At 44.7% G+C, this 141,369-nt stretch overlaps 7 protein-coding genes and 3 long non-coding RNA genes across 16 annotated transcripts in view; 4 read left to right on the forward strand and 6 right to left on the reverse strand.

Moving 5' to 3' along the window:
- The window catches only part of znf710a (zinc finger protein 710a), a 6,439-nt gene extending 1,911 nt beyond the window's left edge, over positions 1–4,528 (reverse strand). The window contains exons 1-4 of one of the 2 annotated variants that reach the window (XM_057051953.1): positions 4,388–4,528; positions 1,045–2,535; positions 313–504; positions 58–232 (exon numbers count right to left, since the gene is read on the reverse strand). In XM_057051953.1, the coding sequence (XP_056907933.1) occupies positions 58–232; positions 313–504; positions 1,045–2,535; positions 4,388–4,432 (1,903 nt within the window). In that variant the 5' untranslated portion in view covers positions 4,433–4,528. Of the gene's footprint in view, positions 1–57; positions 233–312; positions 505–1,044; positions 2,536–4,311 lie in introns of both variants that reach the window. The other variant, XM_057051954.1, reaches the window with a different exon arrangement.
- A 13,774-nt stretch (positions 4,529–18,302) lies between these two features.
- On the forward strand, positions 18,303–57,097 carry sema4ba (sema domain, immunoglobulin domain (Ig), transmembrane domain (TM) and short cytoplasmic domain, (semaphorin) 4Ba). Of its 3 annotated transcripts, none has more exons than XM_057053166.1 (15): positions 18,303–18,561; positions 41,815–42,174; positions 47,859–48,019; positions 48,172–48,234; positions 48,823–48,921; positions 49,341–49,452; positions 49,644–49,760; positions 49,844–50,001; positions 51,570–51,751; positions 51,901–52,051; positions 52,323–52,533; positions 52,625–52,740; positions 53,141–53,298; positions 53,806–53,894; positions 54,037–57,097. In XM_057053166.1, the coding sequence occupies exons 2-15, from the start codon at positions 42,057–42,059 to the stop codon at positions 54,801–54,803; spliced, it is 2,502 nt and encodes an 833-aa protein (XP_056909146.1). In that variant the 5' UTR covers positions 18,303–18,561; positions 41,815–42,056; the 3' UTR covers positions 54,804–57,097. The 3 variants fall into 3 exon arrangements, with proteins under 3 accessions (XP_056909146.1, XP_056909144.1, XP_056909143.1); XM_057053164.1 differs by lacking the exon at positions 18,303–18,561 and adding an exon at positions 25,234–25,408; XM_057053163.1 differs by lacking the exon at positions 18,303–18,561 and adding an exon at positions 29,556–29,713.
- Positions 57,098–57,408: 311 nt separating this feature from the next.
- On the forward strand, positions 57,409–71,784 carry zgc:162879 (ras and EF-hand domain-containing protein). 3 transcript variants are annotated; one of them, XM_057053168.1, is made up of 18 exons: positions 57,412–57,868; positions 58,812–58,964; positions 60,810–60,900; positions 61,188–61,283; positions 62,263–62,340; positions 62,410–62,525; positions 62,598–62,666; positions 62,790–62,862; positions 62,937–63,007; positions 63,083–63,272; positions 63,348–63,449; positions 63,641–63,785; positions 63,861–63,942; positions 64,009–64,123; positions 64,202–64,315; positions 64,393–64,469; positions 70,593–70,645; positions 71,565–71,784. In XM_057053168.1, exons 1-18 carry the CDS (start codon positions 57,552–57,554, stop codon positions 71,639–71,641), a joined length of 2,019 nt encoding a protein of 672 aa, XP_056909148.1. In that variant the 5' UTR covers positions 57,412–57,551; the 3' UTR covers positions 71,642–71,784. The 3 variants fall into 3 exon arrangements, with proteins under 3 accessions (XP_056909147.1, XP_056909148.1, XP_056909149.1); XM_057053167.1 differs by having other exon boundaries at positions 57,409–57,868; positions 70,593–71,731; XM_057053169.1 differs by lacking the exons at positions 70,593–70,645; positions 71,565–71,784 and adding an exon at positions 64,550–64,894 and having other exon boundaries at positions 57,429–57,868.
- LOC130536909 (uncharacterized) lies at positions 57,862–61,214 on the reverse strand. The gene is made up of 3 exons (XR_008953500.1): positions 60,249–61,214; positions 59,075–59,115; positions 57,862–58,991 (listed from the first exon to the last, which is right to left on the reverse strand). It is a non-coding gene; the product is annotated as an uncharacterized LOC130536909 (long non-coding RNA).
- Positions 64,893–82,867, reverse strand: fkbp16 (FKBP prolyl isomerase 16). Of its 2 annotated transcripts, none has more exons than XM_057053173.1 (8): positions 82,075–82,867; positions 81,759–81,928; positions 80,724–80,812; positions 67,607–67,824; positions 66,663–66,847; positions 66,491–66,568; positions 65,318–65,401; positions 64,893–65,203 (listed from the first exon to the last, which is right to left on the reverse strand). In XM_057053173.1, the coding sequence occupies exons 1-8, from the start codon at positions 82,496–82,498 to the stop codon at positions 65,117–65,119; spliced, it is 1,335 nt and encodes a 444-aa protein (XP_056909153.1). In that variant the 5' UTR covers positions 82,499–82,867; the 3' UTR covers positions 64,893–65,116. The 2 variants fall into 2 exon arrangements, with proteins under 2 accessions (XP_056909153.1, XP_056909152.1); XM_057053172.1 differs by having other exon boundaries at positions 65,264–65,401; positions 82,075–82,858.
- Positions 82,868–84,304: 1,437 nt separating this feature from the next.
- On the forward strand, positions 84,305–106,118 carry LOC130536906 (RNA polymerase II elongation factor ELL). Its single transcript, XM_057053171.1, has 12 exons — positions 84,305–84,531; positions 86,735–86,782; positions 96,726–96,853; positions 97,176–97,330; positions 99,099–99,340; positions 99,849–99,973; positions 101,090–101,204; positions 101,627–102,077; positions 102,469–102,532; positions 102,926–103,097; positions 103,198–103,242; positions 103,655–106,118. Exons 1-12 carry the CDS (start codon positions 84,394–84,396, stop codon positions 103,766–103,768), a joined length of 1,797 nt encoding a protein of 598 aa, XP_056909151.1. The 5' UTR covers positions 84,305–84,393; the 3' UTR covers positions 103,769–106,118.
- Positions 86,789–91,268, forward strand: LOC130536910 (uncharacterized). The gene is made up of 2 exons (XR_008953501.1): positions 86,789–90,846; positions 90,963–91,268. It is a non-coding gene; the product is annotated as an uncharacterized LOC130536910 (long non-coding RNA).
- A 147-nt stretch (positions 106,119–106,265) lies between the features above and the next one.
- pex11a (peroxisomal biogenesis factor 11 alpha) lies at positions 106,266–109,054 on the reverse strand. Its single transcript, XM_057053174.1, has 3 exons — positions 108,755–109,054; positions 108,559–108,674; positions 106,266–107,403 (listed from the first exon to the last, which is right to left on the reverse strand). Exons 1-3 carry the CDS (start codon positions 108,808–108,810, stop codon positions 106,835–106,837), a joined length of 741 nt encoding a protein of 246 aa, XP_056909154.1. The 5' UTR covers positions 108,811–109,054; the 3' UTR covers positions 106,266–106,834.
- Positions 109,055–118,047: 8,993 nt separating this feature from the next.
- On the reverse strand, positions 118,048–119,658 carry LOC130536514 (uncharacterized). Its single transcript, XR_008953368.1, has 2 exons — positions 119,452–119,658; positions 118,048–118,440 (listed from the first exon to the last, which is right to left on the reverse strand). It is a non-coding gene; the product is annotated as an uncharacterized LOC130536514 (long non-coding RNA).
- A 3,267-nt stretch (positions 119,659–122,925) lies between these two features.
- gnrhr4 (gonadotropin releasing hormone receptor 4) lies at positions 122,926–132,678 on the reverse strand. The gene is made up of 5 exons (XM_057052758.1): positions 132,512–132,678; positions 132,111–132,292; positions 131,230–131,820; positions 124,244–124,448; positions 122,926–124,174 (listed from the first exon to the last, which is right to left on the reverse strand). The coding sequence occupies exons 3-5, from the start codon at positions 131,743–131,745 to the stop codon at positions 123,723–123,725; spliced, it is 1,173 nt and encodes a 390-aa protein (XP_056908738.1). The 5' UTR covers positions 131,746–131,820; positions 132,111–132,292; positions 132,512–132,678; the 3' UTR covers positions 122,926–123,722.
- Positions 132,679–141,369: the final 8,691 nt, after the last annotated feature.

Genomic DNA, 141,369 nt, shown 5'->3' on the forward strand with positions numbered 1-141,369 from the left:
CCGCCCCTCCGGAACATATGCAACCCGTAATGAAGAGCAACTGCTGGGGATATCCACCTGGTCCGTCCACTGAAGTGTCCATAATGCCGTGCTTGACCTTCATGTGTCGGCTGAGGTTTCCCTTCAGGTTGAACTTGCTGGTGCAGTAAGGGCACTTGAACGGCTTGCTGCCGGCGTGGAGGTGCATGTGTCCGAGGAGGTTGTACATTCTGTTGAAGGACTTGCCGCACACCTAGAGAGACAAAGTCGGGACGTCAGCGCCTGCGCGGGGTTGACCGGTCCTCCTCTCGACCAGTCCTCCTCTCGACTCACCTTGCATTTGAAAGGCTTGACCGGCAGGTGCACGATCATGTGCGTTTTCAGGGTCTGCTTCTGGACGAAGGTCTTGAAGCAGACGTGGCACTGGAAGGGCCTCACGCTGGCGTGGATCAGCATGTGCCTCTTCAGGTTGGCGGAGAGGGTGAACTCCCTGGAGCAGACGTCGCATTTGAATTCTTTCATACCCTAATGGGGGGGAACAGAGCAAGTCTTTTAATTAAATTGGCTAAAAAGATGTTTACCAGAAAATAAATAATGAGTCATGGAAGACAGACAAAGCTGCTTCTGGAAGATGAACACGGCATCGCCGTCCCAAGTGTTGAAAGACAGTGGAAAAACACGTAACATGTGGACCGGATACACCCCCCCCCCCCTTTGTTTTAACACTTATCAATATTTAATATTTAGTGGACACTAACAGAGCTGTTATAGATTGAAAAAGACTTCATATAAGGGAAAAAACGGACTGGGTCACAACCCTTTGTACTCGGAAAAAGACACACACACTGCAGGGATTAATGGGTGGGGTCGAGCCACACACGTGAAAAACTGGGCCTTTGATGTCTATATTTACAGAGCAACTGGTTTTAGAGAAAAGACTGCGTTTCAAGTGTGCGATACACTTTTTCTACGAAGGTTCTCCTGACTGAATGAGGCTTCCTCGCTTAAGGCTCCTGCTGTGTGTTTTGCTTAGAACACACACGCTTGACGGCGCTTCACCGGTACCTTGTGAGTTAGAGCGTGTTGCCTGAGGTGATGGATCTGGACAAACTCCATGCCGCACTCGGGACAAACGTAGGGTCGCACGTTCTGGTGCTTCATCAGGTGGTTCTGCAGCTGGCTGCGGTAGGCGAAGGACTTGTGGCACTCGGTGCACTGGTAGGTTGTCGGGCCCTGGTGGCTGCTCAGGTGACGCTTCAGGTGAGTGTAGGTCGGGAACTCCAGGCCGCACTGGGTGCACACGTGGCACTGGCCGTTCTCGTGCTTGTTCTCGTGGGTCCTCAGCTCGCTCGGGTAGGCGAAGCCGCGGCCGCAGAAGCGGCAGCTGTAGGGCTTGACGTCCGAGTGCTGCAGCATGTGCCTCTTCAGGTGGCTGGTCTGCGTGAAGGCCTTCTCACAAACGGTGCACTTGTGAGGTCTGGTCCCTTGGTGTGTGAGCAGGTGCGTCTGGAGGTGACTCGGCTGCTTGAAGAGTTTCCCGCAGTGTAGGCATTCGTGGGGTTTGATTCCGTTGTGACCCAGGATGTGAGTGACCAGGTTATATTTGGAGGTGTAGGACTTCTCGCACATGCGGCACTTCCACCGCTTCAGACCCTCTCCCACATCCACGCAGTAAGACTCGTCGATCTGGACGTTTATGTCCAGGCGGTCGATCTGCATCCGCCTGGCAAGACCCTCTGGGTCCGACCAGAGCATGGCCTGGTTGTTGTCCTCATACTCTGCTTGCAGTGGCACGTCAGCAGATTCATACGCCACCTCGTTGGACTCATAATAGCGGTTCTCCAGAGGACTGCTGTTTGCTCCAGTGGTCTTGAGGTTTAGCGCCTGCTCCTCCTCTTCCTCTACTACTAAATCTTCGTCTTTCTTATCTCTGGCTCTAGCGGTATCTTCTTCTCGGTCCTGTTCCGGCTGTCCATCTGTCTGTCGCCTTGGCGTATCTCTCGCAGACGAGGGACAGCTTCTGCAGGCCTGTTCTTTTTTCAGAGGGCCATCGCGGAGGACGGGATCTTCTGGCTTGCCGGGACTGTGCCTGTTGTCCGCGTGCGCGCAGGGTGGAGGGGTAGGAGAGTCAAGCTGTTCACCTTTAACCCGAGGCTGTGGGCTGGATTCCTTGCGCGGGTGACCTTCTAAGTCTTCGTCGCTCCTGGGCCTTTTTGTCCTTCCTCTCGGCCCGGGCCGTCTCCTTTCACTGCACTGGGGCTGGGGGTCTGGGTCGCCCGCTGGCTTTGCCAGGTAGTCCCCATTTGCCCCTATGAGCTGATCGGCATATTCATACTCCATTGCCTCATTCGGTGGAGGAGGACACTCCCGCGGCTCCCCTGTGTAGAAGCCATTAGGAGCAATAGTGGCCCCAAAAATTTCATTTTGGGAGATGAGGCCAAGAACCGCTGCCTGGGCGAGTGACAGCACCACCACAGGTTCAGTCTGAGTCCCTACGTCCACGTGGCCCTCAGTCATCTTGGGGTAGGTCCGCACCAGTTGACTACTCTCTGCCTCCTGCAGACGATACAACACACACAGCACGTTAGAGGAAAGCACCAGTGGGAACGAAGCATGTTATTCCGGGAATCTCTTCCATTGTGAAGAGACGTTGTCTCTTGTAAACCTCATGGTCGTCTCATGGTGTTAATAACCCACTCTGACGACAGCTTTGTCATAACAGTGAAATTATTTTTATGATGTCCAACATGTCCAAGCCTTAAAGAATCCAACCCTCCTGAAAAGGAACCCGAGAAGATGTGCCTACAGTCTGACTACACCTCCTCTGCCATGACTCTACAGGAGCGTTGGATTGAAGAGACAGATCTGTTTTAGTGTCCCGCTTCCTTCCTTTAGAGATTTTTACAATAATAAAGACCCCAACAAGGGATGCAGGTCCAGTCAGGAAACTGACTTCCGAAGACTGTCCTCAGTACTTCCCGTGTTGGCCCAGGATGGCCTGGCCGACTCAAGTCAGCCCGTCATCATGAAGCTGTTGGGCCCATTCATAAGGAGAGTGGTCTTGTGGGTCACCATAAGCAAATTGATAACCCACATCCCATTACGTCCTACATTCCCAACACGATGATAATATGCTGCCGTGTGCTGTCAGAACATTCTCTGTGATGTTGGGACAGATATGCTGAAACGATCATGTGTTTGGGCTGATGTTTACCTGGACGCATGACAATGGACATGCAAATGTTTTCCAAGTGTGTGTGTGTGTGTGTGTGTGTGTGTTTAAAATACGAAGAACAAAAAAAATGACACTTTTTTTGCTCGCCTTCACTCAGTGCCAGTTACCCCAGCAAAGGCTGCTTCCTTCCTTGACACAAGACTGAGGGGAAAATAAGAGCAGAGCAAGAAAAGGTAGAAAAGAAAAGACACTCACTAAAGGTGTGTGGGTGTGTGTGTGTGTGTGTGTTGGTAGAGGGGAGTAGACCTGGATGCCCTGATAACCACGTCATTTATAATTACTGCTTTTAAAGTAGTCAGACAGAGACAGACTGTGTGTTTGTGAGAAAGAAAAGAAAATGAGACTCTGTGTGTGTGTGTGTGTGTGCGTGCGTGTGTGTGCGTGAGTGTGAATGAGAGGAAGGGAGGTATAGAGAGAAGGAGAAAGAGCTGTGGGTGGGGGAGGAGTAGAGGGAGGGAGACAGACAGAAATGAGATGGAGGGGCTGAAAGATAAAGAAAGAGGGGAGGAGAGGAAGGGGAGGGAAGGGGAATGAGAGATTGAGTGAGCATGTGAGAGGAGGGAAGAGAGAAAAGGAAAAACAGAGGGAGGGGATGTGGGGGAGCTGGAGAGACAGAAAGACAGTGAGTGAGTGAGTGAGTGAGTGAGTGAGTGAGTGAGTGAGTGAGTGAGTGAGTGAGTGAGTGAGTGAGTGAAAGAAAGAAGGGAGTGAGGCAGAGTCTCAGGGAGAAGCGAAAGCACAGCAAAATGAAAGGCTGACAAAATGAAAGAGGAAAAGACAAATGAGAAGGAGGAGGAGGTGGGGGGGGGGGGGGGGGGGGGGGGGGGGGGAGGGCTGTAATTGCCCAAGTCTCTACTTTCACATTTAAAGTTGCGTCTGTTAGACACCTAAAGACAAACAGCCAGAGCAGTGTGCAGAAAACATGCAGCACACTCAGCAACACAACTCTCTGTTTCAGAGGGATGGTCCCGCTGCAGCCATCACATGCATGTACGTTAAAAAGTAGCTCACACACGCGCGCGCGCGCGCGCACACACACACACACGTCCCCGCAGGAGTGTAACTATCTCCCTAACAACCTGCAGGAGTAACCCCACCTCGCTCTCGCGCACACATGCGAACGCATCCGCAGTAGCAACACGTCCTCCTGCACGTCGGGGGTTCCGAACTCACCACATTGTTCCTGGAGTGATGTTTGAGGTGTGTCAGAGATCTCATCCTTCAGGAGAAATGAGTAGAGTAAAAAAATTCGACCTCCTATTTATATCTGTGGGAGAGTGGGGCGGTCCCACGGCTCATCCTCCTCCTACTGTTGCTGTTATCAGAACTGACTGTGCCTGCCCACCCCTCCCCTCCCCTCCCCTCCCCACCGCGCGCGCGCACACACGTACACACGCGCGCGCCCGTGCGCACACACAGCATCACCCCATTTTCTTTCTCTTCCTCCCACCCTCTCCCTCTCATCTCACTTCTCTTTCTCTCTTCTTTTTTTCTTTTCCTCTCTCTCACACACACACATGCACATATCTTATCTTTCTCACTACATACAATTCAGCCTGACCTCTCTCACACACACATGCACACACACCCGTGCACACTCCAGCTCGTCTTGATCACAATTTACAGTATACTTTGCATTTCCTTTTTATGAGCACGCAGTCAGATGCAAACGGCATAAAATCAGTAGTTTCCCTCAGCGCGCCAGACAGGTATATATGGAAATCTACGCTAGTACAAACCTGTTCATATATATATATATGTATATATTCAGCTGCGCATAGAGGCATGTTCCCACTTTGACAACACGCACAAACAGCGTATGGTTGGAGGTGCGTCCGGCAGTGGCACAACAGTCTGTGATGTCTGGGAAAAGGGCTAAAATTGTAACTTTCCACATCTAGTTTGCTGCTATTATGCCAAAGATTCAAAGTAATTAAGTGCTGAGACAGTCTGAAGTGTACTGTCTGAGAAATTCAGAGGGAAAAAATGAGTGACAAAGAAAAGAGGCAGAAAGAAAGGAGAGAAAGGCGGTTAGGAGAGAAGGAAGGAGGGAGGGAGGGAGACAGAATAAGGAAGAAAGAAGCATGGGGGGTGAAACTGAGTGGAGGAGGGTGTGTGTGGGGGGGGGTGAGAGACAGAAAGAAAAAGGGAAAGAGGAAAGAGAGTTGGGTGGGGGAGGGAAGAAGAGAATGCTGCAAAAAGGAGGAAGAAGGAAAGTGTGTGTGTGGGGGGGTGAGGCATAAGAAAGGATGTTGCAAAAGAGACAGAAAGAATAAAAGAGAGAAAAGAAAGAGGCAGGGTGAAGCGGTGGGGAGGGGGTGGGGATGAGAAGAGTGATAGAGGGAGGTTTGAAAGAAAAGGCAGTGAAAGAAGAGTGAATGTGCATGTGTGTTTGGGGGGGGTGGAGGAAAGAAAAGAGGGGAGGAGGGAAAAAAGGGGGGATGGTGGAGTCTGAAAATAAAAAGAAGAGTCCATCAGCAAGAGAAAGGGGAGAAAGAGGGAGAGACGCAGAATGAAGGAGAAGAGGTGGTGGAGGAGGGAGGTGGTGGTGGTGGTGGTGTGTGTGTGTGTGGGGGGGGGGTGAGAGCAGAGAGAACGGAGAGAGGAAAGGAGATAGAGAGAGACAGCGAGAGTGAAGAAAAGGGAAAAACAGCAAAGGAAGACATTAACTATTGAACTTCCAGATTTCTTGAGAAACAGTGCGGCAGAGTACCTGGGCGCAGGTCGTGCCGAGGAGACGCCACTGAGCATGAGCCCGATAATTAGACCGCCGCTCTGTCATATCAGAGCTCACCTCACTTTTGAACTGGGAGAGGAGGAGGTGGGGGGGTGGGTGTGTGTGTTGGGGGGGCAGAAATCAAATTAAAAACACTGTAAGGAGTGTGTGCATAGGTGCAGGCAAGGGCGGTAAACAGCGAGTGGACACATGCCAGTTGTGACTGGGGGGGGGGGGGGGGGGGCTGAAGAGCGTGCATAAACATTTCCTACTAAATAACAGGAAAGGGCAAACCTTGAAAACCTTGATCAATCATCAGCGGCTGGGAGTGCTGTGAGAATGAGAAGGAAAGATAGAGAGAAAGGGGAGGGGGGGAGATAGGGAATGAGAGTGAGAGCGAGGGGGGGAGCGAGGGAGGGAGGGAGGGGGGCAGAGAAAGAGAAAGAGATTGAGTGAGGGTGTGAGTGAGGGGGAGAGATAGCAGGAAGTCGAGGGAGAGAATGGGAGAGAAAATAGAAGGAGAGCGAGGGAAGAAACAAAGAGATAAGAGGCTGAAAGACAAAGAAACCACATGGAAGAAACAACAAGGGACGCGTACATAAAACAACACAGAACTAGCCTATGGGGAAAACCGAAAAGACACAGACAACAAAAGTTTGGGGAAGAAACACACTGGCTCCTTTCCAGGCCCGAATCTTCATAAGAGCAAGGAGAAAAGGGAAAAGCCTTCCCGCTCGGTCATTTACGCTGAGCTCCTCGTGTGCGAGGAGAAGAGCCAACAGAGGGAAACGGCTACGGCGGCTAATCAGCGTAGCATTTCATTCACTTCCCAGATTATGCAGGTTCTCATATGACGCCGTCGTCCCGCTCGCCCTCATCTGGGAGTTCAGATGAGTGTTTGCGTGTGTGATGGCACACACACACACACACACACACACATTGGCAGCGGTGACATCACACTTCTGACTCGGTTGTCTGCTTGGAGCACGTGGGGCCAAACATTTAGAGCGGAGTCACATCGTCCCCGCGATCCGGGTCAACGTGGTAACTTTACTTTCAGTGAGGGAGGGAGGTGTGGTGGGACGGGGCTGATAGAGATGTCAGCTGTCTGTTTCAGCCCCCGAGACGAGCCCAGCCAGCCGTTAAAAAAAAGAAAAAGCATGAGGATTCATTGGTAAATGTATCCGATTTATCCGCGTTTGGGTTTCTGCTGTACATTAGCAGTAACTCGGGCCCTTTGGATACGGGGCATGTCCCACTCACCCTCCCGTAGGTCCTTGGAAGAGCTGCGAGGTCCTCACAGACATGCAAAGATCTTGTCATGTGAAACACAGAGGTGCAAAATAAGGGGGGGTAGTTTGCCCTTCGCTCTGAACTTTGAGTCTTTGGACCGACGTCCCAGCCAGGCCCGCGTCCGAGCCCACACACCTTCTGTTATTTTCCAGAGCTGGCTCAGTCTCACCTCTGCACAGTGTGTTGGTCTAAAGCACGACTGGCTGCTGTGATTAAGCATTCACGAAATTAAAAAAAAGGGGGGAAAAAGTGGGGGAAATGGAAAAGAAAAAGGCACAGCAGGATTTTTCATAAGAGACAATCAAACAGCTTGAATCTGAGCCGTGCAGATGGAATATAACCTAGCTACCACACCCTGGTTGCATGCCTCCAGCTTCTCCCATTAAGGTCAGTGGGAACAGACTGGACGCAGACGGGGGGGGGACAAAATACAAATGCACAAAATAAGATGAGCAAGTTTTTTAACGGGCATCAGGCAAGGTGGCGAAGCCTCAAGTCTGATTTTTAAAAAAAAAATCCATCTACAGTTTTTAGCCGATGCTGTCGGCATTTGCTCGCCGTTGCTGTTATATATATTTCAACAAATCGAGGTTTGAATTCGCTCAACCAATCATTCTCATGCAAGCCGCAAGACAGCATGCAGAGATCGCCAAACCCCAATAAAAGATTACGCTTCGCTTTTGTAGGGGGGGGGGGGTACTAAATGGAAAGACAGAATATTAGCAATGAAATAGCTCTGCTTGGAGACAACATTGGAGAAAGGAGTGTGGGGAGCCTGAAAAAAAAAACAGAACTGAATATAAAGGAGAAAAGACAGAGTTGAGGGAGGAGAGGAGAAGAGCATTCAGCAAGGAGGATATAAAAGGAACAGAGAGGGGGGCGAGCAAGTGAGACAGAGAGCTATGGAAGGAAAGAGAGGAGGAGAGAGAGCATATAAGAGCGAGGAAAAGAGGGGGGCATGGGAGAGCAAGAGAGAGGAGGAGAGAGAGATCAAGAGAAAGAGGAGAGGGGGAGGGAGGGAGGGAGGGGTAGCGAGTGAGAGAAACAGAGACAGAGGACGAAAGAGAAAGACAGAGAGGAGAGGAAAAACAGAGAGGGGGAAGGGAGAAAGAGAGATAGCCACAGGAGACTCAAAAACCACAGTATAAAACACCCTGTGTCTGTCTGTAACTCTATAGATATACAAACACCGGGCGTAATATATGGACGCCTTGCATTTATTCAAGTCTAGTCAACAGTGCGGGTTCCAACGTGCACCTCAAGTTCATTCAGCAAGTCAGCAAACACAATGTGGGACTGCGCCGAACTCATATCTCCTCATCAGGAATGCAGCTTTTTTCTCATTGCAGTAAGGTGGGAGAGGTACTTTATCCTATTTTAGTCACTCTGAGGTCTCTCCCTCCTTATGTGATTCATGGAAAAGTGTTCTTATGGAAAATAAATAAATAAATAAATAAATAAAAATAATAAAAACCCGCCTCGCAGTCTGCGGCGAGCTCTTGGCGTAAAGGACAGATGTGTCTGAGGAGAGGAGGCGTCGTGATGGAGCGAGTGTCCTACATAGTGAAATGGCCCCAGTTTTCACTCAAGGTGAGGCCCACAATGAACCGCAGAAGCCTATTAACACTAGAGGTCTCTGGAGTGCCCCTGCGCCGGTCGGCGGCGACCACGGCGACACGGGCTGCAGCGGACGCCGTCCCTCTATGGCCGCCGCCGCCGCCGCCGCTTTGTATTAGCCCTCCGCCTCCTGGTAAGAATTTTCAGTCGGAATTACTTTTCTTTCGGCCAAGTTTCATTCTTTTAAATCAAACCCTTTGTCTATTTCTTCTTTTGTACCTTCCTGCTGTTTCCATGGTTACCTCTCTCTCTGCTCTGTACACTATCTATCTCTTCCTCCGTTTCCCTCTCTGTCTCTCTCACTCTGTTCTTATCTTTCTCATTTTGCTTTCATCTCTGCCTCCCTTCCTCCTGCTTTATCCCACACCCTCCTCACTCCAGCTTTTATCTCTCTTCACTTTCATCTGTCTTTCACCTTTCTCTCCCCTTCAAGCCTGCCATTCCATCATGCTGCTTTTTTCCCGTTCTTACTTATAGTGAGAAAGTTTTATCGGTCTCCCTGTCAATTCTGCATTTTTAATCATTTCCAATTTATCCAGCCTGCTCTCAATGCCATTGAGTCTCGCCTTAAATTGAGTGTGTGCGTGTGTGTGTGTGTGCGTGTCTGTGTGTGTGTGGAAGAGAAGCATAGGTGCAGGAGCCTCTTTTTTTTACCAGCATAAAGAAAGAAGGATGATTTCTGTCATGATATCGGGAGATTAACCGGCTGCTGTGGTTTTGTCTTCCAGGAGTGCAGTAATGGATCCCCCCTCCCTGCCCCACACTTTATTTTCCCTTTTTCAAAGCGGACGGCTACTTCATGTCTGCAATTTTGCCAACTGTCGCCCGCGTTTTGATTATTTCTTATTCACTTGTTGTCTGCTCTTATCCGAGCGGGGGCCCCTCTGAGGCGGCAGCGGCTGGAGAGCCCGGCTCCTCGGCGTGGGGCTGCCTCCTGTAAGGTAGCCTGTCATCCCTCTGCAGTGATGAAGATGTCCTCGGGAGGCACAAATGCCTCCCTCTACGCACCTCTCCTGGGAGATAATCACGTTCGCGCGCAGCGGCGGTTGGTTTAACAAACCACAACATCTCCCGTCGCCACATGACGCCCGCGTCCTCAACCAACACAGCTCGGCCGCTGGCGTGAGCCTCCGGGGGCGACCGCCGCGTCTGCCCGGCCTTAAACCCGTCCGGCAGGGTCGTCATCGTGCTGGTGCACATGGGAGGGAGGCTGCGTCTTCAAGTCGCTGACAAACTCGTTCCAGGAGACACTGCATGTGGTGTGGGAGGAAGTTTTGTTCTACGGCGCCGACTGAAACTAACCTCCCTCCCCTCTCCCTTCCCCTTAAAGTACCACAACTATTCAGGAAAGAGAATAAAGAAAACCTGAATAGAGGAAGAGGGAAAAAAAATGTGGTCCCTAGGCGAGGAAGAAAAGAAAAACAATGAAAGAAAACAGAATGAAAAGCAGCCACGGGGAAAAAAAAAGGGAGCGAAAGAGAAGGACGGAGAGATAGGGGAGGGGAGAAGATGCAAAAGGGGCATAAAGCAGAGGGAGAGAGGGAGAAAAATAATGAAAGCTCTGAAAGACAGGAGCGTTTCAGCCCAAATATATTCCAAGAAAATGAGGGGAGCAACATCGTGCTAAGGAAAAGGGTTGTTTGGAAGCCAGAATGGGTTTGAAAATGTCATAATTACAGGAGAGACTGTGCACGCACTAAGAAGCCATCTTAGCCAAACAGTCACGCTGAACTAGGCTGCAGCAATATCTGCAATGGTAATCTGGAGCGGGAGTTTAGATCCGACCATCACGACAGTTCGCGTTAGAGGACTGAAGGATGTGACCTCACAGCCCTTGTGGTAGCCGGAACATCGTTACTGTCATTAAGGCGGACGCAGGGGCGCAGGCGCGGCGCGTGCTGCTGATGGATAACCAGTCAGAATCGTTTCATATTGCTGCAGCGCCACGGTGCTACGCAGCACATTCGAGACCGATGGGGTCGAAATGATGGAGTCGAATCGATCGCCGGGCAGATTTATTCATTTCCCTGATGCGATGTGATGTGATGCAGCAGGAAAAGTTTTGCGGCGGGCAGATTTGGGCCTCCAGGAGGTTAACTGTGCGTCCACCGGCTCCAGTGATATCAAGAATCTGATACCAGCTATCAGCCCAAGCATCTGTAATTGAAAACGCTGACCTTCCAGCTCTACTCAGGCAAAGAGGCGCCAATAATAAAAACAATAATGGCCAATATGAGAGCGCGCACAATGAGTGGCTGCAAATCACCGCTAGAGTAGTCAGAGGACGGGAGTTTAACTGTCTGCGTAATTCTTGTGTGGTGTCCACCTGAATCCTCCTCACATCGGTTTCTAAATGGATTTCACCATGTTTATCGCACCACATCCAGCCTGGCATCCGAAAACAAAAGGAAAGTTCAAGTATTTAATGTCTTACATCCTGTGCGTGATCCTCGTCTAATCCCAGGGCGCCCCTGTCTTTTACCTACCCAGGGTTCGTCTCTTTGTCTTCCCCTTCGTTTTGTTTGGCAAAGCTCCAATATGAGAATTAGTGTCTGCTGTAGCTGTTGTGATGTTCAGACAGAACTGAGTCCTTACATTTACACTCCATACATTTAGACTCTAGAGTCCATACATTTAGACTCTAGAGTCCAGGCATTTAGACTCTAGAGTCCAGGCATTTAGACTCTAGAGTCCATACGTTTAGACTCCAGAGTCCAGGCATTTAGACACTAGAGTCCATACATTTAGACTCTAGAGTCCAGGCATTTAGACACTAGAGTCCATACATTTAGACTCTAGAGTCCAGGCATTTAGACACTAGAGTCCATACATTTAGACTCTAGAGTCCATACATTTAGACTCTAGAGTCCAGGCATTTAGTATTTAGCATCCATCCATCCATCCATCCATCCTCCATCCATCCATCCATCCATCCATCCATCCATCCATCCATCCATCCACCCATCCATCATCCATCCATCCACCCACCCACCCATCATCCATCCATCCATCCATCCATCCTCTGTGGGGTCACCCAGGAACCACTGAGCATTGATCATCTAATCCTGCCACTTTTGACATAAAGGTCAAACCCGTGAAAGCAGGTTTCCTCTGAACAAGCTGGCTGGGTGACATTTTGGATATTTTGTGATATATTGTTGACGCACGATCTAGTTTTGGAAGTTTTAATTTTGTCCCCGAAACCTCCGAAAAAGGAACTCACGCTGGGCGAAACAGGAACCAGAAAAGGGAACGTTTTGGGCTTCGCATTCTGTGTCATTCGAAGTAGATGATGGGACATAAACAGGCAGAGATGTTGCAGGACTCAGAAAATGATCAGGTCATTAAGAGGTAATTGGGACAAAATTACAACCCGCCCCCTCGAATCTTCTGCAGCTAACGCCCATATAGACAGAACCTGGAGTTTGCTCACCATCCTACAGCAAACACACAAAGAAACGGAGGCTGAGCACCTACAATCCCAACAATTCTTCCTCACAACTCTGCAGACACCCTGAGCTGGTCAGTGTCCCTGAGAACGGCTGAGCTCGTGCTCAGCAGGGTGCCGTTACCTCCTTCAGGTTTAGCCCATTATCAGGTGTGTAGTGCTACTGTGCTGTATACAGCTAATACCATAATGGGACTATACCGTACTAACTTTTCACTTCATTAGCTTTTAAAACAGCCAAGGAAGTCTCCAGCCTCACAGAACGACCTCCCATCTGTCCCCAGATGTTTCCATTCTCAAACTTTTCAGTCCAAACTTGCAAAAGAATTCTCTAGCTTCCTCTGGAGCACCAGAAATTTGAGCCAAACTTTTTGGCTCGGGATCTGTGAGCCGCATCCCCGAGGCCTGGAAACCGTCTTTGATGAGCCCCCAAGAGTTCACGACCAGCCGAGGATGTGGCGCTACGACTTATTTCCTCTTCCCATTCAAGCGTTGGAAATAACGCCGTATATGTGTACAGGAAGTGATCGGAGGGTGGTTCAGCGAGGTTCCATTAGGTTCCCAAACAGAACCCCCTCTCGATCCACTGCACTCTCTGTGGGGTTCTCTCCAGGAGCAGAGGGCAAATAAATGAAACTTCAAATATATTTCTATTGCTGTATCATATTTTCATGTGATGACGTCCTGTGATACATAATGAAGAGATAACGCACAGAGACAGGAGGCTAAACGAGGGGGCTCTCTATTATTTGTGCGAATAATAGAGAAATTGCTCTCAAATACAGGAAGAGCTGTTTTGGGGACGGCGCCCGCTTCCTGGCACAGGGTGGAATTCCACTGCAACTATCTTGTTCACGTTTCCTCTCCGGTTTCTGCATGTGTCCTCTCCCTACTGAACAGAGAGAACCGAGGACACGCCCTCTGGAAAGCCCTTCACTTTAAAGCCAAAGTGAGCGTGAAGGATTTCTGGTGTTTATTCTATGAAAGTGGTTGTTTTTTTTTAAAGAATGACCTGTCCCAGGTCAGGGATCGTGCACCCTGAGCTGAAACTTGCTTTCAGATTCTAGTGCAGAGTTATTAAATTACAAAGGACTTAATTGCGTACGCAGCATCGTTGCATGTATGGCTTATTTTATGGGATTTGTAATTGAGTTCTATTCCTTGGTCTTTTTAAAAACGTATTCATCATGTTCGGATGATTTTCAGTCTTTATTAAATTGTTATTGAAAATGCACTGAGCTAATCCAAGGTCGTCCGTCCTCACCTCTGATACTGCAGGAATGAATTCGCTTGATTAAATAAGACTTTTTATTTGAATTCACTGTAAAATGACACATTATGGTTTCAGAGAAAGTTTGTTTGCGGTCGATTCAGATATGCCTGTAAAAATCAATTTAAGGCTTGATGACGCTGACGTGGGCTGTTTTAATAAGCAATGAGGAAAGAAACTGTAGGTCTGGAGCCTGGCTGAAGGAGGTTTCTGCCAAAGCTCCACTGGATGGTGAGGACCTCAATACGTGAGGTTTGTCTGCCAGTAAAAAGACACAACATGGAGGTGACGTGATAAGATGTTGTTATTTTAATAGTCAAATTTTCTGTTGTATTTTATGCTCTCTCTCCCTCCTTCTCTCTCTCTCTCACATTCACTCTTACATTGTGAGGTCTTCATTCTGACCTTCCATCATTTTCCATTTAATTGTAAAACTTGAAACAGTTGTTTTGATAAAGGGTTGAAGTTGTTTTTTTCCCAATAAAAAGATTTATTGCTAATGATGGCAGAAATAAAACCCTGGTTCAAAGCCATGCTGTTATAAAGGGTGAGTCTAAATATAGCGGGGCCATTCTTTCTCATATACAGGGAGCCAGAAGAAATGTACAGACGTGTATTCAGAAATAAATCCCCTAAATGTGTTTGAAAAATTAACCAGAAGTAACGTTACATGTGGACTTTTTTGTTCTTTGAAGACAATAATATTTAAAAGCAAAGTGTCAAAGACAAAGTTTGATGTACAACTTGTGATAGGATGACATTTCTCTGCTCTGATATTGTCACACGTGGTGGGTGTTCTTATTCCCTGGAGTAAATTATCATTGAAGGAAGGTGCGAGTTTACTTCTTTGAAGGAGCGCAGACATTTCCTCAAGATAAAATATCAAGCTCTTAATATGAGCACGAGTTGCCTGGATCTGAAACAATACTGAGGAAGAAAATCTAAAAGTAATTAGGCTAAGTGCTATAAATAGTGTTTCTTTTAAATTTATATGGAGACAAGCAAATATATCAATTTAATGTATATACGATGGAAAATCGGGGCTCTTTCAACTTTTGAAAGATTCTTTTAACCGCGTTCAGTTATAAATACATAAATGTTTGCATATTTCTATGTTCCTTTCTTGAAAGGTAAATTCATAAATAAAAGGGGTACCCTTCAGCCATGCCTGCCGATTGCTGAAGTAAATAAATAATAATAATAATAATAATAAAGCCAGGCTTTATCAATGAGCTGCGCAATTCCATCCCGACCAGTAGATGGCGCCGTATTTCAAGGAACCACTGTTTATTCCGCCTCACATTTGGCAGCATAATAATGTGATCAAATTAATTTCAGACCTGAATAAAACATAAAATAACAAAACAAAAACAAAGCATTAGAACATATCTAGTAATCAAAGTTAGCTTATGATGGCGTTTGTGGTTAATCCTAATTAATTTCATTTCGTTTTCACAGCTTTGCTCGATTGAAGTGCACATTTGCGATTGTAGATTATAGAGAACCATTGGTCTCATAATTCGGGGGGGCATTTTGCGTTTAATCCAACATCTGAAAGTATCATTTTTTACTATTCAATTCAAATGTAAAAACTGAAAGGCTGTTTTCCCCACACGGAAGGCTTTTTCCTTATCTCCCTTGTTACCTTGAACCCTTTTGTGTCACGTGTGTCGCTCTTCTATTGGTGTTTTATTAGGAACTCATACATAAGCTTTTATATCGGAACAGTTACTGTTCTCCAGGACTGCTGTAAGGCTGTTGTCTTGGCCTGCCTAACATGGCTGGAGCACTTTGTCATGTTTTTATTTGACAGGCGTGTGTTCAGGATGCCACTACGGGAACCCGATCCGTCATCTCCAGCCATAATTCACTGCAGTCCTTGAGGGGCGGGTGCAATCAACCTGTGCACAGTAGAAAATAAGAGTTGCAACAGAGAGCCCAATATTCTCTCATTGTTCCAGCTCTATCTCTGATAAATCTGTCTACAGCTGCTGGTTTTACTCTGTAAATACCTTGAAAGTCACTCTGTGGAGATGATGGGATTTGATTATAATCTCCCCTAGTTTGGCCGATTCTACATAGTGTAGCACAATTCTCAGCCTTGACACAGCATTTTATCCTGAAATTAAGGGTGAAGAATTACGCTTTATTTACAAATCCAGAGAGCTGCAGATAACCTCTGCAAGCCTTTTATGCGCAGTGGTGTTAAGGAAGGCTTTGCTGGACATGAGAGACGCCACGGAAACTGACAGGAAACAGACGAGGCTGCATATTTGTGACATCTCAGCTGGTCTGGCTGCTCTCAAGATGCTCCTCTGCATGATACTGTTGCGTTAACCTTGGGAGAAATGCGCAGAGCGTGAGAAGAGAGCAAACGCTGCACTGCTGCTGGAAGGGAGGAAATTACAACTCTAAGGCTGACTTTACTCTTCGGACCGCTGGTGCTCACAAGCGTCTGGAGATCACGTTGCTCTGCATGATGTCATTGTGCTCGGCGCTCCGCTGCAGGTGCAGACTTGTCCTACTTGTGACTTTGTTGTTGATTTGGTCTTTTTTATTCTTGGGTAAAGCTTATGCAGTATTTATGATGAGAACTGACTTTCTCCTGCACTCACAAGTGTGGCCGACAAAACTGACCCGCAGTTTTTTCACCAGAAACGGAACTATTTCAGTCAGTTGTGTTCATGGAAAGTCGGTGGAACTTTTTATGATCTTTTAAACAATAAATAAAAATAAACCTGACGCCCAAGTTCTTCCCACAATGTCCCATCAGTCGAGCACTCGTGTCTTAAATGTGAGAAGTGTGGCTAAGAGTATGTACAGTATGACTCTATACCATGAAAAACATACATTTTGGCCTCAAATCTGAGACTATAGCTAATTTGTGCCATTTATTTTAACTTCATGGTTGCTGTTGGTTTACTGTTGTGGTTGTGATGACCACAGTTAATGGATATAAGGAGTAAAGGCAGTGCAGGAATCCTATTAGACTTCTTCCAGACTTGCTGTCTTTAGAAGTCAAGATTAGATTTGTCTAATTTAGCTTTTCTTGGCATTTGAATGTGACTTTTAAATTCTGCCTTTAAACAAGGGACTGGATTTGATCACTTCAGGCTTTGACTTGATTTCTGTGGGGACAAGCCAAGTAACAGACACAGAGCTGTTGTTTCCATGCTCTGGATTTAATCTAGCACCTGTTTGCTATGCAAAGCCTCAAGAAGAGCTCTTTGATATGGTGTGTGTGTCCCTGTGTGTGTGTGTGTGTGTGTGTGAGAGAGAGATAGCGAGAGAGAGACAAAGAGGGAGATGTGCTATCATTTACACACGTTCCCTAATCAGTTCCCCAAAGGTAGCCACAAGTATTTATACTGGCTAAATCCTGCTTTTATTTAAGTTCATGGATGTTTTAAAATATTTTCAGACTTCCGCAGAGTTTAAATCAATAGATTGTCTAAAATAACTGCACCAGTTCCTTGTGAAATCTTCAGATGGCTTCAAACGGTTGTTGTCATTTTTGTGTTGATCAGCTGTTAAAACAAAGTGCCCTGATTTTATCATTTTCAGATGCTAAAATTGTTTTGTATAATACAAATAATCAGGCATTCAAGCTCTCATTGTGGCACACCCTCATTTTCATATAGAACCGTTGATAAATATGGACGAAAACGGCGAGAAATCCTTTAGATTTAAGAGAATATCGTCTGAGACATAGATAATATGTAACATTTATAGACCAGGGTCATTTATTGCTATAAAATTCACATCCAATCACAGCATCGGGTAAAATCTGCTAATTAGACAGAACCTGTGAGTAGAATTTTGACTGTGTTTACAGCAGAATGCCTTTTGGAGCTATGAAACCTGCAGTTACTCATCGAGCGTATACTTTTGCCTGTTCAGGTCAGCGTACTGTGGTATTATCCAGCGTGTCCTGTGGCATTAAGGATGCTAACCAGCACCCTGAGGGCATCGGACACATGATTCAAGGTCTTTACCCTCAAACTTAGACATCTAATTGACTCTTCACGTCTCACCGTGTTGGAGATCTGATGAAACAAAGTGGTTTCGTTTGATCTAAAGAGATCCCTGGTCGGTGACGTGAGCTTATCACCGCTCAAGAATCTCCCCGTGTCTTATAGCCCTCTTCTGATGCATGTAGGAGATCCTCGCTGAAGTCTACCAGCAGCCCTCCTGAGGCGGGCGACATTCAATCGCCCTGTGTGTCATGTTGTGCTGCAGGTCTCCGCTTTGATGACATATTCAGTTACGGCAGAAGGGATCGTTTTCAGCTCTTGTCACATGTGGGTCCTTTGTAAAGCCTCTTTTATCTCAGAGTAGTAGCTCGCTGCTTTTCATCCACAGAGGAGGAGCATAGATGTGGGCATATGTCTTGTTTAAAATCAGTAACATATAGAGTTAAAGGTTGGGGGGTGGGGGGCTAAAACTCCTCTATCACTTTGTTGTACTTAGATGTCTGAGAGCTCTCTTTGCTGATGATTCAGTTATGAAAATACCTTTTGTCAACTGTTTGGGTTCCATGAAGTTCCAGACACTTCTACTCTTCAGGAGCCATTAGCCCATTTGGAGCTTCGGTCACCTGGTTGTTGCTTGCTCCGCCCCTCATTATGCGGGTCGTTGGAACTTGGCACATTAGGGTTCGTTAGTGGCCACCTGTGAATGGCCTCTTCTCTTCCTGGGGATGTTTTTCAAGAGTGTATTGTAAACAGGTGCGAGGTGACGTCTCAGACCCCCACCTCTGTTTAATGACGGTCTTTCCAGTTTGACATGGATGGCTTCTTTCACTCCTCTCTCGAACCCCAAGCTGAGTTTCAACGACCTGCATAATGAGAGTGGAGCAGTAAAGGTCTCCGGAACTCCCCAACAGTCAGCTAGAACCGATGAAGATACTTGGATGAGAGGTGAAACGTCTTCTTGGAACCCAAACAGTCCAGAGACGGTGAACAGACCATAAACCAGGCTGCTGCAGAGGGCTTCTCAACTGGGTAAGAGGTTGCTTTTTCTCCTGACACACACCACTGTGACCATTGTTGGCAGCTGACCGTATGGACTCAACACGTGTGCATTCATTTCTATTCTAATTGCTGCGTTTATGAGCCGACGATCCGCGTCTGGCTCCCAAATGTGGCCACTTCAGTTCATGCACAAACAGACAAACACCACTAAAAAAAAAAAGTCTAGAGTATCTTTAACTGTTTCTAGCTACAACACTGAGACACATGTTAAAGTCCAAAGGGCGGCAGATCATTTATGTTAATTATAGCATATCGAGATCATGTGACTGTCTGGAACTCATAAGCACAGACTCCAGATTCCAGCAGCTAAAGCCTGATATTAAACACACAGATGACCCGATTGTGTCCGGTAGCTTCCTCAGCTTCTTGTACTGATGGAGACAACAACGGCTCGATGGCGCCGCACTCCGCAGGAGAGGAAAGGAGTCAGTTTGGGAATCCAGTTAGATCTGTTGAGTATGAAGTCAGCCATCGCTCCATAAAGCTCCAGCCCATGTTTCGCCCAGAACATCGCCACCATGTTGTAGCTGTGCTGCAGCTGCTCTATCTGGCAGCCGGTGGCTAATCTAAAATAAAAGCAGGCAGCCCCCTGCTATGCCCCGCAGAATAGTGCATGAATAAACTCTCCTTTTGCTGGTCGATGTGTTCAGATGAGTGCAGTCAGATTTGCTCAAATATACAAACAAAACAACCTTTTTTTTCATTCCTGTGGAAGCAACAGAGAAACCACCAGTCAAGAATCATGGAAAAATCCTAAAATAAACATATTGTGACCAAGTCAACAAAAACCTGGGTGATAATGTTCTTTTTTAACCTTAGAGCCATAGTTTAACTCTTTGTTTAGTGTCACACACACATGAATGCGTAACATTTGTGTGGCATGAATTGCATTTAACCTCATCTTCAGTAATTGACTCAAACGACCTAAAACCCGTCGTTGGTGCCAGTAAATAGTCTTATTCTAGGACACGTCTCAGCTCCATAGTACAGGACAGTACTGTACTTTTCTAGTACACACTGCAACAGAGCTGCAGAAAGCATCACGTAACTCAAGGGTGGCTCAAGGATGACCTTTCAGTGCTCACTTCTGTAAAATAGATGCACTTACTCCCAAAAAAGTGTTACAAATGGGATCATTCAAAGTACAGGGACAGGTCACGCAGAGGCCACGCAGTCTTGAAGGCAGGCAGATGGCTAAAATCACCCTGTAATCCCATATTTTTCTTTTTTTTTTAAACCACGCACAGGTACTATTGAATCCACTTTCAAGTGAACCAGTCCTCTCCTTTGTAAATGGAATGTGTGATGTGTGTATCCACTACTAGAGCAACCTGTGGTCAAAAGCACAAACAGAAAAATCACAGAAGTTTAGATCATTTCCAAAACAATGAAGTAGGGGGAAAAGTTTTTAAGCCATTTATTTAAGCGTTTTACTGGACGTCCCAATTGTCTTCTGTGGCTTTTATGTGTTGTTATTCGTCCCTCTGGTGTCACCTCCAGAGGTCTTTGCTGTTGTCGCCGGCGATGCCTGAGAGTGTTGAAATTTGTCGCACATGTTCGGGCCCATCAGCATGCACACTTCCTCTGATCTGCTCTGTTTCTGGGCTGAGCTAAGTTTAGAGGCCCCGCAGAGAGGAGTGACCTGCGAGGATTTTTGGGCGAGGCACAGAAGCGGAGGCCTGATCTGCTGCTGCATCAGTGGCATTATTTTGTTTTATCACCCTTGTTTCGACTTTACGCTCTGAAAATGAAACGTTATAGCCATTTTCTGCAGGTGGATTGGAAATGAATGGGCTTTTGGGAGGGCGTGTTGATCTGCAAAGAGCAGCTATTTCCATTCCCGCACTTCTGGTCATATGAGAATACTTTAAATTAGCCACACTGAATAATCTGAGTTATTTGACATAATTCACACAAAATACAAATTAACCTTGAAAGTTTTACCTTTGTCCATTATTAATTAATAATCTCGGGGGTATTGCTAGTGAGTTCCTTTGCTACATAACTGAGATCCATTGTGTTTCGGAGTGATTGTTTATGGTTTTATCCGTTAGTCTTGTAGATTTGTGAGGCTAAAGTCCCTGGATAGTCAACAACCTTGGAACCAAATTTTAATTATTACCTTTGTCCTCCTGCGGTTGACCTGGTTAATAGTTACCGGCTGGGGAAGTGTGGGTGAACTTATCAGGTATCATAGGAATCACTCAACCTATTGGAACACAGTTTAGTCTCTATTGTGCAAACACAAATGAAGCAACACCAAATTCATTTCAAGTCGAGAGGGCTTTAATTGTGAATTATTGACCCGACAGCAATGACGAATGTTAGCAAAGTTAATAATTTCTCCTTTTTCCCCTCCAGCACTTCCTACCTGAGCTACCTAACGGGGCAGACGTATGTTCTCGCCCGGCTCAACGTTATCAACACTAAATAAATAATGAAATGGCTCATGCTAGGTCCATGAGGAAGCTGGAGCTCTCTAATTCTCATCAAAACCTCCTACTCTCTTTATTATAGCGGACTGTAAATGTTCGCCTCAGTCCATTTTATTATCGTCGGCTTATTTATATCTAGGCCAGATAGTTACTGACAGAGGCAGCATGTTTAAACATAAAATGGAAAATATACTGGTGCACAAACGTTTTCCTGTACCCTCTTGTATAACCTGGTTCAAAATGTCCGCTCTAAACTGTTCTAGCTGTTCATTTTCCTCTTATGCATCAACCAAGAAGCACAGCTACGCCTTTGCTGAGTTCAACAGCAGACGGGAGGACGTAAACAGAACCATCTACTCAGGTGTTCATCACACATGTGCCACCCCTCATATCCAGCTTCAAATTAAGATGTTTTTTTTTTTTATTGGAATGACACTCTGTTATTAGTGCAGCTTGAAAAAAAGAAAAGCAGGTTTCTGCATATTTAGGGTTGACTGTGTTCCTGACTTACCTGCCATTTAGGTGCAGGCCTCAAATTATGATTGCTCACTGCAGACAAAGACTAAAAAGCAGAATAATACGCAGCTTGTGGAGAAGGCACCACTGGCAATTGCAGGTTGGTTTGGGTGCTCGGCGACCACTTTAATCCTCCGGAATACCGAGCCTAACTTCGCAACGGGCACATTCCCCTCAGAGAAAATTAAATAAGGCAAATATATGCACCTAGTTCTGAAAGACGAGGGTGTGAGGACCTGTTTGATGTGGCCTCTCACACCTCGCTAAAGGGTAGCGAGTTTCTTTCTTTTATACTAACAATGGTTGTTTTTTTTTGTCTTGTTCCTGTTTTGCCAGCTCAGTGTGTTGAACTGCAAAGTGTTTCTGGGGGGGGTGAGAGTGGGATGTGAATGGTGAGGTGAATATAATCACTGCGTTGCCAGGGTAACGTCGAACTCGATACTGCAGTACCAAAACTTGCTAACCGGTTTGACAGTTCTGTAACAAAAGAGCCCAGGTTGTTTCCCTAAATGTTGTTATTTCTAATCATTCGTCCTGGTGTAAGTTGACGGGCGAAGTGCTAAACCTGTTAAACCAAAAAAAAGGAAACCATATTAGGAAATGGAGCAGCGGTGACATCCATGATTAAGTCCAGGTCTTTGGATAAGAGGAAGAAAAAAAAAAAAAGATGTTTATAGATTGATTTCTTTAGCCCGCCATGTTTAAACACGCGGTCAGATGCCAAAGTGGTATAATGGAATTTTATGATTTTGCCCCATTCATCATAACCGCTGTAGCCCGGTCCTCTGAGGCCCCCGGAGCAGGGCGGGGCTCCGCTATCGCTCAGCTTTATGGCCTGTGTGCCGGGGATTAGGATCACCATTTCAAAACAGAGCAGCGCTTTCATCCGTATCCTGATGGAAGCATCTAGACCGTTGGAATGGTTAGTATTCTTTGACAGTGACCAAAGACGAATTTGTCCAACCTGAAGCCGACAGACGGGGTCGATGATTCAGGCTACTGGAAAAAGCCCTTTTTGAGTATAAATATTTAAACTGTCTGCTAATGGTCAGCGCTCCGTTTACGACTTTCTTTGAGAAAAGACAGACATTTGTCACCAAAACACACACGTACATTACAGTAGCTGCAGGACGGATAAAAAACTGACAGAGACTAGAAGCTGAGGGATCTATATGATCTATATGGGAGCATCAGTCAAAACTTGCCTTTCCCCCCTCTGTGATCCCGACAATTGAATTATCCAGATTGCTTTTTGTTAGAATTCATCCGCTCCAGTGTTTACGCGACGGCCTTTTTTTGTCGTCCTGAAGAGCTCGGCGCCGCCGTCTCATCTTTCACCGCCGCCGTTCTGTCGACAACAGTGGCGGAGCGGCTTGTTGGCAAAGAGGCTTTTCGTTTGGACAGCAGAGTGATGGCCTGTGTGCAGCGGCCCTCGCTGGCTCCCCGAGCCGCTCGTCCCCTGCGGTCAGGAGGGGTTCGGCCAATTTGCGATAGCAAAGGTCAGGCCCATCTGGGGCGCCGTTTACGTTCGGGGGGGTACCCTTCTTCCCAGAGGCTCCTCTGCTCAATACGTTCCCAAACACTGGGAATCACAGCCTTCTTCCCACTTCTATCTGCGTTCCAGCCAACCGGCAACACGGCGAGGAATGCGCCCTCCATTTGAAACCGAGGGAGACGGACAAAGGAGCAGTTGGATTGATTTTTCTGCCGGCGCTGTCGCACTTATTAACGTCTCCGCTGCGCATACAGTGCCTCTTTACGTGTCTGTTTTCCCTTTGGGGTGGGACGTGACTGAGACGGCGGTGTCGCGGTGAAGGTCAGATTTGCAAGTTGTAAGGTTAGGGCTGCATTTTCTGGTAAATAATTACAACGCGTTGACGCTTATCCAAGCTTTTCTTACAAAATAGGCAATTTTAAACCCACAGATATGAGGTTTATTTTTGTTTTTGAAGATTTCTTCTGTGCCTGGAGCTGGACATACATACATTGTAGTCACAGATGGCAGATATGACTTGAATGAGGCCGTTATCAAGCTTTAGCATTATCACACTGAACATGAGGCCATAAAGTAACGGCTACTTTGTGCTTTAAGACTGCCGTCCTGTAACCTCGTCCTGAACCCATCAGGTTATATAATAAAGATTGAGTAATGAACAATATGGATGAATCATTGTTTTAAATTCCTTATTTTAAAGCTTTCAACATAATCAAAAGAAGTATAAAGTATACAGCATAATATGGAGCATATTCTCATTAGCAACGAGCTAATCACAGGAAAGGGGGCAAATTCCAGAAGGAAACGCTTCTCCAATATTTCTAATGAAAAATTATGGTTAATTAAACTATTGCAACCTGTGTCTTTATTACACATGAAGGTTTCTCCTTAGCTGGTCACCTGGTCTGAAGTTAAGAGTCCTGATACACACCAGCTTTACAGATTCTCTGCACCAAACCAGAGTCATTACTGTCTAGTTGTTGCCAACATCTACAAATACAGTAGCTGCAACCGTTTGGTCATAAATCCCTCTTTGCCAGTGATAGCAGGTATATGATGAACTAATCCACAACGGCAAACTGAAGAAAGAATATAGAGAAAATAGGGTTTCTGGGTCACTGATATTTGATCAGGTGTTAAATAATCTGGTTTCATTGAGTCGATTGGTGCTAAAGGTGCCAGAAAATGATAGCGTTATCAAAGAATGTGGGTAAAACAAAAAGATGTTTGCAAGAAATGTAGATTTAAGAACAATAATGTCTTGAATCTCTAAAAGCAGAGTGGGAAAGTCCAAAGCAGATGGGATCTGCTGAGCAACTAGTAGAACCTGACAGAGAAGCATCGTCATCGTCTGCAGATTTGAACTTGTTTAGCCTGGCGTTAGCGTTGTGTTTCTTTTCAACAGCATTTTCGTACTTCAGAGTGTGTATTTGTATCTTTTTTTTGTGACCCTCTGGTGCTGAGCTTTGTTGTCCGTGATGGTGGTCTGTGGCGCGCCGTAGCGTAGGTGGAGAACAAGCTGACCAGTGGAAAAAGCCGCTCATTACATCTGCCTCCCCACGCTGAGACGCCGCCCCCCAGATGTGTCCAGAGCATCAGCAGATTCCCGCAGAGGTATTTCACAAATCTGTTGCGACAGCACAGTTTATGCAGAGCCCAGATGTGAAGCCCAAATGATCGTACCTGCTGGTACCAGCTGCCCGCGGAAATCCAGGATGACCTTTTTTAGAGGTTGAATATTAGCATGCTTTTTGAGCACTGCGAAGGAGTCACGGGTCACGCAATTGAATTACCGCACTGAATACACATTAGGTAGGCTCCCGTGATCAAGGCGCGGACGCACAGTCCTTCACCCCAAGGGGATTAGGTAGAATACGTCATTTCAGATGCATTCTGACTACAGATCAGAGCGATGGCTCCCGATTAAAAGCAGCTGATCTAATTATTTCATTTTCTGGCTGCAACCGTCGAGGCTTATTACACGGTCCCTGCATCATAAATATTATATTTAGACTTGAGACAGAGTGACAGACAGAGCGCTGCTACAAGGAGCACCTCCCTTCCTCCGTCCACCCTCCCACCCACCCTCCCACAGAGGCAGCCTATGATGTAATGTTTCTGCTGCTGGTAGAGCAACCCCCCTCTTCTCTCTCTCTCTTTTTTTTCACTTCCAATATTCCATCCCCTCCCCTCTCTGCCGTGCTGCTCTCGCTAGTGGTGATAGTGGTGGATGCATGTGTGCGGTGCCGGTTCAGCTGCATCTCCTGGCATCTCTCGGGAACCCTGCAGAGCATCCTTTTTCCTCTGTCACCACTCGATCAAGAGCCGCTCCTACGGAGGACCGCAAGACCCTGTCCTCCGCTGATTGAAGGTAACTCTTCTGGCTCATGATTTTAAAAAAGGAAGAAAGAAAGAATGTGTACAGTAAAGGAGCAAAAATGAGTAGAGGTAGAGTAAAGTCTGATGGACAGAATGGGTTTGCTGTTTCGCTGTTGGCTGAGCTGGTCCGAGCGCTTGAGGCTTACAGTCGCCACACTGCTGGATGCTACAGTAATTGCTCCCCCAGTGTGTGTGTGCATGTTGTATGGTATGGTGTTGGTTTCCATGGTAAAGCTGAGACTTGTCCCTGCGCCGGTTCAGAGGTAATTCAGCATGTGCAGGGGGAAAGCTACAATTAACCTCTGGTGAGGAGTGATCCCCCCCCCCTCCTGTGTGCAGGCTCTGTCAGAAACCCCATGATGGTCATTTGTATTCCACCTTCTTGATTCTTTTTGATTGATTTTTTTTTTTTTTGCTATGCAACAGATAATTATTTGTCACACTTCCACGGAACACGTGCGTCACTCTGATGAGTCTGAAATAGGCTGGGTGTAACAGCGAGGGTCCGGGTGACTGATGCGGTGGGCGTTATCTGCATGCAGATTTCCCACTCCAGAAATTTACAACGCGTTTAGTTGCTCAGCCAATCACTTTTTTTCCCCCCATCAACATCTTTGGACCTGCTGCGTACTTCTGGTTCGGGGTTCTATCTGCGGAAGGTGATATTCAGGAGTTCACCTGGACTCTAAATCAGATGCTGACTTAATATTTTATGTCTCGTCTGCCCCACATGTGGAAGGTTCATAACTAATTCATCCTCGGGGTTTTCCCTGTTTGAATCATCACTAATTTTCCGTCTACTATGGATTTACCCCCGTTGAATTTAAGTTAGCCCCCGTGCTTGATGAATAAGCGCATCAACACAGCCCTTTGGGATCAGGGATGTATTGTGAATTCAATGAAGAGAAAGTGTAATGCTCTCAGGGTCATTCACTGATATCCCCACGGGAAACTGGTCATGTTTGCTGGGAAGTAATTGGTCTTTGAGACGACGCAAACACACAACATATTCTCATTGGGGCCATTATTTTTTGTCATTGACCCAGCATGTGTGGATTTAATGGAGAGAAAATATGTCATTATCACAGTTTACTCTTATAGATTCCTAGAAATGTTCACTAAGGACACACTAATGGTGTTTGATTGCTAGTTAATAGTAACAGATGATCATTTTATTGAGCTCCCCTTTCAAACGATGTTACATTTGGATGAACCTGTTAATATTTTCTGGTTTCTTTTTGAGTCAAGGTGACAACAGAAAAAAGCACAAGCTATTATATATCCCTGCGCCTTTTAAGAAGGTCAAGGCGGTATATTTTAAAACTTTAATCATTCGCGATTAAGTTGCTGATTGAGTTGTTTTGGCTTGAGAAAATGATTCTGCTTCTTGGCATTAATACATTAAAGGAATCCATTGGTCCATTGGTGAATTGAACATAAACTGGGAAAAAAACCAACAGTTTTCTGGGTTTTTTTTATTACCCGTTTATAAAACATCCATTATTTTATGACATTTGTGCCCTGCGAGATATAAATTTCATGATTATATTCCCTGTGCTCAGCTTCAGGAGGAGGACACAGTTATTAGTGTGTGGACGCCCGGATATATGAGGGGAAATGGGGGATCTGAGGCAGAGAAGAAAAGGACTTTAAGCTGCTACCGACATGAAGGGCCACCTGAGGAGCAACCGAGCTGTTCCCCTTCAAACTGGTCTTGTTGCTTTGGAGTTGCGCCAGTGGCTCCTGTTTGACAAATTGCTAATCCAAAAATTGATCTGGCCGCCAGCGCTGGCAAAAACATACTTTTCTGTCCGAAGCTTGGGGGAGGAATTAGAAAAACAGAGGCATTTTCCACAGAAACGGCTTAAACTGGGCGTGATGCGAGTCAAATTCCCAGTAGGATGATGCAGTGGGCATGTGATGGGTGATGCTGGGAAGTCTCGCAGCAGTTTCAGACCGGTGAGTAACAGATAAGATGGTGACATAGAGAAAATAAGCGTGTAGGCAAGAGTCTAATGACAGGATCAGAGGTGAGTCACGGACATGGCTGGAAACACACACGTGGTCACGATTCACTACAGTAGACACACACACACACACACAATCTAAAGGAGTCATTCACGCCCTGACACCTCTGCAAGTGCTTTCACAGTCGTATACCTTTGTTTAAAACATGAAAAGTTGAAAGTGCTCCATTAGAAAAGTCAAAGTCACAAAAGAAATCAGTTTTTATTATTGAACGTCATCTATCCGAGAGAGTATTTAATACACATTTGGCCTGTGGGGGTGCAGCTTGGCTCTGTTCCACCCACCAGTAGTTTTTACGAAAACCTCGCGTGCACAGAAATAACAAACACGGCAGGCGTACAGTAGTTGGATGCGTAAGGTTGGAATTTGAAGGACACGAGAAAGAGGATGTTAAAGCACGGAATACAAATCGGCTGCAAAGTGAGAAAAAAGGCGCTAAACATTTTAATTAAATGCTATTAAATGTATCACTATGGATATTGTGTGGTTCTGATCAGCAGTCTAAACAGGTTGATTTGGGTTTATGAATGCTAATTAAGCCGGAACCTCAAAGCCGTCAAGGTCAACCATTCAAACCGTGTTTACAATAGAGAAACAAGGACATGTGAGGACACATTGATCCCATGTCTGAACATTTTAGGTGTAGAACTTAAGCTTTAAAAGCTGGAAACATACAATCCCCAATCAGTTGTTTCCTACATAAATTAACAAACTTGGTGGGGGCAAAAAAAAAAATCACACATTTGAAAAACTAACAGGATATTGACGATTTAGAAGATATGTAAACAACACATAGCTGTAAATGGAACCAAAAATAGGTGTCAGAGACGGTATAAGTGAGAAAAATCAGTAATTGAGTAACAAAGCTGGGTTTCCACGACGATATTTTTCATCAACATATATGAGCATTTTCATCGTAACTGTTGTTTCTAATTGCAAAACCAGAAAAAGTGACTTTAAGATGGTTACACCAGTCGTAGTGCGACTGTGTGTAGAGATCTGCTGGAATGGTCCTCCAAACACTATGGATTCTTTACATAGGTTTGTCTGCCCAGCGCTGGCAGGTGGTCCAGCTCAGGAAGGGGGGGGCGGGTGTCATCAGTGAGGACCCGTGAGTATCCCAGTGGTATGTCTTAGGTAGCTGAGGAATCTGGCCTTGACCACTAACACAGAGCTGACGTTCAGGATCCCAGCACCTCCAGCTCACAAGTCTCCCCTCTTAGCGGTGGCCTGAAGAGCATAATTAGCATCTGCTAACCCCCATTTCAACACTTCATTCCATTTAACCCGGAAATATCCTGGGAAAATACACGACGTCATATTGTAGCGCTTCACCTTTCTCATGAAGAACCGTCGGTTGGTGGGACTTGAGTCTGAAAGACAATATTTAGAGTTTTGATCTTGCAGTCCTGCTTGGAAATGGTTAAATCCCCATTTCACAGTGCTAATCAGATTGTTGCCAGTGATTGTGGGCAGTATATTGGTCCCACCCCCACAAAGCGGCTTAAAAGGCAACATCACAGATTTGAACAATTCCACTTGAAAAATAGTAACACTTGTTTCTGCTGTGGAAATAAAGTGCTGACATTTTTCTGCCATGATGCAGTCAGATCAAGGGAACGCTGGCATTATTGACCTGGCGTTTTGGGATTTGAACAGTGTTACGATAATGTTTTATAGTGTTTCTTATGTTGCACGCAGCCAAGGAAGAAGTGCTTCTGGTGAAAAGTACGTGCAGTTCTTTGGCTCTGAAATAGTCCCTGCGATTGAAGTCTCTGAAGGCTCCGTCGAAGCCTAGATGTTAACATTTCTGAATTGCGTGGAACTTTCCATTAGTTCTGTGGATAAAGTCGTGTAATGAAAGACATGTGGAGGTTTAATCTTTATTGCTTCAAGCTTTCTTCACTAGCTTTCTGGCTGCACTGCTACATTAAAAAAAAAAAAGCTTCACTCCTTCAAAAGAATTTAGTAGTACTTAAAGACATTTGGTTTTTTTGGTTTTTTTTTGGGTTTTTTTACATCAAATTCGTCACGATATCCCTTCACGTCCCTCCTCCCTGCTCCTTAAGCCCCCCCTCCCTGTGACGGTGCATGTAGGGAGGAGCTGCAGAGGGTTGAGTGTCTGCAGTCTGTAGTAAGACACAGCGAGGGAGACTGTGGAGCTGTCATGTCCTGGAGCTACTGAACTCTTTATGTGTATTTTCTTTTGGTGTTTTGTGGAGGAATCCGGTTTTTGGTCTCTGAAAAGGAACATTTGTGGACCTGGAGTGTAAGCAACACTGTTCTGGATACTTCCCACGCCTTCTTTAGCTTTTTGCTGCTGTGGCTTCATGAATTATTGAAGTGGTCATGTTGCAGTTCTTGTTACCTGTTGAAGCCGTGAGCAGGCGTTCTGCCATTTTGCTGTGAAAGGAACTTTTCAGCTGGTTGGTTTCTTTCCTGATGGGGATATGTAGGTGTGAGCAGATGTGCGACCGCCCCGTACCTGCAACGGTCGGTCTTTATCGCAGTGTGATAGCAGCCCAGGAGGAGTCATTAGAGGACCCAGTTTAAGGACAGCTTGTGTTTATATTTGCAAGGGCTGTGGACGTGTAGGAGCTACCCTTTTATTAGAATTTGGGGAGAACGCTCCACCTGGACTCCTCCACTGGTGTGTGATGGTGTTGGTGAATGTGCCAGGCAGTGCACACACATCAGCTCCCAGCCTGGAACTTTGGTTGAACCCAGAGGAGAGTGGAAAAGCTAATGGCCAAGAGCGAGGACATGAAAGTCCTAATTGTCCCGTGGCTGGTGTAGCCGAGAGGCTGCACAGTCAAACTGTTAAGAGGATTTGTGTTGCGACCCTGGTCAGGGAGGTCCTCGCTGAGATGTTGGCAGCTGTATGACGGAAACATCAGGTGCTGCTGGGAGATATTCAAATCTCTCTTTATTACAGCTGCCGTGAGGGTGGTCACCAGATTAAGGGTGTCGAGGTCAAAAACGACCTTAATTGCCCAAAGTTTCGGAAGAGATCAACCACATTTGGATTTTTTAAAGCTCCAGGTTTGACTGTATGGACTTTGACTGTAAGAAAAGTCAAGCCAAGCAGCAGCAGTTCATTATTTACTCAGTTTACATTTACATCACACTTTTGACCTGTGTATTATACTTTTTATATTCTGTAATATGTGGCTTAAAAGCATCCATTTAGCTATATTTTAAGTGTGATAAAGGGACATTGATACACTTGGTGTTGTACAATAATGCTAATTTTTGGAACATTTGATAGTAATTTTAAATTTTTACTATATAGAGCAGACACAATGTTTAACGTAACGATGATACGGACCATGTCTTGCTCACAGAGGTTGACTAAAGGGAAGTTATTTGCGGCAGCCTATTTTTCTGTGGTGCGTGTATGGAGATTCTTCTGTCTGCTGCAGAAGAAAAGCTTATGCATGCTGACCTCGGCCCGCTGTTTTCTTTTGATTTGATCCACAATGAAAACAGCTGGCTCTTGCATTCTGGATACTGACGGCCTTGACAATGAACTGTCTGTATGACGCTGTCAGAAAAGCTTTGGCTCACTGATAAACCACTCTGGGTCGAATATTATTACCCCAGAAGCAAACCTGTCCACAAAAACGCTGTTCATGACATAATGAGGATCTCCTGTGATGACGTGTGTTCTGGATTTTAATGGGTTAAAGTTTCAATCTGTCCGTAGAAAGTGTTTTGTCCTTATGGGAAAATAATATCAGCGAGGAACCTGTTGCACACGGACAAATCTGTTCACTTCAGTAGAGGAGAAAGGAAATCAAAAGTGATAAGTTGAAGCCAAAATAAAGCTAACAGAATCTCACTGTTTTATCACAGCCTAATCCTCTGTGCTGGGCCCATATGCACATGTTTCCGTTTTGTCAGCAGATCCCAAGGGCATATTCCCAGCATTAGGCTGCTCTGATCCATCTCCTTCATCTGTTTGTATAGCACTGTTGCCCTTGTGTGTGTGTGTGTGTGTGTGTGTGTGTGTGTGTGTGTGTGTGTGTGTGTGTCTGCATGCTACGCAGTCAGAATCCACATTTCCCTAGAAAGTGAAGACATTTTCACTCTTCCTGACAACTTCAAAGGGTTGTTTGAGGGTTAAAACTTGCCGTTAAGGTTGCTGAATAATTGGGTTCAGGTTAAGAGGCTGGGAGATGCACGGTGTGACTGTTGGGTCGGGCGTGTGTCTGCTGGATGACACCTTTCAGTTTATTTGGAGTATTAATAGAACATATTTAAACAAAGTGTGAATTGCTGGTGGATTGCAGTTTACATGTGCTATTGTTAGTATTCTTATTGCTTTTTTTTCTTTCCTAAAGACAAAATGTTGCTTATTTGTTGCGAGAATGAGAATTATTTTTTACTGAAGGAGAACAACCCTCTCCGTTGTCACCATTAGAACTTTATGATGCAGTAAAAGATTGATAGAAGAGGGATTTTAATTGGTTCTTTTTAGGTGATTTATATTTCAGGGTTTTGCTGTTGGTGCGCAACGTTAAATCAAAGATGTTTTCCAGAGTCAATCGTGTTGTGGCGACTAGGTTGGGCAACTAAAGAGTTAATAGCTGAGGCAGAGGAGGGCTGGACACTGGAGTGGCCAGCCACTTGTAACCTAAAGGTTAAATACGGGTCTTCAGGGAGTCCTATTACTGTGTACTCACTGATGGGAACTCTGCAAGCATGCATTCTGGGAGCACAGCGGGCTTCTCTGTGTAATCCCAGTCCAGGACGGTGCCACAATGTGGGAAACGACGACGTGGAGCGAGGCCAAATCACCACGTCTGCACCGGTGTGACACGTACAGTTGCTTCTCTGATTTACCCGCACAAACCATCGTGTTGATCACATGTGTTCTCTGTTGTGCACCTTTTTGTTTTGACTGTACACAACGCACATAAACCTGCACTGTAATGAAACGGCTTTGGGAACACGCAATATGATTTTTCCCAGCTAGCAAAATGTGTAAATAGCATGATTGTCCAGACGGAGTGTGTTTCCACTTCCCAGTCGACTATTTTGAACCACCAAATGTGCACATCTACAATCTTGTCCTGTGCATGTGGCGTTTATAGGTTTACGCTCAGGTTCCTCCTGCGTGATATAGTGGGCCTTCTTAATGAAATCAACCTTGAGCCGAGCCTGGTTTAGCGGCCTGCCCCTCCCCCACTGCTGGGATTTCATATTTCTGGGCGATTTGGGTTGTGCCCTATACTCTGCTAATGGTGCTAATAAGCCTCTCAGGCATCCCTGTTTAATGTCTAATTACCTCACTGAAAACAGGATGAGCTTTATTTTGATATCGGTACGTGAGAGATCTTTATTTATATGACGGAAGCAGGGAGGTGTCCGTGTGAGCTGCACATTTAGTCCTTGCAGTCTCCCATGCAGTTGTCCTCCCGTCATCAGCACAAGTTGTGCTTTTATTTTTGTTTAATGGCCTGAGGAATGTAAAGCAGCTTGCTCTGCTCTGTTTTCTCCTTACTGTGCTTCTGTGTTGATGTAACCCAGCGTAGGAATGTTATACATCATCAACTCAAGGTGATCCCCCCCCCCCAGATCAGACTTTTATGGAAATACAGTGTAATTGGAGTTATCAAAATATTTCTTATTCCTGTAAGATTTTAAAAAAACTCATCAGTTTCTGTATATCTTTATGATAGTATATTTTTTTCTGGGGCTATTTACATTCCTACCATTTCAGCCTTGGCAGCCCAGAGACTTGCCTATGGAAAATATGTTGTTTTCTCCTGAAACGTCTTGTGAAAGATGGATTTTTGACATGGAGCAATATGCTGATTCTCTCCCTGCTTTATACATTAGGCTCAAGATGGAAATATAGATAGAGGAACTTGGTTAAATGGAACAGTCATAGGACACGCACCACCTAAAAGCTTCCTGTGGCAGGACAGAGTGTTAGACAGGCCCAGCAGAGCGGCCAGCAGGGCAGATGTTTTAAGTGAGAGGCAGAGTAGATAGCACCATCTGAATTATTCATCAGCCTGGACTGAAGATGTGATATATTAAGACACAGCACACAAACCACCTTAAGGCCTCTTTCAGCAAGTTTTGAGCAGCACGAGTGGCTGCGGGGCTGTGATCCCCCTGCATCTCCTCCTTCTTTCTGGAACTTATCCACCTCCATGTGGGCACTTGAGGAGACGGGGACTAGTGAGGCCTCCAGACATCTGGAGGGGATGAAGCTGTTCGGAATGCAGGTGCAGTCAGAAGTTCAAAGGAAACCAACACCGTTGATGTTGCTGGACTCTCCTCCAACAGGACCTGGGCCGTGGTCAACGGGTCACCCTGGTTTGGGTAACAAAGGGGTGATGCTTTATTCCCCCAGCAACTTTAAATATATATTTCCTGTTATTATATTTGCAGGACAGTTTTAAACCCGTAACATCGTGATGGGTTTGAGATTCTTCTCTATCTTGTTGATTTTATGGGCCTCCCTTGACCTCCCTAGGTTGCGAAAGTAGGCGAAGACGTTCGAGAACCTGACCCGCATGCTGGCGTCGTGGCAGGGAGGCTCAGCTTTCAACCTGACAGATCACTTCACCTCAATCTCTCCGTGACATCAGCGCCACGCCAGCGTGAATCCAGTCGTGGGGCCGTGCACTTTGATTGCATGTCAGGTCTGCACTTTGGCTTTGAGAAATCTGTTGATTAGTGGCCTCAGTTGTTATATTCAGCCCTTTGACTCAAATAACTTATATTTACCGTCCCATTAACAGATCGTATATGGCTTTATACCCGCAACCTTGTGCACTGAAGTCTGTCATCTGATAGTCTGCTAATCCCCTTATTATGCTTGTCTGGTTAAATAGTCACAGTCAGTCAACCATTAAATCATATAGCTTATAGGGATCAATGTGGGCCCCACAATTTTTCATCCTGCCAGGCTGTCTACAGTGGAATTGAAAGGGGAAAATAGGGTGGGCACATCACAAAAATGTGAAGTATAAATTCAATTGGATCTGTAGTGAGCTGTCCCACCCTGACAAATTTGCCTCTGAGTGACTGCATTAGCTGGGGCAATAGGGCCGATGCTCTTGAGTGACGAGAGTTCCTCTCCCTCGTATGGTTTACCAAACACACCCCCCTCAAAGGTCAGCTCTCGTCGTCTAGGTGGCTGGGCGTCAATGATTGGAATTTACCCTAAATATCGAGGCGTTAAAGGGGCCAGTTGATTGCTTAGATGACTGGGATACCAAGACCTAAATGACTTCTTGACTTGGAAGGAGGAATGTGCATCTCCCTAATGACCTTTGAGATGTCAGGTCACCCCACATGGGGGGGGGCAGTTGCCCAGACTCACACTCTCAATAATGGGAAACTCCCCCACCATGATGTTTAAAAAATGTTTTTATTAAAATATCATCTCCTTGTTGCCCGGTTCTGACAGGTGGTTGAAGTTAAACTTGTGCTGTAGGAACTGATTTGGCATAAGAAAGTATGTTTGCGTCCGTTTGATCAACGCGCGCCGTCATGGATTCACGCAGCAAACTTTAATTTTCAGTAAATGCGTTAAAAGATACAAGAGATTCTGCTGTTGTATAATGCTTGTGTTTATTTACCACTGCTTTTTTCTCTGGTTCATGTCCACAGTTTGTGCACCCAGTTCATCCCATCGTCCTAATAATGATCATAGGCTTAAATGAATGCTTGGTTAATTCTGCAGCGACTCATTTCCGACGTCTCGACTCGAAATTTACGTCCCGGAGAAGTGACGTGATGCTGAAACTAGGTCAGCAACCAGTTGAGGGCTCTCAGAACATTTGAATGGTATTTAAGATGTGTTGGTTCTTCCTCTTTGACGCGCATGTGGAAAAACGGAACCTTTTTTTCTGAGCCTTTTCTCTTTTTCCTGAAACTTTTATTGGGTCTGCATGACGGATGTCTGCAGTCGCCTACAGTTTGAACTTCTAAGCTGCTGGAATGCATGTAGCTTCTTGCTGTGCACATCAAGAGCGTCCAGCCATGCCACCTTGTTTGCAGCCCTTCACGGATAATCAATCTAGACGGGGGGGAAATAGTTCTGTTCCTTATCGGACAGAACATTTAGGAAAAATATTTACATTAGTTCCCATCTTTAAAAATCAACTTAAATTTTTTTTTCATCCTTTATAAAACAATTGCTGCTGAATTTGTTGCTGTTACTGACATGGTCAGCACATATTTCCAAACTGTTAATTAATACTCACAGTAGAATGACGCAGATTATGTGTAGAATATAGTGAGTAATATAGTTATTGTAAAGACACAATTCATTAATGAACATTAAAAGGACATCGTTTAATGGAGACATTTCTGTCTTTTATTTTGATGCACAACGTCGTATATTAGATATAAGATGCAGATTCTAATCATCAAATTATAAATATAGGTTTAAGCACACACCAAAGAGATTGTTTTATTTTATTTTTATAACAGATGGTTTTAACATTGATAAAAAAATGATTGGAAATTGTGATTAAGATACGTAGAAATGTGATCTTTGTGCAGACACTTCATAGAAATACCGCTGGGATGTGGAGTATCTTTTTCCTTGGACTGGTATTGCATTACTCAGTACAGGAACACAAAGAGATGCAGCAGATACGTTTGGGGAGTGGAGCAAGAAAATTAGCTTGCTAACAATCATAGGTCACTATATTGCACTTTTTTTTGGGGGGGGGGGGGGGGGATTGGCTGAGATTTCTATCTGCAGCTGTGGTTGATCGGCAATCAGCACAATTCCACACTTCATCCAGCTCATTTTTGTCAGTGTTTTGATTGAGAGTCTCCTCGCGGTGGAAAATTACATACCGAGGATGTTCGCTGACGATCACATAGAACCAGTCTGCAGAGGTCACGGAGGAGGTTTTGGGATGTAATCTGCATAAATATTGTGAAATATGCGTAAACGCACATTCTTCAGCTCTAAAGGTTCTCTAGGCACATAAATTTAGACGTTTCCCTGTCTCAAATGGCGTCTGAGCTCATTTTTCCCTTTAGAAATTCATAATATCTGCATATATTAATATGCACTTTTAGGTGAGAATTTCAGTATTTCGCTTTACATCATGGCTCTGATTAAATAATTAAGCGAAATCATTTAACGAGCCGTTGTTGGTTCTAATTGCAGTTTCAGTTGGTTGTAACACAGAGTATTCAGGTGTTTATTACATTAACAGGAAAAGCAGGTCAGCAGGTTGAGGAGGACAGACTGCTGTCTGGAAGTGGAGCAGCTCACACAAAAACTAAACTATGCAGTAGAAAAAACACTTGAATTCCTTTTTTCGCTACTTTATATTTTACATCATTTTGCCAAGTGTTCCTAGGGAAAGTAAAAGGAATCTGAATCCTGTTTTTTTTCCCCATATCTGGAATATTGTGGAATATTTGGACTAAAAGGGCTCAAAGCCAGACTGAGTAAGTAACACACACGGTAGTGAGCAGTAGCTCTTCTGGAGTGAGATTCCACACACAGGTGATTTTTTTTACTGGCATTTTCTCCTGGAAATGCATTTAAATCCGACAACAGATGGAAAGAAATGTTTAATATAAAGTCCAGGAAGGAAGGCGTTCTTGGTTTCTGTCTGTGGCAGAGTTTCTGCTGTTCTTTTTTCAGTAACTTTGGCGTCCTCCTACTTTACGTTTCATCAGCAGGCCGCCTCTACCGGCTCCACATCTGTTATGGAAATTTGGGCAGAGGGAAATGGAATGAAATGGAAGACGAGCTCAAATATTTTCACTTTTGAAACTGGGTTGATTTGGCCATTTGTTATACTTTCAGAGACAGAGCTGTTGAAATATGCCCATCCACTTTTATGGCCATACATTACTGTAATTTATCACCACATTTTTAGCATCGGACAGGGATGTTTGAAGCAGTCGGAGCTTGTGATAAAATTCTAAACCTCTGACCATGTGTCACAAACCCCAGAGGAAATGTAGGCTTGATGAATTTAACTCCACTGAACTTTAAGTTCAAGATGTCCCCTATCTCCCTACAATAGTTTAATAAGATTTTAATTAGGCAATTAAAAGTCTTTGGAATAGCATATGGTCATAATTACTCCTGTATGGTTCACTCAAGGATGAATGAGCCTTTAATTGCTGTTAGTCGGATCTGGGAATTGGCCTTAAAATGGATCAGACAGAGAAAAGAAGACATTTCTTCAACTTTAACTATCATGTTGCCAGAAATATAGATTCCGAATGTCTTGAACGCTTTGGATCACCCGGTTCTACGTTCAGTTCTTACTGCTTTAATTCTGTACATCCTCTGAAGTTTTCACTGACAACAGGAGATTTTTTTTTTTTTTTTAAATTTCACCCAAACACATTAATTGTTGAAAAGGCTTATATCAAAGAATAAAAACCTAGGAATAAAAATGACAGTGCTGTAAGGTTGTGGGATGATTTCAGCATTGTTTTAACAGTTATAGGCTGTTTCACTCGTTCCCTACTCACTACATGGGGGACATGGATTGAGTGAACTACGTAGCGCACCCAATCCAAAGTTAGCTTTCAGACACTGCGGCGCACGTAAAATGACGTAATGTTGTCGCATAATAATAACGAACCGGTTGCCGGGAAAAGTGGCCAGGTCCATTTAATAATTTTAACGCATCTGAAACATACCCAAACACATTCAGCGGTGTTTCTTTGAAAATGCAATATTTTACCCTATTATTATCTTTATATAATAATAATAGATTAAAATACTAAATATAAATAATAAAGGCAAAAACATATTTAAAATGGAGGCAGCAATGTTCCGCTAAAGTGAAAGAATTTTACGCTCTAGTAAGATATGTGAAACAAATAGCATATAATAATAACATAATAATACATACATTTGTACGTCATCTCTCCTCGTTTACCCGCCATTGACAGATCATCACGCGATACCGTAAAGGCTGATGGGATATATTACCGAGTTCGGGGGCATCGGTTGTATGCTACTTTTCGCAGTGCATTGTGGGATACATTGAGTGCACTACATAGGGTCCAGCCATGCTCACTAAGAATTCGGACACTATTTCAAAATGGCGTCCACACTATTGAGGGCACTATGTAGGGTATAGGGGGTGGTTTCGGACACAGCCGTAGTGTTTTTGATGAAGCCCGCCCTTTTCTTTAAATGGTAACTCATTTATATTTGTAGCGGCACCATTTTCCAGAACCCTCCTACACAGTGAAGGCGGCTGATGGATAAAAGTCAAAGCAATCAGGGGAAATTGAATTCCACAACATCTGCCTGACTGTGATGGCTCCTGCCGCCAGTGTGACCCGATTCCTGCACTCTCTCAGGGACTTGGTAGCGTCTGAATCATCGACTGCTCGCGACATATTCCACAAGTCAGCAGGACGAGGTCCTCCACATCTCACATCTGCTCCTTCGCACGTTAAAACGGGGGGGGCGCGCAGGGTGAAGGCCAGATCTGGACTTGTGTGATCCACTTTATCTGGGGATTGGGACGTAGAGCGGATACTTTATGTGCCCGTGACTTCCTAAGATGACAGAGAAGCCAGGAGGTCTTATTTTCCAGTCGGTACTGTTCCAGTTGTCAAGCTCTTTCTGGACTCAGCAGAGCCATGACCCCTTATATTCAACTCAGATGGCAAATGCTAATAGTGGTGCCACCTGTTTCAGAGATGTATGCAGTACTGCTATTTATAATACAAGCAGTGCTATTATTGGATGTCTCAGTGAAATGGTGGTCGTTTTACTGCCCTTCAGGAGCTTAAATACTGGACACGACTGGTCATGTGTGTCGGGAATTTTGTTCTGTGGTTAATATAAATCTCATTTTCACTTTTTTAATGCCATAAGCTTTGTTATAGATGAGAGCTACATGCCCAAAGTTATAGCCCCAGAAAGTGGCTCAACCCTTGGGTTGATTGTTGCTGTTGTTACCTGCAGGTTCACAGGATATTGTCACATTCGGTCCAATTGCACATATGAGCGAATCAGTTTGTTTTGTGCTTTAACAAGCCCACATTTAACCCAGCACCTCATTGCTTTATCATATCCTCTCCATTTCAGTGTTGATTATTGTCACACAATGATAAAATAATAACTGTCTCTGCTGTTATCACCTATCTAAGAATGATGGCACTTGAGAAAATACCAATCTGCTATTACTTTGTGCCGCCCAGAGGCCCGAGATACACACTTTATTATTATTAACGTATCACACCCGTTTACCATATGGGCTGCCTCGGCATTGATTCTAATAAAGTGAAATTGAACATCAATCAACGCTAACGCAGTCCTCTGAACACACCCTCCTGCGAAAACAATTGATTTCATGAATGCGTTTCTTTGTTGTTTATGATTTAAAATCCAAGTAAATGTTCACTCTGCCTGAAATAATGAATCACTTCATGTGGGTTTTAGAATCTTTGGTGAAGTTACAAAGCGTTCGCTTCTATCGGACTGATAAATCAGCTGAGATGCTGGAGGGGCTATAGCGAGAGATTTAAGGGCAGATCATACAGAGAGCTGGAGAGGGTGTCATCCCATAGCCAAAGCACACTATCACGTCTGTTAGGGAGTGAAAGGGATGATTCATTTTATGCATCATGCAGGAGAGAGTGCTGAAGTGCAGAGCTGCATATAGATTTGTGCGCTGTCAGAGGGGCCCTTGTTCTCTCTCTCCCCCCGTGTGTGTGTGTGTGTGTGTGTGTGTTGGGTTCAGGTTGCTGCATGACTTTTGCCTTTTTTTCTCCCTGTCAAATACCAGTAATTAATGTCAGCTTGACGGCATTTCAGTCGAGTGGCGTCTCACTTTGAGTTGAAAGAGGCTAATGATGCTCACCTTATGCTACGTGTTGCATTCTCCTCCAATCACATAGGTGGCCGACGGGGGCCATTTTCAAAAAGAAAATTAAGTAAATCAGACAAAAGCACAAATCAGAAAGTGCCAAAGCTTCTGCTTCATGATGGCGAGGTCACACATCACTAATTTCAGACGTTTATTTACAGTTTATCATCGAAAAACTATTAATTCTACTCAATTTGATTTGTCTTTCTGCTAACTGCCTGATTTTGTGTGATTTTTTTTTTTTTCTTTTTTAAATGGAATTAAAAAGAGCATAAGGTTTAATTCACCTTCAGAGCAAATTAAAATGACTAATTTTCTTGCCATCAAACAAATCTATTGCTTTTTGCTTTAATTAGGGGCCTCCCTGCTCTTCTGGAAGCCATGATTGTTGTTTGTCTTTGCAATTGTGAGACTAATTGACTGAGAGGGAAGACAGAAACCATGTTTTCCTCACCACCTTTTGTTTTTGACGGCCATACCTCACAAGAAACTGAACCGGCTCCTCCTGGTTGTATTTAATGAGGAGCTCCCTGCTGTAACTGTAATGGAGAGGTTGCCATTCCAACAAACTGACTGTAATGAATTTCTCCCTTTGCCTCGCTATGCTAAAGTTAATTAGCGCCATCCTACTGTTGTCGCAGTTGTTCCTCTGACTTTGCCGTCGTGCCTTTTCTTAAACTGTTAAAGGTGTTAATGACAAAAAGTCTTCATTGCATTAAAAGTTATTTAAACTAGGTCAACTGTAACATTACATTAGAATATCCTTAAGATAAAGTTCAAGATAAAGCTGGTTGTAATCCCCGTCAAAATGAGCTGCGTTATATTGGTTTATTGTCTGTAACAAAGTTTTTTTGCTGTGTTGTGTTTGTGTGGAAGGCGAGCCTTTTAGGTGTAGACGTGGTGGTGTTATTGTCTCGGTGGTTGTTTCTGAGTAACTGAAACTATGATCTTAACCTGACCTGGGTATTGTGCTGAAACATCCTGAGGCTAATCTCATTCATAGTCTCATCATTTCAGTGATATCAGTTGCTCTTTTCTCTGAATGGGAACTGAAAGTGAAACCATTAGAATGAAAAGCTGCATTCAGGGGTAATGAGGCCAATGACAGCCTCGTGGACTTTGATTTGGTTTCCGGACTCTTTTGAAAGAGGCAAGAGTAGGACGCGCTAACCTGTAAATGATGCATGCTACTATGAAGCATTAGAGGAACGTGCCCCATGGAAGGAGCCACAGCTGTGGGGCACAGATGGAGTCATGCTCAGGAAATAACGAGCACTTCTGTGCTTTATTTCAGCTTGTTTTTAAAACCGCAACGACAATCTCAAGTTTGGGTGTTAAGAGATTATTTCACCAACAGCACCTCCCGAATAATGAATCCACGTTTGACGTGTTTGCTTAAGAAAATTCGATTTGCGATTCATTTTCCGTCCGTCGGTTATCCAGCGTCTCCAATTATCCCTCAAAATCAATGAAGAAGCCCTCAAGCCTGCCTGTAAAAATCCCTCCTAATGTTGCTTTCTCCTCACAGAGCTGAGAGGCAGCGGTCTGTGCGCATGGAGGCCGACCAGCAGAGGCTCCCTGTCCTGTTGTGAGGTCACAGCTCCTCGTTCCAAGCCAGCATCATCTCCAACAGGCCCAGAGGAGTGCCCGGACCCCACAACTGTGCAGTTCCCACACCCTGGAGCTGCAGAGGGAGAGCGAGACAATATAAAGAGAGCTTAATAGGAGACTCCATGTATTCTGCAACAGTCTGAACAGTCCTGCAGAGGAATGTGGACGATGAACATGGCCGTGCTGCACCTTCCAGTCTACACCGTCCTCCTTGTCGGTTACGTTCAGGCTGGTGTCGCAGACGGCGATGTCACCCCCCGTCTGACCTTCTCCTACAGTAAGTGCTGATTAACTCCTGGCTAATATAATCGCTGTTCAAAAGCTGTCGAGAAATACAAAGGAAGGGTGAACGGTTCCTTTTGGCTGCAGGTAGGAAACATAAGCGTCGCAGCGGGTGAAAAGAGCCAGCAGCTGCTTTCTGTTGAGTTTGTTTAATGTTTATTCGTGTTAAACCATAAAAATATGAGCCCTCCTGCATCCTGCCTTCCTGAACAATTCTACATTTCCCAGTGGAAATGCGTCCTTTAAAGAGCTGAAGCGATGTGGATCGGTGAAGGGGTTTATTTATCTTTGCTACAGTGATTTTTCAATCAACGGAATTCGGGAATACTTATGAAACGGGATATTGCTGAGGTCACTGAGGCCACACTGATATAGTTTATAGAGTCGTTACTACTACCTACTACTGCTCATTTGGATTTGAGCATATTTCATCGCAAAAATCAGTAAAAAAGTGTTTTTCCGTCGCAGAGTTCCTGTAGAAACGCCCGTGGCCTGCTGGGATTTGCTCATTTATATGTAATTATTTAAGTCAGCGTACTTGAGATGACTCTTTGGATTTGATTATGTCTTGATATGTCAATGAAACATTCAAAATGAGGCTTATGGGCTATGAATGAAGCATTGATAGAAGGATTTTGTTGATAAATCTTCCAGTAATCTATTATAGACACGGGTAGAGTTTCCAGTACCGGACTCATTTCGTGTCAGGCAAGCTTTCAAATAGGTCACGCATGCTGCCTGTCTGAGCCTGCAGCCTCCCTCACGTAGGATCTCTATACCAACAAATAATCTCTCTTTCCTGCCAGCCCCGACAAAGCCCACAGCTCGGCCCCGTGGAGCGTTTCACAACAAGACGCATCATCAATCATTCACTGAAAAGATGCATCACATTCACACTTGATCCTGTTTTGATGGAAAGATTTGCTTTTAGGGCGTGCGTTCGCTGGTAAACCGCCACTATAAAGCATCCAAAATCCACGGGTCACAGGAGCTACGCTAATCTGAATGTGTGTTCAGGAAAGCCACAGTAAATTACCGTCCATGCTGCTGTGGAGCTGGATGGACTGATCAGTCTTTGACCTTCTCTAGAAGGATCAGGGAGGAATTTCTGCAGCTTTATGGGGAGGGATGATGTATTTATTTATTTATCTTAAAACCGCCGTCTCCCCACAACATGCCCTTTGAGCCCTACAACTGTAATTAGTTTTTAATAGTGTTCTAATAGTCTCAAAGAGAACACATCGAACAGTTGAAGCTGCTAATAGAATCCCTATTGCCGAGGTAATCGTGCTTCTACTGCCACGATGCTCTCCAGCCTGCCACAGAAGGCCTTTGTCACATCGTGTTTAAGGTATCGGAGCAGAACGCAGAGCTTTGGGCCTCGGGGACCTGAACTCTCTCCAGCAGCAGCTGCCTGTTCTGGTCATGGTTCCTGCCCTCCTCCGTCTTATCTGCAGTAGATGCCATTTAGCCTGACAGTTAACATTCTTTAACCCTGGAAGTGCGAGCTTGCTCTAAGTGCTCGGCTGCTCTTCATCCAGCAACGTATCCGGCTCCCCTGCCTTTTCTTGTCCTCCCTGTCCCCTGGTCCCCGCCTCTGCCTTAATAAAGAGTCATCTGCCTTGAATAATGAATGGGGATTTGTATGTGTTATGGTGTGAACGCTTGTCTGGTTCTCATTACGCGCCTATCAAGGAGCCTCATCAGTCCAGGCAGTGGACTCTGCATCTGTTTCCTCTCTGCTTTTGTTCCAGCCTTTAATATAAACCGTCCTCAACGTCCCGCGCTTGCAGCAGTATCTAAAAGCACGCCTAGCAACCCCTCAGCTCTTTGTTAAACATCATGTCATCAGAATGGCCGTGGTTTCGTTTTGGCAATGAGCACGAGGACGCACCGGGACCGAAGCCTTTTCAATTATTTAAAAGCTGCCATGTCGGTACAAGACGATTTAACCACTTTTTAGAAATTCTGAATGACAGCAATGTCAAGTGAGATAACCAGTACCAAGCTGCTATCATGTTGCTAAGGAGAAGTTCTCAAGGGCGTGAATGTCTTAATACATCCACTAGTTAATATCTTTGGCATTACACAGATGGGAAATTTATAGTAATTCTTCTCAGGATTATACTCTGGTCACCTGAGGTGTAACCTGGTGGTGCATCTGTCTGGGTCACCATATAGTATTAAGTTAAACACCCATCAAGAAATAGTGTTGCTAAAAGTTGTTGCTTTTATGACACTTGTATCTTCTCGTTAATGCTCAAATTGCGTAATACATGATGACAGGTCATCTCACGGGGAGCAGATACAGACTCCATCACCACCCGGTGAAGTGTGTGTGGACAGCCTTGAATGTAAATACACAACGTAGAGGCAGGCTGGCCAGCTGGAGCGGTGCCAGGACCCTATGTGGAGCTCCTGATGTTCTAGACCTGTAGTGAGGAGCGGGTCATGGTGTGTTCCTGATGAATTAGCAGCCGGTTTACATTGCTGCGGTTAGCCTGGGGTCAACCTTTGTTGGCTCCCGGACCCAAACATTTCCCACTCCTTCCCCTCCATATGAGATTTAAATGAATCTGTTATCATGCAGCTGTCATTACCTTTCAGTTATTGGAGAAGTCTAAACCATCGCTCCTTTATATAACTTGTAATTAGCTGTTTTTTTAATATCTAATTGACAACACACAGACTATAAGTTACACATCAGTGTTCTTATTAATGTCAATCTGGAGTTTGTTGTTCTTTTATCTCTACACAAAAGTAAAAGGCTTCAGTGTCTCTTGCTGTCTGCAGCCTCCTTTGAAAACCAACTGTACCCAACTAATTACAGTTAAAAAAAAAAGCCCAGCTCCATTTCCAACCCTTCATTAGTAGCATGTAACTTTGTGTGCATCGCTTTAACAGCCAATTATGTTGAATAGATACTTTTAGCGGGGAAAACGTTGCACCGTATTTAAAAAAGAAAAAAGGTGATTGAAGATGAGTAGAGCTAAGGTGAATGCAGATGGTACCATGCTGCGGAAAAGAGCATTAAAGTAAAATCACAGGCTTTGCGTCATTTTGAAACAGTCATTTTGAATTAGGTAAAGTGCCCAGATGATGCTAATCCCATGCAAATAAGGCTTTAGTTTCACTCCACCAAAGTTGCCCCGGCTCATCTCCCCACTTTTGTCTCAATAGTCAGTTTACCCTATTTCCAGCCGTTTCCAGCCTCTCTGCCACCAATCTGAGGATCAGATGGTGCTTCGCAGACATTATCCTGCTAACAAGATGCAGCCCCACAAGTTAGCAAATATAAAGAGCAGCTTTTCTAATGAATCTCCTGGTGAATTGACCCTCTTAGCGTGTTGTCCCTAGTGCATTCCAGATGCTTCAGTCTTCTGCTATCTGCTCTTCCTCACTATCACCACGTTAGCAGTAGCTCCTTGCTGGAAACATGAACACCATTTTTAGGATCCTTGTGTAATGAAGGGGCAGCCTCTGGGATAACAATGCACGTCTTTTAATGGTGAACCATTATGCTACCTGTAGCTGTTCCATCCATCCAGGGTCATTTATAGGTGAACAAGTCATAATGAGAAGTGGACTTATATATTATCATGACTTTTTTTGTTTGATTTTTCATTATTATTTAGAAATAAACAGGGATCTGATTGTTTTTTTTGTAAATTGCCAGTTTATTGATTGCAGCAGGTTTTTTTTAGTTCATTGCGCCAAAAAAAGTACTAATGCTCAAATGATTCCCCCCCCTCATCGTCTGATCTCCTGAACATACAGCTGTTAAATGCTGATAAAGGCTGCTCTCTCATTAGGAGGGGCACTGATTGAATCAGCCTGTTATAGTTGCCCTACAAAGGAAGGCAGTTAGATCTTTGTCACCAAAGGACAAATGGCTGCACTGTTTCCCTCTAGAGAGGATGTTCCACACTTTTAATTATCCTTCTACTCTTTTTGGACCCAGACCCACCAGGAAATCATCTGGAAATAAAGGACTCCTTTCAGCCCAGCATAATTAATTTCCCTCCTTAAAAAGATTAGCAAACCAGTCTAGGCGTGCCATTTCAACCCATTTAGCAGTGTCGCGTGTAGAAATGACTTTTAATTACATAATAATGTCAATGAGTTGCTTACAGCTGCCAGAGTTTGAGCCGTGAAGTTCACAGGTCGTGCACGTCAATATAATGTCTAACCGCTTCCCTTTACGACGCACAAGAGGTGTTAGTTTATACTGAGGTCATATGAAGGATGGCCATAAATTTCCATCAGAATAATTAGCAGGAAGTAAACCTGAATTTCTGGCACCTTCTGCAGCAGAAACAACCTTCTATTCCACTCTGATTCTAAATATTTTCTTTTATCTGGCCAAGGGAGCTCAGGTTGAACCTATTAACCCATAAGGACTCTCCCTAAACTTACATAAGCTTATGACAACTCATGGAAACCAGAAATGAACTCTATAATTTAACATTCAACTGTCTGATACAAGTTCCAACACATCAGGAAGATGTCATTTTCTGTCGAATATTTGGGAAAATGTCTTCTAATCGACCCCGCATAGATGTTATTTTGCTTCAGGTGTTGCACTTGTTATGCAAATGCTGTTAAATTTATCCAAATGTCAACAGGGAGCGAAAAAAATTGCCAAACTGTGGCAGCACACATCAGCACTTCATTTATCCTGTAATGACAGTGAAAAAGGAAAGAGCGGGCCCAAAGGGTCCATGTACGGGTTGTGAAGCCGAGCCTCTCGTGGTTTTACAGACAGATTTAACTACAATATGGCTCCCCGTTGCTGCGGTGACGAGCTGCTATTAACATGTTGTTTTCCCGGGGGAGAGGAAGCGCTGCAGTCCTCCTGTACCTCCCTGCTGATGTGAGGTTATGCTAGGTCACACATTTATATGGGATACATAGCTCACACTGTGCTTTTTATCCATCCACTTTAATAACACCTGAACCGGTCCACCAGATTTACAGGGCAGGAAGTAGCCTGACCACCAACATCTATAAGCTCTATCCTGTACATCTGCCAGGAAAGTGAAGACACACACTTTCAATCCGCTAAATAGAAAGAAGAGGTTAAGAAAACCACTTATTGGACGGAGGATTTCCTGCAAAGCTGCTGGGCCTTGGTGACATATGCACTCCACTGAGACCCATTCTGTCGGGCCATAAACAGCAGAGATGACAGCGATTAAATTAGATCTTAACTTCAGTGCGTTCTTGGCCTTTTATGGTTCATTAGTTGGACCGATTCCTCGTTTGGTCGTTGCCATACTGAAGGATGTTGTGTTACTTTCCCTCCTCATCTGACACGTTCAGCGTTGAGCTTCTGTATCGGAGCATCGGCCACATTAAGATTTCACTGGCTCGCCGCTTCTGTTTATTCTGGCATGCAGTTAAGGCAAACGTTCCAGCTGGGCCGACACTGAAAACCTCCAGGCTGCTGCATAACGCAGATACACACGGGCATTTAAAGCAGTGATTAAAGTAGTTGATGATTTAACCCCGCGCTTCACGCTCGGGAGGCGTTAATGTGGCGGTTCACTGGTGGAACACTATGGTATATCCTGCTTCATCTCTATCTCACATGCAGTTTCTTACAGCAGGAGGGGAAAAAACTTCTTTTTATTATTATTAAATGGAACATAATTCACTGCTTTTGCTTGTTTTCTGCAGATGCAAAGGAGAGAACGGCCAAGAGGTTTTCAGCCAGTGGGGTGGTCAACTTTACCACCCTCCACCTCAGTAATGAAGACAAGACGCTGTACGTCGGCGCCCGGGAGATTCTGTTTGCTCTCAACCTCACTGATATCAGCGAAGTCACGCTTCACAGAAACGTAGGAGCCAAGCATCTATAGGAATCTGCCTGCCGTGCTAATTAGATCCCAGATGTGGAATGCCGAATAATGTGGTTGAAAATATAATGTGAGATTCACTCAAACGGCGCAGCAGGATGAGTCTTACATACTGCTTACTCTTACTGTTGCAGTTCACATGGGAAACTCCAGACAGGAAGAGGGAAGAGTGCAGTTTCAAAGGCAAAGACCTGCAGGCAAGCGAGCCGCCGATGTAAAAGCTCAAGAAGCCAAACTCAGATGTAGCTAAAATCTTTCCAGGCACTCTGGATGCAGACTGAGGAAAAGCTCGGAAATTTCTTGTCACGCTGCAACTTTCCATTTTAACAATGTCTCTTTCCTATTAAGTGCAGTTTCCCCTCCATTAAACCCTTTTGTAAACTTACCCTATAGCTACTTTTTATATAAACACACGCGCACACACACACACACAACCTTTGATTTTTTTACTTATTTGCTGAGGGGAAACACCGATGAATCAGTGTTGGTTTTTAAATACTATTTCCCCTGTAAATAATTTACAGTTTGATCAAATCATTACCCTGAAGTACAAATGAAGTGTTCAAGAATTATGTTTTGAAATAAATATATAGGTCTACACCCAGCGGTTTTAGCTAACACTTAGCCACGCCTGTTTTCAATTAGGTGAATGTATTCAGCTTCTCCTACAATTACATCATAAAGATTTATTAGATTATATTAATAAAGTTTACAATAACTCTCTAACTGCATCTAAATTTTAGTATAAATGTCAGTACTAAACTGAAGTCCTCTTTTTATTACAGAAGGATTGCTTCAACTATATAAAGATATTCCTACGTGTGAACAGCACTCATCTGTATGTATGTGGAACATACGCCTTCAGCCCCACTTGTGCTTATATAGTAAGTGTTGTTACTGAAAAGCATTTGTTGGACTGTCTGATTACCTCGATGGAGGAATTTATAGGTACCACCACTTTTATTAGATTTTGAAAGGGCATTAAAAAACCTGAGGCATGCTACTTCCTGCCTCTTGGCCTCACTTAGCAGTCTGTCTCCAGGCTACAGACACTATGCTATATGTGCTTTATTTTATTATCCATCCCACCAAAGGAAAATGGATGAAAATATATAATACAGGTAATCGGATTATGAAAGAATCGAGCCATTTCTTTTCGACAAATCCTTCCAAACCTCTTAAACCGATCCATAACACGCAAACCCGACCAGTGTCTCAGATGTAAACACCAAATAAGGGCTGAGCGTAGGTCAACACTGTTTCTTCTCTAAGCAGATGTATATTTGATGTGTGTGTCCCTCAGAAAACTGACAACTTCTCCCTCGTCAAGAGCGACAGCGGCGAGGTGGTGACGGAAGACGGACGCAGCCGCTGCCCCTTTAACCCAGAATACAAGTCCACCGCCATTATTGCTGGTAGGCCTCAGGATGACCATCAGCTGTAGGTTAGGGCCGGGCCGTGCGTCATAAATGTGCCAGTCATTAAACCGACGAGTGGAGACTGGCAATGACGGGAAGAGAAATTGCAACATCACGTCTGAATGTCATTAGATGACGCAACAGCCCGGTCGCTGGTGTTTACTCTGCTCGTCATCGTTGTGTTGCAGATGGGGAGCTGTATGCCGGTACAGTCAGTAATTTCCAGGGAAATGAGCCCATTATTTACAAGAGTCTCAGCCAGGGAACTTCTCTGAAGACGGAGAACTCGCTCAACTGGCTTCAAGGTACAAGACAAGCAACAGTTTACTCTGTATCATAAAAGCTCTGTGCTGGGCGCGTGAACAAGCCTCTTCTTCTTCTTCTTCAGACCCAGCCTTTGTGGGCTCTGCCTACATACAAGAGAGCCTGCCCAAGGGCAACGAGGTGGGAGACGACGATAAGATTTACTTCTTCTTCAGTGAAGTGGGGAAGGAGTTTGATTTCTTCGACAACACCCTGGTGTCGCGCATAGCTCGCGTGTGTAAGGTGAGCGGCGCTTTAAGGCAGTTGGTCCAGCAGAAGGGACTTTTCTCTGCTCACGCCCTCCACGTCACTGCAGCCAGCAGGCCGTTTTCGACCCGCGCATGTTTACGTCCGCTCCAGAAATAAAGCTGTGTTCCTCCAGTGAGCAGAGCGGCCCCTCTCTCTCAGCAGTGACGCAGGTTCTCAGAAAAACATTCCCCTCGCGTGTTCCCCAGTGTTTGATACTTTTTCTCCAGATCCTCTCCTCCCCTCGATTGCTTATCGTGTTTCTCCAAATATTTGTGTTCACACAGAACTCAGCAGCCGGCCCGGGAATTGCTTCGGATTAGAACGAGATCCGTGCACAGAAACGGAGTATCACCTGCCGCAATCTTGAATCCCGGGGTTGTTTTTTAAAGTAAAAGTTGGGATTACGCGGCATCTGTCCATTTGTTTAAAAGTTCTCCAAACAGCGTAACTACGGCAACTCAGTCTCAGCTCGCAGCAAGAGCAACCTTTGTCAAGGTCCAAGTACAAAGAAATTTGAGAATCAGACTAAATTTACTAGTTCTGATCGGTACAATATGGCTTTTGAAGTGTTTCCATTATTTACACAAACACTATTTGTCATCCATGTGAATATTTTGTAGGCTTAAAAGTAAAGACTCCATTCTGAGGAGATGTAAATTCCTTGAAAAGATTCTGTTATTTAACCATTCCACCCGTATGCTGTTGACTCAGGTGTACCGTGTTCGGATGTGAATGCATTAACCAGAATGATAAAGAGCGGTTTGCTGAAAACAGGCAAAAACGCGAGCGTGCTCTCATTTGCGGGGATGCTCAGTTTTCAAGAGGGAAGCCATTAATGGCTGCATGTTCATGTTCTTTTCATTTTTATTTATTTTTTTAACAGCCCTTTGAACAAGGAATGCTTTTACAGAGGCTTAATGAACAGGATGCATTTGGTTTATGCATTATTCAGAAGTCAGTTTAAGCACAGTGCGGCATTAAATTATAGAACTGGGCCCAGGCAGCAGGAGGAGACTTTCTGTACTGTACAGTGTGTTCGTCATTAACCGGCCGCGTTGCTTCCATAAGTAGTGTGGTTGCTGTAAAAGCTCCGTGTTTGTCACATGTCATTCCCCCTCCCACACAACACTGCAGATTAATGAGCTATTTAAAAGGAGTCTGTTATTCATGCCAATAGTTTATAGTATATTTTGTCCTGTACTCTTTATACTTAGACAAAACAGTTTGTTCTAAATGTTATTTTCTTTTTTCTTCTTTATTCCGAGAGAGTTGGTTTTATTACTGCCAACAAGTGACTGAAAGATGGTGCTGTACTGGGCTGTAGATCATCTTTTTGGCCTATAAAATACTGTTAGTCATGCTGAGATTTGATGTAGTTGTAGAACTTCTTATCGTGCACAGGTCGCATGTTGATCTGATTCATTAGTGTTGGATCACCTTCAACAACACAAGAGCCCTAATAATGAGCTTTATAAGACATAAAACCAGACATTTTCATCCGCTCATGTCCATGCGCCCCCTACTGGTCATCATATAAACTGGCGTATGTTTTTTTTTTGCAGGGTGACCTGGGGGGTGAGCGAGTCCTGCAGAAGAAATGGACGACCTTCTTGAAGGCTCAGCTCCTGTGCTCCCTGCCTGATGATGGCTTCCCCTTCAACATCATCCAAGACATGTTTGTGCTGACCCCCAGTCCTGAAGACTGGAAGAACACAGTGTTTTATGGAGTCTTTACATCTCAATGGTGATAATCTGAATTCATTTGACTACAAATTATTTTATTTTTTTGGTATGATCCTTTTGGTGTGATCCTATAACACCTTGAAGTTGTACATATTTTGTCGTATAGTTTATCATATCAGTAGATGAACCAGATCACCGTTTCTGTCAAAGGTACAAAGGTGCATCTGGAAGCTCTGCAGTGTGCTCCTTCACTATGGACCAGGTGGTAGAGGCATTTAATGGCCGATACCGAGAAGTCAACCGAGAGACTCAGCAGTGGTACACGTATAACCACCCAGTGCCAGAGCCCCGGCCTGGAATGGTGAGTACCTGCCCGCTGCCCCCTGCTGGGGAAAAAACTGACTGTTTCCTCAGTAACAAGTCAGCTGCACAGCCTCGACTGATATTTGCATCTATATTACAACACGCCCCATCCCTCATGCTTAAAATGATTTTCATTCATTTACTCTCAGTCTCATTTTCATTATCTGGTCATCTTGTCACGGCAGAATCAGCAAAAAGTTAATAAATCACTGTCACGCTGCACTGGATTTATCGATATGTGTCGGTGATTAAAATGTTTACCTCCCCAGTGTATCACGAACGAAGCCAGGAAGCAAGATATACCCTCCTCGCTCCGCATGCCTGACAAGGTGCTGAATTTCGTCAAAGACCACTTCCTGATGGACAGCGTCATCCGCAGCTCGCCCCTCCTGCTGAAGCGAAACGCTCACTACACGCAGATTGCCGTCCATCGAGTCCAGACAGGAAGTAAGGTGTATCATGTGCTCTTCGTCGGCACAGGTGAACCCCTCGATCCCCATAATCACGCACAACCAAATACTCTGATGAAGCGTCTGTCAGTAACAATCGGTGTCATCTCATTTGAAACTAGATGACGGGAGACTTCACAAGGCCATTAATATCAACGGGAAGATGCACATCATAGAAGAGATGGTGCTCTTCCGGAACTCCCAACCAGTGCTAAACATTGAGCTCGATACTGAAAAGGTACATAAAAGTTCCACCTTAAGAAGAAAAATAACGAGCCGGCTTGCTTAACCGAGCTTATGAAGCGAGTTAATAACCAGTTCTGTAAACCCATTAATCAGCTTCATGGAGGACTCCATGAGCCATGAAGAGTCACTTCATGTTCAATAAGCTAATTACATACAACCGTCTCTGAGGGGATCTACAAACAGCTGGGATTCAAACTGCCAGTGTGATTCATCATGAATTCTTGCTCAAAAACTCTAATCTATCTGATTATAATATTAATATGATTTCTTTTTAGATTGTGTATGAACAGGAAAGTAGCAGTTTTACTATGTGGTAACTAAAATCTCAACCTGGCACTGAAAAAATTGAAAACTCATTGACTTAAATCTTATTTGTTGTCTCTCTTTTACAGGGTCGGCTTTATATTTCCTCTTTCTCTGAACTGGTGGAGGTCCCAATAGCTAACTGCACCAATTACCAGAGCTGTGGGGAGTGTGTCCTCTCCAGGGATCCTTACTGTGCCTGGGATGGAAGTCAGTGTGTGGATATCCGACAGACTCCACCAAACAAGTACGCATCTGGGCAGCAGTCCACACGTAGTGTTAATGAGTGCATTATCTCAAATATTAATACCGGTAATTCACCAATTACTATGACGAGCACTCCCTTTTCTACTGCATTGCATTCCACTGCTTTAAAACCGTCGTTAGTGATTTGGTTTTCACATTCCATCCAACAATCTAGCAGATAAATATACGCTTTGGATGCTGCTACTTTTGTCTAATGTGTTATTTCTCCTGTTGAGCAGTGGGCACCCTGCAGTTTAGTCTCCCACATATGTGTGTGTCTGAATCGCTTAAGTGATAAAAATTTACCAGAAATGTGCCGCATAAATACAGTTATTACGCAGATAGGTCTGACACTTAAATTTGTATAAGTGAAAGCCATTATTGCAAATGTTATCTTCAGGATTATGTCTTGTCTTGAACTGTTGTTTGAGATATGAGGTCGTTGAATTTGACCTATTGTCAAATACATTCTACCGATTGGACCCGAATAACAATATCGGCATTTCAGGGCCTGGCAGCAGAGTATAGTTGAAGCGGACACGGCCACTATTTGTAACAAAGTGCTAAACCCACGCTTTGCAAAATCCCCATCTATACGTAAGTGAACTTCTTCGAGCTCTTTGAGACTTACCAACCTTTTTATATTGTTTATTTTGCAGATTTCTGCACAATAAAGCAGTTTTATCCATAAAAGACGCTTATTTCGACCAATATGTGACTTGAGCTGTCTCTTCTGCAGGGACGTCAGCGTGCCAGCCAATCACCATCCCAGCCAACACGTTCAGAGTACTGCCTTGTAAGCTGCGCTCTAATTTGGCTGTAAGGAAGTGGGAATTCAGGAAAACTCCCGGTCACTTCCATTACCCCAGCCCAGAGGGGGGTCTCGTGGTGGTAGGTCAAGCTGACAGGCAGGAGAACTATGAGTGTTGGTCTGTGGAGGAAGGCTTCAGACAGCTGCTTGCAAACTACTGCGTGAGAGGCGAAGCCAGACAGGAGAGCACGACCTTCACAGGCCGTTCACACATACCCCCGATTTCCCAGGAGGAGTTTATCATTCTGCCGGGAGAAGCCCGCTCACCGCATATGAACACCAAGACCTACTGGAACGAGTTGTTAGTCGTGTGTGCCCTCCTGGCCTTCTCCCTTGTGGTCTTCTCCCTGTTTGTGGTGTACAGGAACCGCAGCCACATGAAGTCGATGCTCAAAGAGGGAGAGTGCCCCGCCATCCAGCAGAAAAAGCCCAGAACTGTGGGGAAGCCGGTGGAGAACTTGCCACTAAATGGCAACGCGGTGACTGCCTCGGTGTCAGATCACAAGGGCTACCAGGCCCTCAATGACAACTACATCTGTAGCACTCCGCCGTGCTCATCGCCCGACAACAGCAAGAGCTTTTCAGAGTCAGAGAAGAGGCCTCTGAACCTGAAGGAGAGCCACGTGGAGATTTCTCCCACGTGCCCACGGCCACGAGTCAGACTGGGCTCCATGATTAAAGACTCCATAGTGTGAGATCTCTTCGTGCTGAGGGATGGAGGAGAGCGTGCACGTGTTGAAACAAAACTCAATAAGCTGAAAAGCAAAATGGACATCAAACTCTTTGTGGAGAGACAGTTCGTGACACACATTTTGCACTTTGTCGTTTACTTTCCAGTTCTTTCGCACATGCTTGGTCCTCCTGCTTTTTAAATCATGACCCCCCCACCCCCCCAAAAAGAAATGTATTCAAGTGCATTCAAAGCACAGTGAAGAGGTTCTGGGTTGCCTTCAGACTTTGTTTTCACGTACGCCTCACGGGAACGTAACCAGCAGAGAGGCGGTGTCAACTGTGATTCATCGCTTCCGTTTCACCATGTCCGTCCATGTAAAATATACAAGCAATTCTTAAAAATGCAAAGTGCTGCTCCACATACTCTCACCAATGGCTGACATGACGTTGAAATATTCTCTCTGTATTTTGGTTCAGAGCCCTCCAGTCACCGAGGTATGCATCACACACACAAAACAGTCACACCAGAATATAGACTAATAATCCAGTGGTATTTATAGATAGTCGGGGTGCACTCACAGTAATACACTCATTGCGTAGACCTAAACACACAGCAACGGAGAAAGGATTCATTGGCTCGACACATCCGAGAACCTTGTGCCAACTCGAGCTCTACACACCAAAAAAACACGTAACCATAAATCAAGATGTGTCGTGGTACTCATGAAGCATTTGTATTATTACTCTAGACAAATATTCCTCTGAGGAAGCCTGACGGGATCTTCTGTCACCAAATGTGATAAAGGGAAAGACATCATTCCAGGTATTTTCATGCTGTAGGCAGTCTATGCAAAGCAAATAATGTGAAGTGGGGAAAACACCGTGAAACCCTCACCTCCAGACTAAGTAAGCACAATAGAGTCGGCGCTGTTAATTACTTTAGGATCTGTGGCACTGCTAACGCGCACCCTCGCACACTTCTCACTCGCGTCACATTAAGTATGCAAGAGATTTTAGCCATTTGGGTGTCAGTGAAAGAATGTTTCTTTTAAAGAGAGACATTCGTTGCTGTTCTTGAACAAATATCTATCATCACTCTGAGGGGAAGCAGTATTAAATCTATATTATCTACTCCTGTTCATTGGATTTAAATAACACACATCTGTACAGCCTCAACTGTAATAATGTTTATAAGTGACAGGTAATGAGTGGAAGATAGTTGCTTCAATGTTTTAACCACCTGTTTAGTCGAACAATAACCAAGTGATCCAGCACATCTGTGTAACGTGAATGCATCTTTTTCTGTCACAGGCGGTCAATTTAAGTCTTGCTGAAGTGTCGTCAGGAAAAGCGAAAAATTGAAACTTCACAAACGTGCAGAAGGGCATACTACTTTACTCAGACTGCGTCGGATTTTGCACAAAAAGTCAAAAGGCCTTAGCTTAATGCAGGTAATTTTGGATCTGTTAACAAATCTGCCTTGCGGGGAAATAGATGATGCCTTCTAAAACTAAAAAAATCAAGAGAGTGCCTCTGGGGATAATGAACTAAGCAGGTAGTTGTGCTGTGAGTTTAAACGTGTTGGTGTGATGGTACTGGCCACGCTCGGACACAAGAGTCATCAAATACTTGTAATTTAAACTTGTTAAAAGTGTACAGGTTTTTTTTTTTAATTTAATGTTTGTTGATTCAACCTCAGTCAGGGACTTAATTATATTAAAAATGTAGCACATAAATAACCACTGGCTGAAATAAATATTGGTGTAGAGATACACTTTAGTATTATGTTGATATTCTTGTAAATGGCACTGCAAAATGTGTGACTGCTCATCCAGAACCGACCATGCAGGACAAAAGATTCACGCTTTGACTGTTATTAAAAGTGGCAGCTTTTTGTGGAGTGGCTGTCATTACAATTATATTAAACCCATTAACTGCAGAACACCTTCTGTATAAAATAATTAAATCAAACATGTGCAGATACTGAACATGCGTTTATCTTAAATCAAATAACTACTAACGCCACAGTGAAAGTCTGGTCCAATGCTCTCAATAAGCCACTGTATTCTGGCCTTCTGGTTGTGGTAGTTCAGGCTCTTGTCGATATGTATTGAACATAAATAAAGTTTTAAAAAAAATGTTTCTATGTAAAATTGTTTTGTAAATTCAGCTGCCAATGTAAAAGAAATATATTGTGGATTGTATTTTTTTGTATCATACATCACTACTGTTCGGTTTATTGTTTTTGTTTTGTATTGTATATAAAAAGCACTTTATTTTAATGTTTTCCAATAAAGCTCAAATTGATACTTTTTCATTTGAATGGATCAAATATGAAGGTTTAATGACGTTGTTCTGAACCACCAGAGTATCTGAGCTTAGTATTAAAATAATAGCTCACTTTTAGCCGTAGGACCAATAACAGTTATAGGGTGGAGACAGAAACAGCTCGACCGAGAGGAAACTCTGATAAAACTTTGACCACACGCCTTAAAGACAAACACAAACGCGCTCTGGCGTGTGTTTATTCAAATTACAGCTCCGTCGGTCGCACCAATGACCGTGAAATGATCACAAACTCCCGCAGCAGCCGGAGCTGACGGACCGGCACCGGAAGTGCTAATTTGGGCCCTAAATTCATCTGACCCCGCCCACAATGAGACCCAGACCAATGAGCGTCTCTGTAGCGCCTCGCGGACACCTGTGGTCGGACCCGGAGCGGGATTCATGGGGCCCGGGTTTAATGTAACATCCTGCGTGGTTCCGATGCGATGGACGGAACCGGACCCGATCTCCGGACGCTGTTTTCCGCCTGCGACGTGAACAAGTCCGGCAGGATCGAGTACGAGGATTTCACGGCGGTGTGCCGCGAGCTCAGCGTCCCCGACGCTCACGTCAGAAGTTTGTTCGACAAGTTCGACGCGGGTGATGACGGATACATCGACTACGGCAACTTCTCCTCCAGGTTTCAGGAGGTGTCGGAGACTCTGGACCTGGCGTCTCTCGGCACCGGGTCGTTCCAGAACCAGAGCTATCCGTGGGACGTGTTGGTGGATGGGAGAGGGATGGAGGCTCTTGTCTCTGAAAGGTGCGCACCCCAAATTCTGATTACCCACTAGGTTGAATGACGTCACGGCTGGCGGTAACCAAGTACATTTACTCACCTACTTGTAAGCTTAACTTTAGTACTTATATTTCCAGTTATACGAACCTCATTGGAAGCATAAATCTATCTAAATTCATAAATAATAAATCCAGGAAGACACTGCCAGCTATTTGTGGTTTTGTCTTTAACGCATTTTAAATGATGCATTTTTGGATGTGTAGGTGATATTGCACTGACGATAACGTTTTTTACACATTTTACCAGTGCAATAATTATGTTCCCCACCTCAGTTATTTTCGATACTGATTTTATTTATTTAGCTAGAGCAGAAAATGAAATCGGTTTCATGTTAAGCTGCTGATCATTTCTCACTAAAAAGCTTTACATTCATTGGGATGCAGGGATTGTTTGCTGTTTAATATTGTCACCTAATCCTCTTAGTACATTTGCTCATGTTAAGTATGCTAAATAGTTCATTCACTTCAGCTGAGTTGAGTAACTTTTTAAAAAAAAATATTTAGTAGCGATCATAGTCATATCTCTCAATTATTCTTCAGCACTGGTACGGTTTTAGAGGTTATATTCTCAAAGAATATGTCTGCCCTCAATTAAGTTCCATAGCTTATGCAAATTTAGTTGAAAGCAGCGTACAGCAGAAAGAAATAGGACGTGTTCCTTTGTTTTTATAAATCACTGACCTGATTAAAAAGGTTTCAGCTTTACATCCAATACCAACCGTGAACATGCAGGAGAAAAGGAAACCGCCGGAATTCCCCGTTCAGTTGAGGGAGATGAGTCAGACGAGTTATAGGTTAAGTTTGACGATAGTTATGTAAAGTTTGTTTGATACTGGTGGAGTCGGACATCGGTAAGTCAACACACTCCTGTTTTCCTCTGGTGATCACTATTTGTTTTCTGAAACCAGCCTGAGGGAGCAGCTGGCGGATCTGCACCAGGCCATCCGCTCATCTGCAGACGAGACTCTGCTGCAGCAGTACGAGGAGATCATCCAGTCCCTGCTCGCTCACATCCAGGACAACAGGCTCCAGTGCCAGCAGCTGGAAACCAGTTTAAAGCGGTACATGCGTGTCCGGGTTTGAGCGTTCTAAAACAAGATGAAATCATTTCACTGAAATCCGCAGCCCATTATTTAGTCCAAACACTGTTTATCTCCTCTGAATCACAGACCTGATGGTGCACAGCATCAAGAAAGTCTGGGTCCTTCAGACCTTGATGAGTAAATGTAACAGCATAGATTTTATTTTTATAATCTAGGATTCATCTTGACGGTCTCGGTGGTCTGTTAGCACACATATTTTCCTTATTTTATCATAGAGCGAGTCTAAAAGTAGGCAACGTCACCTTTCAAAACATTAAATGTACTGACATTTTTTTCATAAAATACACAAAAAATCCACTAAAGCACAGATTGTACATTTTCCATGTACAAGATTGTACATTTTTCATGTACAATGTATATAAATGTTTTTCAAGAAAATACAAAATAAATGTAAAAAAGTACAGAGATATTGTACATTCTCCAGAAAATGCACAAAACAGTTCACAAAGTACAAATATGTACATTTTCCAGAAGTTTTACTAATATTTTTCCAGAAGATATGCAAAAACTATATAAAAAAAAAATACAGACATATTGTACTTTTCCAGAAAACTCACAAAAAAATCATAAAACTGCAGGCAGATTGCACATCAATCCAGAATATGTACAGATTTTTCCCCTAGACAATACAGGAAAAAAAATCAGAAAAGTACTGTCCATTTTTGTCCATTTTCCAGAAAATGTGTGTGTGTGTGGGGGGGGGGGGGGATCTGTTCATAATCTTTGTGGACAGAATTTCTGCAGTTATGCAGGCGGTGTACTGGACCATCATGGTGAAGAGAGAACTTAGGCGCAAGGTGAAGCTCTCCATTTACAGGTTAATCTATGCTCCAGCTCTCACCCATGGTCATGAACTTTAGGTAATGGCAGAAAGGACAAGAGAGTGGATACAAGTGGCTGAAATGAGTTTCCTTAGCAGGGGAGCTGGGTGCTTCCTTAGAGATGGGGTGAGAAGCTCAGACCCTCGGGAAGAGCTTGGAGCAGGCTGTTCCTTCCTGTCGGGAGGAGTCAGCTGAGGTGGCTCGGTCAGCGGTTTTGGATGCCTCCATAGGGAGATGTTCCAGGCATGTCCCACCGGGAAGAGGCCCCGAGGCTGATCCAACACAGGCTTCCAAAAAAATATAGACATATTGTACATTTTCTAGAAAATGCACACAAATCAAAAAAAGAATATGTATGAAAAATCCAGGAAAGTACTGTCACAATGTTTCTTCTTCATGCTCTAAATGTGAAGCGTCTCACCTGATAACCTGTTCAAATCAGACACGACAGACCTGCAGTTGGTGTCTTGCACTTGATGAACCTGTTACTCCCTGGCTCAAGTGTTAAATTTTGGTTAGACTAATGAGAAGAAGCTGAACGTAATCGCATTCTGTGCTTCAGTAACTCCAGAGAATGAGAAAATTCCTCCTACACGGAAGCAGGAAGAAGCTGTAGTTTAAGGGGGGGAATCTAAATTTGCTGCTCTGCTTTCTTTGTTGAATCTTTCCTGGATATCCTTGAGCTTTTTAAACGTTCCCGGCATCCTTGTAAATAAAAAAAACCTTATTAAAACAACTGAAAGAGCCATTTTGGAAAGGTCACTGGCAGAGATTGTTGCAGTCTGTTTTTAGACGCTTGCCCCTCCCTCACCTGTGGTTGGTCCTGACAGGTCTGACGAGAGCTGTCAGACCTGCAGCGCCGCTGAGCCTGCTGTCTAAAAGTGGACACGTGGAGAGGAAGCGAATGGATCACAGTCTCGGTCCTGCTGGACGACCCTTCCTGTCTCGTCAGAGGAGAGGTTTGATTTTTCTGTCCACGCAGATCCGAGGAAATGAACAACAGTCAGCTGTCGGAGCTGGAGGACGACATCCAGCAGCAGCTCGCCGCCACAGAGCAGAGGGTCAGAGATGAGGCAAGTATGGAGAAAGGCAAACTTCTGGATGCATTCACTGACGACACATAGCCACCCTTTAACCTAAAATGCCACATTTCAACTCTATCCCTAAATAATTGACTTGTGTATGTATTTTATTTTGTAAAAAGAAGTCAATAAGTTTCTGTTCTTCATGTCAGCAGTATATATATTAGCTCTTCAGGTTACATTCTCCTCACAAAGAGCCTCTGTAAAGTCCAGTGAAAGCCCCTCTCAGAGGTTCCAGCCCACCCTCACCTCTCACGGCTTCGGTTTCATGTTTGTAGCAGCGAAAGAAAATGGAGGAAATTCTGGCGGGTGTGCAGAGGAAGTATGAGAACAAGGTGGCAGACCTGCAGACAAGCGTGGACAAACTGCTGAAGGTAGGTTTCCCACGCAGCCCTCTTTGAAGAGGTCCTCTGCCTGTACGTCCAAGAAGACATTGTGTTTTCTCACGTCACCAGTGTGTGTTGAAATGCTTTGCCAGACAGCATTGTTCATTTAAGTCGTCCTGTCACTCAAACTGTCACCTACCAAAAATACAGTCGAGAAAACCGGTCCAATTTGCATAAAACCTTTTCTTCTTGAATAGTATTTAACAGTGTTACTTAGCCGTAATCCTTCCTGTCATATAAATATTCAGAAAATAACTCGGTGTTGTCATTATTGTTACCATGGAAATTGATTCTTTTTTTTTTTGGCCTTTGCAATCCAACAAAACAAATAGCTGTTGCAGTTTATTATATCTCCGAATGCAGTTTATGTTTGATTAAATAGGTATTCAGTTTCTAACAGGAACATAACAAAAATTACATTACATTAAAAAGCACCCATCTAGTGCATTTTTTTTTAAAACATAATTTTTCATGGTATTTCCTTTTTTTTAATGATTTTTTTGTACAGAATCCACAAGAAGCACAGAACAGAGTTACTGTATTTGTCAAAGAAACATATTTCACATAAAAATGAAGCTGTTTTTAATCAGCTCTATTTTTAAATATTGCTGCAACGTATACATGCTGGATGTATGGATAGGCCAGGTGTCATGTATGGAAAGGCCAGATGGAGCAAACACTCCTTCACAGTGATCAATCTGCTCACCATGTGGCCTCTGTACCCATTCCAGGTAGCAGTAACAGCACAAACCTGCAGGCGGCGCCATTTTCTTATATAACAAAATATATATATTTTATATATGTATGACTGATTTTGGGAATCTTTATGTAAACATTCCCATTTGGCTTCTTTTTTTAAAATCAATGAAACATTAATATTTTTGATGAGTGTTCAGATAAAACAGCTTTGTTTTACAATATGTTGAGCAGGTTTGGAGTTATTCCCATTTTTTGGGTTTCTCTCCAGAGCCAAGAAGACTCCGATTTCAAACGCACACAGGAGGAGGTGGTCCAGTTCAACAGACAAATGAGCAAACTCTCGCAGGCAGGTCATTTGCGATCCCCCCTTTCCCGTTTGCGCGGCGTTGGTCAAACTTTGTGCGCCCCCACGCAGGAGAACGAGCTGCTGCGCACGTCCCTGCTGAAAGCCCAGACCGACGTCGCCATCCTCCGCTCGGAGCTGGACAAACTGAAGAACATGTACGCCGATCAAAGAGCACAACACAATAGGTGATGCACCGCTCGCTCACACGCGCAGGCAACAGTGATCCATGTGATACAGGGTGGTGGGTTTCTCTACAGAGAGAGGGCTGATTTGAAGAGGATGGTGGAGGAATACCAGGCATATTCCAGTCATATCCAGCTTCTTCAGTAGGTTACTAGACCGTGTCTCTTTGCTTGTTGTATTGCATATCTAGTTTAATAATTGCACTATTTGTCACACTTTTATAAGCTGCCTATTCTCTACTGAATTGTCCTTGAATGCATCATCAGGGAAACAAACAAGAATCTGTATGACAGCAACGATGGACTTCGCTCAGCGTTGGCCACCGCGGCTAAACGGAGGGTAAGTCGGCTTCTTCTACCTGTTTCCTCATTTTCATTCATACCGGTTTCCTCCATTTTTAATCCACTTGAAAGCTGTCTCCCCAAAATGAAGTCCCGGCCCGCCGGATGAAGCCTCTGCGACAGAGCACGCTGAACCACGGCAGGTACGTGCTGGCCCACCTCTCTGCGTGGATCCGTAGGGTTCTTATCGTCCAACTGTGCGTTGCTTCTTGCTGCAGCTCAGAGCTGAATTCCAGCAAAACGGCCTACTCTCATGTGGCCAGCTGGGCTGATAAGTACCTGGACAGTGGCGTTTCTCTCACCATGGACACGGCGGAGAGCGCGGGCAGCGACTACGACAGCGACGACAGCAGGAGCTCCCGGGAAACGGTGCATCGCAGTTACTCGTACGTCCCGTCTGACGGGGAGGTCAGGGCACACGCTGGGTTCAGACAGAATCGGCCCGTGCGGCCAGTGAAGCCGTCCTGACTCGTAGTTTCTCAGGTATTGGAGGTCAAACCCGAAGCGGCGCGGTCTGCCACGCCCAGCAGAGCGAGCTCCATAGCGTCGTCTCTTCGGAGACGTTTGTCTGCCTTCTCTGCAAAGGTACCATCTAGATATTGTTTTATTGATTACTCAGAACTGTAGTTTAACAGGGACAAAATTGTAACAATCTAATCTTTCTATCACTTTAATGACAGGCATATATTTATTTATATTAGCTGGATGGACAGAAGACGATAATGTTATCTGTGGATTATGGGGTGTGCTCGTTATCTTCTTCCTCTTTTCTGCAGCCTCTGGAAACAGAAGTAGAAGGCACAGAGGAACCCGCTCCAATGTTCCGTCTGGTTTTAGCTGGAGATGCGGGAGCGGGGAAGTCCAGCTTCCTGCTGAGGCTGACGCTGAACGAGTTCAGAGGAGACATCCCGACAACGCTGGGTGGGCGGCCCCGTCAAGGCAGGCGCTACCGATGCTACTTCCTGTCAGACCTGAGACTTTTATTTCCTTGTCCAGGTGTTGATTTCCAAATGAAGAGCATGCTTGTGGATGGGGAGAAGACCAGCCTGCAGATATGGGACACGGCGGGACAGGAGAGGTGACAGAGAGGCGGTGAGGCAGATTACGCCACCTTTCACCATTTGAACGATTGTTCTTTTTCCAGGTTTCGTAGCATCGCCAGGTCCTATTTCCGGAAAGCTCACGGAGTCCTGCTCCTCTACGACGTCACTTCAGAGAGCAGCTTTCTCAGCGTCAGAGCGTGGGTGGATCAGGTCCAGGTAACTGGTCACACGTGTGCCCCCCTGCCCCTGACCGGCGAGGCTGGACCTGTTTCAGCTTTCTCTGTTCCTCTACAGGACTCCACAGAGGACAAAATCCCGATGTGTGTCGTTGGAAACAAGGTGGACCTCCGAGAGCAGCGTCCAGAGGGCAGCTGCGTCAGCGCCCTGCAGGGGGAGAAGTTGGCCAAGGTGTGTTGAGCTTCTCACCCCGAGGGTTTGAGAGAGACGGTCAAGGATTCTGATCCGACAGTTCTCTGCCCCCGCAGGCGTACGGGGCTCTGTTCTGTGAAACCAGCGCCAAAGATGGGACAAACATCGTGGAGGCCGTGCTTCACCTCGCCAGGTAGGAAGCCGGAGGGCGTTTGAGTGTATTTCCTCGCATAGCGTGACGACAGTTAGGTTTTTTTTTTTTTCTTTCCGTAGAGAAGTAAAGAAGAGTGTCAAAGGGAGGCGTCAGTCAGATTCTCAGGTCAGGCTGAGTCCAGCCAGACCAAAGACCACCTTTGACAGCTGCTGTCGGCTCTGAATTATTGGCCTCAACACAAAGGACAGAGCAGAAGGAAGGACTTTTTAAAATTCTACGATCAACATTTTCATTTTTTTTTTTACCCTTAGAGTATTTAACCTTAAAGATTTAATGGGTCTTTTAAATATGAAATCAGATTTTTTAAAATAATCATAATTACTAGTAATACTGTGTCTTTCAAATAATTGTCAGAATTTGTCTTTTTTTAATGTGCTTCCTAAATAAATTTGGATGATAAAGGACGGTTGAAAAAACATTTTTATTATAAACTTTGTTACTGACTGTTACAATTTTTTTTTTTTGCTACAGTTTTTCTTAAAAGTCTACGTAATTCCAAATCTGGACTACCGGGATATTAAAAAAAAAAAAATTCTATTCTATTCCTATTCTGAAGTCTCTGAGAAATCCCGTTCCATTGAGACACGGTGGTGCGCCGGCTTCAGGGCGCCTGCTGAAGCCACCTCTCAGTTCCTTGCAGTCAGAATCACTGATGTCACTAAGCTGCCCAAGGCCACAAGCAGAGCTCCCAGTATAAACTTCCAGGAAATTCCCTAAAACAACAGCCGCAGTTTAATTTCTGTAAATCGCATTCACACATTTTCGTCACTTACAGCCGGTTTCTTCTTTTTTGGAACTAGAAACGGCGCAATGTTGTCTCCGAGCACCTCTGCCTGTTTGGAGCTCCACTCCTGGACGTCTTTTCCCCCTAACTGTCTCCTGACAAGTTTTGAGAGCTCGGCATGAATCGCCTAAAAGGGAAAAAATAGATTAAAAGATATTAAATTGCTGACGGGAAGTTGTAGTTCGAGTAGTGTCCAGTAGGTGGGAGCAGAGGTCTAAAACAAAGGACTTAAACTATAGTCCCACTGAGCAAAGTTGTTTTTTTTGTTGTTTTTAACGCATAACTTGAATTAGGGTATTAGTATATATACATTATTATTAAGCTGTCAGTGACCTTTTTTAGTATTTTAGTAATAGAGGTTGTCCTGAGACAACACAGCACTTTGTCCATCCGAGAACGCAGCACGATAACTTTCCCAAAGGGCAGCTAAATATTTCTCCCAACTTTTACAATCCAGAGACAAGGGTGTAATTACTGAGGCAGCGTGTATTTTGGTTTTGTCTAGACACGACCAGACGTATTTGCACCAATGTGGCCTTCAGGTCGGGTCACTGTAACACTGGCGACAGTGTTCTAAAAGTGGCTGATGGAAATGTTCCTCTAATGTTTCCCCAACTGGCTGAGAATCAAACAGCCCGAGCGAGTCTTTAAACTGAGATCACAATCATCACATATTGTGGCGACGGGGGTGACTTTTCTCACCTTCGCAGCGACAGTATTTAGATACAAATGCGCGTGATATTTTTAAGTTTGCCGGACGAGCCGCTGAATGCCGTGGCCACATCTGCACATCTGCCGGCTGCCAGATGTGCGGACGTGCCAACACCTCCTTCTGTGGAGGATTTGGCCGATCTGACAGTTGTCCCAGTGAGATACAGCAAAAGGAGTCAGTCACAGTTGCAGTTGTGTCCTTTTTTATGGCAAAAGCCACATAATCCATAAGGTAGGAAGATGCTAAAGTGCATGTTGGACATCAGTCGGCTGCTTGTTAATGTTTATTTGGAAAGGTTTATGTTGGAGATCTGAGCCTGAGGTCAAATATTCCATTAAATGTGATCATTTTCCCAGGTTTTAGCGGTTCCGCTCCTCTTTACTGTGTTTTATCAGGTGTGAGGCCATAGACTGACCTTTAGTCTGTGTTTGTTTGGGAGAACGATGGGTAGTTTTGGAATAAATGTAGTGAGGGTGGTGCCTCCGACACGCCGCACAATCTCACCTTGGTGGTAGGCTCCAGTTTCAAGGCCTTTTTCAGAACCTCCATGGCCTCTTTGTATTCTCCCTTGTCTGAAAGGAGCTGAAAAATCAGATCGACTGTGAGCGGCAGAGCAGAAAAGATCCATTTTAAACAAAATCCAGGATGTGGCTCCGTGGTCCCGATCCCTCCTCACCTTTCCCGTCCTGAACAAGGCCTTGACGTTGTTCTGCTCCAGGGTCAGAACATCCCGGCTGGTGCCCAGCGCCTCTTCATATTGCTCCAGCTTGAGCTGAGCGGCGGCCAGGTTGTTCAGACACTTGACCCGGTACTCCCGCACCTCCTCTTCCTCGTCTACCTTCACACCGTCGTCGCCGCCATCTGCACACATGAATCACACAGCCGGGAAGGACCGTCCTCTTCAGCTTTATCTCAAGCTGCAGAATACACGCGATAACTGAGCCGTGGGTGAAAAACTCCCATCGGGGGGTCATTATGAGTTCACGCCGTGCTTTGGAATTCACGCAACCGCATGAAAGACGTATCGATTCATCAAAAACAAACAAGTTACAGCTTAATCAACAGCCCACCCTCAAGTCATGTGGAAAAATTGGGTCTTTTCTCATTTTTTTTGGCCAATTGAGCTGTAATTTCCATATTTGTGTTGAGCCAAAGAGAGGTTGGAACCTCTTCTCTCCGCTCATCTCCTCGTCCATTAATCACACGATCGCGATGCCCCGATGAGCTTCTCTCCTCACTCGCTGCTCATTGGAACATTACGAGGCCATTCATGCTTTTCTCTCCGCGGCCGCGGTCCCTCGCTGGCCCTCCTGCCTGGACGGTGATTGGGCTGATTAAGGAGGTGGACATAATACCAGCTGATGAGCTTTGATTATGCAGAAAGGAACCTGGCAAAAACAGTCGCGGGGCGCGGAATGCCGTGGCTCTGCATGGCGATGGCGTGATTAGCGTGGTGGCGGAGTGGAGGGGAGAACAAAACTGTGTGTGTGTGGAAGTGTTTCTCAGGGAAGATGTGCTTTTCAAGCGTGCACCTTTGCCTGTTTCAGCTCAGATCCCCCATGACAACTTTTCCAGGCGACAGAACGTAAATATAAACTCGGGTTCTACCGCTGGTGGTACCTCCGCTGCGTGTTGTCAGCACGCTCAGAGCCATGGAGTAGGCCCGAGCCGCCAGGCTGTACTCCTCCCTCTGGAAATGGAAGTTCCCCCGCTCCCGTTTCTGGTTGCCGATGCGGATGCGGTCCGCGACGGGCAGAGTCAACGGGTCCGGTTTGTCTCTGAAGTCCAGCAGCTGGAGCTGGTACAGCAAAGGAGCCCAGGCTGGAACATCTGGCTCCCTGAGTGGGAACAAAGACAAGCACATCATCAGCCCTGTTACTGGAAAAGAAGAGCCCCCATTTCCTGGAATGCCTCACTTTGCAGGTGAGGCCTGAGGTTCAGTCACGTGTGTGTGTGTGTGTGTGTGTGTTGAATTTGTTTTTTTTATAAGCTGGGGTGCAGCGCTATCGATTCGGAAGGAATTTCTCGGGGTCGGACCAAAACAACCCCGTTTCCGAGTGGAAAAGCACATGTTCCGGTTTACTGGAAAGTGTGGAAATCCACGAGGAGGCAACCTTGACGTGGTGAAGCGAGAAAGGCTGAGGAAATTTCAGGTCTTCGCCCTGTGAGCTGAGGTTTGGAGCCATGTGAGGCTTTTTTCCTCTTCCCCATCTCACTCCCGGTTCCTCGAGTGGGCGGCGATGGAAACGTAGGTACGTCTTTGGCCTAAACCTTCACAGCTTTATTGGAGGTCAAAGGTCAGGAGCCATGATCTCCTGGGACTGGATTCTTTTTCATGTGTGTGCAAACACCAACAAGGCCTCAACGATAATCCAGCTCTGGTTTTGGAAGTCATAGGTCAAAGGTCGCGCCACCGCCGTCCCGCGTTGTAAACGGGGGTCCCGACCGGCTCGATTCTGGCCAGGTGGGGTTTGTGTGTTCTCAGCTTCCTCCTCCAGTCCAAACACGTGTGTGTGTGAATGAAGAGTGTGTGACGGACTGGTGACTGGTCCAGGGTGACCTCCCGCCTCAGCTGGGATAAAAACCCCAAGCACTTTAGGACGCCGCCCATTATTGTGAGCTAAAACGGACACGTACTCGGTCCGTCACGCTCTCTCGCGACTGAGCGTCCGTCCGACCGAGCGGGCGGGAATTTGAAACCGGGTTTGAGCCGGAGTCGGCTTACTCAAGAGTCACTCGGGAGGAAAGTTAATTAGGATTTCAGTTGTCAGGCTCTTGTGAGTGTGTGGTGCACAATGGTCCATTATCAGACCCTCTGTGGGGACTCCGAAAGTGTGTTTGAGCAGGAGCGCACGAGCCAATCTTCCACACGCTGACTTCCTCAGTCCTAATAGGGAAAAAAAGAGACTTTGCTTTTGTCTATCCCACATCGCCGTGACCTGGAGGCAGACCACACCCACTGCCTCATGATTTATTCAGCGCAGCCGTGTCGGTGACATGATTTATATCTAAGAGCGGTTCTCCCGCACGCGGTCGCCAGGAGGTTGCGTCAGCAGCTGGGATCGCTTTACCCTTTCACCTTTCCCCCTCCCCGCGTCACCAGACACTTGAGGTGCCAAACCAGCGGCTGATCGGGTGCCTCGGAAACCGGAGCTGCATCCCTGCTCTCCAGACAGGAGGAGGAATCAGTAGCCGTAGCATTTAGTCAATTCAGCTTCTTATTTTTCTTTTTTTGTGGCTTTCATACCTTTGCATGTTGACGTAGATTAGTGACAAGTTGTGTAACAGGTCAGGCAGGAACACAGCAGGGCTCTCTGGGTAATACCTGACATGGGCCTCATTCGGTGCGTTTGATCAACGAGGCTTTCAAATACAGAAGGGATGTCACATCACCGTACGATTTCCTTAACGCACGCACGCTGGAGCCCCGTGTTTGCCGTGTACATGGTGATCCGTGCTTATCTGAGAGGATTGCGCAACATTCAGCAGGCAGCTGGAGCGCAGAAGAACAATAACACACAGCGTCCTGACAACGGTGCCCTCAGGTTCCTAAGCCCAGATTATTCTTGCCTCTATGAACTGGTGTCCAGTTGTTGGTCTGAACTGATCAGCAGGTGTCCAAGGTCTCCTGGTAAACAGGTTTCATCGCTGACTGGTGTCCCAACATCCTCTGAGTTGGCTGGTTTGGCTGCCTGACTCTGTTTTCAGTCTGAAAAAGAATTTCCTTGAACAGCCGAGACTCTTCAGATAAAACGCATGATGACAGTCTCCCTAATTGTTTTATGCATTCTCTTATATAACATTATCTAATCATCAGCTACCAGTCCATTAATCCATGATGGAATCGATGTTACGTGGACGGATGTTCTGAGACCTCGGCGGTGCTGCCCCCCCCCCCCCCGCCTCTCGCTACCATCGCATTCACCGTCTTTGGAGGACAGACATCCGCTCCGCTGCTGCTCATGACTCACGATGTGCCAACACATCCGATGTGAAGTGATGAGTCATTTTCTTGCAGATCATCGGAGCTCCAGCTGCTCTGTTACTTGAATGTGCCACATGGACGCTGAATGAATCCCACTTCATTTCTCCGCGCACGCGTTTTATAAGGCGGTCGGGGAGCCTCTGAGCGTGCAGCAGCTTCTGCCGACGAGCAGTGAACAGCATTCATCTGCAGCGTCCTGCGTGACCGGCAGTCTGTAATCTGAGAGCGTATCTGTGGGCTGCGGCATCATGGGTCAGGGGTGATTAGCGCCACAATGGTGGGCTGCTTCTCTCAGCTCAGCCAATGAGCCCCCGGGGCCTTATGAGTGTAAACAGGAAGCGGAGGCTGATCAACTGCGAGGGAGCTCACCGCAGGATTGCGGCGTAACCTGAACCTGCGACTTTTTTAAGCTCCTAAGAATGAGACTCGGACCGGCTGTAGGTGTGGTGTTTAGGTCTTGACTTGACTGTCAAAGGACAAACATGGTCCTGGATGCCAATGATTTGCCCTCCCAGAGAATTAGAAGAGCTTTGTGAGCATCCTTTAGCCACTCTTGTTTGTATTGGTGCTAAACGTTCACTTGAACAGAGTTTTTTCTGACAACATACCACTCTGTCACAGGGAGTGTAGGAATCCGGCTCAGCAGTCACCAGGCAGGATTACACCCCAGTCAGGTCACCAGTCCGTCACAGGACACACACACTATTCACTCGCACACCCGCACCAAGGGGAGAACATGACGACAGATAAATACCCCCAGCTACCTTGTTGCTACCTGATAACAGTTCAAATTCCTATTTGTCGATCTTGGTAGATCCCAATCACGGCAGCAACATGATGTGTGGACCATTTTTGGATAGTAAAGTAGTTCAAAACACCTTTCAGACAAGCAAAATGGTCGTAGCCCACTGTGAGAAAGCCACACAGCTCCAGCATGACGATGCACGGGCGGTGGTGAACTGTTGATGTTTAGCCTTAGATTATCCATCAGCTAACTTGCAGACAGCTGAGTGAAGCCAGAGGAAACATCGGAAGGTTTTTCTGGGCGTTGTGCAGTCAGGCAGAGCCCGAGGGCTGACGAGTATAAGATATGAGGCATTTGCTGAGTCAGCAGCGCAGACACAGACAGGTTCAGGTTACTGGACCTAAACAGATTATCAGCTACAATTGTTTCAGCAGAGCAGCGTGCAGACAGAATCATATCCCAGCGGGTAAAAAGCAAATGTAAGATGTATTGAATAATAGTATGAATATGCCAGTTGGGTTATTATTCATTATTAATCAAAAGGAAAAACAAACAGCAGATATAAACATACAAAGACAAGGAGTCACAGGCGCTATTTAGCTATTTAGGTTTCCCTGAAGTCTGAATGCTTGCTTTGAATCGTCCAATTAAACCGTTCTGGGTCAGATTCCCAGTTTCTGCTGTGAGAACTAGTCATCCAGGAGCACCGTCAGTCTGCTGAGATGACTGGAAAATATGAGAGGTTAAAAAAAATAAAAGAAAAGAAGCTAGACATAAACACACTATTGCATCACGATGAATGTTTTGTAGCTTTGTCCTTCACTGCTGTCTACACGGCCTGTGTGCAGATTTCCCTGTGACCTTCAGCCGCTTCAACACGGCGTCTGCACTTATCTATGACACCAGCAGGGCGGCGCACTTCTGATCCGATCCGTCTGGCGTCGGACAAATTTCAACGAAAGAGGAACGTCCCCACCGGTTCAAACAACGAGATAAAGGCATCGAGCCTTTCCTTTACATGTTCCTTTACGTGTCATCCATCCTGGTGTTTTGTGGCTTCGCAAACTTCCTCATTAAGGTGCGCAGCAGCGCTGCTGACTCACCCTGTTATCACTGACGCAGGCGAGGCCCCTCACCGCTCCACGCTCTCCCTCGGAGAGAAAACACTGGTCACTTTGACGTCATGCGCCGTGTTTAAAGGGATGGAAAGGCCAGTGATCTGCCTCGCGCTGGTTACTATGGTTACAACCTCAGACAGTGCATTAATGCACTGTAAAATATGTGCTGCTCAGCTTTGATAACGCAGAATCCAAAAGGGATTTACGAGGCTGCTGGTAAAGGCAAGTCTGCTTTCGCTGCTGCTCAGTGTGTGTTCTGGCTCGTGGACGGACACACGCACGCACGCACGCACACACACGCGGCTGTCATCGAAAGGAGCTTATTTCTAATCCAGCCGTCGGTGAGACATGGCGGCTGTTTTTCCTCGCCTGCTGCCGCATCCGTTAATTTGCAACAGTGACCTCTTACAGCGAGGAAACGGCGAATGGAGGGAGCGGCTGACCTCGGCGCCGCCACGCTCTGGTATCACCGCGTGGCTGTGCCGCACCATGCTGGTATTATTTGGTCCTCCAGCAATGACACGCTGGGGCTGTACCCAGGGGGAGCGGGGGCATTTACTGCCTACATCCCGGTTGCTGAGCTCCTCAAAAGTCCTCCTGTAATCCACAGCCCATTTTTATTTTATAGTTAATCCAATCGCGGCTCTCGACCGCACCGGTCCACAAACGTGACTGAGATCTGTAACATTAACATTTTATTCATCCAACACCTTCATGCGGAGAGAGTGAAGGAGTAAAATACACACTTGGTGCGAAGGTGACCGAGTGGCACCATCATTAAAGCTGAGATGTAGCTGTTATAATCAGGATTTATGGAGAATTTCCTCTAGGTTTATTGACTTGGTGTCATTCTTCCTCCTCTGAGGGCATGTTGGAGAACCTACGGTGGCTGCTGAGGGACAAACCGGATTTTTCCTGGCCAGATGTTCATTGTTGTTGGAGTCAGAAAGTAAAGTCGGATCAGTGGGATTTCCTGTTGGTTTAAAAATGTGAAGGTGATGAAGTCATGTCTTTTGTCAGTGTCAGGCTCCTGTAGAAACCAACGCTGTGGACCCAGTCGCAGCCTTTACTACTTGTATCTTTAGATTCGTCCTTGCATGAGATTTTCACAGCTGGATGTAACTTGAGTTCCACCCAAACTTGGTCTGTTTGTAGCGATCAGCTCGAGGACAATGTTTCAGGCCGAGTGGAAACATCTAAAGTTCATTCCTCCCAAAACAAAGGGCTGAATTCAGAGATTAGATAATGAGGTATATGCAAATGAGTCCCAAACACACGTGCTGAACATCGTTTGATTTTAAAAAAGAAAGAACAAAAAGCCTGAACTTTAGGTCTTTGTTTTAACACCCACTCTTAGGTGATGAGACGCCGGTTCAGACTTACGCAATAGTGTGAAACCTTCCAAAAGCCTGATGTGCAGGAGGATCGAGAAGAACGAATAGCCTCTTTTACACTGCCACGCGTCGTCGGGCATCATTCCGACGTTACAGATCGACTGTAAATATCTATAAAGGCCTTTGTATTGCAGCAGGGGAGCGAGGACGACTTCTCAGCGAGCCGAACGAGGTTGCGGTTATCAGCAGTGACAGCCTGCTTCTCTCTTTGCACAGATGTTATAGCTACTACAGTATTTATTCAAAAAGGGGAAAAATCTCTCTCCGGAGAGGTCTCTCTCAGATTTCACATCTGATCTTCAAAGCGCGCCGAGTTGGAGCAAATTCAGAGCAAGCGGCCAAAACAAACCCCTTCCCTCTAAAAGATTAAAACCCTCGTGTTACTTTACCATCGCACATCTGAGAGGCATCGGAAAATCACTGGAAAGTATATGTTTTTGGGTTATTTCTAATTTAATGAGAAAATTAATCTGCCTTCAGAGCAGATTTGTGTATGTTTGATTTGCTCTGTCATCGTTTAATACTGTCTGCATCCCACTGGAGGCGGACATTAAAGTTTGGGACCACAAGCTGCTTAGTGCTTTATGTCTGACATTACGCTGGGGGAATAAATGTCATAAAGAGATACCGATCACAAATTAATTTGCCTCTCAGTTCTGAGCTGTCACGCATGCATGTGTTGAGACCAGATAAGTTGTCCTGGGAAAATGTCACCTTGTTTTCTTGAGTAAACCGAGCTCCCGCCGACACCGGCTGATGTAGCGATGCGGCTTTCAAAAGGAGCAGTCGTGACGCGTGGCGTGTTCCTGCCTGACCTTTCACTCCGTACACACCTGATGAGTAATTTACAAGCAGGGCACATGCGCTGCATCTGCATGTCCACTTTCCTCAATCTGTCCTGTGCGCAGATAAACACACCGTATCTCCATCGGCGAGAATTATGACCGTTATCTACTTCCTGCCTCTGTCTCCCTGCGCCGTCTGATACAATAGGGGAGCGCTGAACTCTCGAACTTTACCGTGGAGTTGTCACAAAGGAGCAGCCTGAATCTGCGGGGTAATTCAAACAGGCCTGAGCCATTAGAGCGCTCCTCTGGTCTCCCTTTGAGCGCATGTGTAGCTACACGATAGCCCGGGTCGTGGGAGGAGAGAGGCAAACCAATCAGGACGTTAAATCTTGAATCCACTCGACTTGAGGCTGAGGCAGCAGCACGAGCCATTCAGAGGGCACAGACGGTAAATGCTGACTGACAGGAACTTTAGAGCTGCTTTCCTCCTCTCATTAAGAACGAGGTCCAGCTAATTCAATCAGCGCTGCAAAACAAGCGATACCTTTGCACTGATAACGAGATCGGTGCCTAATCTCCAAATTATAATCGCCGCGCATCCAATTTATATTTTGCAGTGTGGAATGCCCCCCCCCACACACACACACACACCCACACACACTCACACCCAGCCACAACCCCACATTCAACTTGAAATGAATAGCTAAAAAATCGATTGGGCACGTACGAATGTGCAGACAGCAGATGACGAAGCGCTGACGTCTCAGGGAGATGAGTCACACTCCACATCCCTATTGACCCCCCCCAATACACACACAAACACACACACACACACACACACACACCAGAGCCACTTGTCACTTTGCTCCAGACCTCTGAGCTCACAGCCGCAGTGCTGCTTAGCTAATAAGTCTCATTTGCTGGGCTCTCTATACGCGTCCTGTGACAGCAGATGATATATTCAGTGCGTTAGCTTGTTGATCCAGACCCATTGCATGTTTTCTGTAAATGATGGTGGGTGCGTGTGTGTGTGCGTGTCTGTGTGTGTCACCATCTGAACATACAGTGACTCCTTGTACCTCGCCGTCCCATCTGCTTCCGTTCTACTGGACCTATAAATGAGCAACATCTGAAGTGGGTTCATGAGTTGCCTGGCAACTCCGCATCTGTTTCCACAAAAGCATCCGAGCTTCGGGTTACGGGAGAGCGGTCACCATGGCCAGGTTCAGATGAACACGTGAAATTCTGAAATCATAACAAGCGAAAGCTGCGAGGGCTCGGGCGGCTGCGGAAGTCTCAGGCTCCCCGAGACGAATCCTGTGTTTGAGTCATGATGGAAAGCAGCTATGAACACAGAGCCATGAGCAGCTAATACAGGAGAGTCGAGGGTGGGCTCAGCCTAAAAGAGGGAGGGGGGGGGAGTGTGAACAATGCGATAATGGCACATTTTATCCAACTCTTATAATCATCCGCTAACGTGCAAAACGGTGCATGCCTGTGGAGAACGTTCTGTTACAGTGCTGGTTCTGGCAGTGCCATCCCAGTCTGTTTTGGTACATCATGTTCATACAATGTGGTGCAACTAGTGGCTGAGAGGTGAAGCATGACTGCACAGTCTGTCTTCCAGTGCTTTAGTTCTGATCACTGAGAGCCGCGCAGACACATGATGCCCCTGCTGTGTTTACATCATTATTTCAGGAATGGTATCAATATCTTAACTATTTGATAATTGTCCTATGATAAAGAAGTGACGTAACACATGGTCCATGTTTTACAACTAAACAATGCCAACTTGAATAGCTTGAAACTGGATCTGCACAAACTCTCATCTAATCAAAGTGGAGCCACTCTTTTTAAAACTTAAGGTATGTCTCCTTTTATCAAATTTCACTCCCTCATTGAGAAGCGCCTAACCTCTGAGAGAAGATAAAACCCGAGGCTGTATTACAGCTGAGCATGTGTCGATGGAAGAGATAAGCCTGCTAGCACCAGAGGGGAAAAGGTAAACATCCAGAGAGATTAGCCGAGGAACACGCACAGTCCAAACACTAGACTGCTGCTCAGGCACCACACCGAGTCGATTTCTTTAGGGGGGAAAAAAAACGTGGTTGCGTCTTAAAAGGTGTTTGAATTACAGGTGATTTCCAGCAGCTCTGAGTGGCCGAGGCGGTGAGAGCAGAGGCCACGCCCACTGACAGGACGCCTGATCTTATCAGGAGCGTGCTCCAGCTGTCGCCACTCAGCCGGCTCCTGTTCACAGAAGTCTTGGGTGTGGTTTGGAGTCAGCCCGTCGCGCCCGGCACGCAGGTGACCCGAGAACTCCTTAAGGTCACATCAGAAACACAAACAAAAGTTGCGCTGCCGTTGGAACCTTTGAGTGCAGCAAAACAGAGAGAGGAACCGAACCACCAGCTCCACTCAAGCGCCTCATTTGCACCGAGAGGAAACACTGGCGTGGACGAAAGTGGCATTTAACATCTCAAAGGTCACATTTTGTTTTTGTCCGAGGCGGTTCTGCGCGGTGAGTCACAGCACGGCTCCGCCTCACCGGTCCTCCGGGAAGAACGGCGTGCTGCCGTATCTAAAGATGGTGGGGGGGGGGGGGCGGAAAGACGACAGAATCCGTTCTGGACGTGAGCCACTCTACCACTGAAATCCAAAGGATCCCAGCATTTCCTCACGTAACAGAACAATGAATGAGAATAGAAAAGGAGCTTTTTGTCTGCATCACAGTTCCTTCTCAGCTCTAGAAACTGTCACGACTCACCAACGTCACTCGTGGGTGTCTCCTATAACTACCCTCACTCTCCTGGACTTAAACCAGCAGCCTGATTCTGTCCCGTCACCACTCTGATGTGATGTGGTGCTTCTTTTTTTGGCCGCCGCCACAGAAAGCTGCCCTTTCTCTCAGTGTGCCAAACCTCCCCGACTTTCTCAGTGGTAACGCCACCATCTTGATATAGGGAAGGAATGTAATCACTCAACTCAAACATTTAACAGATAAACCAACAGATACACAGCTCTCTACCTTGGGGGGGTGTGATGCTACCTTTGGTTAATATTTGATTTCACCCCTGGTGCTGCTATTAAGTCCATTTATTATTTATCCAGCTTGATGATCAGCTGTGTGCGGAGATGATGTGTTCTCAGCGTCAGCCACTTTGACAGCTGTTTGAAGTTGAACTAGTGAAATTCGAGGACTTCGTTTGTGTAACGGGTTTAGAACACAGGGGGGAAATAGTCAGAAATGAATCAAAATGAGCTGTGATGGGCTTGACGGGGTGACGGGTGGGGCGGGGATGAGCCCCGAGCTCTGATGTTTGCACCGAGTTAAACTGTGTGTAAAGAGCTTTGTTGGCCTTCCCGGGATGTTTTGCTCACAGAATTGTGCTGCGTTCAATGCCGCAGATATTTAAATTACAGATCGATCCCTTGCCCTCTTTCGTTGATGATTTTTTTAACCCGGTCACGGCATTTCCAAAGCCAGTTTCATTCATCTTGCTTTTTTTTCCACATGTTTATTCATGATGGTTAAAGCTGAATGCCCAGATGTTCTTCTGACTTCCTGGCATGACTGTACAGGGACCGATCCTTCCTGACACACATATTTAGACGACGGATATCCAGGACGCAGGTGCTGAGGTGATCTACATGTATATTCAACTGTGAGATAAACAACCACAGCAGAGAAATTAGAAATAGTCTCCAGCTCTCGAGGACGGACGCTCGGACGCGTCAAAATTGTCCGTTTGTTTCCAGTCTTGAAAACATCATGTTTGCATGCAGATGCTGTTTGCCGGTGTGATATTTTGCATATCTCACAATATGATTTACCACAAAACAGAGCAAAACAATAGAAATGCTTCATTCTGAGGAATGAAAGCAAAGCAAAATGGCACATTATAATTTTCAAAGATTAAAATGTTTGTTTGTGGTGTGCACTAAAATGTTAAAAGCCTCAAAATTCTGCCATTCTCCTTTATTTATTTTGTAAATTTTGCACTTTCAGATGGGAGCGGAGGCGTGTTGAGGGCATAGATGTGTCCCAAGATTCATTTTCAGGATTCATCTTGCAAATTTTAGTTCAAAATGACCCAGATCCACTGCGTTAATCACCGTCAGTGGCACGAAAATCCGCCCATGAATCATTAATGTGGTGACAGAATGATGAAGTGCAGTCGTTAAAGCTGTCCATCTGGACTCTGATTTAACCATTAATATATCTACCGCTTATGCCAATGGGTTAATCATTACCATTTAGGCATGTTCCAGTCTGGCTGTTAGAGGGGATGTTTTGCTCTCACCCTTGTTTTTTCAAGTCTGACAGCCAAGACAACTTTGTGCAGTTCAACATGTTAAACTATCATTTGCTCCGTTGGCTTTCCCCAATGCTCCATAAATGAACGCAGGGTGACTTTCAACCACACCTTCTTGTTAGAGAGGAAAATCTTGGAAAAAAAATAACAGTAGTAATAAAATAACTGATTGTCCTGACACGCAGGGGCCCTATTTTAAACTCATCTGAGAAGAAACCGCGCACGTCACAAATTTTGGTTTTATATTTAAGGAGTGTTCAAGTCAAACTACCCTGGGAGCAGCTCCCTGTGCTCCCTGTTCTCTGCAGGATACATGTTAATCTTTCATGGGCGCAATGATGAAGTCTGTTTGAGTTATCCTTCAGCACAAATTAGCCTGCAAAGCCACGGCAAACCTTCCATGTGTACAACCTTGTGCAAACTGACTATTTTGGCATTATACCTTATTGCACCAAGCACTATAATTGAGTATCTGTGCATGGGATGTAAGGTCCAAACAGGTTTTACACTGGTGTGAGGCACTGTGGTTCCACACAGCTGCAGGTCACCAGATGCTAGCGTTCAATGCTAGAAGTTCCTGAAGGAGCCTTTGTCTGATGATAGCATGTTTATATCTGCTTTCCTCTTCCATTCAACCAATCAATCAATCAAACTTCAGGCTCTCCTGGAGCTTCATTATCCTCCTCTCCAGCTTCCTCAGGCGTTGCAGTTGCAGCACCACACCATGGTGAGCCACAGGCCGCTCCGCTCTGGTAAACCGGGCCGTCTGAGCGACTCTGCTCTGACAATCGCTACTCTTCAGGTGCTCTCAGCAACACTGCTTGTGACAGGCAGCTGACAGGGTCCAATCAGGGCATGTACGAGGAAGCAGAGAGAGGCTAACGAGATTTTCCTTGCTGTCTTACTGTTGCTTTCACAGCACAGACACGCTGAGCCCATCAGATCCGAAACGCCTCCTTTTTTGTTGATAGTTTGCGTCCTTGCTTTTGTCAGCACATTTGTTCGGTTGTATTGCGTCTCTTTAATACTGTGACCCACTTTTAGGAGTTTGGTTTCGCAACGTTTGGCTGTCGTACTGAATCAGATTAAGTTGATAAACGTCTTGTTGATTTAAGCAAAGTCTAAATGTAAGGAAAAAATGGTACCTTCAGCAGGTGTGGCACCGGCTAGAACACTTTCCATGTTTTGCCCCCAATGGGGCTTGAACCGACAACCCTCGGCTTCTCAGCCCAGTCCATTTCTTGGTGATTCTTCTGGACTCCTCTGTCACGTGCTGATTTATTACATATGTTCTTGTTCCCAAATAAGCATTTGGTTACGTAACAAATGTACCAAACATCAGTCTCTTGGTGATGGGATGCGTTTTAGAGGGAGCATAAAGCTCCGAGTGTCTCACCGCCTCGTGGTTTTCGGTAAATTTGACTCCATGGTGCACAGCCCTAATCAGCTGCATCAAAACAATCATTAGCTATCCCCCCGCTGCCTCCCCACTTCGGAGCCTCCACCCCCACCTCGGGGACTCCGCGCCGTCTCTTCCACACGGTCCACCATCACCTTTACCAAAACACAAATAAGGCCTCACGCATAGAAACAAAAAGGCGACGTCTCATCATTATGCTGTCAACAAGGTTCACATGAGCTGTTGTTATTCTTTAGTCTGCAGAACTGGATTACCATGAGAGATTTAGTTCCGTGCCTCTCCCCGTCTGGCTTGGAGATCAAATACTATCTGTGGGTGTGTTTACTTTATTATTAATGCGCGTTTCTTTGTGGTTTGGTGCACTTTTATGAACAATGCCACTGATGCATGGTTGGTTTTACAATTGCAAAGTTATTTATTTAATTCACGGACGAGTTTGCCAGACACATCTGCTTCGAACACCGGCAGCGGTGAGGAATACAGAGAGGAATTTTCCACACAATCAACCGGGAGAGACTTCCAATCCCATTAAATGCATCTGCAGTTTTTCCCCTCCTCTCCCTCCCGCAAAATCAAAACACATTTTCACAGACACGCTGTTGTTGCTTATTTTTTACCCTGTTCCCAGATGTTCCCTCACACATGTTCCCCGCAAGTAACCTGTCATCAACAGGTACCGTGCACTGGCCCTTTAACAAGTGAAGGTTATAAACAGGTGGCTGTAATAGGAGTGGTGTCCTCCCATAGGTCGGGGGGTTACAAACACATCAGCGATAAGCTGTGTTTGAATGGTGGAAGGAAGCAGCCATCTGCTCCTGTTCAGGCTTCATTAACCTTATTACCCCGGAATACCCAGGCTGCACTGCTGCAACAGGTACAAGAGCCTGAGCTCATATTTGGGAATTAAAAACACATTTGTACGCTAAAATTAACACTGTGCCATTAAAGAACAAGTTCCGGAAATGACTTACCTTCCCAAAAGCCCGTAAGCGTACTGAGAATCCGCCAGCAGGAGTGATACTTCCCCCATCTGCATGGACATGACACACTCCTCCAGGGCCTACAAACGTCAAACAACATGTCATTACTGCCATTAACTGCTCATCCAGATATACTAGAAAAGTAAAAACTTTGAATTTGCTCGTGTGGTTGAGAAAAACATTACATGTTCAAAAAAAAAGTCCCGTTGTAACAGTTTTGTGGACGTTCTTAAACCTTAAATTTGGCATAATAACCATAATCAGATGGCAAACTGACACAAACTGCTGTCCTGATTAAAGGTGTCGGAACTTGAAACCAAGGCCACATTTGACCGTTACCTTAGATTCAACCATTATTTTGGTCTTTCCCGTGTTCTGCCACACACCCGTATAGGGAGCTGTCTTCCCTATCTCATGGTAGAGTTGTAGCCATAAACTAGGTCACGACACTAACACGAGTTTCAAGCTGGCTTGGATGGGTCGACGGTAACAACCTTCACAAGTTGTCAGAAACAGACTTTTCATTGCAGCATCCTTATTGTTTCTACATTTGTGACCTTTAACTTGCACCCAGCATCTTTGAACCTGTGCTATGAGCTAATGTTCTTCTTAAAGTGAAGAAATTTTCAGGAACTTGAAGGTTACCAGTTTGAATTATCCAGAGTTTGGGAGGAGACGTCACTGATCCTGAGAACCTGCCAGATTTAAATGTCTATTAAATCGGATGAGTTTCCCGCAGCGCACAGGCTAACCTGCGATATTCCCCAGCAGACAGGGAGGGAAATCCTCCATCAATGTCCAGACGCTGACACTAGTGTTCAATCAAGAAACCGATTTTATCAGAACTAAATCTAAATGTTAACGTTAGGAACAGGTTAAGCAGGAAAGAAACAAATAGTGGACACTTCACTTGCTCATCATGATCCCACCACATGGTTATAAAAGGAATCTTTAGCATTTAGCATTAGCAACTTTAGTGGAGGTACCCACCAATTCTGAGAAAATCAACAGTTTCGCAGCATTTACCTGGTTTACGTCTCCCTCTCCAATCACAAAGACCAGCTTAGAGTCCTTCTCCACCACTGTGCGATCCTCCAGGACACACTGCATCTTCACCGTCACCTCTTGACCCCAGGAGGGGCTCGGACCACTGGGGTCGCTGGATTCCAACACTTTTTTCCTCAAAAGACGGTTTTCTGCACAAGAAGGTATAAAAAGGCACGGAGGAGCAGTCGAGGTTAATCCGCCAGCTGGTTAGTTTGAATCAACAGATATGACAAAGTGTCATATCTGCTGATTCAAAGTTAATCATGCCCATCGTGACTCCCTAATGTCTCCTCACCTGTGATGTCCTGCCATTCTTCTGCTGCAAACAGCTCCTCAAAGGTTGAGGACGTCCACTCCTTGGGTGCCTGATCTGGAAAGAGGCTCTCTGCAGAGCTGTCTCTCTCCACAACGTCATGCTCCTCTGAAGGGTCTTGAAATCGAACCATCTTCCAGCTGTTTGTTTTCCTCAGCTTCCTCGCCTCCTTCCATCCCGAGCCTCCACCCTCTGTCTCGGGATCACAGGGGCATTTTGTCCCAGCGGGGTTGCCCTCTGCTGCACAGCTCTCCGGCTCTCTCTCACTCGGCTCTCTGGCTTCTTCCGTGGACCCGCAGGGCGCCTCGGAGCGATCTCCTCTCTCCCGGGTCGTCTGTCTTCTGTCGGGCTCGGAGGTTTCCACTGGTGGCTCTTTGTGCTCTTCACTCCTTGACTCTGTCTCCATTTCACCACCGCGAGCGACGGCCGCCCCCTGCTTTAACCTCTGCCTCTACAATGGAGGTCTTTGACTTGGGCACAGGTCAGCAGATCCCTTGTGAATCACCTCCCCTGTGTCAAACTCCAAAAAATAGTTCCATGACGTAACACTTAGAAATGTTTCATTAAATCCAGCACATCCCTAAATCCTGCATTTCTGCTGGTACTTTGACCTCTTCCCCCTCTCCCGTCGTGGTCCCGCAACAGGGCAGCGCCGCCGCCAACAACAACAACAGCAGCACCAACAAAAAGATCAGTGCGAAGAAACTACGCGGCGCATCGAAACGCTCCCAGCCTGCGGGCTTGTGCAGCGCTAATCTGCAGGATTAGAAGAGAAAAACCTAATCTGTCACAACGTCTCTAAGCTTCTTAATGACTCCACCGCCGTGCTTCACACAGCTTCCACAAGATCTCTAGAGGTGGCCGCTGTAATTTAATTTGCTTCGAGTTGAAATGGGAGTCGAATTCTTTTTCCCTCTTTCAGAAGAGCTGTGAAAACATAAATATATGAAGTAACAGTGCGCAGCTCTGATGGCGAAAGACTGTCAGAGGATGTTTATATTCAATTAAAAGTGTAATATATGTAGTTTTTAACAGACCAATCAGAGATTTTCTGTGGAGCCTGATGATGAAGCTCTTCAAGGCTGTTGCCGTGGCCACATATGTTATATTAATCACAATAATAAAGAGCAGAGTCATATATTAGTCCAGACTGGTAAATCTTTAAGCACCTCACTTTCATAATGAAGGGATTATCGTTGTTACCCTAATTTCACTGATGCACTGCTGCAACGTTGCACATCAACACTGCGTTTACCAAAAGTGATTTCATTAATGGAGAGTTCTGAACAGCGCACGTGTGAGCAGCGCCGGGAGCCTTCGGGCCAGAGGAGGAGGTCTGATGGAGCATCTTCAGCAGGCACCGATTCCCACCCGGGAGCCGCAGCTTAATCCGAGCCACAGCGCACGCTTCCCAGCAGGGATCAGATTAAAGCATATTCCATATTTGTTTTTAATTTCAGAGACACGCACACAAAGGACGTGCGCGTGTGTTGGGTTGGTTGTTTGTTCACACATGTTGTGTCTTTGTTTTTACCAATTTTCAAATCGTTCGCCTCCATCTGTCATATTAACTTTGTTATAAATCAGCTTAGCTGGTTGCAGAAAATAGCACGTTTATGCAGGAAATTAACTGAAGATTGTTTTGCATCATATTTCAAGACATTTTAGAAACATTTCGTGGAAATCATTTAATTGTTCTCTCATGTAATTATGTGTTGTTTTTTAACCACCGCCAAGATTACTTCACGGCCATCTGTTTGTCCGCCTGTCTGTTAGCAAAATAACTCAAATGCTATGAATAGATTTCAATGAAGATTTTAGGAAATGATGATGGGCGAAGGAAGTGCTGTTTAAACATTAATGTTATGGATCCCGGAGGGAAATTGACCTTTGATCTTCAAAAGCTCAATCTTCTGTGTTATACTTGATGTTTGTTCCTGTATATTCCTCATAGTTTATGCTACTATTTCACAACCTTTTGTTTAAATGCTCCAATATTTCTGCTGAAGTGGGAGTAATCTTAGCTTTTCCAGGCCAGTTTCTCCATTCTGCGCAGCCAATAAATCTCTGCGTTTATGCGACGCAACACTGCGCTCAAAAGACCAACGCGCAGATCAGCTGAACATGGAGCAAAAGAGGGATCTACTTCGGGCAGGGGGCAAACACGCTCCGGCTACGTGTGTTTGTCCACGGTCCATGTGCGTGCCTGCGTGCGTGTGTTTGTGTGTTGGCCCCGCCCACACGCCTTCTCCACCGTGACGTAGGAGGCAGAATGTCGCCAATTAGTGTTCAGTTGTAAAAATGGCAGCGCTGAGACAGGAGCATCGGTATGGGCTCTCCTGCAGCAAAATCCACAAAAACAGCCCAAATCAAACTCGATTTCACGTCAAACTGACTGACACCGCCATCCGGACCCTGGAAACCTTCCAGAACCTGAAGGTAAGCGAAACCATCGCCTTTAACTTTGGCGCTTCTGCGCGTTTTGCAGCCTAGTGTATATATATATATTTAAATGTCTTTCAAAGGCGTCCCAAGTGTGGGCATCTGTGAAATTCCACAGAAACGCGGCTCGTTCTTCCTAAATGACCTCAGAAAGTGAAGTTGAAGTGCTTTTTCAGCGTGTTTTCCGTACAAACGCGTTGTTGGCGAATGCGCCTCGGCTGCTTGTGTTTGGGACGGAGAGAAGCCCGAAGCTTGAATTTATTGTGATCAAAACAGGCTATATCGGATGAATGGAGCGATGTTTTCACGAGTGTAACCCCCCCCCCCCCCCCCCCTCCCGTGACCCGTCAGGGAAGTGTGTTTTGAGCAGAAAAGGAGAGGCTGGGGCTATTTCCAACTGCGCTTGTTTACCAGCGCGTAATCTCCCGAAAAACCAAACGGAATTAAAGTTCCCTCTGCGCGATCACGGTCTCTGAAAATCTGCAGTTTGCTTTACATGTAATATTCCATCTGAAATGTAGATCAGCAGCGGACAATTATCGGAATTATTTCCTTTCTTGCTCTCTCTGTTCGCTGGTTTTAACGTTCGTTTCGCTCTCGGGGAGAAATTAATGAACAAGCCATCAAGCAAATTATTCCAGTCCTCTGTAACCAGAGACTGTTTTGTTGTTTTTATGATCCAATAGGTCATTTAAAATATTCAAAATGGTCTTTCCCACAGCGGTGCAGGATGAGACATTAGCCCCGCCGCTCGGAGTGGGAATGTGGGGACGTGCGCTGGGGACTCGGCTGAGTTGCGTTATTAGTATTATTGTGTGTTTTTTCTGCCTGATACGCGCCTGGAAGACCGCCCAGCTCCACGGCTCTTTTGGTTTGTGGTGCAGAGTAAACTCGCAACAGCCTGACAGCTCCGTGCAGGCCGAAGCAGAGACCGAGGCAGGAGAGGCTGCAGCAAAAGTTTTTCCGAGTCAAAGAGCAGCTCAGAAAAGGTTGTTTTTAGAGGCGCAGAGACTTTGCCCTCAGCAGCCTCAACCTGAACCAGTTTGTTTTTGCACCTGATATATTCACGGCTTTTATTACCCTCTGATTTTTATGCATCTCAATCAAAACGAGGCTTTAACTTTGAATGTAGCTGCTTTTGTCCACTGTTAGGCATGGAATGCATGATAAGCCACATAATATGACAAAAATGCAGATAAACAAGAGCCATGAGTCTGAATTATGTAAGGACAAATGATTCAGTCAATGCAAATCTACTCGGGCTTTGAAACTACCTACCACAGTTAACTATTTATGTCCTACAGTTAGGTTAGCTTTTAAAAACCTGGATATTGATGATGTATCTTCATGTGCTGACACGATTTAAGTGATTCAGTGCACAACGGTGCCAAAATGGAAATATTTTCCTGTTTATTTTGGACTGTCTGAGAAACGTTCAGGCAGATTCGGCCTCTCAGTTAGTTTTAGCCCCGCGGCTACGTGTGTAATAAGCCGGTGGAACAAACACTGCCATTAATTTTTCATATTCATCATTAAATTCCATATTAAAAGCTCAACTGGGAAAGTCACAACAGAGCTCCTCGACGGGGAGGACATTTCCCAACACTGTTAATAATAAATAAAGAGCGCTGTCAATCACGGACACAGCTGTATTTCACAGATAATAGCCCCCATCCATTAAGCACGCTCGCGTGGCCTCGCGATTTTTCTGATGATTTATATTTCCTTATCAGTTTGAAGGGAGAAGGAAGTGAGCGGCCGCAAATCATATCGAGGAGCTTTTAAAAAGTACCTTTTAAAGAAATAGAATTGCTTCTGCGGTGAGTTGTTGTCTTGTCTCTGCATTTCTGTATTCAGAGGCGAGAGGAATACAGATTTCTCTTTACCTCGACATGAACTAGGTTCCCTGTAAACAGTAGATTTCATTAATTCCATTAATTATATATATATATAGATCCCCCCCAAGTTATTGAAATATGACAAAATTCCTGAGGGGCGTGATATCTGATGGGAAATGACAATTATGGCAATTAATGTGGTGGATTCTCATTAAGAAAAGCCCATCGAGGATTGTCACATTGAACTGTTTATGTGGGAGAATAATCCTCCTCCTCTCCTCTGGTAACGAACGAAGCTGTCGGTTCGATTCAACCCGAATGTGACTCCTGACCACACTCCTCTCCTCTCTCTCTGTCCTCAGGCATCACTATCAAATCAGCCGGCGATTTGCTTCAAGGGGAGCCAGGGGGTAAGTTGTTTTGCATACTCTTCCCGACGCCTCAGAAATTGAACGCTCTAATTTCTTCTGATTCGCCGTAGACCGCTTCCTCATTCGAATCGTATGCGCCGCGTAGTGCAATTACGTTTGATTTTTGCCTTCGCTCGATGGGTTTTTGTCGACTGTTCATCACAACTTTCCCGTCTGCCAATCAGAGGCGACGCATTGTGCGGCTGAAGGAGGGATGAGCCGGGCCGTCGCTAGCTGCTGCTGGGCTGCTGCATATTTACCAGCCAATCGGCCCGGTTCTAAAAGGAGCCGGTCTAATCCCCGCAAGAGCCGATTGCGTCGGCAAAAGTGACTTTGCTCCGCACACAAACGCCGTCCCTGTGCACTCGCGCAGCCCTGAGACTGGGTGCGATGTACCCCCAGGCTGCTAGGCAGGTTACTGGGTCAGGATCGCAACTGGGGAGGCTTTGTTCGGGGAGGGGGAGGAGGCGCGGGGAGTTGACGCACCCCGGGGAGCCCCCCTGGTTTCTTGCCTGTTGTTTCTGTAAAGACATGAAAAGATTTAAAATGCAAGATATGGTGGAATTTCTGTCCGTTCAGAACAAATATAGGGCAGGGGAAAACGCGTCCTAAACCCAAAGAGTGTGTTTGTGTGTGTGTGTGTGTGTGTGTGTGTGTGTGACATCATGAGACCTCTGCGGAGAAAGCGTCAGATTAACCAGCTCATAACATCCCTGTGAAGAAATGTTAAGTGAGTGTAATTTAAGTGTTCTTTAATCTATGAATGGGATTTGGTGATTATATCGCGGCTGGCACATTACATATTCAAATTGCTTCGCGGGATTGGAGCTCGCTCTCCTCCCTCCCCCTCCAACAATGGTCCCCACGCTGGACGGTAGGGCATTAATGAGGTAGCTGCTACCACTGGCAGTGGGGGGAAGGCTAGATTAAGCCGTTAGTTGGGGGAGGATGATGGTGAACGTGGCAGTCTGGCACAAAACGGACCAAAAGGATGAACTGCGCCCTATCTGCCGGGTGAGATTTACAGTCGCAGATGTGGGGAGGCCGTCGGTTCTTCTTCTTCTTCTTCTTCTTTTTATTTGCTGGATGTGTTTGCTTGAGCGCATCCTTTCCTCAGAAGCAGCGTGAGGTCCGCGAGGTCATGTGCTGCAGGGTGACGAGGTTTGCTCCGACTGTTTCTTTCTGATCTTCCTCCACTCGGGCTCATGTCACATTTCCTGTAAAGAGGAGCTTCTAAAGCCACAAAAACCGGCGGAATTCTTCACATTGCTGTCCTGGCACCACTCCAGAGCTCAGCGGCATCACAGGCCAAAGCATGCTGGGCCTTTATTTTTTTTTCTTTTCCGACGCCTTTCTCTGTAAACCTGCATTATTACCCAACCCTTCTGTAAACCGCCTGCCAAGATTGATTGACCAAACTAATTCAAATTCATCAGAAGTCTAAAATGGTGACTGTGACGAATCAATTTAGTAAAAATAAATACATTTTTAAACTTCCTAAATGCCAAGTCGACTCAAATCTCAGGGATTAAGGAATATATCCAGAGCTGGTGTGAGTGCACATCGCCTGGAATTTCACACCCTTGTGCTTATTTTCCTTCCAGCCCCGTTACGCTCCCGCTTGCTGACCGGACCCCCGTCCATTTCGGGAAAAAAAGAAAAGAAAGAGGTTTAAATTTGTGCGATGCAGCAGGGTGCATATATATCTGAAATTTACCAGCAGCAGAGGCTTATGTTGCCGTACGGTAAACACGGATGGAGCCTAACGCTTCGCTGTGCCGGGTGACATCGGCTCCATTTTTCCTCTCGGTTCATAAATGTTAAATCGCAATAGCAGGAGTAATTGTTTAGGTTTATGGCCCAGTTTGAATTTATGTGCACAGCTGTCACATAAAGGCAGCGGCTACGAGGGGGAATGTGGAAGCTCTCTTGGAGATATTCTCATGATGGCTACGTGGGAAGGCCGAGCCTCCCCTGGGCTCCCTCCTGTCTACCCTCTTGATTATTTTGCCATTTTACCCCATGCCTTGGCTGAATCCTTGAGAGACGCTGGGGCCTCTATCTCACACACCGCTTCTCCGGCTCTACCCCCCACCGTGCCCTGCAAATAAGCTTTTCCAGCATGCGAGCGTGCATGCTCGCATTATTTTGGTCCTCCTTCTTTTTCCTGGAAGCTAATTAGAATAACAATAAGAGGAATGTGGTTTGAGAGCCGTCCTGTCCCAGTGGCATAGCAGCAAGAGGGAGAGCTGTCCCACGTGTTTCTGAAAGGGCACACGCCGCTCCATTCATCCAGATGTGTTAAGCCTCTATGTTTTCTGTTCTGGAGGCCCACCGTGTTTATGCCGAGGCAGCGAGACGCTGCAGATCATAGGGTAGATTTTAGGGAAAAGCCTGAGCAGGTTTTAGATTTTAAAGGCACTTTTCTTCAATAACCTGCGGTCTGAGACTGTGTTTTATTTAAAAGTCAAACAAATGTGTTCTGCCTGCGTTTGCTGGAGAACGCTCCCCCGGGACGCTGTGGAGCAACGTGATGTCGGAAGCTTTTCCAAGTGATGCAACCAGTTATCAATCAAAGTGCCTGCGGAGAGGAAACGACCCGCAGCACGTTTGATTGGGACTCGCAGGCGGCGGCGATGCTCGGATGGAGGCTTTGGGTGCTTTTGTTTTGGAAAGCCGCCCTTGAAAATGTTTTTGCTGATAAAGAATCGGCACAGTGACGCGAGCGACACGCGCGGATGTCACACGTGCGTAAACGCCAAGACGCGGAAACGGAGACGCAGTTGTGCAATTATTTTGTTTATTTAGCGAATCTGGGAAGAGAAATTCAACTGTTGCCCTGGAAAGTTGGAAAAAGCTCAGTGGAAAAATCCACACGAACACAGTGCTGTTCAGGGCTGTGGAGAAAATTACACAGGTGTGGATTTCAGAGTAAAGTAGAGGATCCTATAAGAGCAACGGAATCTGCAGGACATGGTGATATAATGCTAATTATGCTTTACATCATGTTTTTACATTAATTCTAATCATGGCATTGCACTTAATGTAAATGCAGAAGAGTTCTTGACTGTTTTTCAGATTTATTCTCTTTTATTGGCTCGCCTATCAGACAAAGAGAAGAATGTGCAGCGCAAAACAAACACGTGGTTAATTATCCAATATCTTTTTGGCACCATCAGTAATATGAAAAACAAGACGCTAACGAAATCCATGACACCCGTGCTGTCGACACCTCGTCTCAGAGGAGTTGCTTGTTCAGTCCCCTCGTTCTCTTTCTTTTTTTTTTTCTGCTCGGACTTAAAAATGCAGAACAACAGGATATGAGCAACAATAACACTGCGGTGTGTTTGTGTACAGTAAGAAACAGGGTTAACGATGACCCTAAACACTGAGGGCTTCTCACAGCTGATGCCTTCAGTCTAGGAAAAAAAACAAAACCCTGATGGCTTCATTGTGAATTCCTGTGTATTATTCTGGTCCGTACGTACTTTCCAAGGCACAATCTGCAAATTGTTAAAGGATTAAAGGGCTTGCTTGCTAGCTTGGAGAGAGTTGAGTAATGGGAGTGCAGTGTGGCGCTCCGAGTGCTTTTGTGGAATAGCTCCAGTGAAACAGTTAGAAATCAACAGGGGAAATATATTAATGCTGTCGGTGCATCCAAGCGGGAATAAACCCAAGTATAGAAGGAATTACCAAAGAATAACAATAAAACCTGATTTACAGATGGAGGAGCCTGTTCTCTAACCCCTGTGTGTGCTTTACAAACCTCCACCCCTCAGTGTACAAAGAGGAAGGCACCTATAGTAGGTGGGGGTTGGGGTGTCAGGCCCGTTGAGATGGAGAGTGTTTGTTGAGGTTGACAGATTAGCTCAGGCTTCTTGGAAAAAGACTGATTCTGCTTGGCATAACAGGCAGTACCTTGGGGGATGCTCGACAGTTGCCCATCCCCATATCCCCACGTGAACTCCCGTCAGACCCCACCCCTCCTTCATTGGCTTTCCTGCACCCCTCCCTCCCGCCGACCCGCCACATCCATCCAGGCTCGCCGAGCGCGCATATTTGAGGTCAGAATAAACGATGCCCCCGTGTTTTTTTACGCTGCCAAACAGAGAAATTCCACCTCGCATGTCAAAGCTCAGGGACGCCGGTCAGAGGGATCGTTCTGTTTGTTTCCCTTCAGATAATTATCAGAGTCTCGGCGGCTGCAGGACGCCACGTGACAGGAAACGCCGAGTGATTTCAACTATCTGGGCAAGTCGTCAACTTGTGGAGTCCATCATGTGATACATCTCAAATTGCCTCCCAGAAATAAAAAGCAAATCTGGAATAGATACACTTGTTCCTGCTGCGATCCATCCCCCTCCTCGCCGCTTAGATATTTGCCACATTCCTGGAGGAAGATTGGTAGGCCCATCCCTTATTACACTGACTACTGGGAGCCACCGCCAAACCCCCTCCCCACACAGATCCCCCCCCACCCCCATCCTTCCCTTTACCCCGCAACAACCCACAGCCACACGTCCCCGCTGTTCATGAATAATCCAGGCGGGCCGACAGCCCATTGCACTCAGCTTTGTGGGGGAAGACGCCGCAACAAAAGGCAGGCAGCTCTGGCAGAGCAGCACAGATCAGAAGACAATGGTAACTAGTGTCGGTACGCGGAGGAGCAGGAGGTTGAAACTTCGGGCTGAATCGCACATCTGCAAGTCTGGTCCCATCTCGGTGACGCCAAATACCAGAAGGCGAAGGTTTCATTTTGGTCGTTGCCTTTCGCCGCAGATGTTTGGCCTGCAGAGCGCAAGAGAGGATCTCTTTAGTTAAGCTATATATATATATATGTCTGTATTTTACTTATCTTATTCTAGTGTTTATTGTCTTCTCTATCTTGAATGTTGCAGCATCACACCGAGACAAATTCCTAGCTTGTGTAATACTGTGTACTACATGAACAATGGCAATAAATAAATCTGAATCTGAATCTGAAGCTATTTCTGTCCTTCGATGCCAAACGGCAGGGTTAAGAACACCGTTTAACCCCATCAAAGTTGGATCTGAGGATGGCGTTTCTTTTTTTTTCTCTTAAACACGAGGACACCACCGAAGGTCGCCTTTGTCCTTGTTCAACTGCTGAGCCCCCTGCCAAGATTTTCTGTTCCAGTCCAGTTCACACCTTATAACAGCTTGAAAGTATTTGACATCTCTAAGCCCTCAGGCTCTGGAGCAGCAGATGTGGCTGGGCTGTGGCCAGAGAGGCAGTTATTGTATCAGCCAGCCGCTCCGTGGGGGGGCTGCTCTGATAAGGTGTTAAGGAGTGTTGTTCTGGTGCCATTTTGTTGCTGTAGCTGTCAGATGGTTCACAGTGACTCTGGGAGCCGAAATCTCCCAGCTTTTATGAAGATGTTCAATTTCATTAAGATTGCCCACGGTAGTGGGAGCATTTAATGATAATAAACTGCCGTTAAGCTTGTCTCTGCTAATTAATCCTCCGTTTTAAAGACCCACGCCATCATAATTACAATATGTTAGTAAATTTAATTGCTCCTGTGCTCTTCTGGTCTGGAATGGATATCAAACTGACACCAAAATTACTTCAATTTTCAGTTGAGTTTTATTTATTTTACATTAGTCACGAACAAAACAACAGTGACAATAAAAAGATCTAAGCCTAACCTTTTTTATAACAGGAGGAAACCTTGAGCAGAACCATCTCTGCTGGTGACCAGTGAGCTCGAGGTTGAGTGGAATATAAAAAGATACTGAAGTGCAAACTGGAGGCCCTAGGAGAAAAATAACTACCCCCAAAAAAGTCATTCCTATAATCGAAATTAAAATATAACTTAGTTCCTGTAGCCAAATGTGATGTGTTTATGGTCTGTTTATGAAAGCGCCTATTTCCACTGTGTGAAGTGGCCTTCTATGGGCTGTTAGATTATAAGGATAATTATAATTACGTAATGTAATTACATAATGACATCAACACATCATCTGTCAGTAGGATCTCTGAATGCACCTTGTCATATATGGCATCACTGGTTGTTCCCCTAGAACGTCACCCTGCAGGCTCTGTTATTGTTATTGGGGGCATTTACAATATAGTAGAGTACAATTACCCCAGGGTAACTGCTTACAGTTCAACCAATAAGAGCTCCTGCATATAGATGCGAATACAGAGCTCGTTGCTCTCTGACCTGAGCTTCATTTTTCCGAGCTGTTATCTCCCCTTATCTCCTGAACTCTGCGTTCCGATTTGATAAGTTGTAAAGAACACTACTGTCTGTTCTGCTCGTTGCCCGTGCCGTCGGCATTAAAGCCACAGACGCCGGTTTTAGCATCTGCTTGCCTTTGTATCCGCTGTCGAGGACAGTACGTGACACTTGTGTGACCCTGCGGAGTGGGAAAAGACCAAATGACGGCACACGCGGCCTCGGAGGATTAGAGCAAAGCTCTGTATGAAGTCTGTGACTCAGCACCTTTCTGTAAATCCACTGCTGCTTGACTGACAGAACCTCCAGGACCACAGACCTGCCAGCACAGGCCCGCGAGTGGTTTAGGTTCATCATGAAAGACCGCTTGGCATTAACCGAGTGTTCACTGGTATTAATACGCTCTTCTGAATCCCATCAGTGACCTCGGGGCATCACACTCGGAAGATCTAATCGAGTCCACGTGAACGCGCATTCAGCTGAAAAGCAATGTGGTTATTAAGCACGACTTCCTTAAACCAGGCCTGTGGAACAGTAAGCATGCTGGCCATGAGCTCTATTTCCAAGGCTTATAAAACTGTTATATTTCCTTACAGTAATCAGCTCAGTTTCAGAGGACTCTGTAGTTCCAGGAAGGCGGAAGAGTGTGTTTGCAACACTTATCCCAACAATAAACAAGCAGTTTACGAGGAGAATGGGATTTGATGGAGATACTGCCGAAGGTTTAAAACCAGAGCGATATATGTGGTGAAAGGGCTGTGTGGTTTCAGCCTTCTTTTTGTTTTATCTGTTCTGGCTCCTCTCCAGACTCTTCAGAAGCCGGTCAGTAGTTGCATCACTTGTCCATAAACAGAATGAATCACCTACCAATGAGAGTCTCCTGTTGTCAGAACTCACCCCACCGACAGGAGGACATTGGTACCCACAATACCCCAAACTTAAATGAACAAATTTCTGCAAGGGCCCGGGGCATTAGTGGAAAATGTCCTCGACATCTTGATGCAACGGAAGCTCTTTGTACGTGGAGACATGAGGGATTTCTGCAAGGTCAAAGGGCACGATTTCACAGAGGGGCTATAGGTCAAATGTTTTGAGCAACCTTTAATGAGGTGTGAAAGGCAGCGATTCCTCTTGCCTCTTCTTCAAACCTCACGTGCTCTTCTGCCTTTTAAGAATCAAACGGGATTCTTTCCAGATCATCACATGATTCCTATCCAAAAAGGATGTTTCCGTTGTGTAGCTCGCTCGCTAGCGTCCTTCAAAGCCTCCTGCAGCAGTTTCATTTGGACTGGCCCGTTTCCGCGTCCGATGCCTCGTCAATAATTTCTGTCCACCACTCCGAAGACAATGGCGGCGCGGCCAGTTACAGTTCCAGGATGTCTGTTTTTATTGAATGTGGGAGGAGGGGCGGCAGTGCACTCGTTAGCCTTTGCTTCCAAACCGTTACGCCACATTTATATGCACAATCTACTTGCTCTGGGACATGCGAGCGTTAAATACCTGGCAAGCAAATACGTGTGTGCTGCCTTTTTTTGTTGCACATACTTCTGACTCAGGCGTGCGTTTTATTGTTTACAACAAAGTGCCGCTGTCTTTGGTTGGTGAGCGTTCTTGTTTTCGTGCTTAAGTTGTGCTCCGAGCGCGTTAATACATTCACACTTCAAACTCTCAGTACAAACTTTGCATATACGCGCTAATTCTCTCTAAGACTCGATTAGGATTGTGTTTGTGTGGCCTGTGTTTTTCCAGTCTGGCTCATAAGCATTAGCACAGGATTTTCCTGTTGTGGGTATGAATTGATGGAGTGTTTAGTGGCAATTGCCAGCGAGTCTTTGATGACAAAGTTTGCTGCATGTGCGAACAGGCAGACGTAGAGAAACTTGGATTGAGGGCTTGTGTGAAAATGGCTCGACCGGCTCCTCTATTCTGGGATGTTAGTATTATTCAGACCGAATAGGATAGGATGGGGGAACTTTATACCCCAACTATACTAAACTATACTTTTATTATCATTAGAATAAGCTTTGTTTTTTGGATTATTATTTTATGGCATTTAAAAAAAGAAACTGATCACAATTCAATAACTCAAGTTCCCGACTGGCAGGTTACTGCTTGCCTCCAGGTTTTGTGTGTTTAATATTATTCTCTTAAATTAAATTTGTTATAACTGGCTGTTAAGTGCTTTTAAATAGTAATCTACATATCTCTGGTATGAGTGTGTATTATTTTACCAGCCTAAACTGTCCTTTTTAGGACTCAGAAACTAGGATCCAATGGGTTAAATGACATATGGTTATGAAGCTTGGGAAGGAAGCTGTGAATAAAATGGGGGGGGCGACCCCTTAACAGTCTGACCTGAGTGACATTGATTAGAATTAGAATGTGAAGTGTGCACAGTGGCATGGATGGGGGTGACAGGCAAATCTAATGCATGGCTGGAGGGGGCTGATTCCGCTGCTGATGGAAGGACGGGGCTTGGTGGCACTGCTGCGATGTAAAACATGCAGTTTAACATCGGTCGGCTCTTTGGAAAGATGCATTTTTACCTGTGGTTTTTCTGCACGTGTCATTTATGCCAATAACCCTGTTTTGGAGTCCGGTTTCTTCTAATTCGGACCCAGGCAGCTTCTCCTTAACTCTCCTAAAGCGGGAGGTATTCGGTGCACGTTGCTGCCTGTTGCTTCTGTGCTGATGCTTCCGAGTCTCCATCAGTTTACGTGGATCTGCCGCGCCGCGTCGAGCGAATGCCCCGACTTAAATAGGTCGGAATTAATGTGTCTCCAGTGTCGATGGCCCGGATGGCTGCTTTACTTTTTGCGTTGACATGGGTGGGCTTGTGTACATGAAGGAAAGCTGGAGGCTGATGGGGGGCAGGGTGAACGGCATGCTTTGGGGTTTAGAAGAGGAGGAGGGGCGTCGAGGAGAGGAGCTGTTTATTGGCTAAAAACTGCTATGGCTTTGCTGCATGACTGGGCATTTGTGACAGCTATAGTCCTGCCTGCCACATCTGCCAGGGACTCTGTGCTCCGAGCCAGGCAGCTTGCAATCAATCACTTGTGACCCATAGCTAAAGAGGCGGCATCAGGTCCGTCCTGACGGCCGATCTGCCCCTGAAATGTGCTTGCACGTACTGCGCTTCATCTGCGAGGGAGCGGAGCTGTAAATGATGGCCGGTAATGACAGCTCGCTTTGAATTTAGGACACCCAATCAACAAAAGTGCCAAAGCGTCCATTTTGTATGTGGACAAAAGATGTAGGCGGCGCAGGACACGGTGTGTGTGTTTTTAAGGTCGTATTACCTGTTGGTTAATGACTTTTTACATTAAAATGGGTTTTTGGGTCATTTTATGTAACATGTTTCTTCAGGAGACAGACCTCACCCTGCTGGTTTGTGTTGCATGTGGACAACGTGCAGCAGAAACAGGTCACCGCTCACGTGATCACTCTTCAGTGTTTCTTTTTAGCTTTTTATCTTTTGGTTAAAGTGTTTTCCAGCCCCAAAAAATCAGCCTAGTACATCTGGGAAGCGCTACAAAATACTCATTACGTAACTTACCGCTCAAATTAGCAGCGCTGGCAGACGCCCTGAAGCACGGCAGGGTGCACTGCAGGGCACTGTTAAAACTTTAAAGGTGTAAGATTTCCAAGACAGGAGGTGTTACACCAATAGTTAATAAACACTGTGTCTATTTCATGAATGCTTCATTCCTTCCCTTTTTTTCTCCCCCCCAAATAAACAGTACATAAAGATCCCAGCGCCGACTCACGAATCCCCTGATGCATTCAGGGTCTTCTCGTTTTACCTGTCCAGCGACAGCAAAGACAAGCCCCAGTCCAGCTTCGACTGCATTCACCAGTATGTCTCAGGGTAAGCCACCCGTTCCACAGTCGGCTCTGAATGGAAGTCGAAATAAAAACGATGTCTCGGCCAATAAAGGCCTGCAGCTGTCAGGCGGCCTTTAAAACGGGAGCGAGATTGAGGGTAAATGAAAAGCAAGAGTCGCTGCTCGATCGAAACTGCTGGATTTGTGCTCCGGTCTTCACGAATAAAGTTGTTTAACAGACACTAGAAATAAGAGACAAGTCAAAAAGTCTGCACACTTCCATCTGACAGACGGCCAGTTAAGTAGAGCCAGGGAATTTGTAAGCTTATACTCCTAAATCTCTCCTTTTTCTTCGCCTCTGGACAGGGAGGGCAGGGATCACCTGGAGGGCCAGGGCAGCATTCAGGACAAGATCACAGTTTGTGCCACGGACGACTCCTACCAGACGACCCGAGAGCGCATGTCCCAGGTGGAGAAGGACATCTGGAGCCGCACGGCAATTGAGATCAAACCAGGGCCAAGTAAGCTTCACGCCTGATCACTGCAGATTCCGCTGCGGCGTCCAGCAACGGTGGCGTCGGCCTCTAGGCGCTCCACGCCAGATAACCGGGCGGTTCATCTCCTCAGAGGGCTTCTAAACCGTTGGTCCTTCCCCATTTCAGCCTGCTAATGTGTGCCATACGGCGTGAAAGTTATCACATAATTGACCCAAGTGGTGTGTTGCAACTAGTCGCGTGAAAAACGTTGCAATTATTCTTTGGTTCCAGTCACCAGAAAATTAGTGCCAACACTTCCCTGCAGATAAAGCTTTGCTGAAATTGTATCTGCATTATAAAGAGGCGTCTCTTCCCTCCGAGCCATCCCAGTGAGCATTCTTTATCGGCTTGAGTCATGGTTTTTAGAGCCAGTGATGAAGCAATCGACCGTGGTTTAATCTTATAGATGACCTACATGTCTGGCCTCATACTATTTAGATGCCCGGTGTGATTCGAAATGTGTTATAAATATCTTGTTGACGTGTTTAAATGGAAAAATACTGTGCTCGCTGTGGTTAGAACATGATATTCCGGACATCGGCGCTACAAAACCAGCTGTTGATGCCGGTCCCAGCATATTACGCATCATTTTGCTGGAGAAAAAGCCTTTCACACACTCCCAAGAAGTACTGGAGGCCTCAGGTCTTGCCAGACGCATACCATTCCTGGATATTCCATTGAAGTTGTTTTTCTAGCGCTATAGCTGTCCTTCCGTCCTCATCAATGCCAAAAAGAGCAAAAAAAAGATGTTCTGGATCACAGGTTTGTGCCACATTCTGTGGCCAGAGCTCAGTTGTTTTGTGGTGCCCGAGTGTTTTTTATGGCACGGTAATGCTAGACTCGTGTGTATGGACCCAGTCACAATTACAGGTTGGCCTGTAGAAAAAATGTACACACGTTTCACTGCCGTATGATTTAAATCTCTGTTGCTTCAGGGTGAAAGAGTCACCAAAAGCCAAGCGAAATGTGTGCGCGAATTGGTTTTTTACGCTTTAAAGGTACTGTGAAACGGCCCAGTTACAAAGTGGTAGATTAAACCAGAGACCTCTCAAAGCCTCTTCGGTGCTTTACCGCTCAAAAGAACAAAAGATGTAGTTGTGTGTCACGTTGGAAATGTGGCGGTGCACTTTTTATTTTCTTTTTTTAAAACGCAGGAAGCGTATTTGCCTAAAATCATTTATGCTGATGTAAAAAGGATTTCCTGCCAGAGTCACTTTTGGAAGAGCAAATTGTTGGAGTGACATATTAGTACTGTTAAAATAGAGTAAATAGCCAAAACCTGTATGTAAATGTACGTTTAGGGAGGGGAACCAGTTTGAACCGTGCAGTGGAAGGTCTCCTGAGTACATTCGTTATGACACTTCGTCCATGCTGTCCCCATGGAAACGCAGTGAAGGTTTGACCTCGAGAAACCTCCCAAGTATGGGCTAATGTTGTAATGAGATTACAGTGTGACGATATCTATAAGGACTGCCTGCTGAGTCCAGTTGAATTAGTCCTGCAGCAGAAAGAAAGGGGCCCCTGTGCTGCTAGCCGTAGCCTCTGTGCGCTCTGTTTTATTTGCCAGTAGAACAAGGCTAGCGTTAGCCTTATTCTAGCGCACAGCAACACGTCCTGCAGATGTAAACACAGAGGGTTTCACATCAGAGCAGGGGTTCGTTGACTTGAAAAAGAAGTGACGCAGCATTTTTCTTGAATAACCTTTTAAGCTTTTCCTCCACAATAAGTCTCTCCTGTGCTATTTTCATCTTAGGTAAGTGCATTAAGGTCCAGAGGAAGCAGGCTCTGGTAACAGGCTCAGAGAGCAGCAATAAGCTTTCTCCGAGCAACAAGAGGAGCCTGGTTCCCAGCCCTGTGGCACACCGGCCCCTGAGGGACCGCATCATTCATCACCTGGCCTTAAAACCCTACAGGAAACCCGAGTTATTACTGTGGCTGGAGAGGGAGCGTGCCGGTCCAAAGGACAAGGCTGACCTGACCTCGGTACTGGAGGAGGTGAGACTTTGGACTAATGATCGGAGTAGATGCACAGATTAGCTTTGGGTCAGATTTTTTTTTTAAAAAAAAGCCACGTTTAACATTGGATATTAAAGAGTAGAAAGCTCATATGGGAATTCTGCTGCTCTCTCGCCCTGTTTAAGTGTCTCTGCCGTCAGTAGCGAGAGGGGCCGGCGCTACCGCTGCTAGCTGTAATTGGTGCTGTGCTTTAATCTTCTGCAGGGGAGAGTACTGTGTTTTGACATTAGAGGGTGGGGTGTCTCTATCTGGGACCTACTTTCAAAAGCCAAAGTGTTTAGTTTTGAATCAGCTGGATTATGGCGCATAAAGGCCGCAGCTCAAACTGTTCACCATGGAAACGATACAGACCCACAGAAGAAAGGCCGTGTTTTATGTAAACATACGGTGTGGTTTGTAGGTTTACGGCCTTCTCCGGCCCCTTTTACTGCTGTAATCTCTTCTCCTCTTTCTGTTTATTAACAGCGGGATCTGTCCTTTGTTTCAGGTCGGTAAATTGAATCCTAAAGACAACAGCTACGCGTTAAAGGATGAGTTCTACCGGCACGTCCAGAGAGACTGGCCCGGCTACCTAGAAGAGGAGAAGCAATTTGTCCACAGGCTGCTAATCAGGTGGGTGTTGCGCATTACATCTAGTTCATCTGAGGTACGCTCCAGACTCATCAGGGTTAATTTACTCACGAGCTCCTTCCTACCATGTGCCTAGAGCACCACCAGTGTTTTACATTTTTGGGTGAGAAATGCTGGGCGTGCTGCCCCCTGAGCTGAGCCAACTGTGTCCCTTTGTGCTCTGTCTTTGTGCTCCACTGGCAGACATTAGAGAGCAACTAGCACGTTTCCACAGTTGCTTTTTTGTTCTTCGGACCAAATTTGGGTATAAAATGCAGGAGAGAATGAGGGACGGATGCATTTTGACAGCGCTGGCAGTGCTACGGAAAGGCCCCTGGATTAGCGGAGATCTCCACCGTGCTCCTGCTGAAATGGGGAGCTTTTAAACGACTTCTTCTCTGGCGGACGGATCTTTTAATGGACACTTCAAAGCAGGGGGAAAAAATGTTCCTCCAGCGTGTTGCCAAATGATATTAGCATGGGAGCGCAAGGCCACGCTGCAGAGGGAGAATTGCTTCTCCTCGTATGTGTCGTCCCGCCAATAAAAATGCTCAACATTCACTTTACGGACAGTTTTGCGGGGGAAAAACCCACCAAAACAACCACGTATTATTGTGTCAGCCCCTCTGTTTACCACCCGCGCTCGGCCCTCGGGTTATCTCCTGTATTCCTCTCAATTAGGCTTTCCTGTTGCAATGCTTAATGCTTCTGAACTGCTCTCGCACCGACCGTATGACTGGGAAGCCACTGGCCGGTGGGGGATGGGTGACTTGTGACTGTTTAAGGAAGGAACTGTAGGAAGTAGATTACCAGAGAAGAGGGTTTGGTTCCTGCAGGAGGCCAAATCTGCTATTGTTCTGGTCCCTGGACCGTATTGGTCTTTGTGCTCCTCTTCTGGTTAAACTCATCATTGGATACACAAAACATGGATACAGGAATGCTTTTGTCACTGGTAACTATAAAAGAAGGATGCAGTTTTTACGGCGTCCTCAAAAATCCTTTATCGTCGTTCGATTGCTCGTAATGCTGCCGGTGTGTGTATTTTATGAGCCAGGCGGTCCAGGTCTTTCACCCCTCGTCTGTCCCACTGATGCCGTTCTTTTCCTAATGCTTCTTCAGGAAACTCCAGCAGCACCACAGTAGCCAGTTGAAGAGTCCCCAGTCCAGTCATTCATTCCACAAAGCCCCCGTGGACTCCCCCGCCTCACAACTCAGCCCTGCCAAGAATCTTTCGGTAATTGTTATATTTGAAATAACTCCCCCCCCCACACACACACACACACACTTCTTCTTTCTCAGAACAACATTTATGAAACTGTTCAGAAATCCCCACAAAATGCCAATTTTGGCTGTGTACTTCCGATGCTCCAGGAATTATGGTTCCTTGATTTTTAGTCCACATTATCAAAAATAAATAAAGCAGACATTTGATCACATACAAGATCTTGTTATCATCGAAGTTGTAGCTTCACCTGAAAATAGTTTAAATAGGAGGATTTATAACATTAATACGAAACTTCAAGGAAAAACTGTTACATTCATCAGATTGGTTAAAGTTGATTTAAAATAGCTGTATGTTAAAGCACTTTTAAGTGAATAACAAATCAACAGTATATAGTTTCTGCTCACCGTTCTTATTCTTATCTCCCCTCACAGAAACGCCCGCTACCCACCGACTCCTCCAACTGTCGGACCCCCAAAAAACTAAGACTGTCAGAGCATAGTTTGCCTCCACCGTCACCCTCTCATGGAGGCAGCGGCACCGGCGAGGCCCGGGGCTCCTCCAGCCACGGAAACACTGCCGCACAGGTCAAATTGGACTTTGACAAAGCCGGCAGCCACGTCCGGGAGAGCCCGAGCCGCCTGTGCCCGCCGCACAACGGCGGCGGGTCTTTGGCGCCGCCCAAGGCGGAGAGGACGGAGCCGGCCCTCGCCGCCCCGAGCCTGAAGATCCCGCACGGCGACGCGTCCGTCTGCGCCGAGCAGCAGTTCAACAACGGCCAACACAAAAAGAAGAGGTCCAAAAAGCACAAAGAGCGAGAGCGGCTCAAACCAGACTGGATCGAGACCAGCCCGGACCTGAAGCAGAACCAGGATAAACTCAGAGGTAAAAGGGCAGCTTTGTTTTTAGAAACACCTTTTTTATTTATATTTTACTCACTTATAGCGTGATTTGATTTAGCCAAAAAGAGCCGCCTGGCTGGGTTTTAGCCTGTGTTTTGATTTGCTGAAGCGGGGAGTGTGGTGAGGACCAGCGCCCCCCCTCCCGTCTGCACTCCGGTCTGTTGATTGACTGTGCAACAGCTGTTTGACCCGCGGTCGAGCGAGTCAGCGGGCTGCGTCGCCTGCTGCTGGGCTGCTGACATGACTGCCTGCCTTGGAACAGATCTCTTATCTGAGGCAGCTGAAAACGAGTCCATCAGCCTTGATGTGAACATTTGCGTTCAGGATCTGCTCTTTTTTTTCACTGCTTGGATGTGTGTTGTTTTTTTTTCCAGACCACGAGGGAGAGAAAACACCTGTCAATCAATTATCAGAAGAGGAACTTCCTGACTATTTAATGTAAGATAAATACACACAGCTACAGCTTGTTCAACAAGGCCAGATTTGTGCGAGAGTAATGATTAACCATAATTGTTCTCACATCGTCACCTGGTCACCAAAGATCATCGCTGCTGTCCCCATATTTTTGTTGGTCTTAAAGCCAAATTAAAGTTACATTTATAGTAGTACATAAAACAGAAGGGGATGTTTGAATGAAGTGGCACTAAAAAAAACCCAATTTTGTCACGTACACATCTGAGCAGAATTCAATAAATTTCATGACGTAACCAGGCTCACGCCGTCGCTCAACAGTGCCATCTCCTGGCAGGATTGAAGAAATGCAGTTGCTCTTTGAACGACGACTTTGGCCCAGATTATAATTTCTAGTTTATCATGTATTTATTGATTTAGAAAATACAGCACCATAACTTCACTGGAGCAGCGTCAGAAGTACAAGGAAGACTTCTGTGGAGAGTATGACGAGTACAGAGCTCTCCACGACCGGATCGGGGCCATCACGGAGATGTTTGTTCAGTTGGGCTCAAAGATCAACACGCTGTCCCCGGGAACACAAGAGTACAAGGTACTGACCCTGGCCAAGTACTTTCAACTGTCCTCTTTATAAAATAACAGCCATCACGACACCTGAACGGCATCATAATCTACTTCTGGAATCCTTGCAGATTATGGAGGACCAAATACTACAGAAGTACAGGAAATATAAGAAAGTAAGAATTGTTTTGCATTTGCTTGATGTAACTCTCTTTAGGTCTACAGTGGAGCCCACGCAGACTTTTATATTTAGGACTGTAGTGTGTGACAGCTTTCTTACACATAAATAGCTTTTTGGAAATCAAATGTTTTTGTAATTCCTCGCTCCTCCAGAAGGGGGCGATAGCGCCTCATTCGACTCTAGTATACATAAGCTCTAATATAAAGTAGAATGTTGTGTAACATTAACTTCAAAATTTGGTTGGAAGGTTAAGTAACATTTATGTTAGTAAAGCAGATTACTATTTAAAACACAACGCCTCCTGTTGCAGTTCAGTAACGGTGTGTAAACAGTGGGGAGAACAGTCACTTTTGGGGGGCCGAGTCGTTCATTTTTGGCAATCAGGGGCCTCCTTTGTTTCATTTCAGAAGTTCCCTGGGTATCGGGAAGAGAAGAAGCGGTGTGAATACCTCCACCAGAAACTGTCGCATATCAAAGGCCTGATCACAGATTATGACCAAGCACACCAGCTGTCGTCGTGACCGTCCTCGACCCCGAGCCAGGGCGACTGGACCAATAGACTCCTGACGCACCCATAGGCTGCCCCGCTGGGTCCTGGTGTTGCGGAGACACCAGCTGATGGTCGGCGGAGCTGAAGAGAGCGGCTGAGACCACCAACTCGTAATCAAACCCTTTAATGTGGTTTCTAAAGAGGCTGGATTTTGTTCTGCTGCGAAGGGGTCGGATCACTCACTAAAGGCCAAATCCATCTTTTATTCTAATGAAAATCGGATGCGATCCTTCCTGCCTAGTTACATTAGTATCCTTTATGTCGTCAGAACTAATGAAAGCTGATTTATGAAAGTATTAACTTGAAGGTACAATCAATCTGAAGAGAAAAACAGGTCTTTTAATGGGACTGATTGAAAGACAAAGTTTGTTACGGTGCAGCGCAGTGTAACCAAATCCAGTAGTCCAGATTCTTGGACCAGTTTCTTCGAGCCTAACTTTTCTGCCATTTTTCCATTTTTTTTCCACATTTCTAAGAAATGTTATAATGCCTCAGCACCATTTCTTCCAGTATGACCATGCTGGTTATAAACTAGTGCTACTGTTCGTTTGGTGTCAATGTCACTTACATGTAGCCTACCATGAGCTGCCTTCTCCTCATCCACTCGCATATCTCAAGTTACATGTCTCTTAAGGTTTATGATGCATATTTTCCTCTCGTATTACTTCTAACAATTACTGGAGCTTGGTGAGAGTTTAGAGGGGTTTTTGATGCGCTACTTTAGCTTGTCTGATGAAATACAATGTTTTGGTTTTAGTCTTAAAGTCTTAGCTAACTAACAGTAATTGCCACACGGTAGCATTTATTTTTCTCTTGTTTCTTTTTAACATTGTGTTTTATCACATATCTGAAGCAGTTTAAACCGGGTAAAGCGGCATGCTGCCCCCTAGTGGCCACACACGTCTTAGTTCGCTTGTCTGGTACTCAGTGGCTTCAGCTAGAAACAGATTTCAAGTATTGACTTCGCCTCAGTGTAGCTCAGAATTGTCTTAATAATGGTTTGAGGATGAAAGTGAGATTTGCCTTGTTTCAGCACAACGGTCCCCTGTTCTTCAGTTCTCTCTTCGGGGTTTAACCTGCACAGTTCTCGACATTCTAGGGAAATTTCTGTTTAGTCGTCCCATGCAATTATCCGTGTCCTTGTCTTGTGTATTTGACATCTTAAGTTATTTCAGTTTCAGCTGCTTTTAGTATTTTATAGGTTGTCAGATCATGACTCCATCATCGCGCACCACTATCAGAACATTTGCAGAAATCTATGGAAATTGTGCTGCACGTCTCCCGATTTCTCCATGGAAAAGGCTCAGTCGGCTTTACTGTGTCTTATTAACACTAGACGCATCTTAGATGAAATTATATGTACATATTATTACATCTGGTGTTCTGGGGTGTTTGAAGAGTTCAGACTTGCTTTGTTCTACGCACACGGGAACATTTCTGCGAAAGGAATATTTATTAGCAACAATTGATGTAAGAATTGTAACTGCAAATCCAAACTATGAAACCACATAAGTAATTAGGAGGCGGGGATTAGTTAAATCTCGACCTTCTTGCTTACAATAACGGCAGTCTGATCACATCATCATATAATAATGGCTGTTCTGAAGTGTGTGTGAGTCTGTGTGTGTGTGTGTGTTTCCTCAATCAAAACCAGACCCTGGATGAAGGGCTCCAAGTCCTCAACTGTGATTTGTTTCTTGTTAACTGGTGAGTTGAATCAGCAAACTGAAGGTGCCTTTTACATTCAGACCCTCTCTGGATGCAACTATCATCGGGCCAGACATATTTGTAGTTTCACACTGTTGCCACTTTTCAAAGTGCTTTGTTAATAAAAATTCTGGATTGAACTGACATTAGATGCCTTGTAAATGTATGAATTGAATTACATGTGTTGCACTACCGTGAACTGTTTAGGGGACACAACAGTTGATTATTTAATCTTGCAATTTCCTTTTCCATCTGAACTAATGACCCAAGAAAGAGGTTTTTATCGAATAAATGCCGGCTATTACTGAATATCTACTTAGAAAAAAAAGGCATCTTTGCAAATGTGAAAACAAAAATGCCAATCGCAAATGATTGATCTACTTTTAGAACAAAATGTCCTATTTATTACTTTGTATGTTGTTTCCCCTTTTTGGATTCATTGGTAGCTCAATTTTTAAAAGCAAAACTCTTAACAGTATGGTGAAAGGGAAATTGAATATATTTTTGCAATTTTAAAATGGTGAATGCTTTATCACAATGTCGTCTTCTTGAGAAAAGCTCTCAGAAAAGTGTATTTGTGTCGGTGTACAAAAAAATAAAAGTTTAATGTCCAAGTCATTGCAGCGTATTTCCTCTAGGGGGCAGTATCGCGCTACTTGCCAACTACAGCTGGTTAGAACTACACTAACCATGTGTGAATGGGTTTTTATTAAATTTATGACACATTATACACACAGACTCCTGACATCTAAAGCTTTAAGGCCTGCTATTCATATATTTAATTTGATAACTTTTCCCAAAAGAAAATATAAATACCAGTAGATGCAGCACCACTTCTACCCATTATATTAAGAGCTTAATTACAAAGCGCTCATTGCATCATAACATTCAAGTGTTTTAAGAGCATCTGATTGAAAAAACCCTTAAGAAAATTACTTATAGCAGTTTTACAGAAATAACAGGAAAGAAAGATGTGAAATATCCTCATTTCAGAAATTACTGTGGAAAAAACACATTTTTAACCCATAACAGTTACCTTTTAAACCAATGTGTTCCTTTGAAACAAGCCTTTTTTAAAACTTAACTGGTCCCATTTTAAGGTTTAGTTACAATTATTAATATCCACAAGCAAACAAAACACCTAAACCATGTCACACTGTGCTCACATTAGTAAAACTGACCATTTTCTTAAAAATAAAAGTGTGTTTTGTCTGGTGTAATTGTGTAAGGCTTTTGACCCCGGGTCATTGACTGGGCCAACATTACCAGAACTCTGCAGTAATAAGTGTTTATCTCTAAACAGCATTCAAGGTTCATCTCCAAATCATTATCAGGGTTTGATTCTTAACTGTGGCTGAACAAGAGTCAGGATCCCGATCAGTGAGGAGATAAGACCACAGAATCCCACCACCCCTGCATTCGTCTGGTAGATCCCCAGCCGATCTAGGGGAATGAAGAGATCACACAGGTTCTTGAGCGTGTCGGCGCCGACCTCAGGGTGCGATCTGAGACTATCCAGCAGCAGAAAGAGGAAAGCGTCCAGCTGAGGAACCACAACGTCGGCCACTTCTGGATTTTCCTGGAGATGCCGATCCAGTTTCTGCCTGAAGTGTTTGTCCCTCAGCCTCTGGACCATCAACTGCCCGATGGCGTAAACGTCTCTGGTCAAATTCAAAACTAGCGACAGGAAGTAGAAGCGTGAGGAATTCAGGCTCCATCGCTCTTTGTCGATTTCACGGATGAGGCCGACGTTTCGAGCCCAGAGCACATTGTCACAGATAAAGTAGAAGGCGCGGCTGAAGTTGGCTGCAGTCAGGCACAGGCGGAGCACACGGTCCGAGAGTCGCACGGTTCGCTGGGCAGCCTCAATGGAATTCACCGTGTTCCCCAGTCTGAACACTGAAAAAGGAGGGAGATGTACAGAGTAAGCGTGTGTGTGTGTGTGAGTGTGTGTGTGTATGAGAGCAGTCATCAATTTAACATGAAATGTCAGGTCATTTCCCAACCATTTTATTCAATAGACTCTAATCATCATCAAGCTTTAAACCAAACTGTGCTTTGCCTCTTTGTTAATTTACAGAATAAATTAATAACACTGGTGAAGTGGTGGCTGATGTGTGTGTAAAGGTCGCTCCTGTAACTGCAGCAGTTCAGACGCTGTTGTCCACACAATCATCTGCCTGAAACACGCACAAACACCACAGCCATAAAGAGGCCACAAAGACCACAGATCCCCACCGGTTCAGCTCTAAATTTGCCCGGATTTTGGGAATATTTTAGCCAAAACATCTGATACAGAGCCCGCCTGGGACGCCGGCCAACATGGAGCCAAACGTTTCAATTTAACATCAAAAACCGTCGCATTAGTCTCCGTGTGAATTGGTAAAAACCTGTTTTTCTGATTCAGGTCAGGCAGATCAGAGCTCTGATCTGGTGGAACTCCAGCGTGACGGCGTTGGGTACTTGAGAGGGAACTTCAGGAACAAAGTGTCTGATTACTCCATCAGGTTTAATACAAGATTCCAGATTTGTTCAGCACTCAGAGCTGTGGACTAGAACAATAATGGTGGGGCGAACGGAGGAATTTAACTTGGACGTGTCGACAGTCTATCGGAGAAAGAGGACGGCTAAAAACAGAAAAACAAGTTATGGCATCAGTTTCTAGACCAGACCTTTAAAGAAGGATCATATTATCCTCTTATTTTCCGTTTAACTGATTCTATTTCGATTTTAATAGTTTTGTGGCTCTTGCAAACTGTAATGAACATATCGGTGTGCATATATAAATAGGATCTGTGGTTTAATCCTCAATCCCACAGATGGCGAGAATAATAAGCAATCACAACACAAAAGGTGAAGCATACCTCTCTCAGCATTCAAATTGTCGATTTAGATTGAATAAAACAATCAATAAAACAAAATTGTGATGCAGAAATGGTTGGACTTACTCATACTCAAATAACAAATACAGACGTCCGTGGAACTGCTGTTTATTATTACCCACTTAGCTGTCTTTTACTTGAAAGAATGTAATTATAATTGGAAAATACTCACGTTTTCGTCCAGCGCTCATGCTGGCTTCGAGGCCTTTGAGTTTAGCCACGAGATCCTTTTTCTCCGGGTTATTTCGAAGTAAATAGATCGACAGTGCACAAGCATACTGGGTGGCTCTGAAATAATTAAAGTCGGCAGAGTGGAAGGGTCCAGTAAACACAGCATTTGTTCCGAACACACTGACATGACTACTTACCTGAATATACGGTCCCTCCCTTGACTTTGATTCGTGAATTTAACAACCGCGTCCATGCCGGAGTCGTGCAGAACAGGTTGTTCTAGTTGACTATAAATCCGATAAAAGAAGCTTAACTTAACGCCACTTTCCGGGTGACATAAAGTCGTTCACTAGTGTGACACACAGCGTTGGACCCTGTAATGCTGGTGAGAATTCAAGCAGGGAAATCTGAAGTTCGGAACTTGTGCCCCCTTCACAAGTCGTTTCTGCGGACGCATGATGCCGGGGGCGGTGTACAGCTCGGCTCTTTTGCTAAAAGCGTACATGTTTCACTCCGGAAGGATATTTGAACGGACACAACCCGAACGTATTTTTGCGACGGACTAGAGCGTAGGCGTGAAATAAAGGGTTTAATAATGGCCTTTTATATACCACTTTTAGTCCCGTTTATGCTATAGTCACTGGTAACAATGTAGTTTGTCTAGAGTAGATGGGGTGATCATTAATACAGCGATTAAATAGAATGTATGTCTAAAATATTTGTCGCAAATGTGGATTCACGTCAAATGCAGATTAGACAAATAATTGTCTAAACGTCACACTGAAGATGTAAAATACTATAAATTATGTATTATAAAATAGTCCCACCGTGATAAGAGCATTTTAATTTGAACAAACGATACTCCCCGGTCGTCAAAGGTTCAAAGGTCGTCATTGTTTGCTCTCACTATCTGCCTATGATTGCATACAAAGATTCACAAAGTACATTACATCCAGTCTGATATCCAAACATTTTGAGACTGTCAATTCATGCTATCAGCACTGAATTATAGATAAAAGATGTTTATGCAGATGCTGCTTTAGAAAAAACAAAAACAACTATATAAATATATATGACAATTTATATGTATTGCAGTCACTGGGTTAAACTCTTGCCTCATTTTCTCCATGAGTCATATAGATGGATAACACTTTTACACAATCCTGTATATCTACTGCTAATAATAATCATAACTAATGAACAATAAATGAAGAATTGGAAAATATATATTCATTTATTTGTTTTGGTGACTAAAGTTTCCATTTTTAACTACCCAGCTGGTCATCAACAGGAGGCTTCCCCATAGGAACCTGGTCCTGCTCAAGGTTTATTCCTGTAAAAAAGTTCTTCCTTGAATAAAGATGATTTGATTTAATTTTTATACAACAAAAGTTTAGAATGATTTTAAGAATCTATATAGTTGAATGTATTGACTTGCTGAAAGATTTGAAATTCAGGCCCTCATGTTGCCTTTTCAGCTGTCCTTTCCTCCTCTGTAGAGGTCGCTGTGCTTCAACCCTCATTACCATAAAAGAAAAATCCTGCTCACTCAAGTGAACCTGAACTTCATATGGCTCATTTCGTTGAATATTTCCTCATAAAACTTTCATGAGAAACAATAGAAGATGCCCTCATGACAAATATGTCAGTCTGTAAAAGACACTGAATAACTTTAGAACTTAAATACAAAATCTATCTCTAATCTTTTCCCCCTCTATTTCATTTGATCTCACAAATTAAGAAAAAGCCCTTTGCATTTTTGGACTTTTTGAATGAATATGAATAAATCCCCTGGTGGGGTGGGGTGGTCTTCATAGTGCTGAAAGCTGACATTTATTGCATATTTAATATCACAATTAGACAGATCAAATAATGAATTATCAAACACACCAGTCTTAATTTGATAACACGGATCACTGATTCCAGAACATTCTGCTCTCGATCTGCTTAATATGAGAAGTTCAAATTTCAAAAGTTCAAATGCGCGTGCGTGTGTGTTTGTGTGTGTGTGTGTGTGTGTGTGTGTGTGTGTGTGTGTGTGTCCAGCAGTTTCCCTGCGAATGCAGCAATATCCCTTCAGACTTCTGTAATCTGTGTGTGTGTGTGTGGTGTGTGTGTGTGTGTGTCTGTGTCTGTGTGTGTGTGTGTGCGCGCGTTCTTGTCATTGCTAGATATTGAGTGCTAAAACATTTATTCTACTAGCAAAGTTGAGTCATGAATAGGAAGTGAGGTTAAGGTTGAGGCTAGAATTGGATCTTTCTGTTTCCGTATTTTACTGTGTACATAGGACCCAATTTTAATTCATTTTATATTGATAGTTTTACTTTGCCCATCTGCACTGTAAATGAGGATTGCCTCAGTGTTTAAATCAAGCTAATGCATGAGATTATATTATACCTTACTTCATGAAAGTAAAAGCATGCATCTGTGTCAGATAACCTTTTAGGCCTGTTCCAGTTAAGGAAGTGGGAGCACCTCATCATCTGAACTCAACCCTTCTGAAAGCACATTAACAGAACATTGAACCTCTATATCATCCTTAATAAAATCATACTTACATGCCAGTTTTAGGGTGTTCTGTCGTTGAGTCTGCACCTCAGTCAAGCACCAAGTGCATTAGGCAGAATAAATGCTTATTTAAATGTCAAATAAGCTCCCATTACCCTGGATAAAATGAGTCATTTGGTCCCTACTACCTTACATTAATAGAAGTCAGTGGGATTCTTTAAAAACATTTTTTTAAAAATAATGAACCAAAATAAATGTGTTATCAAAAAGGCTGGTGCCGGAGATAATTTTCCAGGCTCTATTATCTCCTCCTGGTTTGAAACGTCTGTTGAAAACAGCCAAGATTCTTCAAACCAGCATGTGAAATTTTTAGCACCACCAGAGAGCCTTTACACACAACAAAGATGCTCGGAAAAAAGGTTTAAGTCTGTTTTTTAACAGCACTTTTGCCTATCTTTTGGAACCTAAAGCCCTCAGACGGTTGAATATTCCATAGCCCAAACCTCCTCAGAATGCTGATACTGACTTACATCACTGAACTCTCTTTCTCTCCAAATTTATTACGTATCTTCCTGATGGAAGCCTCCCTATTATTTAGTGTTTACATGGCTTCTTGTTACATCTCACTTCATTAATTCATGTCTGCCTCTTGTCGAGACTCAACCAACGGTCAATGCCAGCACTTTTCAGGGGCATTAGACTGTCACTGCCTGTTGCTCTGCTCACTTAGCTGTCTACTCTTCTATGTGGGTGATGTTTTCGCATCCAGATGCTGCTGAACCACTTGAAGATGCATTGATTTCAGACAGCAGCAGCTGACTGCTCCACCATTTCCGGCAAGCCGAAATGCTCACCTGTGGAGTGCATCTCTAACACTTTTACACCGTGTGCCATGTAAGCGGGTACTCTGACTTCAATATCTGACCACCATGAGAGAGAGGCGTGTGCCGCTGTGGTAGCCCAACTGCGGGCCTTATCTCAATGTTACCAAACAATGAGTCATTTACACCTCGAAAGAAAATATTTATTTACCCTAAACACAAAGAGGAGTTCATTATAGAAATGACTGTACTTCTGCCTGGTTCATTTTCTGGCCTAATTACACGGTTTTAGGGTTTCAGGGGATTCTGCGAGGATTTATTCAAGTTTTCCCTGTTAGATGCGGCTGACTGTGTGTGCTGATTGGAATTCTCATATAAGGTTTCATTATAATTATCTGCTCCTTTTCCCGAACAGCAGACTCCTCCATTAACATGTCCCCATAGAGATTTTAATTTAATTCCGTTGATTACATTTCAAACTGCACTTTGAGCTGTAGAAGCCATATCATAGCATTTTCATACGGTGATTATGAGGCATGGTTTTAGCGTTGTGATACCAGTTATCATGCAAGGATTAAAAAGATGCACCCAAAACAAACGATACGCAAAAAAAACCCCAGCAAAACAGAAAATTACAGGTCAAAAGCGGAAAATTACATCTATCTAAGAATTGATGCATTGCTGGGGTTTGGGGCCCAGGGAGAGCGTGGGAGTTTATAATGGAGCGCAGCCTGTGGACGTCATGCACACACAGGAAAATGACATTTTAAATCCATCTAAGCAGTGAAGGTAGTTTGCTGATGGTCTTTGTTTCTCCTGAACAGGCAGCAGAATAAAAGAAGTTTCCCCAGTTCCTTCTGTGAAGTTGAAGGGTGATACTATTTTGTCACCTCAGATGAATAAAAAAAACTTCAAAATATTCATGCTTTCCCCCCTCAATGCTGTCAACTCGTTTCCATTCAGTGGCAACTTGTTACTCTCTTCCAGCCAGTCACATATAAGCTGTCAACACTGTCTTCACCACCTCATCCAGGTAGGCCCGGATGTCTCACCTCAAACCATCAGAGCAGAAGTCAGAAGTTGTCACGCTCAGGGCATTGTTCAATGGGCTCACTCTGATTCACTGGTGACGGCTGATTATCCGCAGAGGTCAAAGGTTAACCTCCTGAGACCCTGCATCTGTAAGAGGACATCACATTCCTGCCTTTAATTTTCCATACCATAGGTCCTATTAATCCTCTCACTTGTCATAGTGTCAACTCTGGCAGTGTGGCAGCCATTTCCTGGACAACTCTCCCCCATGCTTTATTAAAGCCATATATTTGTTATTAAGTCACAGTCTGCTTCATTCCAATCAGGACAAACCAGTACAGTTGTTGCTCTCTCCTACGATTCCTCGTTTTCAGCCTCTCTTGCCCCAGGCCTTGTGTTCTTTCCCACCTTGTCCCTCCTGGTTTCTCTCAGCCTTGGGTCTATATTCCCTGTGGTTTTCCAAAGAAAGGTTTTTGGAAGAATAACAGATCCGTGGGAACTTAAACATGGACTATATTTTTTTGGGATCTATTTCCACATCTTGCTGCGAACTGAGCGTTGTACATTTACGTTTTGTGTCAAATACACCTCCACTGTGTCTTAAACACACGTGTCAAATTACATCCATTTCTTCTGAGCCACTTTTTCCCTTTCAGGGTCCCTGGGAGAACATATGGCCGTCACACATATGGGCGAAGGCAGGTTATGGGTCGCCAGTTCATCGCAGGACCGTATGGAAGCATTTGTGGGTTCAGTACCTTGCTCAAGGGCTCCTTAGCAGTGCATTAAAGGTGTTTCGGCACCTCCCATTACTACTCCTCCTTGTGTCTGCACCGGGGGCTTGAACCAGAAACCCTCTGCTCCTCAGCCCCGTCCCCCAACAGATTGAGCTACCAACACCAGGGACAGGATGATAAATTTGATACCTTTGAAAAAGGCAGACAGACTAACGATGAGCCGGAGACTTTAAAGCATAAAGCATTAAAGCCTAAAGTGATAGAAGATGAATGGACAGAAACATGGCAGATTAATGATTAATAGACGGCTGAGAAATGAATCTAAAAGCTCATTTATCAGCTTGAAATTTAAAAAGGAGAAAAAAAATACTGGACCAACAACTAGAACTCTTAGATTCGATTGGAATACTCAGTTTTTGTCTTCCTAAAGATTCTCCAGACCAGGTCCACAGTTAGCAGATGTGCTGTCTAAAGTCGCTCCATCCTGTGAGATGGATCCAATCAAAACTGTCAAAATCGGCAGGAAATACTCAAGCTGGGAATGCACCTTGAGAATTCAATATGCCTCTGCAAATATTTCATATCCGCAGGAAGCCTTTGAAGGACATTAAACATGTCTTCTGTGAGTCACATAGAGCAACAATCAGCTTTCTGCTTTATTGACTAAGACAAGTGTCTCTTGTGGTGGACTCATCTCACCGCTGTGCCTCTGTAAGCTCCTTTATCCATCATCACAATTAATATGGTACCTGAAGAAGAACCTGCAGCAGCCGGAGCTGTCCATCTCTATTCAATTACTATCATCAGCATCAACAATCGTGCACGCCAATGTGTTATGTGTCTCAAAGGAAAATCTAAGGCAGGAGTGATGGTAATGAGTTTGTTTTTCTTGACAGCGACTACTCAATAATTCTATTTTTCCCCCCTGAAGTTTCATTTTCAGGGAGCGTTTTATAAAGTGAATGTTGTTGTTTTTTTTTTACTACAGCTTCACAACAAATAGATCAATGAGGATGAATATAATGTGAGGGTGTTTGCTGATGTTTTATTACAACCAGCCAACTGTATTTTCATGATAATGGCAGAAATACAATGAACCAAACTTCTTTGTGCTGTCAGAGATGAAGGTTGCAGCCAGTTATCAATGTAACCCAGACAGGAAGTCCGAGGCTGGTTGTAAAGGGTTTAAATGTTCACAGTTACAATTTTTCATTTGCGATTTTGACTTTGACGGGACCCAGTTTTCTGTTCAGTCATTTCATTATTAAAATTATCATGAATTGGCAACACTTCCAAGACTGTTTTGGCTGCTCATGTTTTCTTGTTTTCATCATCTGTTGGTTCAGGTTTATTATATTAATATGATTTATGTTTTGTTTCTTCCAAAGCCAATATTATAAATTACATATACAGTATTTATAATGCATGAGATTTTCTTTATTTGCAATGGCAATAAGATTAAGATTAAGATTAAGATGTACTTTATTCATCCCCGTAGGGAAATTGAATTGTAGTAGCAACCTATACAAAGTATAGAAATAGAATAAATAAATACAAATAAGATTAGAACGTTATAAGCATATATACAGCATATATTATAAGCATATATATATAATATATACATAATATAATATATACATATTAGCATTATAAGCATATATACATACATATAGAATAAAATAGAAATAAAATTACAACATAAACATTAAAACAATTATTGTTATTGAATGGTTTGGATCTGAGCTGATGCATAAGTCCGGTCAAGAGAGCTCAGCTCTGACAGAGAGGGATGAATTATACAGTTTAATGGCGGACGGCAGGAATGACTTCCTGTCCCGTTCCTTAGAGCAGCGAGGCTGCAGGAGTCTGTTGCTGAAGCTGCTTCTCAGTTTATCCACTGTGTTATGGAGGGGGTGGGAGGGATTGTCCATGATTGTCCTCAGTTTCAACACCATCCTGTCCCTCACCACCTCGTCCAAGTTTGCAAGTCTACAGCCAACAACAGACCCTGCCTTTTTGATGAGTTTGTTGAGTCTGTTAGCATCTTTTGCTTTAATGCCTGCACCCCAGCACACTGCAGCAAAGAAGATGGTGCTAGCCATGACAGACTGGTAGAACATGTGGAGCATCCTGCTGCAAACACTGAAGGACCTGAGTCTCCTGAGGAAATAGAGTCTGCTCATGGCCTTCTTGTAGACAGCATCGGTGTTTGTGGACCACTCCAGTTTATTGTCCAGCTGAACACCCAGGAACCTGTAAGATGAGACTATTTCCACATCCTTCCCACTAATGCAGACTGGGGAGGGAGGGGACTTGCTTTTACTGAAATCCACCACCATCTCCTTCGTCTTGGACACATTGAGCTGCAGAAGGTTCTCCCTGCTCCACCTAACAAAACTCTCCACAAGGTCCCTGTATTCATCCTCTTGTCCATTCTCCACACACCCGACTATGACTGTGTCATCCGAGTACTTCTGGAGGTGACATGTCTCAGAGTGGTACTGGAAGTCAGCTGTGTAGGTGGTGAACAGAAAGGGGGAGAGCACAGTTAAAAATAGCAATAATACATTTTTGAGGCAACAAATATAAATGAAACAAATGAAAAACCTGTAAACATAACACGGAAGCATCTGATCTAAAAATAAAACCAGTTGTGGTTATTATAAGACACGGCCACTTCATGAATATTCAAATTCCCCTGCACGCCATGTGGTATCCTGGAGCCTGGGCTGAGGGCTTCTTCATTTCTCTTCATTTACATCCAGAAAAAACTAACTCAAACATCGTGAGCGCTGCGTTCTTTCACATCAATTATGACTTAACACCTGCGGCGTCTGTAGATATGGAACATAAGAGCTGTTGGCGATGCTACGAGAATTCTTTGGAGCTGTCTCGAGTCGATACGGACATATTTGTCCTTCCATACGCCTGAGCTGCTGCAGCAGCTGTCATCTACACGGACCCATCACAGTGACTGACGTCCCTGAGGCCTGAACCAGGTAGATGTTGGACCGAGCCTTAAACAAGGGTGGCATATGTTGACGGCCCCAACGGCTGGTTAAGAAAAACTTTATTTTTCTGCCTGTATAATTAACTGAATCATCTGGGGGGACTATTTATTATGATCATAAAATTATTGGACGGACTATAAATGTTAAAAACACGGAGATGTAACTATATTTAACAGGAAAGTCTGACTGACTGACTGAATGAATGAATGAATGAATCTGAAATACATGGAAATTCAAGTTTATGACTGTACAAAGACTGTGTGTATGTGTGTGTGTGTGTGTGTGTGTGTGTGTGTGTGTGTGTGTGTGTGTGTGTGTGTGTGTGTATGAGAGAGAGAGAGAGAGAGAGAGCAATCCATCACATCTGGAAATAAACTAAAAGGTTTTCAGCATCACTAACAAAGATCATTAAATTACATATTGAAAGTGTGCAGATTTCCGAGACTCTTGTCACTATTTCACACATTTGGACCAAGAGCACGTTGTGCAGCCATGTTTCAGCCGTCACTTGACTGCTTTTATAGTCCTTACTCGTGAATAATGCCAGCAGGTAATTAGGCAGAAAGAAATGATGGTTCCCGACTCACCCACGTAAATACATTTGATACAATTGAGTGCCTGGAAGAAAACTCTAAGTATGAATTCCCATAGTCTTATAAGTCAGTATGTTTCTTCTTTTATTACATCGGCCTTGCCCAACGTTCCTCTCTTACAGAGGAAGATGATAATGATAATAACAGTTCAGATGTTTGGCAGCATGTCCAGGCCCAGAATACTTGAGCTCATGCTGCAGTGGGGTGTAGCGCAGCCTCAATATCCAGTCAGCGGTGTGATATTAGGTGCGACACGCTGACAGTAATGATGTTGTCTGTGGGCTGATCCATCTAATCCTGACTTGACAGCATTCATTAGTGAGATACAAACCTATGTTGTCAGCCCAGGTCGGATGGTGCTTCTCATTTCTTCCACCTGTACTTCACAAATAACACGTTTACCTCAGCACAGGGGGCAAATCTGCTCGGCTCTTCGTTTATATTTGGATCCCAGTTCTTATGCAACGACTGGATCTTGCCTTTATCCGAAAAGGGTGAAGTTTGGTTTAGATGATATATTTATTTCCACGGGTGGTGATTTTTTTCTCACTGTTGCAATAAAACCCCGCCGAGCACTAAAGAAACACCGACGTGAATCACACACGGGGAGCTTATGAGACACTTCCGATCATCTCAGCACTTCATCTGCCAGTTTCTTGTTCTTACTGGTTTTCTTGGCCATTTTGAATATTTAATTTGCATTTAGTTAATAGGAAGATGGCTTCCATCAGGCCCGACATGACCTTCGATGCGTCCAGATGGGAAGTACAAGCTGTCAGTCTGCCACTTTGATTATAGTTGGTCTATCATTTTAATTATAGCCCGACACCAAAAACATCGCTAATAGAAAACACAGGGCGTTTGCTCTTATTCGGGTCCTGCAATACTTTGACATTTGTAATCGTTCAGATTCTACTTTGATGACCAACGATGAGTCGGGCTTTAAGCAACCTCATCATCATATCAAAAGGCAAAGAACAACTTCAGACGCCTCTTCTCATGCCCCCGTCTCCTTAGATGAACTCACGGAGATCTGCATCCTGACTGGACCATCAGACCACTTCCTGTGCTGGTGGTTGCTCAACCTCAAGCCCTTCCTGTCCCTGGCGTGGAGCTTGCTGGCTTCTGGGGTGTTTGGTTGATCAGAGAGGAGGCCGTTTACCTGTCGGGTCTGACTGGGCCTGAGTTGTGATACATTAAAGATAGAATGGAGCCAGTCCTGTAGTTGACAATATTGAGTTGGGCCATTGTGGTGAATGTGAGTTCTGTCTGGAGACAGTTCAACTCATACCTCAATCCATACCATGCCTAACAAAAAAGATGCATTAAAATGGCTAATGGATAAAAGTTAGAGGGGAAATGAGTTTTCTTAATGTACATTACACATTAAACAGCGACTGTGTCTGGATGGAATGGCAAAACTGACACATAAAACAGCCCATTATGAGAAAATCATTTATGCTAAAACACATAAGATTCAGTAAAAGTTAAACACAGGCTTCTGAGGAGAATTCCATAGGAATTCAGAGCAAACAGCCAACAAAACAAACCAGCGCATGCATCGTTTGTCACACCTGTAGGTGAAGTTGGCCCTTTTTTGTCCTGTCTCCATCTTGGTTTTGTGACTTCCTGTTTTATTTTGAAACCAACTCTCCTCTCGCCACTTGCTTTTCCTCATGTGTCACCTGTTCGATTGTCTTCCCTGATTCCTGATTGTTTCCAGCTGTTCCCCATTACCCCCCCATGTGCTTATAGTCTGTGTCTCCCTTTGTCCTGTGCCAAGTCTTTTGTCCTGATCACCAGCCTGTACTTCATAGTCACGAGGATCTAGTCCTTGAAAATCTACAGTGCGATTGTTTAGAGACTTTCATAGCATTAGTTTTTCTAGTTCCTCGTAAGAGAGTGTTTTTTGTTGGTTTTGCCCCTTTAGATTTCTTTTAATTTAGTCGGTTTTTTGTTTCATCCCTCCTTGGAGGCGTCTTGAGTTTCAATAAAGACTGTTACTTCCTGAAACTAACACAGTCTGTAATTAAACTCCATATATTCCTATGATTTATTATCTATTCTCCACTCTCAGTCTGACTAATCCTGTTGAATCTAATTTCAAAAACAGCTGGATCGTTTGCATAGTTTGACATTACAGGCAGGCAGGAGTGTGTAGATTATTGCAATTCTAAAAATATCATACGTACCACAGTCCTCAAATTAATTTATAACAAAAATCAGCATCAGTCTGTGTGTTAGCAGCGGCAGATACACACAGGACCGAGCAGATTTGACCAGAACGGACTTTACTGAAAACATGGCAGTTGAATAACAGAAAGAACCAAAGATGAAAACCTCTTCATCACAGCAGGCTGGGCAGCACAAGCAGACATCGGAATAAGTTGGCACAGCAGGCTGAGCAACAAATTGGCAGAGACGGAATTGGGAGCAGTCCATTTACCAGCAGGCAGGTGTGGATGATTACCTGGAGAGCTGTTCCAGGTGTGTAGATCTCACAATGGGAGTGAACCAGGAAGCAGCCCCGCCCAGCCTGGAAACAGACAAGGAACAGAAGGGGGGCACTAGGGGAGACTCCGAACACTGGAGTAGGAAATAACCGCAAATATAGATGTTGCTCACGTAGATAAAATAACGAAATAAAAATCTAAATGACAAACAGGAAGTCTCTGGGCACAATGCAAGCTTCCTTCTACCTGGTGAGAATGCTAATTACTGGATTAAATGATAGAAAAAGAGGGGCATGAGAAAATCTCATTAATCTTTCATGATCCTTGGAGATCCCTCAGTCTCCTTCCACCTTTATATCTGCTGTTGTTTTTCTTCATTATGATTTCACCAAGCATTGGAGGGATCACTCATCACCATCATTTGAGATTTTTTCCTAACCCCATTTCTTCCCCAAAGACGATGATTTCCCCGCCAGCCTTCCAGTTTTTAATTTTATGGGTTTTTTCCAGCTTCTTAGATGTTTTCTCTGCTTGATGCAGCCAATGATTTGACCCATCTCAAACAGACTGACATCTTTTCCACCATCACAGGATGTTTCTTTCCACATGGTTTGAATTTAAGCAGGGAGAAGCTACTCCCTGCATCATTCGGGGTTAAATAACCCGTTGCCAGCTAAAAGATAATCACCCGTGCAGTAATTATCCAATTGGGGGCTCCCACCTGTTTCCTAAGTTAAAACCAGATGGCTTTTTTTTTGACCAGGCAGTATAATTCTGCTATTGTCTCTCCGCAGAGGCAAATGTTGGATGATAAATCTTTTCTGTCCAATTTTGGTCCACTTAGGTGGCCTACAGTCACCAGCTCATGGGAGTCCCAACAGTAAATAATCAATATTTCAGCAAGTGCAATAATGATTGAATTTCTGCAGCAGCCTCGCGCAGAGAAAGATCCCCTATAGGGTGCTGTCACTCTATAATGCACCACCCTGGGGCAGGATTTGACATGATTAAAAGCCCATCGCACGCCGTATGTGACATGTACATTTTGGTGTCATCAAGGAGTATTTCAGGACGCAAACCTTAGCGTAGCACGTACAGAAGAGGCACCAGACAGCGGCCTTGACGCGTTGAGAGGAAATTAATTGAGTCCTTTTCTCCTGCATGAGTCATAACTGTCAGTCAAGCTGTGAAGTTCAAAACACTCATTCGTATGTTGGAAAGAGTGAAGAGATATTGGATGAGTGTCATGATGGGAGCCACGTAGGTGGACTCACATCATTACAGACTTCAGGAAGCTTCAGGAAATGAAGGATTTGGGGCGGAGTGAAGCACAAGCGATACGCATGTGGCATTTTAAAATATTTATTTCTATTATAAATGCTGCTTCATTAGCCGGACGCGAGCAGCAAACAGCAAACAACCGGTCACATAAGTAGAACTGCACAACAAAGCCCCGATCACGAGGAGCGATAATCTCATAATTATAGTCATTTTAGGTTCCGACTAAACCGCCACATAGTGAAAGTTGTTTGATATGCAGTCCAGAAACCCACATTAAAGATCAAACTTAAAAATAGATAATTAGCTGGTTTTCGAAAACTGCACCAGCACACATAATGGTAATTTGCATAGTATAATTGGAGTTGTTTTCAGTCCATTTAGTCTTTTCTTTGTTTTTTTGCAAACTGTCAGAATTGTTTGCATGGTTTGGAATTCTGTCGCCTGAAATTTTAGAGACACATTTAGCATTGAAAAGAACTCTCTCTCTCTCTCTATGTCTCTCTCTCTCACTCTCTCTCTCTCTATGTCTCTCTCTCTCTCTCAAATAATAAATGTCTTGCGGGACACAACAAGACATCTTAGCTGCTGTTTTCTTTGCTTATAATAAATAACCCACCACACACTCCATCAAAAGGCTGTACAGTCCATTCAAATCCATAAATTTATTTGTGTATATGCTTTTTATCTTAATGCCATTAAGATCTGTGTCCTTAATCACACTTGGTGAATATGACAGAATTCCCAGGGTCGGCCCCTTTTCTCTGCTGAACAGGCCTGAGCCATTATTCTGCTCTGTCACTTGATACTGAATAACTCCTGTAAAAATCGAAAAGAGTTTTAAGTTTCCTTGTTTCATGAAGGTGCATCATCTCCTTCACACTCACCCTCAGACCAGCCAACATTACAGCTAACATTAATTTGGGTTTGCTTTTGGCCCAGGTCTCCTCATATGGAGGATGCATGTTGCATTAACCTCAGGTTAATTAGAGCCACCAAATGACACCTAGTTTTGAGTGTGTGTGTGTGTGTGTGTGTGTGTGTGTGTGTGTGTGTGTGTGTGTGTGTGTGTGTGTGTGAGTCTGTGTGTGTGTGTGTGTGTGAGTCTGTGTCTGTCTCTGTGTGTCTGTGTCTGTGTGAACAGTTTTTCCTGGGATGAACTGTCGACCTATTGGAGGTCACATACCTCTCTTACTGCCTCTAAAGCCACTAAACCCTGTAATCTGCAGGCACACATCAGCTCGACTTGTTTGTGTGCTGATTGTGTCCCCCTGCTTTTACGCTAACACACATTGAGTCGCTGAGAGGCAGCTGATTTCTGCTGTCTGAGTATGCTCCCAAAAACACTCAAACACTGCTTGATCCTTCTGCTTATGGCAGATAAATAGAACCGAAATGCGTCAAAACACCCAGAATTTTGCATCACTGAGACATGTTGTGTGTTGAGCTGCTGAGTTCTTTGCTTTTAATAAATAACCCTCCTCTAAAAAGCTATCCCATTCATTAAAATCCTTCAATTTCTTCATGTATTCAGGATCTGTGTCCTTAATCACAATTGGTGGACATGACAGGAATCCCAGGGTCGCCCCCCTTTCTCTGCTGAACGGGCCTGAGCTATTAAACTGCTCTGTCACACGATACTAAATAAATCTTAGTAAAAAAGAGTTTTTATTTTCCTTCTCAGTATCTGTCATCTTAATTCTCCCCTCTTTCATTTTCAGACCAGCTTTTCTTTATTCTGTATCGTTTGCTTCTTCCCTACACCGATTTAGGTCTCATGTTTATTTATTTTTTGTCATGAGCATGTTTTTAAAGGTGCCCTGTAAAGAGAAGAATGTTCTGGGTTTGGTGTTGGTCCATTGTTGTTCTGCATGTTCTTCCTGTGGTCTGGATTCTCCCACAACACTTTGAAGGGGTAAAAATGTTAAAAGCAGGTCATGGTAAACACGACATCTTTATTGATTTAGAGATACACATTTACATTTGCGTGGGTTGCACACATCGCCGCATAAATTCATATCGAACTCAAAGCTGATTCCCGTCGCCTCCACAATATCAAGAAGGAGGGAGTGTTGTCCAAAACACAACAATAATAACGGCAATAAACACAGGCTCGGTCGAGGACCAATCAATAACACATCAGTGACATCGTGCACAAGTACATTCAATAGCAGGGAATTTCAAAATATTTATTCAAGAGGCATTCCTGGTCGGTTATTTTAAGCTTATTTAATAACACAAATCACCAACTTTTGAACTTTTGACACCACTGCACATGACAGGAAGTCACAATTATTACTCAATATGCCATAATCACAGAACACCACATTAAAATAAATATAATAAAAACAATAAATGACACTATACAGCAACTGCTGTAAGTGCTGATGTGGTTTTTTTCCTGAATAAATTTGCAAAGTATCTTCCTTTTTTCCCCAATGACACGCTCAATAAGACACGCCACTCACATTTACAACAATAACTCAGATTTAACGTTTGCATGGGGCAGTTTGCAGCACATGATTATCAACGTCAAAACGATATAAGACGGAACAAAGATTAGATTGGCATGAAGGCATTGAACACATGAGCGCAACAATGGGCGTATTCACATCAAAGAAGGCAATTTTCTTTTCCCATCCAAATGGATCGCTGCGATATTTGTCATGAAAGGCTTCATCTCACCAGCGATTAGGAGCTAGGTTCTCATTTATCGAAATCCTTTAAAACCATTACATCTTGCTCACTGGGATAATTGGCCTTGAGCGGCTGTCATCATTCACCTCCTCTTTGTCTGTCTGGTAGCCACCTGAGGCATTATGCAGATGAGACGATAAGCGCGTCATGTGTACGAAGCAAGTGTTGTTTTCCAGATCGGTCCTTGTGTTCGCAGTTCGACAGCACCTTTTAAGACCTTGGTGAAGATGGATGGTAAACAGACCGTAAGTGATGGGGTCTAAACACGCGTTAAAGAGGCCAAAGATGAAGAGCATGTGAGTGAGCGAATGGGAGACCGTCTCCTCCATTTTCTCAGGAAATAGCCAGTACCACAGGCCGAGCAGGTAGTAAGGAGTCCAGCAGACGATGAACGACGTCACGATCACGATGCTCATCTTCAGAGTCCTCATCCGGGCTTTAGGGATGTTGTTGTGGGAGCGACGTAGGTACACGTCTTTTGACACCACTGGGAAAACAAAACGTGTCGTCAATGACAGTTTGGGATTCGTAAAAACACCAAAATGGCCTGACTCACAGTTGTTCCTGGCCATGCGGCTCGAGATCTCCACCAGGATTCGCGTGTAGCAGAAGATCATGATGACCAAGGGCAGGAGGAAGAGGCACACGAAGGTGAACATGTTGTACAGGGTCTCCTGCCAGCGCTGGACGAAGCTCCCGTGGGTGGTGCACTGGGTGAAGTTCTCGGGGACCGTGATGGTTACGTTGTGAAAAATAAACATCTGGCCGGAAAAGAAAAGACAAGTTTGGTGAGTGATGCTGCCAAATCTGTCCCGGCAGATGGGATTTTAATGAAGCTTGATCTGTTAATTGCTACATAGAAATTATGCAAGTGGCTGTTTCATGTATACATGATGGAGAAGACAGGACGACAGAGGCTGCACGGTTGTTTTATTAATTAAATGACAACTCGGCCGGTCAACTATGAAAGGAGGGTCAATTCAGCACAAGAAAAATAAAGGTCCTGTTGCATCATCAGTTACCCTTCACGGTGCTGAGATGGCATCATGTTCTTCCTTCTGAAACATTTAATCATCTCATTGCTTTGAGGGCAATTACTGAGTGTGGCATCAGTATATACCATCCAGAAGGCAGAGGTATGGAAACGCTGCCCCAGGTTCTGATTGGTGGAGCAGAGGCGTGAGGTGAGGTGGGAGGGTGTGTGGCTATGGAGGGCTTTGATGGCGAGAAGAAGGACTTTGAAGTGGATACATTGGGGAAGCCGTGAAGGTTCTCGAGGATGGGACTGATGTGTTTGTGGTGGGGAGAGCGGGTGAGGAGGCAGGCAGTAGAGGTGTGGATATCCTGACGTCTGTGACGCTGGAACCTGAAGAGAATGGTTTTACAGTGGTCGATTCCGGATGGTGACGGTAAATCAAGGATTCACCAGCGGGAGGAGGAACATTACTTGTGGAGAACTTGTTAGTCACATTGAGTAAAATACAATTTAGTCATATTTTACCATTTGGCAGACAATTTTCTCCAAAGCAACTTACATTGAGTCACCGTCGTTTGATCTGTGTGAACCAAATACTAAACTACCTACAGAAGAGGGATGTAAACTTGAGAGAAGGACAGACGAGGTAAGAAGAGATTGAAGGAAAGTACCAATGTAGTTTGTTCCCACAGTCAGAATATTAAATTAAGCACTTTCTAGTGCTTGTGTGGGGAAATCTTGGGTTTGTAACGGCTGCTATCTTATTAGCATGCAAACGATGCAGCTGTTATCATCGCTACTACAGAGGAACATCTGCAGGTACCGGATGTAAAACGACCTTGTTTGTGACAGGTAAGGCTCAGAATATAGAAGATGTTGTGGGGGGGGGGCAAACAAGACCGGTTCATATTTCTGTGTTTTATAAGGTCCTGTTGGCTGAAATTGATGCTGGTTTCATTTAATTTTTTTAAACGTTTGATGTTTTGGTATTTTAAAGGAAGCACTTTGACTTTCTTTGTGATGAAATGAATTTGCCTTTCCTTGATCTCTGTGATCAAGAGCCTGGGAAGAGAGGGAACCCTTTACAATGGTAAAGAGCCTATTAAAAAAGCACTTAAAGTCAACACAGATAATTGCAATTCTGGAGGACGACTGGAACAGGTCTGAAAAGAGCACCGATCCTGGCCCAGACACTCCACCGCCACCATGTTAGAGCTGACATCAGTGTGGGAACTTTCCCTGCTCATCTCGGGAGTGTGGCTCCGAGTCCATCTTCCCTGAGGAGGAGCATTAATGCAACCCCACACACCTCTGACTACACAATCTGTTTTCTTTCAGGCGCACATGTTTCTTTCATGACATGACTGGTGAAGTCAGTCAGAGGAGACTAAATTAATCCTGCTCGTTAACAAGGGTTTTTTAACTCTACGGTGACGATGGATTTGATGCCACTTCTTCTACGATAATGCCGTCAGGTCTCGTGTGCAGTTCAGGACAAACTGCACAATGTTGAATGATCTGGTTGACTTAGTAGGTGCGTTTCCAAAGAGACGAAATGCCTGAATGGAAGGCTCTGAACTGATGTGATTCCAGAAAACCTGGAGCTAAAGCTTGAGTTTGGGAGTAAGCTGCAGAAAATCAATAAATTGTTTCATATTTATTGCTCTGGGCTCTTTCTCTTGTCTCATATCACGGCAAAGCCTCACTGAATACCGTTGCAAAATCAAAAACAATAGTTTCAAAGAGGGGCAATGGTGCAAAATCCTCGAGGATTTTTAACAACACAATTTACTGATGATGACAAAAAAAACCCTGCTTTTTAAAGCGGCTGTCTGCTTTTATCAAAAAAGTTATATTTCTTGTCAGTTATCTTACAATACTATTGTATCTGCACAAAGCTGTCCTGTATATTTCTATATTACAGCATGTTATTGTGTAGGCCATCACATTACAGTTGATGAGTAACAAATGCTTTATGAGAACGGTTTGAATTGATTTCAAGCAAAGTATTACATCATCTGCATAAACACAATTCAAAATGCGGAATGCATTTGAAATATGTCCATAACAAGTCTGCAGTTTGACGTATTTGAAAGTTTGTATTCCTAATTACACGCCTAGAAGGAGACTGAGGAGCCAGTTAGGCTGTTTGCCTCGTTTAACATTCACCTCCCGTCTTCTTTTAGCTCTGACAGTCCAACTGCAACTGGGAGAAACTTTAGGTTTCTAATGAGTCAATATTCAATTTCTATGTAGAAATTTGTAATCTCAGGGGGGCGGAAGGTCTTAACTCTCTAACCCCCCATTATTCAACAGATCGTCTTTGAAGAACTCCATGGAGATTCTTGCTAATACATCTTTTTTCCCTTCCAAACCTCCGCTCCCTTTAAAAGAATGCGCTATTTCGGCAAATTGCCAGTAAAAGTGTTTAAAATGTTCTGTTACTGAATGCAGCGAAAGCAGAAAAAGTAAAGAGCGAAAGCCTTTTCAGACGTGAGGACCTACAGCTGCCAAGTCATGGAAAGAGAATCAGGAAGAGGAGACAGAACGCAGAACTTTCCAAATTTCGGAACACAACCAAGAACCTTCTGGCTGTGAGACGAGAGCGCTAATGACTATCTTTTATGAGTTATTTCTGTTTCTCCTCAGTAAAGCAGCAGAGGGTTATAAAATACTCAATTCACATGGACATATTACAATAACAAATAGGATAAAACTTTATTCAAGGCTAAAATAAATATCAGGGTGACTCTCTTCTATATCTGTGCCGAAGTGGGAAAACTGCTGCGAAGGTCTAACAGGCTTATCAAACTTCAGGCAGGAGACATTTGTGCAGCACGCTAGGACGCTACCTTGACTCATACATTAGGAAAGGACTAAAGAAATAAATGAGATCACAAGTTCAAAAATACCTGGCTGTAATTGGAAAACAGGAACATTACAGATGAAACGGTAACATTAATTTGAGACATAGGCGACTAAACCCATCACACAGAGGCTACTCTATTTAAGATCCTGGCTAGTGCATTAGATTTAATCTCTTCATCTCTTTGGTATGTATTAATTTGCAGATATTTAAAATACAAAGAGATCTGCATTGATAGCACATCTGATTATTTTATTCTGATTACTGGCGTTTTAATAGAAACACACTTCTTAGGGTTCGGAGTTCTTAGAGTTGGCTGTGTGAGATCTCGGTGAGCATTACGGACATTAATAGTGGCATTGAGCTATACTGCAACGACCTTAGGATGAGAAAATAGGTGATGACATATCGGTACACAGATGTAATGGCGTTATTGTTACGCTGATAAAAGAGTTTTTGGCTCATTACCGCTGCAAACATCTGAACCACAGCTGACAGGAGAGTCCGTGTGCACTCCTGCTCGACAAGTGTCGTCTCTATCAGGGGGCTTCAGGTTGTGCTCAGTGCCTAAAACAAGAGCCAGGGTGAAGGCTTAAAAAGGCTACACCATAAATACACTCAAATGTGGAACAAATTGAGACTTCGGCTCGGCTTTGTGCTGGGTGACTCCCGTTAATGAACAATCTAACACCTGGCAGGAAGTTGAAATGAAAGTTCCATATGACAGATTTCCACTCTTTTTACAGGACCTTATTGCTACAGCACGTTCGTGTGAACAGCCGTGACTTAATAGGTGCTCTCTCACGTAATTACGTATGTGTGTAGCAAACTCTATATAACACCTCTCCTGGGGAGCTGCTCCAAGACTTCCTTTTCCCTTGAGGGCACTTTTCTGGTAGTTGCATCACCAGGCACCAGTCATATGAGCTGGCTGACAGGGAAGACTTAATAACGTTCAGCTTTTTGATTCTCTCACAACAAAGCTTTGCTTTGCCAACGTGTGTCGTGAGCGGAACAGGTTTACTTTTCCCACTGCTGCCTTCAACATCGCCTGACAGATTCCCTCTATAGCTGTGTTAGTCACCATATATGAACCAAAGGACATCAGCCAAGGTCTAAAACCTCAAGTAGAGGTTAAATCATCCAGCAAAAATGTCGCTGCTACGTACATAACTACAACTGCATTCCCAGTTTCCTAATTCCTGCTTTGTAAATATGCCAGGAAGAAATTAATTAAGGCAATTATGGTTCTAGACACTGCAGAGGAGTCTCTCTACTCATGCACAGCTATATCCCTTTTGTTAAGTCTTCCTTTTTACATTTTCCCCCGGCGCTTGGGATCTTGAATCTGTCGCTCTTGTTAACGACAGTTTTTCTCGCTTCCATCTCTTTTCTCTCTCCACTCAACACTTTCCTTGTTCTCAAGCCTCGCCCATTGAAGTGATTCCTCATGTACCTCTTTTTTTTGGGAATTATTTTGAAATGAGAGGATTATTTTAATTGAGAAGAGTTCTATTAGCAATACTGCCTCTTTGTTGGCTCAATTACATCGAGCACTTCTAATTACCAGGAAGATTTGACCAAAGCATAAACCCCCCAAAAAAACCTAATGACTAATTAATTACAAAAAGATTTTTGCCGTTCGCCACTTCCATGTTGTTCCGATGGAATTGTAATAAATAACACTTTAACGCTGCGTTCCTTTCATTTTCAGCCAATGATTGAGGAGTTTCTCAATTGCTCCTCGTTATCTACGAAGTCGTGGGAATGAGTGGAAATTAATTGCGTCTTCTGAGCACGTGACAGCTGTTTTTCCCACTGACTGCAGTCATCAGTATTCCACAGGTGTACAACCTCTGAGTCTTCTGTGTCCTCTGCGTCTCCACAACGGTTGGAAAAGCAGTTCGATATTCAAGATTTGAGATTTTTGTTGTTTATATGCGGTAAAATGACAGAAGCACTAATTGGCAATGGAATTCTTTGGTCTCGGGCAGCATACTGAATATCGCGAGAAGAAGAAGTGAAAAAAGATCCTTAGAAAACATAAAGTGCAACACATATGCATGGTGGAAGAAATGTGCACATTCTGATGTGCCAATGTGACCATAAGAGAGTGCTTTTGGTTAAAGAGCACAACATTCTTATGGGTCCAGGAGGAGCTTTATTTACCCATACATGGACCCTGCTACTGTCCTCCATATGCCTCTTCCCACAATGAGAGCTGCTGTCATGGTGATTTTATCGGTGTATTGTTGCGTGTATATTAAGTTTAGGACAGATCCTCAGTGATGTGGACCCCTCAGTTAAAAGGCAGGAGAAAAATAACAACTTTACACGGAGCTAAATACATGGCCGCCATCTAAATTTAAGATAAATGAAGCCAGGGAGATTTCAGGTTCAGACCTGCACATTTTACACCGTATCTGCTTCTTTTGAAGAAGCAAAGTGTAACTGCATAAATCTACGCAGACTCGACTGTCTTTCCCATCCACCCTGAAGAGACCCTGTGCCTGTCGCTTCTGGAGACTCTTTTATAAGCAGAGCCACAGATATCTCCAGTTCAGCCGGTATAAATTTACAAATCTTAGATACTGACTGTGCGGATAATACAAAAATCCTCAGCATTGGACCATTAAAATGTCTCTGAACGTGAAGACTGTTTACCAGTCTTGGTTTAAACACAGGCAATAAACCTGATATTCATAGTGTGTTATGGTCTACGGGGATGAATAAAGTACATCTTAATCTTAATCTTAAAGGTCATGATCATCAGCAGTTTATCCCAGTAAATTCCCAGTAAACTTCTGCCGCCCAAAGATACGAGATAATGAAAGCTTCATGCCCTTCAGTTTTCAGCCAAGAGTATAAAAATCCCCACAGAAGGTTCTCCCTCTGCTAATTTGTAGTAAGTCCACTGTCTTGACCGGTGCTGGAACATTTCGAGTGTTTGCTTAACTTTTCCAGGAGGCTTCTGGTCCACATTGCCTGGAAACTATTAGACATGATGAGAGTTTTAAAAAGCTGAGGAGCCACTTAATTTACATTCGACAGTTCAGATGACCGTAGTTCTAGGACTCATGAATTGGGTGTATATAAGTCGGGACCAATTAGATCCCTGGGTTTGTATAAGCATCCTCAGAATGTGAATATAAAGCAGTTTGACTCAAAATGGGTATGAGAAATTCATTCCTTGACCTGGTTTCGGCGAGTGGTTTTGCTAACGCACCTTCTCAACCTTTCACCTCAGTGGGTGAGGTTTTAGTTTCACCTGTGCAACAGCTGATTCATGCATGTGTCGTAGATCCGTCCAATGACGTCAAATCTGGTCACAGTGCAAGTAAAGAGCAGCGGAGGAAGGCTCATCACAGCAGCAGAGACTAACAAGAGCACCCACGCCTCAATGCACAGGTGGGAAATGTCACACTAAGTCATTAGATTGATGGAGCTGTGCTATGACGCAAGGCAGGGGGATTTTTATATGGTTTCCAGCCAGGAACCATGTGTGCGTGCTGAGCAGAGGTATGGATTTTTGTTTCATCACGATTTGAGCAGGATTGACAGGGAGACCCTGGATAATTAACCTCCACATTTCCTTTTGGTAAACCCAAATTATAACACTGTCTGAAGTTGCATTCTGGGTAACCAACAAAACAGGGGACTGGCACAAGCTCTGCGCCGCCTGCAGTGTGTTCTCTCCTACCTGTGGGAGTGAGAGGATTACGCTCATGGTCCAGGCGACAGTCAGCATGATTTTGCTTTTCCTCTTGGCCTCGCTGATTCCCAGAGGATTGAGGATGGCGGACTGCCTGTCCAAGCTTATGACCACGGTGACGAAGGCGCAAGAGTACATGGCAACGAGTTTCAGGAACATGAGCAGCCTGCACGCCACGTCTCCAGCCTGCCACTGCACCGTGATGTTCCACACCGCGTCCACGGGCATCACGATGAAGGTCACCAGCAGGTCCGCCACCGTCAGGTTCATTATCAGGATCCTGACGTGAGACTTGCGCTTGCCGCCGTTGCTGGCGGCCCAGAGCACGACCAGGTTACACACCGCCGACACGGCGCACAGGCTGAAGGTGATGATGACTCTGACTTTGGCCGCAGTGGAGAAAGTGGGCAGCTGCAGCGCATCTCCGTCTGCGCTTCTGTTGCAGCCCGAGGTGGATCCTGTGCAGCTGTCATTCAGCGCTGGATCCGTCATCTGGTGGAACATGGTGAGCGCGCAAATGGGAGTCACAGAAGCGCCGAATGGGTTTTTACCGTCCAAGCAGACACATCCCAACTTCAACTGTGAAAAGAAAAGAAAGAATCAAATTGTCCCAGTGATTTATAGGTTTCAGTGGGACTCCCCTGGCTCCGATCAAACAGGATCACGGACCACTTGTGCGTTAATTAACCAATAACCATGAGGTGTGGCCACATTATTAAGTCACCCAGGGGAAAGGGAGAGACAAGTTAGAAAATACTAAACAGTGAATCGCAACTTCCAACTTCTTTCTAAATTGAGGCTCAGAATAAGCACTTCTAGCAGGCAAAGGAGCAGACAGGCGTCTTTCAGCGCTGACAGAAACAGCCTACCTGCAGTTATCGGTGTGCAGCTCTAATGGGGATCGCAGTCTGTCGTCCTGCGGCTGCGGCAGCCCGCTTCATTCCTCCGCGTAATGACGAGCGGCGGTGCAGAGCCCATAGGATCGGTCCACGAACCGCAGGGGGCTCCTTTTGCACGGAAAGGCGGGTGAGAGGATCACATGCAGCCCCCTCTGTCGGCAAGAGCGGAATATTTGGATTATTATCCGGCTCTCGTAAAGAAAAGTACATCGCTGACAGAGAGCGCGCCAGCGCATCCAGGTCTAGTTCTCCGACCACCTCTTGCAGCGACAGGTTAATTATCAGGACCAAGATGCACATTTGAATAACTAAATAAAAGCAAAACATTAATGACAAGTCAGAATATTGAAGAAAAAAAACAGTGAGGTTACTCTTAACGAATTGTCCTCCCTGTCATCCTGGTGAAGATGATCTCTGCAGCTCTCTGCCACCTTCCTGCGCACCCTGGCTAGATTAGCATCAGCTGCTTCTCCCTGGTGGCACCAACAGACCATAGAGCAGGAGACAGTGGCACGAGTCTGCAGTCTGGCGATGGAGATCTCCTGAGAAATAAAGGCTATTCCGACCTTTCTGGGCACAGAAACACCCTCCCACACGCCCCTCCACACCTGGGGTGGAGCATTTTATTTACTGGATTTCATTCTTTTTAACTGTGACACTGGTGCCACACGGAGGCCGTTCGCCTCGTGCCCCCTCTAAAAGTTAAGAAAATGAAAAACATTCATCAATATTTCGCTAGTTCCCAAAGCAACACCTCCGCCTGTCACTGACTTGTGATAAACAGCCCTTTCCCACCCGATAAACTACCTCTCACCTCCAGGAACAGTGCCTGACCTGGTGTGTGCTGCAGGGACCTTAAAGCCATTTAAGAGAGGCGTTAGGGGGAAATAAATCCACCTCTGTCTTAAGATCATGCCTAAACTGCTAACAAAGACAGTTGTGCACATGCACCAGGTTCACCAGTTACTTTACACGTATTGAGAAGAACAATTGTTGTAATTTTGTTACTAATTTATCCCCGCTGGCACATGAGAAGAAAGCAGCCACAGGAAAAACTGAGACACTCAAGTCCAAGTGATTATAAATGCACAGAAGTCATCAGGTGAAGTAATACAACGTGCCTGTTTTTCTATCCAACACTTTTAATCCCTGTGTTGCTTTTCAGCAAGTGTTAAATTATAAAGTGTCCAGTGATTATGAGACCAATTGAGAGCTTGATTTTTAGTGGTTAGGGTGAAGCAAATGTTCTATGTTTTAATTCCCTTTTGTTTCGGCAACCCAATATTTATATAACTCTATGACCACTTTCATTATATCTGATTTGTCCATCCTCACAAACTCCAGCCAGAATAAAAACCAATAACCCAGAAAACACCACCGACCCCCCCTTTACAGACCACTTTTTATTAACATATTGTCACAAACCAGGACAGTTAGTGGCGACAAGGGAGTCCACACATTAACGAACAAACCAAAATCAATTTATCTGTGACTCTCATTAATAAACCATAAATAAGTATCAAATGAAATGCCCGATGTGGGACGAGGGGACCCGAAAACAGGTCTGTCTGGAAATAGCTAAGGGTCCGAGCCTCCGTTTAGCCAACCCTTAAAACCCACGTTTGAACTGGGACAACCTGAGCTGAGAACACGTCCCAACCTCCACCTGGGGAAACTCCCAACCAGGGAGCAGATAGAGGGGCAGGGCGCCACAGTCTCTACGTGTGCCTCATCCGGTTTGATGCACGGTTGCTACCCAACAAGATCTGCTGGACTCATTCTAAAGAGCCATTAGCATGTGCAGCTTGACTCCTCGCTTCAGTCATGGTCACAACATGAAAAGAACCATCTAGTAAAGAAGATCAGCTTTTTTGAGTCTGTTCAATACTTGAACTGTTGAATTCAATGTAGCATGTATCTACTTTATGTTTTACAGTGAATCATTTTCAGCAACAATGCTAACATTCTTCTGGTCATTCACGTCTTACTAATATTGTTCTGCTACCAATATGTAATAATAATAATAATAATATAATAATAATAATAATAATAATAATATTTTTCTGAAGGTCACATAGGAATAAAACCTGGCTTCCAGCTTTGTTATCAGTGACATTACAACAGTAGTAATTCCTTTTACCTCCAGTAACCACGGAAACACTCAACCTAACCTAAAAAGGCTTTTAATAAATATCCAGTTGGCAACCAGAGAGGTCAAATTGCCTATAATTCTGCAAATGTGTGAATAATCATGTGAAATGGTTGTTTTTTAAAGGCTATAAATTATATACGATTGTATGCATTGTGTATGCTTCCATCAGCAGCATCGACCCCATTGTTAAACACACCGAATAAGCAAGCGTGTCTTTAGAGAAGAGCAAGAATCAGTGAAACGGTGATCAATGCGATGGAGGCCGCAGCAGCAGAGGAAGGATCTATCTGTTGGAAATTTGGGTGATTAGCTAGATAGCATATCAAGCATGTCTGACTCCGCTCTTAGAACCCGTCGCTGGCACCGTGTTGTCGCCTGTTTTAAGGCAGAAGAGGATGCTGAGGTGTCGCTCGAGGACTGGGGTCTTTCTGAGTCTCCAGCAACAAGGGGAAATGTTCATTTTTCAAGAACTGGTGGGAGACAGAATCCCAGCCTGAAGCCATTTTTAGCCATATCTAGCTGAAATGATAATTAGGACGCTTGCAGAGATTGAATTTACCTTCTAAACATCCCATTTTTTTAAATCTTCTCTCCTGTCCTAAGGATGACTTTCCTTTTTTATATTAAAGATGAAAACATAAAAAGACTAAAATATAGTATTGAATTGGAATTGGTTTTATTACTTTTTAGGCTTTTTTGTGGCTGAAGAGCTAATGGTCATTATGTTGCTGTATTAATTGAATCAGCTTCAACTACGTGAACAGGAAACACAAACGCTCTTGTAATTACTTCCCTGGATCTTTCCTTTTTTTAATAAAGAGGTGACTGTGGGAAATGATTAATGCTGATGTGTGACTCAAATTGGTAAAGCTGAGCTATTTTCACTCTGACAGCCGGAAACATACGGTGAACGGGTTCCAAAACAAATATAGATTACGAGAGAATCGCACTTGATGCCTAATAAATCTTTTAAATACCACTTCGATGCAGAGTAACAGCAGTTCATTCATCAGGAGGCGCACAAGCCTGAAGCATCGTGACAGGTGAGACCAGGTGGTGTGTTAAACAAAGTGAGGAGAGGTGTTTGTGGATCGATAGATAGGTGCAGTTTGAGACTTGGCTGCTCGCGTGCATGTGGTGATACGCCGTCACCATGGCAACAAACCTAAATAAAGTACTTGACGAATGCTTTTTAGGCAAAACTCCGCAGCTTTTTAACGTCAGGAGATGTCGTTGTGCGAGATGTGTTGGTCTCAAACCACATAAATTCCTGCCTGGCTTTGAATGTTTCACATTTTCTTGGCAATTGAAGCACTCTAGTGGTGCTTTAGTCTCTTATATTCTCTTATATTCTCATTCTCTTATATTTTTGTCCCTTCTTCCAGCAGCAGTAGCAGCAGCTTTATTTGCTGGCCTGTTTTCAGCTACTCCCTCTTTTATCCCTTCACCTTCTTAACACTAGCGGCCATTTTAATGGAGCATTAATTATTCCACAGAGGCTTCTTTAATTCGATGAACGGCATATTTATCATCACCACCTTGTACTGAGAGCGTCAATAGCTCCCTCCTTTGCTCCTCTTTTTAATGCACTGGGGAGTCATTATCTTTGCATCTGACATATGTTCCAGGTGGATGCTGTGTGTGTGTTTCATTTCAAACTCAAAAAGTGCATCTTTCCAACGAATAAACCACAAAAGCTTGACTAAAAGTCCCAAATTGCTCTCAGCGTCCCACTGAAATCTCATTTCAGTCATTGACTTGATGAACTTGTGAATGCGGCTTAAACGAACAAGTATTCCCTGTTGACTCCAGCCCGTGAGCTCCACCAGTCTCACCACGATGAGGTGGAGATGCTGCACGGGGGGATGTAGTGACACGAGATAATTAATGCCTGCTGCCCCTTGTTTGTGTTGATTTAAAAGCAGGCAAACAAGAATTACGAAACAAAAAGATACCAAACAAAAGGTTTTAAGAGCACATCTCTGCAGGGAGCTCCTGGAGAGCTTGTGCTCCACAATCATCTGACAGCTGCCATGAGAAATCACAGCGGTCCCACACATGGCCGACACGTTGGGCTGAATGTGATGACAAACGCATCTGTTCTCTGGCATAACAGATTTCGGCACCCATTAATGTATGTAAATAGGATGAAAAATAGGTCTCTAAATTGTGGGTGCAACCTAAAACGCTTGGCGCCGACACTTCGAGAAGGCAAAGTGTGGTGCCGTAGCTCTGGATCTGCTAAAGCGGTGGACAGGAAGCAGGTGCAGCGGGAATTAAAGAGAAGGTCACAGCCTCAGATGGACGATGGAGTCAGTTCTCCAGGAAGGATGAAGCACAGGGGCCTTTATTTCAATCTCTAACAGCATGAGAAAATCCCGGTGTTCCTTTGGTTGCTCCCTAAACAGGTGTTTTGGGATGGAGACCCGCCCGGCACCGGAGTGAGTCAACGTGCTCACAAACACCAGGGATGTCATAAAAACTCCAGTGGCTCCAGCTAAGCTGCTGTGATCATGGCGGTGACGCTGCGTTCTGCTACCGCCGCATGCAAGGTCGCAGCACGCCCCCTTAAATGAACTGAAGGTGTGGGGGGGGGGGTTTATACTCTCTTTCACAATCTCCTACTGCACAAATGATCACGTGGAAACGTGGTTCTCAGGGTTTCTGCTTGGGGAGATCGACGCTGTAACTACATCCTGACAGCTGCTCATTTAGAGGTGCACTGAGTTGGTAAAAAAAATGGTACTTGTGACCTTCAAGAAAATGCATCATTCTTGCAGGTGACAGATGTTTTTGTTACGATATGTGATGGTAGAGGACCCAAACGCAGGCCAGGGTAGTCAACAGCTTTATTTACAGGACGGGGGGCACACACTGACGACAGGAAACTGTCATCCTGGACCGCAGGGGGATTGGGAGGCAGCGTCCATCGGCGAGTCGCAGAGCACCAACACGCGACAGGGGAAGCGACCAAACAGACACCCTACCAACACCAAGGAACCTGAACAAACACCCACACGAACAAACACACTCCCCACACAAACAGACACCCCGGCCCTGACAGGCAGGCACAACCTGCTTAAATAGGCAGCAAGGTCGTAAAATTGCCTACAGGTGCGCCCGCCTGCAGTGCCGGCTGCACCCAATTGTGCTCAACACCGCCCCCTGCAGGCCAAAGACAGACACAACCCAGAAATCCCAACAGTTTTTCACTCATGGAAACACCAAAATCCAAGATTCAAGCGTCTGTGCAGCTTGAAAAATATGATGGAGTATCAATAAGGTAGATTGTGGATCATATATACACCCCCATATATACAATAAAACTGTGACTTTCAAAAATTCTGGGAACACGGAAATGTCAAAAATTGAATGATCAACTATGTTTCATTGACTCCAAATGGTTTAGAACACATCTGGAAGAAGAGCTTGTTCAGAATCGGCTCCTTATCACAAGTTATCAATTAATTCTGTAAACATTCCGGTAGGAACAATTATTTGCTGCTACCGGCCGAGCGCCGTTTGGAGCCGTTTTCTTCCTTGCACTGGAACCTGACGGTCATTGAATAAATGCCACCATTTTGTAAATGCCACCATTTTGTCCGGCCCCCCGGGATGCTCGTGAGTTGGGCCTCACTTGAGTATCGGGAGCTCGGTCCCACCACTGATTTTAGTCGTGAACTTGCCGAAATTGTTCACTGTATTTTCTCGTATGCATTTAAAATCATTTTAACATGTGCTTGTTCAAGTTTTAACATGCCTTCTTTCCTACTGTTGGCCAGGAGCCCCCCAACCCCCCCCCCCCCCCCAGGCGCCGCTCATTGATGCATAAATATATTTGAGTCGATGTTGAAAGGAGGATCGAAACCATTTTTTTTAAAAAATGTTCTTAAACCTCCTTTGAGACTCTGCCTTATTAAGATTCTGTATCATAAACTGTGGGAAAAGATCAGAGAACCCCCCCCCCCCATCCCAAAACTCTGAGCAAAGAGATAAACTCTGATATGTGCCAGGATTCATCATTCTGGTTGGATATTTCAGTTATTAAAGGACACTTTTTTTGGACATTTTTGCACTAAATTACATTGATTTTTCTTATAAATCTCTGATTGAGTTTAGTAGAGTCGCACACGTCTGTTGCATCCCTCCATCCATCCATCCACCCACCATCCACCATCCATCCATCCATCCATCCATCCATCCATCCATCCATTCATCCATACATCCATCCATCCACCTACCATCCATCCATCCATCCATCCATTCTTCAAGCCATTCATCCATCCATCCATCCATCCATCCATAAATCCATACATCCATCCATCCATCCATCCATCCATCATCCATCCATCCATCCATCCATTCATCCAACCATAATCCAATTAGCCTTCATTCCAATGTTGTTCTTCATTTTTGACCCACTTATGCAAGAGTCCGATCACAACCTTAAAAGGCGGAGCGGAAAGACTCTAATAAAATTCAGTCTATCAGGATTCTTAGTAACGTCCCCCTGAAAATAAGCGATTCCATAATATGTTAATGAATGCTTCCGGCTCTGGAAGCTCCATTATCGTACGAGGCACAACATCAAACAGTAGGAAAGGACATTGGTACCAGCTAACAGGGCTCGACGGCAGTCACGTTCCTCGTCTCAACACTGAACATGTCCTGTTTTTGTGTCTCTTTTCTCCGTACATGAACATTACACACACTCGTCATCTGTTATTTCTCTTCTCTGTCTCCTACTCCCTCTCGGGACAGATTAGCTGTCACTTTAGCTTAGCATAACCAGTCTGCTTGTACATTGCAGCTCAATACCTCAGTCTGGTTCAACTCGGACAAAACGTGGGAGGTGGAGGTCAGCCTGACCCTGAAAAGGGACATAGCAGACCAGAAAAAACAAAAAGATTGAAAGATTTTCCTCTTGTGGCTGATTCATTCCAACTCTGCACACCTTCTTATGTCCCCTCCGTGATCCAAAGTCCATCTCGACATTTCACCTCCTGCTTAGTTTCGTTTATTTCGTACATGTGCGTGATTTTTCCCGTAGGTACACTTAATTAGAGCCCCCCCCCCCTTCCGATCCAGTGAACACTACTTATTTGCTTTAACTAGTGTTTGTGTTGTGCGTCATACAATAATATTTTTAGAATTTAGTACTTTTACTGCAAGAATATTGTGTGATTTCCATAGCCTACCTTGGGAATGATCCATACTGCCTTCGTTTGTACAGTGATGGCTGCCTTGTGCTAGTGTAGTTTTTGCCCCCAAACCTCTGTACAGCAACTTTGGTAAAGAAAACTAGTTGAGAGTATTGTCATCCAGAACCTGCTTTGTTCACTTTAATTCTGCGACAATTTTTAGCTGCATATCAGGAGGTTTCCAGCGGACGTGATCGTCTGTTGTCATTCAATCTGGCACTTTACCTCTAATACCTCTAATACCACATTCTTGTAGTTGATTAATATTCTGTGCTCTATGCTGTTTATAGGGCAGTAAATGGTCCAACTGTCTTTTATGTATCAGATGTGTGCTTTGCTCTGGTGAGTCAGTCAATGCCAGAGTTCTTCTGTTGAGTCTGAATTTTTCTTAGTCATTTGTTTTCCTGTGATTGTTTCTCATCGGGGAGGTTTTTTTTTCTATAATTTCAGAGAATTGCCGAAGTAATGAGACAAGACCTTTGCTGTACTGTACTCACCGGATGTGCACGTGTGGTGTTTTGCTCCAACTTTCACAACAGTCAAAACTTCTACTGAGGGAAACATTTTGGAACTGCCAGCAGTTTCACATCAACTCGGATAATCAAAATTCCGACTACAGTCTCACCTCAGAGAATATGAAATTAGTTTACTTTGTAAAGGAGTTGTATAAGAATTAGTCTCACTTGAGAGACACCTCTGATCTGATGACATCATCTGTCACCCGGACCTTTATTCTAATGGCTGAACCATCCAGTATCTGTTCATTAATGGTTCAGGGGGGCTGGATGACCTTCAGCTGCATTCTGGGGAGAAAAAAACCCTCACAAACAAGGACATCTCTGAGGTTTATTACTGCCACACAAGTGACAGTAACAATATTGATAGTTGTGTAATAACTCACACTGGGCTCTCATCCAGACGCGCCGTTGAAAATATGTTAAAATCCTCTCGTGTTCTGTGAATGTACAGCTCCACGGCCCAGAATACATCACATTTAATGGCTTCTATCTGTTTTTCCTGCTGTTCGTGCAAATGGTGTGTCTATTATGTCTGTTTTTCTGGCACATACAATTGTATCTTCTCCATGCATTACAGCTGAATGGGAACGCCCGTCAGTATTCAGGGAACGTTCTGGCAGCGGCGGGAGCTGGAGCTGAAATATGTCCTCAAGTGTGCGTCCAGACTGAGAGAGAAAGTCCTCAAACAAACATGAATTTAACGCGTAACACCAAGCCTCATCATTACGACATAAAAGACATAAAAAAACTCGCTTTCCATGAACAAATGAATGTTACTATATATGCACCACACTATGGCCTTACATTGAGTCCTATTTCTATTTCTTTCCTTTGGTTTGCAGAATGCTTTGTGGCAGCCGTGATGCCTGTTGTTTCATATTTTGGGCCCAAGATAATAGTTAGGATATGGTGCAGAACTAGAGGAAATTCTTCCCTATAGTGAATCTCAGGTGCAGGCAGCTGGTCGGGGGAGGCAGGACAGCAGAAAGTGTCACCATGTGCTGCTTTGCTTAGTTCATCAGCTCAGGTTCTATGTTTAGGCTCCTCTTGTCATCAACTCCACCTTCCTGTCTTCCCATCCCGTTTATTATCCAGACAGCCCGCCAGCCTTGGTTTTCCTCATGATTCTAATTTGCTACCTGGTGAACAGACTCCCGTGTATCGATGCTCGAGGTTGTCAAACGCAGTGAACTCTCCTCCCCCATCTTCACCTTGTCAGTTATCGGTTCTCTTGTACATATGCGAGAATAAACTAATCAGGTAGTACACAATTACACGGGCATTACACAGTGTAGAATTCCTCAGTGTTGCACAGTTGTCAGGGGCAACGCGTTGAGGTCTTCACTGAGGTCTGACTG

Source organism: Takifugu flavidus, chromosome 13 (assembly GCF_003711565.1).
Source record: "Takifugu flavidus isolate HTHZ2018 chromosome 13, ASM371156v2, whole genome shotgun sequence".
Classification (NCBI taxonomy): Eukaryota; Metazoa; Chordata; class Actinopteri; order Tetraodontiformes; family Tetraodontidae; genus Takifugu; species Takifugu flavidus.

Excerpts from the sequence above, each read along its gene's own strand:
- pex11a (XM_057053174.1), bottom strand. The coding sequence starts at position 108,810 with ATGGACGCGGTTGTTAAATTCACGAATCAAAGTCAAGGGAGGGACCGT. Across the intron at positions 108,675-108,754 it reads GGGAGGGACCGTATATTCAG|AGCCACCCAGTATGCTTGTG; the intron begins GTAAGTAGTCAT and ends TAATTATTTCAG. Across the intron at positions 107,404-108,558 it reads CATGAGCGCTGGACGAAAAC|TGTTCAGACTGGGGAACACG; the intron begins GTGAGTATTTTC and ends CTCCTTTTTCAG.
- LOC130536906 (XM_057053171.1), top strand. The coding sequence starts at position 84,394 with ATGGCAGCGCTGAGACAGGAGCATCGGTATGGGCTCTCCTGCAGCAAA. Across the intron at positions 86,783-96,725 it reads GCTTCAAGGGGAGCCAGGGG|TACATAAAGATCCCAGCGCC; the intron begins GTAAGTTGTTTT and ends CCAAATAAACAG. Across the intron at positions 102,078-102,468 it reads GAACCAGGATAAACTCAGAG|ACCACGAGGGAGAGAAAACA; the intron begins GTAAAAGGGCAG and ends TTTTTTTTCCAG.
- sema4ba (XM_057053166.1), top strand. The coding sequence starts at position 42,057 with ATGTGGACGATGAACATGGCCGTGCTGCACCTTCCAGTCTACACCGTC. Across the intron at positions 48,020-48,171 it reads AAGTCACGCTTCACAGAAAC|TTCACATGGGAAACTCCAGA; the intron begins GTAGGAGCCAAG and ends TTACTGTTGCAG. Across the intron at positions 52,741-53,140 it reads TTGAGCTCGATACTGAAAAG|GGTCGGCTTTATATTTCCTC; the intron begins GTACATAAAAGT and ends TCTCTTTTACAG.
- gnrhr4 (XM_057052758.1), bottom strand. The coding sequence starts at position 131,745 with ATGTTCCACCAGATGACGGATCCAGCGCTGAATGACAGCTGCACAGGA. Across the intron at positions 124,449-131,229 it reads TAATCCTCTCACTCCCACAG|ATGTTTATTTTTCACAACGT; the intron begins GTAGGAGAGAAC and ends TTTTCCGGCCAG. Across the intron at positions 124,175-124,243 it reads CCGCATGGCCAGGAACAACT|TGGTGTCAAAAGACGTGTAC; the intron begins GTGAGTCAGGCC and ends TTGTTTTCCCAG.
- fkbp16 (XM_057053172.1), bottom strand. The coding sequence starts at position 82,498 with ATGGAGACAGAGTCAAGGAGTGAAGAGCACAAAGAGCCACCAGTGGAA. Across the intron at positions 81,929-82,074 it reads AGAATGGCAGGACATCACAG|AAAACCGTCTTTTGAGGAAA; the intron begins GTGAGGAGACAT and ends CTTCTTGTGCAG. Across the intron at positions 67,825-80,723 it reads GCTTACGGGCTTTTGGGAAG|GGAGCCAGATGTTCCAGCCT; the intron begins GTAAGTCATTTC and ends GTTCCCACTCAG.
- zgc:162879 (XM_057053167.1), top strand. The coding sequence starts at position 57,552 with ATGGACGGAACCGGACCCGATCTCCGGACGCTGTTTTCCGCCTGCGAC. Across the intron at positions 62,341-62,409 it reads AAATGAGCAAACTCTCGCAG|GAGAACGAGCTGCTGCGCAC; the intron begins GCAGGTCATTTG and ends GCCCCCACGCAG. Across the intron at positions 63,943-64,008 it reads GACACGGCGGGACAGGAGAG|GTTTCGTAGCATCGCCAGGT; the intron begins GTGACAGAGAGG and ends TTCTTTTTCCAG.